The sequence below is a fragment of the Ascidiella aspersa genome, chromosome 5, assembly GCF_963924565.1.
Source record: "Ascidiella aspersa chromosome 5, kaAscAspe10.2, whole genome shotgun sequence".
Classification (NCBI taxonomy): domain Eukaryota; kingdom Metazoa; phylum Chordata; class Ascidiacea; order Phlebobranchia; family Ascidiidae; genus Ascidiella; species Ascidiella aspersa.
Window position 1 is genome coordinate 3,792,758 of NC_139451.1, and position 134,471 is coordinate 3,927,228.

At 35.3% G+C, this 134,471-nt stretch overlaps 3 protein-coding genes across 3 annotated transcripts; 2 read left to right on the top strand and 1 right to left on the bottom strand.

Annotated features, from left to right (window-relative positions):
- Window positions 1-36,109: 36,109 nt before the first annotated feature.
- Window positions 36,110-55,403, bottom strand: LOC146141521 (collagen alpha-5(VI) chain-like). The gene is made up of 13 exons (XM_083390162.1): window positions 55,340-55,403; window positions 50,778-50,887; window positions 49,844-49,939; window positions 48,427-48,532; window positions 46,853-47,050; window positions 44,396-44,501; window positions 43,391-43,521; window positions 41,671-41,837; window positions 40,304-40,478; window positions 38,724-38,829; window positions 38,106-38,236; window positions 37,254-37,420; window positions 36,110-36,289 (listed from the first exon to the last, which is right to left on the bottom strand). Exons 1-13 carry the CDS (start codon window positions 55,401-55,403, stop codon window positions 36,110-36,112), a joined length of 1,737 nt encoding a protein of 578 aa, XP_083246288.1.
- A 16,768-nt stretch (window positions 55,404-72,171) lies between these two features.
- Window positions 72,172-86,454, top strand: LOC146141522 (NACHT, LRR and PYD domains-containing protein 3-like). Its single transcript, XM_083390163.1, has 11 exons — window positions 72,172-73,810; window positions 76,625-76,725; window positions 77,432-77,587; window positions 77,726-77,881; window positions 78,034-78,225; window positions 81,819-81,980; window positions 82,803-82,964; window positions 83,601-83,762; window positions 84,813-84,974; window positions 86,150-86,314; window positions 86,422-86,454. The coding sequence occupies exons 1-11, from the start codon at window positions 72,172-72,174 to the stop codon at window positions 86,452-86,454; spliced, it is 3,090 nt and encodes a 1,029-aa protein (XP_083246289.1).
- A 10,980-nt stretch (window positions 86,455-97,434) lies between these two features.
- LOC146141523 (NACHT, LRR and PYD domains-containing protein 3-like) lies at window positions 97,435-112,773 on the top strand. Its single transcript, XM_083390164.1, has 12 exons — window positions 97,435-99,073; window positions 101,888-101,988; window positions 102,695-102,850; window positions 102,989-103,144; window positions 103,297-103,488; window positions 107,068-107,229; window positions 108,052-108,213; window positions 108,834-108,995; window positions 110,044-110,205; window positions 111,383-111,547; window positions 111,655-111,679; window positions 112,676-112,773. The coding sequence occupies exons 1-12, from the start codon at window positions 97,435-97,437 to the stop codon at window positions 112,771-112,773; spliced, it is 3,180 nt and encodes a 1,059-aa protein (XP_083246290.1).
- The last annotated feature ends 21,698 nt before the right edge of the window (window positions 112,774-134,471 follow it).

Consider the following 134,471-nt stretch of genomic DNA (forward strand, 5'->3'; position numbering starts at 1 on the left):
AGCTTGTGAAGTGACGAAGCGACTCACCGCCTGCTGCGCTTTATTGTCCCGCGCGTGAGACTTTCATTGTGCGAAGTTGCACGTCCAACTGGGCTCGTGCGACTTGCATTTTAAAACGAGGCTTCTCTTTAGTAAAATTACTTAATGCTGTTAAGAAACAACTTATTTTACCGCCGCAAATTTAAATGCGAAATCTGGTCCAACATATCAACACCAGGCCTACACAACTTAAAATATGTTGGATTGGAGTAACATACTATACAGGTGCAAATAGCAAATATTCTCCAAATACGATTTTTCCAATATTCTCCAAATCGTATTTCATCGTATTGTCGCGGTAATACACAAAGAGGTAAGGCCGTGAATAAAGTTTCACCCACCGTACAATTAACGCAGGGAAGCATTGCGAGTAGAGATGTTCAAAGCAGAATATCGGCGACTCATTTATAATGCTTGCTTTCAATGCGGCCAATTACTTCGCGATAATCTTCGCCTAATAATTAAGTGTCAATAGGGTGTATTTACCTCGGCATTTAAATGCGAAATCTTGAGGCAGTCTACGCCTCTCTGTTAGCACCTGTCGTGCATCTTGCTCCAACCAGCATACTACCAACATCAGGCCTAAACATCTAGCAAAACTTTCGATTTAATAGTTTGCGTATTAGGCACATAATAGTGTTTTTTATATTGTTTGAAACTACAGATTAAAGTCCTGTTTTAACAGTGATTGCTCGGCCCAAGCCATGGTAAAAAAATTACCGAGTAAAAGTTTGCAAAAGTATAGCAAACCATAGACGTTAAACCATTTTTAGTCTTTAGGAGAATGATAATATTTGCTTTTCAAACACGTAAGCTGGTCAAAATGTAATAAAATGGCCATACGCATTATCTACGTAAATTCTATTTATCAAATATATGTTTCGATCATTCCCCAAAATCTACGCCATATTTGAACCCCTTTCGCATCAAAGGCATAAGTTAAGTGGGGAAGTTTTCGGCCCATATCTGTTTTTGCTTGCAGAAACAAGTTAAGGAAAATAAAAAAACAAAATATATAATATAAAGTACACAATACAAAATATTAAAAAAAAAAAAAATAAAATAAATAAAGTAAAAATTGAAAATAAACACTAAGCCCTGAAAATATACCCCCTGACAAAATATACAACAACCGCACCCCCGTCTAGTTTCTTTTACTTTTTTCCCACAGTTATAAATAACATATAAACCATGTTTTCCCTGAATTGAGAAAATATCATTTTACATTTCCAAATTTTTGCACATTTTACAAACTTTTTAGCACATTTTATTTTTTTCTTTGTTTTCCGCAGTTAACATATAAACGGTCTTTATAATGTTAAAAAAGAAACGAAAAATATACTTGGTAGAACATTGAGTTCATAAAGCAAAAACCTATTTTATGATTACTCGCGAATTTGGATTGCCCCTCAAAATTGTTAATTGCGACCCCCCTGAAATATTGTGGGTATAATATTTTCAAACATATATTATTTTTGAGTGTGGTGCAACCAGCAGACTTACTTGCGCGATTTGAAGTGCGTATGGCGTCTAGATCGCTCGGGACTCGGGGAGCGAGATCGTTTTCTACTCTTCTTCTTTTTCCGGCGTTTTAAAGAGGATTCTCTAGAAAAATGCAAGTTGGTCGTTACGCCGAAACCTTGGTGCACAAATTTTCCGACTGTTAAGATTGAATGTTAGCATTTTTTGAAGAAGATATGCTGACGATGGCGCATATATAATATAGAAATATATTTTCGCTATGTGTTTCCGTGCTTTTTTAAAGTTGAAAAGCTAAAACATTTTGGAGTTTTGACATTACACGTAATCCTACGCTTTTCCAAGGTGATGCTTTGACAGAAAGAAATTGATCCATTGTTGTTATTATGCGACAAAACGTAATAACACCTAGTAAAATATCAAAGCCCATACAGAAGTAGGTTTCTTTTTAAACGTTTCGAATAAGTCTTTTTTGATTTTCTGAATTGTGATAAGGTACTATGCACAGTGCTACCTTTCGGCTTTGATATTCTTACTACGTCATATCCTACAACCTCTAACCATTATGCTCATTTAAAACTTAATTAAAAAAATTGAAGAATATTTTCAACTTTCTCACCTGCTGTGCGTCGAATCCGAGCTGGAGTGTCTTCCCAATTTTAGAATTCAAAAAATTTTACAAGATTTACGCGAATAACCTAAAATCCTGTGAAGAAAGTTTGTTATTATTGCAAGCAATTGTAACAATAAACATCAAAAACTTATACTTGGAAGTTAAAGCACGATTTGACCGAAATTAACAGTATTATGGCAGAGAATACATGTATATTAAAAAAATATTAAAGTTACAATCAATTTATCTAAAATTTAGAAAATTATAATCAATATATCTAAAATTTAGAAAATTATATTCAATTTATCTCAAATTTACAAAATTTCAATCATTTTATTTTAAATTTACAAAATGTCAATCAAAAATTTAAATGTATTGTAAGGGCTTTGTCCTATAGGTCATCAGTATATATTAAGCTAACCGGTTACTGTATTCTTAAGTAACTAACAAAACAATTCCGAGTGTTATACACATAAATATTGGCAGCAAACGAAGTTGAAACCCACACGTTTTGACACGGAAACGTTTCGCAAAGTTAAATCACATTAATAAAACTAACCAAAAAAACAGGTTCGTCCTAGAAAATGTGGTTACCTCGTTCAAGCAACTACAACATGCGTAACACATGTAAAACAACGACCTTTGAGCATCAAAAATGGCCGCGTATAGCGTTCGTAAACAGCGTGACATGATTACGTAGTGCGTGGCAAACCATAGAGTAAAGTGCTCGCGTTTAGTGGTTTCTTGGCGCGCTAACAAACCAATACGTCAGGGCCACTTAGAAGCAGAAAGCGAATAAATTACGTAATGGACTCTAGGCTTAAATTTCGTGTAATGTTTTTCGGAGATGTGACCTTATTTTACCAAGGGAAATATACACGCATATTCATGTTCAACAACTGATCTAGACCTTTCAAAGTCGCTTTTTACCAACGATTGCGGTGTACGAATCATTAGTACACCGGAAGCTTTTGACAGATCAACCGAATCTAAAACTAGCCTGCGGTAAGGTTCGAACTCACGACCTCCGGCCATGCAGGGGCCGCCGCTCGACTAACTGAGCTACACAGGCTCAAAGAGGAGCAAGTCGAGAAACAACTATGAACCAATGCTTGCTATGTTCTGTTAGAACAAGCAACTTCATATTGAAGGAGATTTACAGTAGCATATCATTGAATGAAAGATACACACACATATGTGTCCAACAACTGTGATCTAGCCCCTCGGAAGCTGCTTTTTGACCAACGATCACGGCTTACGTATCATTATTACACCAAAAGCCATCGCAGACTCACCGAATCTGTCGATCAATGATGCAAGCAGGGTAGGCTAGAAAAACAACTAGCCTGTAGTGAGGTTTGAACTCAACACCTCCGGTCCTGAGCTAAGCAGGCTAAGCGGGGAGCAAGTCGAGAAACAACCATAGCACCGTTGTGTGCTACAAGTCCGATAATATCGGATCGGAGCCGATACCATGTGAGAGTATCGATACTCGTCTTATACAAGGGTTGTATCGGTAACGATACTCAATTATTACAGGAATTGCAGCAATAATTTGCCACCAAACGCAGCAAATTCTACATTGAAAGGTAAGTTCTTTCAACATAGTAGGTTAACGATTCTTTTGAAAACCCGTAGAAAGCAAAAAAATGCTTACATTGAGAACAAAAATCTAACCTTTAAATTTAATGTAATTTGTTTATTTGGGAACAGTAAAATGTCGGATGGGATTTTTATACATTGTTTTTAAAGGTATAGAATTAAAATGTAGTGTCGGACATCCCTATTACAAATAAACAAAAAAGCAAGACAGCAGACACAACCATTAGACTATTAGTATTGGATAGGAAAGTGATACAATTATGTTTAAAGCATCGGGTATTGAATAAAAATGACAAGTATAACCAATTACAAAAATGCAAGGCAACCGATACCCCACCATTAGACAAAGGCGATTTGCAAAAATCGAACTTAGGAGGTGAGTTAAATTCGGACGCCAGTATAAACATTGACTGATGATGATACAAGTTCGTATATAAACGTCTTTATCAGGATGATGTCGATCTAGTCGACCTTTTGGACTTTGACATTCATTTTCACGCTACACTACAGATCCGTGCATAGTGTACCTAAATATTATCTAAACTCTAAAAAGAGTTGTCTATTTAATGCACAGCTAATATATAAATTTATTTGACTTTGCAATTCATTATTATATAGTCTAAATACCGATTTTATCTGATTATGTACAACAACACTTTTCCCTATCTCTGCCGGAAAGTTTTCAGCCATCCTGTTGAAATATTTAGCATGATAAGAGTCTTTGTCACATTTTTGACAGAAAAAATAGCAAATTAATCAAAATTGGCTTTAAATCGAGTCTTATAGCAGCTTATAGGAGCACACAGAAATGGCAGCAGCAAAATTTTGACCTAATGCATTACAGATCCGTGCATAGTGTGCCTATACATATTATCTAAAATCGCCCAATTTGGGATGTACATTTACCACAGAGATTGTATATTTAACGCAGAGCTAATAAATGTATCCATTTAGCTTTGCAATTCATTATATCAAGCTAACATTACAAATCCGTGCATAGTGTAGTACCCCAACCTGAAGCAGCTTACAGAAATGGCAGCAGCGAAATGTTGACATAATGCATTACAGATACATGCATAGTGTGCCTACATATTATCTAAAATCGCCCATTTGAGAGGTAAAAAGTTGTTTATTTAACGTAGAACTAATATATAAATTCATTTCGCTTTGCAATTCATTATATCAAGCTACATTACAAATCCGTGCATAGTGTAGTACCCCAACCTAAAGCAGCTCACAGAAATGGCAGCAGCAGCGAAATGTTGACGTAATGCATTACAAAGGCGAGCGAACGCGGGTCGCATTACAAATTACGGCCTTTCAAGGTGTATAAGGCTCAATGCGCAGGACACATTCGAACGGTCTCCGGGCGCGTTATTTAATTAATCGACCCCATTTTCCCGATTGTAGGCGAACGAATTAAAAGCGAGCTGGGAAGGCGGCGTCGGAACCGGACCAAACCAAATTAATCAAGACACTTAGGAGGCGGATCGTTGCAGCTTAATCGCTTTACAGTCCAGGTGCGTCGGTGCTGACAAAATCAGAAGCGCCACTCTAGGTTTGAATTTAATGCGAAAAGTGACGCGCCTGTTGTTTTTAACAGGTTGAAGCACCTTGCTTTGAAAAAGCTGCTTTGGAAAGTCTAGATTTCATTCAAAAACAGCACTCGGCATCTGTGTAAGGCGTCACATCCACCTGAAAACTATTTAAAAGATGGAGAAATAAGCTTTTCACTATAGAACCCACAATTACCTAAAGCACTTTGCAGCCTATTTCAGCTGCAAGTGACGCGCCTCTTTTTACATTTCGCATCATCTTTAAAGGGCTGATTTTCAAAAGGTTGCATTCTGTTTTTGGCATTTTTCAGGCATAATTTTTTATTCAAATTTAAATTTTTTTTTTTTATTCAAATAGAATTCGGCACCTTGAAAAGGGTACTTTAGAATGGTTATATACTTTACTTTTTTTATATATACTTTACCTTTTTTGGCGTATTTTTTTAAACAAAAAAGCATTCGGCATCCGTGTAATGCGGTTCAATTAACGTCGTTTATATTTAAAAACTAATTAAAAGACAGTCAAATAAGATTTTCTATTAAGAAAAATCTAGAACTCACAATCAAGTGACGCGTCATTTTACCGGTTGCAGAAAATGTGCTGTGGGCCACAAATGTTGTGAAAAACTATTTCCGCACAGAACAAAATCTCGGGCTGTGCTTTAGTGAAAGACGCATATCTCAATTCCGTGGATTTCTATGAATACTAAAACATAGCATAGTACTCACTTTAAAAGAATCTGAACAAAATTTGACGATGCGCACCGGAATGTCAATATTGGAGCATAATGGTTGGAGGTTGTAATTAGACGCAGTAAGAATACCCATATTCTTACAACCAACACTGATATTAATGTATGTGTTTTAATTTCAGTTTACTCACAGTGCGATTGAAACATTTATACAGGGACTTGCTAAAAATTAAAAAACAAACGTAAAATATTAATTACCGGTAAAATGTTGTTTTGCGTTACGTTCGTTGCGTAACTCTGAGCTAACGTAAAATGTACATTTTTACTATTTACATGTGATTTGCTCGTGTGTTGGAAGGAAATTGCTGATTACAAAATTTTTGTACAGATAGTAGATGAATTATTTTGTGAATATTTTAAGAAGACCAAGGCTGCTCAAATACTTTTTTGTGATAGAAGTAAATATAAATTTGTTAAATTGAGATTTTTCAACCTTTAACAAGTTGAGTACTTTACCTCATATTTTTTTTAAATTGTTCTTGTTTATAGGGTTTGAAGTTATTTTAATTTTTGAAAGGGCTATTTTTTGAAGGTTACATTGCCATTTTTTTGAGTTTTTTGAAACTGTTTTATTTAAAAAACAAATTCGGCCCCTCGAAAGGCTAATTTGGAAAGGTTACTTTACCCTTTTTTGGCGGTTTTTAGGCTTCATTTACTATTCAAAAAAAAGCATTCGGCATACGACCATGCGTGTAAGACGATTTAACTATAGGGTCAAGTTTTAAAACCATTTTAAATACATTGAAATAAGCTTTACATTTTTACAGGTCGCAGCATCTTGAAAATGACTACTTTTTGGAATGGTTACATTATCGTTTTTGGGCGTTTTTTGCCTAATTTTTTGTTCACAAGCAGCATACTGCATCCGTGTAAGGCAGTTTGACTAACGTAACTACAATTTGAAAACTGTTTAAATTACAGAGAAATAAGACGTAGTAAGAATATCAAATCCCATACAGAAGTATATAGGTAGCATTTTGAACGTTTCGAATATCTCTTTATTCATTTTTAACATTAATAAATTTCAACATCAAAATGAGTACAGAGATATTAGAAACGTTCAAAATAATACATATTTCTGTATGGGCGTTGGTATTTTTACTACAAATATCAAAAAAAATCAGAAAAAAAATTGACAAAATAAAAAGTAAAAGTTTTGAATATTTTAAATTTCACAATCGAGGTTGGGCGAAATATTTTTCTTTTATTTTGATTTTAATAAAACCAAAACAGCCTCAACAATGTAGGATATTTACGGTCGAGGTTGGCAGAAGTATTTTCTCTCAAGTGCAAACTAACACGATAAAAAGAGACCGAGTCCCAAAACGCGCCATTAGGCTAACCTGGTTACTACAGAGCCCATATATTTATAAAGCTTGATCAATAGCAATTAAGTCCCGGGCAAAGGCTAATTCAAAACGTCCATTGCACTGTCCATCTCAATACAGTCGGAGGAATTGAATTAAACTCCGTTTAGTCTCAATTCCTCGGAAAATGCCGGCGAAATTGAGACTAAATCAATTCGAGTAATGCAGGGTTTGTAAAATCTTTCTTTTTCGAGCCGTACAATTTTTGATTTGCACATCCAACATACTTCCTCGTTTTTTAGGCTCGTTAATTTGCTTTCAATGCAGCTTTTAACCAAGGAGCCGCGTATATCGCTTCCTGTAAGAGAAACTGAGCGAACCGAATTGACGCCGGCGCAAAATTTCCTTACACCCCCCCTGCTTATTAACCAAGCGCTGATTTATCGTTTTTGAAGCTTTTCTCGGCCTTAGAAGCAGGAAACGTCAAAGTGAAACGCTCAATCGAGTGAAAACGACTAGAGTTTGGGAAATCGCTGATACGAGATTTTCCATTAAGACAGCTTTCTATCATTTATAGAAAGGCTCGACAAACTGCTCGGTATTATTATAACGGAAAAGCGAAGTTATTGTGACCAGTTTTGGTTTTATAGCATGTCCTTAACATGCAGCCAATATTAGTGACCTGCTTTTAAAACTCCGGCGAAAAAATTCTAATCAAAAAGGTGTTGAAAAACAAATAAACTTCAAAATCATGTAGGGCGTAACAGGGGCCGATACAAACTGCATTTTTTTGCCGATTTGAACTACGTAAATGCAAAGATCGTTTTTGGAATCTTGGTTACGATTTTAATATGCTTTAACAATTTTTTTATCTCAATAATTAAGTCAAATCACATCGAGCTATCTAAAACTTTTGGAAACTTGGGCAAATATAAATGTTTGATTTGGCTGCATGGCGTGGATTCCACCAGGGGTGGATTCCGGGGATTCAGAAACGAAATATGAGAAAAGTGCATTTTTTGCCTACTTTTGCAACGTAAATGCAAAAAAAAAAAATCGCGCTGTTCGTGAATATATAATATATCTTTCCTATACGTTTGTCGTTTTTGGTATGTTTTAATATATTGGTTTAAGCCAAAGCCGTCGACAAACTGCAAGTTTGTATCGAAACGTCTTTATCAAGTTGATGTCGATTTACTCGACCTTTCTGGCTTTGCAATTTATTATCAAGCTACATTACAGATCCGTGTATAGTGTACCCAAATATGCAGTTTTTTGAAAAACATTTCAAAATGAATCACAATGATGTGGCAGTTTTGTATTTACTGCATTTTACCAACACCTACAAAAATCGCTTGAGAAGGGCAGCAAATTGTTTAGCGTTGTTTTAGCCTTAAATTCGAGTCTAATTCGCTTCGAAGTGAATTATAATGATTGGACTGTTTTGTTTTATCGCGTTGTACCAACAAGAGAAAAAGGCGCTAGAACAAACGAAACGCTAGGGCGACTTGAGTCCCTCGAGGAGGGCACAAATTGTTAGACAGCCTTAAATTCGAGTCTAATACGCTGTGACAGCGCTAAGGCCGCGGCAATCTTTGCAACATGGCGCCCAGACGACAAAGGCGATAAATTGATATCAAAGCAGACGCGACAGTAGCGGTTGGCGGCAAATAGAGCGGTAACGCGGCGACAAAACGCATTATACTGATGCGACTTGATAGAGCAAGGCGCGTTGTCCAAGTATAGTTAGTAACGTTGATCAATTACACTCGCCTAAAAAAGGCGGCAAAAAAATTTAGAGAGAGAGTCGTCATGCGGCGTAAATCCGGGTCCGCAGGAAATTTACTCTCTCGCGTTTGAAAATAGACACAGAAGGTGGCAAAATTGTTGTTTCGGCCGTTTGGTTATATTTAATTACTAACGAATGGCGTCGCCGTGTAATCTATTATGCTCAACGCCGCCGCTAAAAACACTGCTCGTTGGATGCGTGATGGAAGCTAATCGATGATGCAAGCGCTCTCTATATGTTGCTGTTGTAGTTTAGCGAGAGATCAAATTGTGTTTGCGATTTGATCTAATTGTTTGTTTCGCCGAGCCGTTTAGAGAGGACAGCGGAAAAAACGCGAGATCTTTCAGTTTCCGAGCTTGGTATTTGGTTTGAGACGTGGTTCGATATTTCAGAAAGGAACTTAAAGATTGGTCTAAGGGTAAACACTTTTGAGTTTGGAGTTATACGGAAACAACAAAAGGCCACAAGAGTTTAAAGACTCGTCAAAAGTGTGTTTTCGTTTCTGAAGGACTGAAAAATGTTTTTGGAAGACTGACGAAACAATACGTGTGCAATTATTCCGCTGAAATAACGAGTTTGCAAAGAGCAAGGAATCGGCAAGGACAACAAGAGTGGAGAGATTTGTCAAAAGCGTATTTTCTTTTTTACTGAAATACTAAAGATTTTTTTTTAAAGACTTAAGAGATAATACAAGTGCAAGAATTCTTTCCAAGCACAGAGGTTGCAAAACGTATTTAAGACTGATCAACGAACATTACTGCAAAGATTCACCGAAGACCGAAATACAAAAAAGCTAAGCAAAAAGAATAATATTTCTTAAATTGAAACATTTGTAGCAATCCCAAGTATTTAAGTAAAAGTCTGGAAGTTTAAAGGACTGAAGAGTCAATATCTGCTTAAGTATTCTGCCAAAGCAACGAGTCTTCAACTTTTCACGATTGATTAACGAAAAGTATTGCAAAGAGTTACTTAAGACATAAGAGTACAAAAAACTAAGTAAAAAGAAGATTTTTGTTTAAACTAAGCGACTTGAAAAGGTATCAATCCAAAGGATTTAAGCCAAGAACAAAAACCAAAGTCAAAAGCCGCGTTTTCGGGGCCTAACGAAAGAAAAAGCCCCAACGACCGATTTTGACGAATAGTGCAAAAAGATTTTGTCCAAAGTGAATTTTTGTTTCATTTGAGCCTATTGTAGCAATTCCAATGATTTATTTAAAACTCTTGAAGATTTAAGGACTGAAGAAACAATACGTTTGCAAATATTCTGCAAAAGTAACGAGCTTGTAAAGAGTTCCCAAACTTTTAACGACTGATCAACAAAATTATTGCAAAGATTCATCAAAGGCCGCAGAATATGAGAAAAAGCAAAAAGAAACTTTTTTTTTAATTCAAGCGACTTGAAACAGTAGCAATCCAAAGGATTAAGTCAAACTATAAACAGTACAAAAAACAAAGTCAAACACTGCGTTTTTCGAAAGACAACGAAAGAAAAAGCCTCAACGACCGATTTTGACTGAGAGCGCAAAAAAAATTTGTCCAAACCAATTTAAACTGAAATAGTAAAAAAAAATCGCTTTGAATAAAACATCGCTTCCAAAACTTTGAGTTCCACGAAATGGAGTTGAACCGCGTCCTAGAACACGGGGAATTCCCCCGCAGAGCGTCGCGAGCGGCGTCGCCGAGAAAAATCGTTTCGGAAAAGTCGCGAGTCCTTCCGTTTTCGATGCAAGCCATAGTGAGTGGCGGTGGACCGTTCTACAACGGAAACGCACCGCCCCAAAAAACGCACAAGTATTGTCCACGTGAAAAGGAAAGAAGAGATCTTGAGCGCTCAAACTCTCCTGAAGAACATCCCTTACATCTTCTACAACGGACTTTGCAGGACTCGATCCCCGGTCAGGAAAATCCGTTTGAAAATATTCCACCGATTAGACGCTTCAGTAGCGAGCGTACAACATCAAGGCCTAGGTGTTCTTATGTAGCGCAAGAAATTGGCGAAGAATATTCTGATGGAATGAGCGAATCTACGCGAGGGCTTCATAAGCTGGGTAAGTATGTTTTTTATCGGGGATATGAACAGTCGACCCAAGTGGTTTTTAAAAGGCTTTCTACATTTACCGTTTAAAAAACACTGGTGTCAACCGTTCATTTTTTTCAGCTTACCAGCCATAGTTTTCTAGTTGACAGAGTATTGACATTTTATTCAAATAGAAGTTAGTTGACATTTAGTCTAAACCAGGGGAGATTTAAAAGACTTTTTAAGAAAATTTGTAGTTTTTTAAGTACTGAAATTTAGATAAAAATAGACGAATCGGAAAATGGCGACCTTTAAGTAGTGTCTGCATCTTTAACTGAAGCTTAAATCAATTACAGAGCGTCCTTGCTCAAATAAAGGCGACCCTGATGATCTTTTGGAGAGTTTAGGCGAATCCAGCTCATTCGACGAAACTAAGGTAAGGAATGAAAACGTTTTAAAATAGAAAGGAATTTCAAGAGTATAATATTAACATTTTTTATCAAGTATAATTCAAATAGGTAAAGCATTTTGACCAAGTGAAGCTATTTAACCGAATAAGGCGTTTAAACAAGTAAAGTCATTTAATCGGAAAAAGTAATTTGACCAAGTGAAAATAAATCGGAAAAAAAAATTATCGATTGAAATAATTCGCTCAAAAAATCCCTTTAATTCCATAAGCCCAATACAACCATAGAACGCCTGGCAAAAAACTGACAAGTTTTGCCAATACAGGGAAACAGTAAACAACGTCGTAGCCGCACAAACTTCACCATGGAGCAACTTAACGAGTTGGAGCAGCTATTTGAGGAGACACACTACCCGGATGCTTTCATGAGAGAAGAACTAAGCAAAAGACTGGACCTTTCTGAGGGGAGAGTCCAGGTATTTTTCCCCTTATTCTGGGGGTGGGAGAGGTGAAAGGGCAACGTCATAAATTGTGCGCATTTCATGAAAAAATTTCAAAGTCATTCGAAGACAGTTTTTTGAAAACCTAAGTTTGGTCTGTTTGGTGATTAATGGTTGGAGTTTGTAGTAAGAATACTAAAGCCCATACAAAATTTTAAACGTTTCGACTATCTCCTTATTCATTTTCAACATATGTTGCTATGCTGAAAATTATATGGTGATTTTTCCCATATTCAGGGGGTGGGGGGGGGGGGGACAAGGGCAATGTCATAAACTGTGAGTGTTTTATGAAAAAAATTCAAAGTCCTTCTAAGACTTTTCGAAGACAGTCTATAGCGTTTTGAAAACCTGAATTTGATTTGTTTGGCCGCTTTAGCGCATAATGGTTTGAGGTTGTTGTTAGACGTAGGAAGAATTTCCAAGCCCATACAGAAGTAGGCAACATTTCGTGAACCTTTCGAATAAATCTTAAGATAATTAATGGCTGAAGGTTGTAGCAAGACGTAGAACGAACCCTTAGCCATATAAAAGTATAGGTGGCATTTTAAACGTTTCAAACATCTATAAAACACACGCGCGAATAACCGAATCGCGTTTGTCAAACAGCGAAAACAAATTTCAATCAATTCTAGTTCAAAATGACAACAGGGATACCAAAGCGACGATTACTCATAATAACGAAATGCGCGAAAAAGCGATAATCAGTTTCGAACGAAGCACACACGCGTCCGAGACCACAATTACACGCACTACATCATCTTGCCATTGTCTTAGGTCTGACAGATCTTCAGTACAGGCCAGGGGCCTTGTCATTTTCGCCAAGACGAAAAGGCTCCACTTTGAGTCAAAGCGTCGATTAGCAATGTATATACTCGTCAAGTCAATCGCATCAATAATTTAATTCGGGCAATTGGGACGTTTTTACCCTTCGAGTTTTTTATATACGCGTCAGCGGAACAAACCTAATGTCTAAACCACGCCTGCGCGGTTAATTCGGTTTGCGTATCTCGTATATTCAAGATACCATACAGTAAAATATTGTTAAAATGCTGAATTTTGAATTTTTGTGCATTTGTAAGCAAATTTTGACTTAAAATAATTTCGACAAATTTTGACCTAATATAGAGTAAACATACATATATTGGTATATATACGCAACTGTGCGAAACAGGATGTTTTTTAATCCTACAGAATTTCATTCGCACCAGAAACAAAAATGGAGCACTCGGTAATAAAAGGGTTAAAGCTCAATGTATGCGGGGGGAAAAGGGGTGGCGTCTTAATCGATAATTATGTTCTACACTGGTATCTCTGCAAATCTACAAGCCACTGATAAGAGTCAATTTGCACGCCATAGGCCGCAAGAATCAGCTATGCCGCTCATCACTGTAAAGCCTTTAAGCTTAAAGAACTTGCGGCAGGAAAAACGTCGCGGCAAATTTACGAGAGAGCGTGGAAATAATTTGCGGTGCGGCAACCGGCTTCGCTTAATCATCAAACGTCGCCGATAATTTCCACAGATGCGTGTGAAAAATCCGGCGCTGGTTTTATAATGTGGCAGAAAAAATAAATAAATTGTTTTTTGGACACGTGTTGTTTTTGTTTAAATTAGTTATTGATTTTTTTGTTTTTGTTTTTAAAAAAAAAAATTTAATTTCGTCTTTTATTAATTAAAAAGGTCTCCAAAAAATATTTAAAAAATCCGCTGGTTATATTATGTGGCCCCCCCAAAAAAATTTCGACACATGTCGTTTTTGTCCGAATTATTAATTTACTCTTTTTTTGTTTTTTTAAGGAAGCAACAAGTTAATTTCGACCAATTTTTTTAGTTTAAGTACCTGAAAAATTTTTTTTTTCAGTATAGAAATTTAGGTAATTTTATTGATAGACCCCTTAAAGTTAAAACTAAGTTTAAAAAAACGTTTGAAAAAGTATTTTTTATATTTTTTTGTAGGATAAACACAAATAGTGTCGTGTTCACTTTTAAGCAATTATTTCTGAAAAATCTTGTAACAAATTGTCAGGAATTACTTATTTTTTGGTTGAATTAGATAAAACGTCAACCGAAATATCGCCGAAAGTTTTCTGGAGAGCCTAAAAACAGTGATAAGGTCATAAGATTTTTTTTCGCGAAAGGAACATGCTCCATTACTAACTGTCGGAATAGATTTTTGCTATTGGCGGGCAAAGAATGGTGAGGGCTATATAGTTTTAAGCTGTACGGAAAAGAGAAACTGAAGTAATATACCTGAAAATGTCAACAAAATTACATTATATGCGTGTAAAAAATAAGCGACGGCTCTACGGTTGTAATTAGCTATACTGAAAATAGAAATTAAAATAATAGACCATACAATGTAGGTAAAAAATTAAAAATTGATTAGCGGTATATAATGGGTTGAAATCAGCGGTATGTTTAAATGTCGATAATTGTATTTTTAAGAAGCGTGCAAAAAATGTGTCCAATTTTACGGTGTATATCTTATAGTTGGCGGCCCGGTAAAACGCCAGACATGATTTCCTTAATAAAATATGGAAAATTAGCGGGTCAAGGCAGATAAAGGATTTTTAGTGCAATGAACTTGCCGCATTAACTAACTTTCCTGATGGATTTTACAGGGTGTTTTACGAAAAGAAATTTAGAGACTTTTGAAATAAAAGTTATTAATAGCCTTCATAAGGCTTAAAATTGGATCTCTCGATTTTTTTCAAATTTTTTCAGTCCAATTTTTGGCTACATTTCTACGAAAATTAAGAAATTTTTTCCAAGCAATACTAATGCATGATCGTATTTCTGAATTCCGTACATTTTTGAAATTTTTTAAGAGACAAACGTTTAATCGCTAATAAACGCGAAATTTTTGACTTAAAAATTAATTTGATATCAATTTTTCTTAACTTGACATATATTAGGCCAGATAAAAATCGCGATCTACCTGGTCGTGATGACGTCACTTGTATGTTGTCGTCCCTAGGCAAAACACTCGCTTGGTGGCGCCTACGCATCTATGTTCCTAGAAAATAAAAACAAATCATACAATAAGATGCGGTTAGACGTACAAAGAATATTAAAGCCCATACGGAAGTAAATAGTATTTTGAACGTTTCGAATAAATTTTGAGATAATGGTTGGAGGTTGTAGTTTGACGTAGAATTGATATAAAACCCATAAAAAATTATAGCCTTCCAAAGATGTAAAATACAATTTATAGCCTTCTATAGACCTACAATTGGAAAGTTCGACAACACAGAACAGCATGACATCATCTTGATAAAGACGTTTCGATATACACTTGTGTCATCTTCAGTTGATGCCTCATAGTGGGTTTGAAATTTCTTATAAAGTTACATTACAGATCCGTGCATAGCGTGCTCAACACTAACAAAAATAAAAAAAATGTTGGTAAACGATTAAAGGTAGTTTAAAATGTTAACAAATCAACTAAAAGGACACAATATAAAAATATAGTAAAACAGTTAAAATATGAAAGCCTATACTGAAGTAGGTATCATCTTAACAGTAAAAACGCCATGGTTAAAACAATAAAACTGAGGAAAAACATAAATTCAAACTCTGTTTAAAGGCTTTGGAAAAACCAAAGTTTTTTTCAAATACTTGTATTTTTACACTGATGATGGCACGAGGTATTGTTGAAACGTTTGTAAACAGCGAAATGTCGATTTTATCGAATATAATGGTCAAGGAGTAAGATCCCAACACTTTGTTGTGACTCTGTATTAGCGCGAAGAGCTTTCAAGCTGCGTTACAGAGAGGCCGTAGCGTCTATAAATGTCAGCGCTAATTTCCGAAGGAGCGTGTAAAACAGCGACGGTGGCATGACGAAAAATTGGCTTCGATTTAATGAACTTGCGGCTTTGTAAACTGTCGGTGACCGAGCAACAAATTTATGTCGGATTTTTGGTAAAGAGCTGCCTGAACACCATTTTTTAAGGGCTGACTAAACACTGTTTTTTTAAGGCCGGCCTGAACAATTTTCCCGTGAAGACAGAACGGCAAATTTTATTTATTTTAAATGATATACGCCAGTGATAGCCAAACTAAAGATGGCGGGCCAAATCCGGCCCGAAGTGTTAAAATCCTGTAAATATCGATGTAAATAGGCCGAGACTTTGCCTTCTTTAAGGATGTTCAAGAACACAGTAAAAACAGTGAAAAAATCAGAATACCATTTTATTGCCCTGGGAAATAAGAATCTCACATCATTTCGAGTGAAATGGGCAAGTCCATACGTACATCTGTCGCATGTTATTAGGTGATTTCAATCCTACATCTCTCGTGCGTCTGTATTTTTTTAACTTTTATTGTCGCGTAAAAAAAGAAAAAAAGTGGTAAATTTAACGGCTGCGAATGGCCTCGTTTCCAGTTTTGTAAAAAAGGTCGCGGTGCGCATTATTTGCGTTGACCATCCCTGATCTGAACTAGGCACCAAAATTTAAATCTGGTGTATTTTTTTAAACAGGTCTGGTTTCAAAACAGAAGAGCAAAATGCCGAAAGCAAGAAAGCCAACTTCAGAAAGGTGAAGATACTTTTAAAGAGTTCAATGTATCGAACATCTGTAGCTAACATAGGCTCTTTCATCGGACATACCTATTTATAATGATAGGGTGTATTCATTCGAATTAAGGAACTGATGATGCCACTTGGCGAAATATATTTTCCTTCTAAACAAAACGTCTGATCCTGTTTTTACTCATGTTTTTAACTATGAGTTTTACTTGTTATTTATAATGACGTCGTTTGGTATGGAATCGGATCGCGATATTTTTTGTCAAAAATATCGGTTATTGGACATCCCTTTAGTTAACACATAGTTCCATTTCACAGGATTTCTGCTATCAGGCAGCAACCTCAAGATACCCAGTTGTAGAGTGGCTCCCTACCTCAACATCGGATCCCTGAGAAACCAGCAAGCCACAAACCAACTGACAGTCAAAGCAACTTCTCAAGCAACTACAGAAAAGAACACGCGGATGGCAGTATCCGGGCCGGCACCGCATCAACCTTTTCCTATTTATCCTCAAGCCGACAACCACGAACGTTTGCTACTCAATCAGCTGCGCCTTGCTTCGCTTATGGGTCCCACGCAATGGGGCCACCTCACCCAGATTTTACCCCTGATGACAGCACAAAGCCCCTACCATCAGCCTCAGATGCACGTGACCCCAAATACGAACCCCTGGGTTATGAATTCGACCAATTTCAACGGACTTCATCGTTCTGAAGCGGGGTTATTGGCCGCCGAAAGTTGGGAACGAATCTTGCGCTTGTCGAAACTCGCCCCCTTCGCTAAGGGACTTTCCCAGAATGCGCCCCAGGTTAACCCCCGGGGTAAGAACTTGTCTCGAAACAAAGAAGCGTGTCTCGATTTCCGAAGCGAAATGTAAAACGTGAACTTTGTTAAATTGAAACACTATTTTTAATCGACGTCATTTTCCCAACTTTTGCAGGTAAACTAAATATGTTTTTTTTTTATTTACATATGTCTGCTTTTTTACTCAATGTCCTTTTTCTGATATGCATGAAATAAAAAAGACACGACAACCCAATATAGTAGCCTACACAGTTCTGTGAAACAATGATTGATTTATTTTAGTGTGAATGGTGAAACTGATTTTTTTCATTTATAATATCAGCGTGGCTTGTTGTGGTGAATAAAAGCTTTCACCAGTCTTAGCAGCTACTGTAGCTGGCTGCCTCATATGAATCCCTCATGATGCAATAATCCAGGTTACAGATTTGAAGCCACGTAAAAAGCTTATCATGCAATAACTCAGTTATGATTAAATAGAAAAAATAGAAAAATGAAATCAAAAGTTAGTTTGTGCAGGATTGAATCACTTTAGAGCGACCCATTTTTTGACCCTTTAGCGTTACTCTCCGTTGTGGATTTCCAATATTTAGCACTTTATTCTGACACCGATAACCAATATTCGGACAAAAGTGCGACCCATGTTGGGGTCTAGTTTGCCAAACTTAATCTAGTTTGCCAAACTTAAGCATCTAGTTTGCCAAACTTAACCATCTAGTTTGCCAAACTTAATAGCTTACATTTTGTTATTGTGCCAATAAGCCTTGCCTACTTGACTTTAATAATGACTAGATTTGGGAAATCGACGACATAGACTATGACTTGTGATTTTATGTAAAAGACTGGACTTAGTAAGTTATCTTTTAAATGACTTATTTACAACAATGTCAAATTCATAACATGCTTTAGATCTAATTCAACTTAAATTGATCGTTGTATTTGTCACAGCTAGCATAGGCCTGCTTACACGTTTTTGGCCTGTCCTTCTTTTGGGATGAAATCAACAACACGACGGGTGCATGTGGCATTTCGCCGAAGATTGTAGCCTAGAAGCCACTGCAAGTGTTGTATTGCGTTTATTGTTTACCGTGCAACCTTATTGGGACTCCAGCCATAAGGCGCAAACTAAAACAATGCCAAATTTGGAATAAAACACATTTCGGAATAAAATCAAAATAGGACCTAATACATAATTAATAGTCGGAATAACGTCTTAATCGGATTAAGTCCTAAATGGTCAGAATGAAACCTGTACAACCTCATGTTTAACCCCAAACCTAGTTACATCACTAACTCCACTAATAATTTTAACCCTAACCCATATCCTAACCCCACCCAGTACCCACAAACAACCCCAAACAATCCGGTGCCAAAACAGGGGCGCCCTAAAGGTGCCTTTCAAACTGATAGTCCAAACTACAAAACCTAAACGACCGAAGCCACCTAAAGGCCACTTGAGTTTCCGGCGTTATTTTGTCCACTCAGGCCTTATTCGGACAGGTTTAGAGTCTTATTCAGACGATTTCCTTCTTATTTTGTGCTGGATTTGACTTCGTATTTACCTTTATCGTGTCGTTGGTCTTAATATTGTGGTATTATGAACATTCTGTTCATAAATATTGATTCTTAGTTGGTGTTATTGTGTGTTTCTGCTTTGTTGTTCATTGGGAGACCAAATTTACTTGCCTCATATAGCCTATATACAGAGCGGGCCAAAAGTACCCTACAGTTCTAAACAGTAGGGTTTGGGTCTAAAAGTGAATTTATTGTTTTTTGGTTCTTCTCATACACCTTGTTCTTTACAACACCCTCCAAAAAAAATACATTGGTGTCAGGTCAGGTGAGCGTGGTGGCCATTCAATGTTACATCTTCTTTGAAGCCAACGCTGTGGAATAACTGTAAGCCTACTTTTGGCCCACCCTGTATTTAAAACTTTTTTTAAAACCTGTTACCTATAATCGTAAAAGTCATAGAGTTTGTAAATAACTTTAAAACAAACGTAATTCGCGTGCAATACAACAATAGTTTCTAACCTTTATAAGAAGTAAGAAGCAGAACCCGCAAGAAATTATCCATACGCTAAAAACTCTTGCAACTTTCGTGTAAAACAACTCTGATTTTTGTCCCTATTATGAGCTTCGGTTCGAACTGTTTTATTTATTTTTCCGCTTTCATAATCTTTTCTTTTTTGGTGTTTCAAAATCAATTATGAACATTGAAGTAATTTATACAATGTTAAAGTGAGTTTCTTTTTCACAATAACTTTAGAAAGTTTTCTGCCCTCCTTTTTTACTTTTCTGTGGTATATCTACCTACTATACGTACTTTTACTGATCGCACTGGAGGTAAGACCGGTTTAGAACCGGTTCAAAGGCAGGCTGTTGGTCAGTGTAGGAAGTTCAAACTCGAGGAGAGTAAGCCTTCTCACGGTATTAAAATATTTTACAACTTTTCCTTCGACATTATGTGTTTTGTAGAGTGTAATATGTGTAATAACACATACTATACTAAGCGGATGTCCGATACTTGATATTTTATTCCGATAGCGATAACCGATATTTTTAATATATAACAAGTATCACGATTCAACCGGTAAAAATGACGTCATTACTGTGCTCAAACAACGAAAATCGATAAAAATTCAACGATTTTAAGTAATTTTGATGTATTCGAATTCGGCTCGGATAGCATTGATGTTGAGCTTTGTCGGGCAAAAAGCTCTCGCCTGCAGAGATCAACCTTCTAAACAAAGGTCTGGACTACGCCTTCTTCCCAATCAAGCTCAACATTAATGCTATCCGAGCCGAATTCGAATACATCTACCACGAATTACGTCACCACTTGTTTCATATGATTATGGTAAAATTTGCTTTAATGTTACGAAATTTAAAAAGTCTATAGTTGTTAAACTATATTATTTATAGATACATTAACCTTTGAAGTTAGAATCGCTGCGCATATCATGCTTGGAATTTCGATATTAGTTTTGTATCTTATCTGACCGATACCGCTCAAGTATCGGACGAGCAGCGATACTACCACTTGGTATCGGGTATCGGCTCCGATTTGATATTTTTTAAACGTCCCTAATCCCGATCGTAAGTAAACACTATCTCCGCTTTCGGTTCGAAAAAGCACCGCAAAATTAAAAAAAAAGTTTTTGAGAAAAAAGTTAACTTCCAGAAGGCAAAATTTTAAAATCCCAACATCAAAAAATGAAAATAGGTTGATGTCAATCCTGTACATAATGCTACCTGCCGTTGTTTTGACTTAATAGCTACTTGCCTCTGACACACTGCGTGTATTTTTTTTTCTTTTTTTTGTTTTACATGTTTTTATCAGGACTGCGGAGTCGGTTAAAAATAACCCGAATCCGATTCCGGCCAAAGGTTTGATTTTGACGAGTCCAGAGATCGGCCCAGACTGTACACCTTGTATTTCACCAATTTACGTAACTAAATATAATGGATTTTCAGCAATACACTTATAAGGGTGTCACTTATTAATTACTTCACAATAAATGGTTGGAAAATCTTCAACATATGCCATTATTATTACGCAGGTCGGACTCGTGACTATAGGATAGATTTTCATGGTCTTACTCGAGTCCTGAGTCCGACTCCGCAGTCTTGTTTTTCATTAATAGATTTACTTCGTAATTTCGTGCCGATACGAACTTCCTCGACCTTTTCCATAAGCCTGAGATAAATATTTTTACGTGACCGATGTTGCAACATTTCTAGTAAGTAAATAAAAGACGTTTGCTTACGCGCGACGCAAAACGCGACAGGAACAACAGGTGTACTTCCGTGTGACGTCACAATAAACATCATTCGTCGATAATAATTTTCGAAGGAATCTCGGAGCATTGTTATTTTAAGATGTTGTTGACATCTTACAAAGGCAGAATAAATGCATAAGATATTCGCATTTGACTTCACCGTGTTTATTGTAAGGGTGATATTTACAGTGGCAGGTTGGTTAGATAAATAATCAAAAGTTTGTCTATTCACAAAGGTGCTGTGAAATTGGTAAAATTAGGCAGTTTGCATCATTTTTGTGGTTCTCTTTTCTATTGCAATATTGTGATTTAAAATAATTACAGGTAAATAAATATTTACAAAACAATTCAAACTTTTCAAAAAAGGATGCAGAGTTATTAATTTATAAATTTCAGCTTGTTAATCTAGTTATAATTTTGTGTTAAACGGATATTTAACCTGTGTTACCTTGAGATGGTAATTTCGGTGAAGTTTTCAATTCTTTTTTCGGAAGGAATTTTGATTAATTATAGTATGATAATTTGGTCCGTGGTCCTAACGACCCTTGCGGAGGCTTGTAAAAATATATGATGCCTTTTTAGGGTTTAGGGGTCTGTTCGCCGAGGGGTCTTTAGCTGGGATAGAAACAATACAAAAATGTGACGTCATCGTAACTTTGGTTTTAGTTCGATACTCCCATCTAGCGGTTACAAAATATCAAAACAGGACTTCGTCAAAAGGAAACCAGTTGTACAGGCACTCGCGAGTTAATATGTGTAAAAAGTGTACTGTCAAACAGAAAAACGTATTATGGCCGTATATCCTGCTTTAAATTGCCAGGATACAGTATACCTTGCCAGGATACAGTATACAGTATACCACATACAGACGAAAATTAAACGTCTCTATATATTGATAGCAACGAAACTGATTACGCTAAAGCAGTGTATTCTGTTTAAAACGCTAGTAAGCCAACACATACAGCCGAAACTAAAACGACGCTCTTCTTGCAAGAATCATAAGATTTGCGGAAAAAATATAGGCCTACATTTTACCTGTGAAAATGAATTGCATGAAATTCTGCCAAACTTTTAAATACAACTCGAAAATTTGAACCAATTCGAAAAAACAAACTGCATTTTCGGAATCAAGGGCCCTAAGATATTTAAAAATACTCTCATATGTTGCGCAGTGAAGAAGATAATTGTTGACCACAGTCATTATTATAAGGTGTCACATTTTGTATTTCTTATTGTTGCATTTGAACATGCATTTTCAGAAATCCCCTTATAAGGGTGTCACATATTCATTAACTTACAATACGTGGTTGGAAAATACCCACCATAAATATGCTATTCCGTCTTTACAATTTACAGTTTGCGGCCATATCAGTTTCAAAATATGGTACTGCACATGCGCACGTCGGACTCGGGTAGTTTTAAGTGTTCTTACTCTAGTCCCGAGTCCAACTCCGACTCCGACTCCGCAGTCCTGTTTATTAATAATACATTTTCTTTGTAATTTCGTGCCGAGACGAACCTCCTCGACCTTTTCCATAAGCCTGAGATGATTAATTTACGTCACTGATATTGCAACATTTCTACTAAGTAAATAAAAGATGTTTGCTTACGCGCAACGCTAAACGCTAAACGCGACAGGAACAACAGGTGTACTTCCGTGTTGAAGAATGAACATCATTCTTCGATAATTTTCGAAGGAATCTTGGAGTATTGTTATTTTAAGATGTTGTTGACATCTTACAAAGGCAGAATAAATGCATATAAGATATTCGCATTTGACTTTACCGTGTTTATTGTAAGGGTGATATTTTCAGAGGCAGGTTGGTGAGAAAAATAATAAAAAGTTTGTCGTTTATTAACAAAGTTTGTATGTACTTGGTAAATTTATGCAGTTTGCATCACTTTTGTGGTTCTCTTTTTATATGGCGATTTTTTTTAAATAATTACACTTACTCTTAAAAACAAATGTTTCAAAACAATTCTACTTCTCAAAAATGGATGCAGAGTTGTTCATTTGTAAATTGCAGCTTGTTGGTGAAGTTATAATTTTGTGTTGCACGGATATTACACCTGCGTTACCTTGAGATGGCAATTTCGGTGAAATTTTAAATTATTTTTTCAAAAGGAATTGTGGTTAGTTGAAGTATGATAATTTGGTCCGTGGTCCTAACGACCCTTGCGGAGGCTTGTAAGAATATATGATGCCTTTTTAGGGTTTAGGGGTCTGTTCACCGAGGGGTCTTTAGCTGGGGTAGAAGCAATACAAAAATGTGACGTCATCGTATGTTTGGTTTTAGCTCGATACTCCCATCTAGCGGTTACAAAATATCAAAACAGGACTTGGTTAAAAGGAAACCAGTTGTACAGGCACTCGCGCGTTAATATGTGCAAAAATTACACTGTCAAACAGAAAAACGTATTATGGCCGTATATTCATCTTTAATTGCCAGGATGCAGTATACGAACACATACAGACGAAATTTAAACGTCTCTATATATTGATAGCCACGAAACTGATTACGTTGAAGCAGTGTATTCTGCTTAAAACGCTAGTATGCCAACCCATACAGCCGAAACTTAAACGTCGCTCTTCTTGCAAGAAATCATGATTTGCGGAAGAAATATAGGCCTTCATTTTACCTGTGAAAATGAATTGCATAAAATTCTGCCAAACTTTTAAATACAACTCGAAAATGGGAGGCAATTCGAAAAAACAAACTGAATTTCGAAATCAAGGGCCCTAAGATATTTAAAAATACTCTCATATGTTGCGCAGTGAAGAAGATAATTGTTGACCACAGTCATTATTATAAGGTGTCACATTTTGTATTTCTTATTGTTGCATTTAAACATGCATTTTCAGCAATGCCCTTATAAGGGTGTCACATATTCATTAACTTACAATACATGGTTGCAAAATATCCACCATAAATATGCTATTCCGCCTTTACAATTTACAGTTTGCGGCCATATCAGTTTCAAAATATGGTACTGCACATGCGCACATCGGACTCGGGTAGTTTTAAGTGTTCTTACTCGAGTCCCGAGTCTAACTCCGACTCCGACTCCGCAGCCCTGTTTATTATTAATGGATTCCCTTTGTAATTTCGTGCCGAGACGAACTTCCTCGACCTTTTCCATAATCATGAGATGATTATTTTACGTCACTGATATTGCAACATTTCTAGTAAGTAAATAAAAGACGTTTGCTTGCGCGCGACGCAAAACGCGACAGGAACAACAGGTGTACTTCCGTGTGACGTCACAATAAACATCATTCGTCGATAATAATTTTCGAAGGAATCTCGGAGCATTGTTATTTTAAGATGTTGTTGACATCTTACAAAGGCAGAATAAATGCATAAGATATTCGCATTTGACTTTACCGCGTTTATTGTGAGGGTAATATTTGCAGAGGCAGGTTGGTTATACAAATAATCAAAAGTTTGTCGTCTATTCACAAAGGTGCTGTGAAATTGGTAAAATTAGGCAGTTTGCATCATTTTTGTGGTTCTCTTTTCTATTGCAATATTGTGATTTAAAATAATTACAGGTAAATAAATATTTACAAAACAATTCAAACTTTTCAAAAAAGGATGCAGAGTTATTAATTTATAAATTTCAGCTTGTTAATCTAGTTATAATTTTGTGTTAAACGGATATTTAACCTGTGTTACCTTGAGATGGTAATTTCGGTGAAGTTTTCAATTCTTTTTTCGGAAGGAATTTTGTTTAATTATAGTATGATAATTTGGTCCGTGGTCCTAACGACCCTTGCGGAGGCTTGTAAAAATATATGATGCCTTTTTAGGGTTTAGGGGTCTGTTCGCCGAGGGGTCTTTAGCTGGGATAGAAACAATACAAAAATTTGACGTCATCGTAACTTTGGTTTTAGTTCGATACTCCCATCTAGCGGTTACAAAATATCAAAACAGGACTTCGTCAAAAGGAAACCAGTTGTACAGGCACTCGCGAGTTAATATGTGTAAAAAGTGTACTGTCAAACAGAAAAACGTATTATGGCCGTATATCCTGCTTTAAATTGCCAGGATACAGTATACCTTGCCAGGATACAGTATACAGTATACCACATACAGACGAAAATTAAACGTCTCTATATATTGATAGCAACGAAACTGATTACGCTAAAGCAGTGTATTCTGTTTAAAACGCTAGTAAGCCAACACATACAGCCGAAACTTAAACGACACTCTTCTTGCAAGAATCATAAGATTTGCGGAAGAAATATAGGCCTACATTTTACCTGTGAAAATGAATTGCATGAAATTCTGCCAAACTTTTAAATACAACTCGAAAATTTGAGCCAATTCGAAAAAACAAATTGCAATTTCGAAATCAAGGGCCCTAAGATATTTAAAAAATACTCTCATATGTTGCGCAGTGATGAAGATGATTGTTGACCACAGTCATTATTATAAGGTATCACATTTTGTATTTTTTATTGTTGCATTTGAACATGTATTTTCAGCAATCCCCTTATAAGGGTGTCACATATTCATTAACTTACAATACGTGGTTGGAAAATATCCACCATAAATATGCTATTCCGTCTTTACAATTTACAGTTTGCGGCCATATCAGTTTCAAAATTAGGTACTGCGCATGCGCACGTCGGACGTGGTCTTAATCGAGTCCCGAGTCCTGAGTCCGACTCCTCAGTCCATTTTTTTAATATTATATTTACTTGGTAATTTCGTGCCGAGACGAACCTCCTCGACCTTTTCCATAAGTATGATATGAATATTTTACGTCACCGATGTTGCAATATTTCTAGTAAGTAAATTTAAGATGTTTGCCTGCGCTCGACGCAAAACACGACAGGAGCAACATGTGTTCTTCCGAGTAACGTCACAATGAACATCATTCGTCGATAATAATTTTCGAAGGAATCTCGGAGCATTGTTATTTTAAGATGTTGTGGACGTCTTACAAACGCAGAATAAATGCATATAAGATATTCGCATTTGATTTTACCGTGTTTATTGTGAGGGTGATATTTGTAGGCAGCTATGGTTATGAAAGTAATCAGAAGTTCATTGTTAATCAACTTAACAAAGTTTTTATGTAATTGATAAATTTATGCAGTTTTTATCATGTTTTTGGTTCACATTTCTATTGCGATTTTGGTTTTATAAAATAATTACAGCTGCACTTAAGGATATATGTTTACAAAACAAGTCGCAGTTGTTGTATATTTTGTTAGGGGTGTTTTTGAGGGCCTTATTTTTAAGGGTGGTTTGTCTAAGTAACTGAGTTATCATAAATAGAGTTATTTACCAGGTTAATTCTCGTAATATTATATATTATATTTTGGTTTGCTGGTTTTAGGGTAAATTTTAAGCTGTGTTTTTCCTTGACTTGATTCTGCAAGCAAAAACGGATATGGGCCAACAATTATCTTCCTTCACCTATGACTTTACAGATGCAAAGAGGGTAGTTAGTCAAGGGATACATTTACTGTATGGCTTTGTTGTAGTATGCAAAAATCATTTGTTCTAGCTTTACCAACCCCGACCACTGAAAAGCTACTTTAATAAACAAATACATACCACCAAAATTTCTCGAATTGATTTGGCTAGCAAAAAATTCCCAGCCGTTTGACCATGACTTTACTGATGCGAATAGGACAGTTTGATAACAGATAGGCTACAATTTAACTAACGACCACTAGGCAAAAATATGCATAAATACCTAATAGTAACGATATAAATACGTAGAAAAATTATTATTTTAAGCGCCTATTAAAAAACAAACCTTTACATTACTACGAAATGGCCAGAACAAGTCCTGTTTACGAGATATTGTTACCGCTTGATAGGGGCATCGCTTATACGATCACACCACACTTAATTTAATATTTTGTCACCTAATTTCAGGCCCCTAAGGGAACCCAAAAAATTGTCTCCCTAAAGTAAAAATATGCCGGCTTTAAAAATTTAAATTGTGTCATTTCAAAAATTTTTTGATAATATCCCCCACAAAAAAAATAAAAAATAAAACAATAAAATCGTAAAGGCAATGTGATCCAGGATAGCGATTTTAAAATAAATATAAATATCTGGCGCAGTCCAAAATACATTATATAGGCTTCACAAGAGTCATTTTGCTGGAAATGTCGAAATACACCCTCCTCCCCCCAAAAAAATCATGAAAATCATCAAAAAAAGTGTTACGGGGGGTCGGAGCCGGGAAACCGCCAAAGCGCTCTGGAGGGGCACGAACGCATTTGGCCGACAAAAGGAAGTCGATCAGGATTTTTAGGCAAAAGTGTAATGTTTAACGGCGACAACAGGAGCAGCGTACCAAGGTCGCTACCCGCGTCATACGTTAAATGAAACTGTATTATTTGGCCTTGTCTCTTTATTTATTACCGCGACATTTAAATTCAATTATGACGTGGTAATTGTGGAATATTCAAAAAAGTAATTTGATAAAAAGACTTTATGTAGATTATCTATTATATCGTTCTTCCATCCTTTTTTAATTTTAAAACATTTTTACCAACAATATCCAGGTCATTGGTATTCATTATCGTTTGTAACAGAACCGCTATAGTTATACATGTGAATCCAGTACTTGACATTTTATTCCAATACCGATACCCGATATTTTGGACACGAAGTATCGCGATCCATTCGATACCAAATGACGTCATTACTATGCTTAGAAAGTGAAAATAGATAAAAGTGAAACTTTAAAAGGCAATTTTTAAACTGATTAGAACAAAACTTGCTTCAGCGTTAAGAAGTTATTAGAATATTTAGTTTCTAGCTTACATTTTTTGATATGGTTACTTTTAACATTATGATCGTTGCGTTAAATCGCATGCCATGGCTGAATATTTCATATCTCTTTTTATCGGATCTACATCGATGCCACTCTAGTATCGATGCTATCACTTGGCATCGGGCAGTGGCTACGATCCGCTATTATCGGACATCCCTAATCAATGTAACTTTTAAAACAATAACTTTGCTTCAATCTTCCAAAAACTTTGCTTTCAAAATCTAAATCATTGGTTATTTTGATGTTTATAAAAAAACGTATATAGTTGAATATTTCATCGAACGTTTTTTTAGCATAGGATATTCTATAAGTTGGTAAAATGCTGCGGGGAATGTTTACTTGTGTGTGTTCGTTGCTTGCCTTGTGCATCGCAGCAAACGCGAGATGCGCCCAAGATCAGTTCCAATGTACCGGGAATCCCCCGGAATGGCCTGGAAAGTGCATCAGCCAAGCTCATGTTTGCGACTGGAAGTGGGACTGTCCGCTTTCTGAGGAAGAGATGAATTGTCAAGCTTGCAATGGAGGAACGAGGATGTGCGCTGGTGGTTCGCAGTGTCTTCCAGCAAGTTATTGGTGCGATGGTGGGAAGGATTGTTTCGATTGGAGCGATGAGACGAACTGCACATCTTGCCAACCAGGAGCAAAGATGTGCGACGATGGGAGCAAGTGTCTTCACGAAAATATGTGGTGCGATGGGCAGAAGCAATGTAACGATAACAGCGATGAGATAAACTGCAGCAGTTGTCCAACTGGCTATGTGTATTGCAACAATGGTATTGAGTGTGTCCCCACGGGTTTGGCCGTATGCATGGTTGGGTCTTCTTGCTTAGACGGCAGCGATGATTGGTATTGCAGATCTTGCCAGCAACAAGTGGCTGACGGTAGGATCCAGTGCGTCGGACGAAAAGAGCCTTGCGATGATCGGGTCGTGTATGTTCCCTATGATCCGGTTTACCTAGCTTATTGCTCTAATGAGACAAGTAAAACCCAATTCGAAGCGATCCACAACAATGCGACTTGCCGCCAACTTATGGGTCCGTGCGAAGGGCGGATAGACAGGGTTTGTGGGAATGGACAGTGGGTTTGTGAGGAGGGACCGTACACAAGTTTGTCACGATGCAGTAACGGTAATCTAATTTTCACTCATAAATATTGCGACAACATGATAAGGTGCAATGATGATGAAATCAAATCTGGACTGGGATTTAAATGTTTGGGAACAAGCAGAAAGGGAGTTTGCGTTCTACAGCAGATAAATATCTACGACGATGAACCTCAATGCTCAGATGAGTCGGATATTTGTTTTGTTGGTGGGCAGTTTGTTTGCTTCTTGTGTTTGGACAAACGACTGGTTGTTTCTCAACATCAAGTTTGTAATGGGGTGCCAGACTGTTACGATCTTTCCGATGAATGTTTGTGCGACGACCAAACAGTTTGCAAGGCAATCTTGGGCGACGCTAGAGACACTTGCCCTCCCAACCAAATGCATTGCCGCAATGAAACGGACTGCGTGTATATGGACAAAGTGCTTTGCAACCCAGAAGTCAAATGTGCAGGAGAATCTAACACGAAACATTGCGGACTGGCTCAAGATGATAGTGAAGGAGATCACATGTTTTGCCCACATAATGCATTATCCTATTTATCCCCCCCAGTACGCGCCACCAAATGCGATGGCAGGCCTGAATGTTGGAACATGAAAGACGAATGTGACGGTTGTGAGCCTCGACCAAAGTTCTGCGATGTAAGTTGTATGTATGTTAGAGCTTTAGTTGGACGCGCCTGTGAGGGATGGAAAATGTTTCAGTCTTTCCCTTGCAACGAACGTGGATTGTGTCCCAAGCGTCACGATTGCGCTAGTGGAACGCTTACCAGCATCGATGTCAACAACTTTTGTGACGGAATAATAGACTGCGACGACGGATCGGACGAAGATACGACGCGATGCAGCGAAACGAGGTTTTACTGTCGCAATGGAAAGCCTCTGTCAGTCGACATCGACTTGGTTGAAGATGGATTTCCTCAATGTTCGGATGGAAGTGACGAATGCCCGCCCATAAGTAAGCGAAGTTCCATTTTCTCAAATCAAAAAGAAATGATCGCCAACCCTGTTTACACAGCCTTCTTCTGGTTAATGGGGTCGGTGGCTATCATCGGGAATTTAGCGGTTGTTGTTATTACTGTAAGGGACATTGTAAATAACAAAAGCGCAGACAATTTCACAAAAAGTACCTACATATTTTTGCTTAGTTTAGCACCCGCTGACTTTCTCATGGGTATTTACTTGATTTCAATAAACATAAAGGGTTTAGAGTTTTCAGGGGATTATTGCTCGTTTGACGCACTTTGGCGTACTAGCAGGACATGTTCCATACTTGGAATGTTGTGTGTTGTAGCTACCATGGCCTCTTCGGGTACTATGGCTGTCATGACAGCGTTTAGACTAGCAACAGTGTTTAAACCATTTATCACTAGAATAATGGAGCTAAAGGGGATTTACATTTCATGCGCATGTGTTTGGCTGTTGGCAATTTTATTTTCACTTCTGCCTTCGTTTGATTACAGTTCAGGTTATTTTGTTTCTCACGTTTGGTTTTCAAGTAAATTTTTTAAAACTGATCAAGTCCTTAAAGAACAGATGATTGATTTAGCCAATAAAATAAAACCACAAAACATGACGTCACTTAATTGGCATGAAGTCACTCAGCTAATGAGCATAACCTTCCCCAATCAACCGATAAAAGGAATTTTTGGTTATTATGGTGAAACTAGTGTTTGCATGCCCAGACTGTTCGCTTCTGCAAATGACGCTTCTTGGCATTATTCTGTGTTTCTTATTACACTCAACTTCCTGCTGTTCATTTTGATGCTTGTTGCTTACATCCTTATTTACATACGGAGTAACAAAATGGCTAAATCTAGAAACAAGCAACCCAACAGCGAAATGCAAAAACGTATTTCTCGCTTGCTTATTACTGACTTTTGTTGCTGGATCCCAATGTGTGTGCTTGCTTACTTGGCTGTTTCTGGTGTTCCAATTTCCAGTGATATTTACCTTATTAGTGCTGGTATTCTGCTTCCCATTAACAGTGCATTGAACCCCTTGCTTTACTCTACATTATTAGACAGATGCATTGTTCGATTGGAGAAACTTAAAAAACGTAAGATTCCTGCCTTAAGCAGAAATAATGAAGGGATTGTCATAGCAGAAAGTCAACTTTAACAAGTCCACAAATGCAAAAGATATAGTCATTATGGATGATTTAATACCATACCATATAAGCACACCTTAATTGATTAAATTACCCCTTATGTATTTTTTAAATATAAAAATGTCAAATAAATTTGTGACGGGTATAATCGCCACCGCTTCGTTTTTATTATCAGTGCGCTTGGTTTGAATGCTGTTGTGTGAATTGTATAAAATTGACATGTATATTTTAAATGCATTGTGTATTACGTGCGTTTTACAATATAATCATACAACATTAAAATCTAGTGATTCTTTGCACACAAGCCAATATACATGGAAATTTCAGTAGAAAGTCCTAAGGTGAAAATATTATGCTCCACAAGTTAAACGATTTTCAGCTTATTTTACGGTTGGTAAGCCATTAACAGAAATCGAAAAAAGAATAGCTTAGTGCAATGTTTTCAATTTTGTGTAAAAAAAAAAAAAAAAAAAAAAATATATTTTTTTTTAACGCGGGCCGCAGGAGAAACATAGAATGTTGTGGCGGGCCGGGTGAAAATGAAATCTCGAAAATACGCGGTGTGACGTCATACTATGACGCTATAAAACAAGTAAGCTAAAGAGCATGTTATAAGAGCTGTTGTCGATTTGAAGAAGAAAAAAGCCTGAATTTAGATTTAGAGGGAGACTAGACGCATTGAGCACAGATAAAATATATGTACATTTATTGATATGTTGGCATTTTTCAAGTTGTGGAAGGCGATAGCCAAACAGCTTAAGGTAAAAAAACTTACAATGCCTTTATCTGCTTTTGAGGCTAAGTTGCCGATGTGTTTCTTGCGACGCAATAGGCATAATGCAAAGGCGATATAGAACGAAAGAATCACAAACATTGCTTTTACCAAGCAATGGCGTAGCCAGCCGAAAATTTTTGTTGGAGCCAAAAAGTTTTTAACTTTTTGTTTAGCTTTTGTCATTGTACTAACTGCCGTAACGAACACAAATACCAATGTTAGCAAACCGAGTGTTAAGCGTAATACCCAAAAAACATTCAATGAGCAAAAACTGTCTGAAAGTATGAAAAGTACATTAATGTATAGTAAATGTTACATTAACTACATCGTTTGTGACGTAACAATGCATGACAATTGAAGGAATGGCATCCCTGTGACCAAATGTTGTGGTACTGCTCATAAATGCTAAAAAACAATTTTTTAAGAGTAAAATATTTACAAATTTTAGGAGGGGGCCCTCAGGCCCCCCTGGCTACGTCTATGTAACCCAGTTGGGTAAAATTAAATCGTTATGTTTTAGATTTAGAGGTGAAAAACGGCCGTTATAAAAACGGCCGTACGTTTCTATTCTTAAGAAGGAATACTTTCGATCGGAGCGCAAAAATCCATTTACAAATATTTATGTCAGTTTGACAAACTTTTCAAAACGCGAAAAAATAATTTTTATTTTAGTCTTTAAAACAGGTTAAAAATAGAGTTTGGCAGGGTCATGGATTCGTATAACAGATAAGCCGCGGGTCGGATTAAAACGCAAGAGCCTGCGTGTAAATACACAATAGGCCTTAAAAGTAGCAATTAAAAACTAAGGCAGAAAAATCTATAAAACCATAGTATTAAGACCAACGACTTTGAGATAGACACACACGCATCATCTGCAACTCTTAAATTTCCAACTAAACTAGAACTCAAAACAGTGCAAAATTAGCATTCTTCCACTACTTCTTTCTCTTTTATATACCGCACTCACACTAGTAACGGACTACAGCAATTGGCGTTAGCTCATCCGTCTGTAGGATGCACTATGACAGTGGCCTCCAACGTTTTTAATACGCGACCCCATTTTAAATAAAACGAAATCAGAATTTACATTACGACCCCATTTTGTTTTCAGATAGGAAATAAATATATATAATAATGCTGGAACTAAGTATTAGGAGAGAATATGCGTAAATGATACACATTTCCAGAGAACTGTGGCTACACAAGTGCACCAAAATGATTTCTTTTAAGAAGTTTCATTTAAATTATAAATTTGAATTAATAACCGAACGAACACCAAAATTTCATTTGTTTCAACACTAAGTTGCATTTATTGTGATGTTCGCGCCCACATAGAGTGTCCACCAGTTTAAAAAAAAGCGGTTCCACTTTGCATATGTAATGCTCTACTTACGTGTAATCCACTGCTTCCAAGCGGTGTTTAATTTTTATTATGCTCATTTCGCTGGATTTTGTTAAGGTTAAAAATGGAAAGAGTATAGTTAAGTTAGAAAATTGGACAGAGTCCGGTAAGTTAATTGAAATCCTTAAGCAAATATTTGCTGAAAACTTTGTAACTTACCTAAAACGTTTTAGGTTAAGAGCTAAAAAACCTATGGCGCGACCCCACTTGGGGTCGCGACCCATAGGTTGGAGACCACTGCACTATGACATCATAGTACAGAAGCAACACATCCTAGACATATACAAGTAACTTGTTACGCATTCTTCACATATATGTCTAAATAGCGCATAATTTCAAACTGCATGTCGAAACCCCTGCTTTGGTGCTTCGTACACGTACCCTTGGTTAAGAACCGCTGCTCTGCCTAGTCCTCGGGCACCCATTTATTTAGGAAGAAGATATATAACCGGACACGAAAGTAGTTTAAATCTACATATATTCACTAACTGGTGCACGCGTAAAAGGGCCATCCGGTGAAATAGGCTATATAGGCATTTCGTGAGGCTATTTCCCCGGCTACCAAACATCTCCCGAGGCTATTTCCCCAGCTAACTAATTAAATCGATTTCAGGATAAATCATGGAAATTACCCAAATCTCGGAAAATTAATACTAATACTACCAGCACCCAAACCCAAACGCTAACTCCAATACAAATCAATAAATATTGACCTAATGGTACAAGCGAGAAACTGTGATCCAGTCTAGATATATAGGCACATCCGAAAGCCATTTACCCGACTACAAAGTAATTCAAATCGATTTCCAAAAAACATTTAAATTATGCAAAACTCGGAAAAACTAGTTCTACCACCAACCAAACCCAAACGCTAAACCCAACCCTAACCTAAATCAATAAACAGTCAGGTATTGGTGCAAGCGTAAAAGAGAGATCCGGTCAAATAGTCTATATGATACAGTGTCATGTTAATTGCTGAACACATTCGGAACTTGTTACAATCGGTAGCGAAACAATAGGTACACAAAGGCGTTAAAAAAGAGGTATATAGTTAGAATAACAGGCACGCAAAAGTGGTAAAAACTAGGTATTTGAAAGGGTTAAAGCAGTGGACCCCTCGGGGTACATGAACTGGTTTTAAGGGGTCCATGAAATCCTAATTGAAATATTAGTGTATACTTAAGAAGTAATCAATTGATAAAAAAAATTATTTAAAAACTAAACGGGTTTGCACTGAATGTATTTAGACTTCATTTCACTTTCCCATTTTTGGACCAACATCAGAAAATTAATGAAGTTTATTTGTACTGTGACGTCAATTTGTGACGTCATTTTTAAATTTTATTTGCCTACAGTGGTTTGAGCGAGCTAAACTAAAATTTTAGGGGTCCGCGGTAAAAAAAAGTTTAAGAAACCCTGGGTTAAAGTAATAGACACGCAAAAATGTCAGTATAAAATGGAAAAACTGATTTATTATCGGTTGAAAGTATTGATCAAAATTAGTAATAGGTTAGTATCTATGCCGTTGGTAAGATGTATTTGGAATCTAAGACAAGGCTGACAATTGATGAGTAGAACAATAATATTTGGCTGTTTAAGAATTACTGAGCTACAGTAGATATGTTGTTCTGGTTAGTACGGTGTTTCTCAGCCCATCGGTCGCAAAGGTTATCGCACTTTTTTGATCGCCGGCTTCAGCAGTTAATTAAATTCGAAATATATTTATGCTTATATTTTGTTCACTTATAAAAAGTTCAGCGGATAGACTTGGTTCGCCAAAGCTGTTATACCTACGTTTGGGATTCGGGTCGACGCGAAGTAAAAACACAGTGGGTTAGTATAATATTGCGTTGTTCATTGGTTGAAATGAGGTGTTTTTCATAAGTATTTGATAAAATTAGGTTAGTCGTACTAATTTTTGCACCTAAAACGGTATATTTTCTGTATGATGCGATTTTGAGTGATTGCACATATTAGGACTTGTTTACCAGTTTAGTAGTTTACCGTTTTATTTATATGATAAGGCCGTAATTTTTGCGTTGACTTTCTTTAATAACGACTGCACCGGGACTTTACTTGATGTTTAGTCTAGAAAGACTCGACGTGGACTCAAGTTATTTCACAAAAGACTTGACTGGGACTTAAGTCACTTCAATATGACTTGTTTGCAACACTAATGTGGTTAATAGAGTAATAATATTCGAGTTTGAATAGTTTACCGTTTTACTGGCGTTAAGTGGGTCGGGACTTGACTTTCGACAGGTTATTTATTCATTTTTACACTTGACTTGGACTTCCATTTTTGCGAAAAACTTGCCTGGTGCTGAATTTCTTTCAAAAACAACTTAACTGGCACTTGAGTCTTTTCAAAATGACTTGTTTACAACACTAATTCGGTTAGTAGAACATTAATAATCGGCTGTTTTGTTCCCTGGATTGCACGAATCAAAGAGTTTCGCAAACGAAACCGCAGGCTTTCTGCGTTGGCGTTGACTTTCTGGGACTTAACTTGGACAACCGGTGACTTGGATTGGGACTTGACTTTTTTTTTAAAAGATTTGACATGGACTTAAGTTATTTCACAAATGACTTGACTAGTTATTAGTTCAAATTTACTTGACTTGGACGTTATTTTATAAATGACTTAGCTGGCACTTGAGTCTTTTCAAAATGACTTGTTTACGCCACTTTGGTTTGGTTAGTAGAATATCAGTATTGCGATTTGATGTTCCCGGGTAAATCAAAGAGTTTCGCAAACGAAACCGCAGGCTTTCTGCCACATCAGTGCAATCACTGCGTTGGCGTTTTGTTGCAGAGTTTCTTCGTCAAACACGAACACGTGTCTCTCATCTCCAGTCATGTCCAGCAACTTCTGTCTGTTCACGTCGAGACCATCGAAATTGGTGAAAATCACGAAAATCTATAAATTGAACGTATTGTACAGGGAGTCGAACCGGAACCGAACCGGAACTTTAGGAACCGGTTTTAGGCAATCTTTTTGCGAACCGTAACCGAACCTGAATACTTTATTGTAAAATTTTAAGGAGCCGAACCGGAACTTAACGGAAACATGAACATGAACCTTAACCGAACCCGAACCTGTAAACAAAAGCGGTTCACTCCAGCATGGCGTCACGACTTATGTCTTGCAGAATCAAGTTATGCCATGTCAGAAATTTTATGAAAACAATTTGAATTTTGAATAAAAAAGACGTTGATTTTTTTATTTTTCAGATATTTCAATAATGAGTTGCTGCTTTTTTTAATACGTCACTTAACTTAGACTAAATGATTTACAATTCAAAGATTAGTCTCTACATTTACTAACCCACAATTTTAGATTTAACGTAACTTATATTGTTTCCGAACCGGAACTTTATGAACCGGTTTTGAAATAACAATGATCGAACCGGAGCTGAACCGGAACTTTTAAATTGCTTCGAGCTAAAACCGGAACTGAACCGAATTCTGGCGACGCCGTTCCGATGCTAAGTCCCGGTTAAAAGCCATGATTTGCTAATCAACGCAGACCTTGAAAGGTCAACTTCTCCAAAAAGTATTGATTTAACACAAAGATTGTCTGATGTTACATTTATCACACTTATGTTATTAATTGCTTTGCGATTTTTAGCCTACCAAGAGTAGAAAAGTATTTTGAATGTTTTTATTTATTCTTGCTTAATTAAATGGAGGTTCGATACTCTCGGATCGGAGCCGATAAAAAAAGTGGGAGTATCGGTACACGTCCGATACTAGGGTAGTATCGATAAATTTTAATATATCGAATCTATATCAAAACACAATGCTAATAACCTTTTGCCATGCGAAGCCAGTCATTCTACAAAATATCCAATTGTAAGTGTCAAAACATTTCAACTATTTACCAAAGTTCCTTTTTCGCGAAGTCGCCTTGCCACTTGAGTGACGTCATCATCTGTATTTGACTCGGTGATAATGAGAATCATATCGACGTGATTGTGTCGGTGACCTTCGAACAAAATCTTCTCCTCAACAAACTCGAGGGCGCCCCCAGTGTTCACTTTGCCATCGGCTGAAAATATTTTAAACGGAAAAATAAACTGTTTGGAAGTGTTACTTAAGTTTATACAATGAATTAAATCCATGTGAAGTATTTTTGAATAAATAACAAGTCCATGTCAAGTCACAATTAGAGCAAGTCAATCCCAAGTCAAGTCCTTGCAATACAAAATTAAATTTTAAACTACTAAAATAGGTAAAGTTTTGTGTTAAGAAACCGTAATGATAGAAAACTGCTGCTATAGTTCTTAATGGACCGTTATGGTTGGCCAGTAGGACAAAAGAAAGGTTTGATCACAGATTATACACGTTGCTTATATGTACGTTTCAGTTGCTGTAATGTACGTTGTGGCACAAACAACATTTGATCAGGATTGGATTAACCATTAAGCAAAATAAACACGTATTTAGGGACATAAAAAAATACCAAAAACGAAATATACAGCAAGTAAATTGTTTATTGTGCAAAAGTAAGGATAAAATAGGCTACTCAATTTTATAAAAAAAAGTTTAATGAAAACACTTTATTTTACCCAAGTCAGTTGTCCAAAAAACTTAAGTCAAGTCAAGAAAAATTTTCCAAAAGAAAACTCAAGTCAAGTTATTTCAAAACGGCGACTTAAGTGCAGTCAAGTCAAGTCATGGACTTCAATCATCACAACGCGGCGTTATAAATGAAAAAAAAACTGACTGATAACCTGTACGTCTAAAGTTTTCCGACGCTTTTGCTGTCCTGTTGTGTCCGAAGAAACGACTGATGTCCAGATGCATCGTTCCGCTGTAGAATAAGACCGAGAACCGGACGTTGTCAACGTCCCTTTGCACCATGCTAGGACAACATAGAATGTCAGGATAACCAGACACTTTTTTCCAATCATGTGAAAACTTTAGAGCATAATTTCTGAGGGTTGTATTTAGCCGTAGAAGAAATATCAAATCCCATACAAATGAAACCCATTAAAAACATTAAAAAAAAAGACAAATAACCCAATTTTATAAAACAATTGTCTAATACAAACATCTCATTTCTACACAAGTCATTTTTTTAAACTACTGTTAAGTGCACTTATTATTAAAATGCTATTTACGTTCTTCTTTTTGTTAAATAAGGGTATTTCCTGGGTAAATTTTATAACAAGATTTCAAATAAATTCAATTGAGTTAAAAAAATAATCATATATTTACAAAAGAAGTGTGGAAAAATTTAGGATAAAATAAACTTGTTTTAAAAAAAATAATATTTTTGAAAAAAATGTAGTTTGTAAATTGTGTGAATTTTGTCAAATATTCAAAGTGCAATTCAGCAGTTGACTCACTCGACCATCTTTCTGACCAGCAAGTTCCTTTGTTTCGGGATGTTTTCCTCCGATCTCCGGTGAACAAGGGCTATTATGTCGGCCGGCAGATAAGGCGGACATTCTCCTACGAACATGTACCAGTATTAAGTACAAGTAGATTTATTTTAGCCTTTTTTTTAGTCGAAAAAAATTAAAGTATAAACATATAATTACAATCAACATTTTTATGAGGATAATTTGCAATTTAAATGAAGTTGATTGTGAATAATCAAATGTTATTTAAGTTCAAATTCGTTTCTCAAGAATTCGGTAATTCTAATCTAATTTGAAAAATAAAATTTATTTGATGAAGAAAATACTTTTTTAATGAAGATTAGGATTTTTTTAGTAGTTCGACCAAAGTGGAACGAAGCGTCAAAATAAATTGCAAACCTAGGCACAAAATTATTTTCTGTTATAACTGTGATTTATTTTATGCAAATTACAGTACAGTTACATAAACGTCGTCAAAACAAGTATATTATTTTCCTTCCACTTTTTTCCTTCCCCTTCCACAACACTTTGCTATCCAAAATTCGAACTATGTATTGTAATCTGCAGAACGCTAAAGCCGTATGAATTGTTAGCGAACTAATCTCTCTAATAATCACATGTTAACAGGACTTGACTGGTTTCGTCAATTTTCTTCATTTATTCCAAACTGCGAAACAAATAAACGACTGTGATTTTTGTGTTCTTTGGTATACGTGTATTGAAAAGCAACAGCACGGAAGATACATTCGCATACATGTACAACAGCTGTGATCTAGCCATCGTTTCTTGATTAACGGTTGAAGCTTTCGTATAGCTTTAATACACACAGCATTAATGGAATGTTTCCGTCAGGTATTGTAGATCCCCTTTAGTATGTAGATATTAACAGGATGCAGCAGGCAACGGTGTTGTGGTTGTTTCTCGACTCGGTCCGGTTAAGTCTGTGTATAGCTCAGTTGCTGGTAGAGCGACTGTGCTGGTGAGTTCGAACCTTATCACAGGGTAGTTTTACGTACAGAATGTAGCAGGCAACGGTGCTATTGTTGTTTCTCTACTCGCTCCTCTCTGAGTCTGTGTAGCTCACTTGGCATAGCAACTGCCCCGGTTTGGCCGGAGGCGCGAGTTCGAATCTCACCGCAGGCTAGTTGATTTTCTAACCTGGCCTTGCTTGCGCTAATTTGCTTTGGTATATTAAAGTACCCAGTGTACAATTACAAATTGGCAAATCATAGAGAAAAAGATAAAAGGACGCGGACCGATCCAAAATTAAATTACAATACAAAAACTAACTTCATAAATGTGCAGCAGAACTTTTCGTAAAATGTACAACTTGAAGACAACTTAACACTGCGAGGTTTTCAAGAACATTAGTTCTGAACGTACAGGATTTCTGTTAGTTGTCAAGTTAATTCGATACACATGTTTATTAAACGGCTCGAAACATATTTTTAACTGTTTGCTATTTTTTGCGTTTTGTACATTATTAAATTGATATAAATTAAAGCGTTTCTGGCTTTTAGTTTCGTTTGTATCCGGTTCAGGGCGCTCTTAGTAAACAAGTTAGAGTTTCTCGCAAATGAAGTTGCAAGCTCTTTTCCACATCAGATGAACCAAGCCCTTTGCATTCTTCTTCAGAGATTCCTCGTCGAAAACGAAGATTTGATTTTCATCTCCAGTCATTTCTAGAAGCTTCTTTTTGTCCACGACCACATTGTCGAAGTTTAGGAAAATTGCAAATATCTAAAAAGAAACAGTATTGTTCAGGGTCTTGTTTTGCGTAGGAAGCATTTTAAACCCTTACAGAAGTATAGGTAGCATTATTTTAAAAGTTTCAAATAAAACTGAATAAACTTCTTTCAACTATTAATGCTCCGAAAAAATTATTTCTTCAAAGTTTTGCGATGTTAAAACTACAATCAATATTGTTCACATTTCTTGTTTTTAGTAGAGTGCATTTCCAAGCCCGTACAGAAGTATAGGTAGCATATTTTCAACGTTTCAAACGTGTTGATGTTCATTCTACGCCTAACTACAGCATCCGGTCATTACATTAAGGTTTATTCGAAAGTTCTAGAAAATGCTACCTGTATTGTATTTAATATTATTCTACGCCTAACTACAGCGAGTCAAGTCAAAGCATTCAAGTATACTGTTTATGCCAGTGTTGTGATAACTTAATCAAAACAATTAAGTTCACTTAAGTCAAGCCATTAACTCAGGGGCGGTCAACTTCTTCAGTCGGTGAGCCCGATATGGGAAAATGTAATACTTGACGGGGCCTGCATGTTTCGTCGCACAATGGCGGCTAGTGTTGTACTCTTTAAGTACGGCAACACTTTCATTGCACAGCAAACATACTGCTTTCTTGACTTGAATTGAGTGAAAAGGTATTTGGGCATCCTAGCCTTGTTAAATTTACGACACCTCTTTTTACCTTTACGTTTCTTGGCAAAATAGAAAACAAAATATTGATGTAAATTCTAAATCTAATTTGGGAAGACACAAGACCTAAAAAAGCAATACCTAACGCACAAAAATCAATAATACCATAGTATTAACACCAACGACATAATAAAGCCAAGTACGCAGTAATAACCACGACAGTGCAACTCAATCGTATGAAAAATAAATTTTTTGCAACTTAATCGTCTGAAAAAGACATAAATGTGTCGGAATAAGGCCTAAACAACGCCTAAAACTGTGGTAAGAGGGTATGGGACGATCGGAGTGATTTTGTGTCAAACTTCGCGCGCCTTAGTACGCCTGCTTGGCGCCGCTTTTTGGCACCTGATTTTTAGGCCCTGTTCGGGGTTATTGGTGGGTAATAGGTGGGGTTAAAGGGTCCGGCCCGCGAGCCGTATGTTGCCCGCCCCTGCATTAACTTGAGTCATTACAACACTGCTAGATCACTATAACTGATTCATATAATTACCAATGTTCCTTTTTCCCGAAGCCTCCTTGATATTTGCGCAACGTCGTCATCCGTATTTGACTCAGTGATGACCAGAACCATATCAATGTGATTCCTTCTGTCCCCATGGAACAATTTTTTTTTCTCTACAAACTCCATAGCGCCTCCAGTGTTCACCAAACTGTCATCTAAACGCGAAAAACAAAACGTGGTGATCAAAGTAAATCAGGAAAGCAATATATAGATATTGTAAACATGTAAAATTTAATCAGTGCTAGTTATATATACATATGTAATAATAATTAGGGTTCAATTAAGACGAGTACGTATCAAAGCCCATACAGAAGTATGGTATCATTTTTTTCTTTATTCTTCTTCATTGATGCTAGAAATTAATAAAGAGTTATTGGAAACTTTCAAAATGCTACCTACTTCTGTATTGGCTTTGTTATTTTTATAACGTTGTAGCGTGTCGTTTCATTATTGTGTTCGCGACACGCGACATGCGTCTCTTGTGCCTCGCTGTGTCTCGTTGTGTTGATGTAAGGTCACTCGAATAAACTACGTGCTGCTGAAAGGTTGTGCTTTATGTGCTCCTACAACGTCTTACTACAACCTCAAAGTTCAAATAAAAAGAAACTGATAAATACGCAAACTGTATAATGCAAACGTGGAAAAATTTTCAACCATGTATTGTCGGTAGATGAGTTGTATAAAAACCCTATAAGTTGAATGCTGAAAACCCTTGTTATTTTAGTTACGTAAATTAGTAAAATACATGCTTTAGAATCGTGGACCAAATCGGGGCTCGCCGAAATCGAACAAGGGACTTGGAAGTTAGACTCGATTAAAAAAAATTGCCCTTAGATGTCAGTGCTGCGCATTTTAACAACTTTCACTAAATTTGCGTCATTCCCTAATTTGAGGATTTTTATCAAACTAAATTTTTAACTAAACGCGGCATCCAAAACTCAGGCAAAAAAAGCTTGAAAAAAAGTCAATGTTACATTTCGTAGAAGGTTGTTACATTTCGTAGAAAGGCTTCCCTTACATAGAAGTCCATAAAACCTGGGTAATTTATATTTGGTGGTGGGGGTCCTTGGTTCGCCCCTGAGTATGACTAATTTCTATGTCAGGGGTCGGTTGACTATTTTAACTATTGACTCTATTTTTAACGGAAAACCTTTAAAAATATTGCACATATATTTTTTAACATTTTATTGTTATCGGCAATGTAATAAAAACTTGGAAGAAATTTAAAACAAAATGACGGTATACCAAAAAAACGCGCTCGCTTCGCTCGCCAGGTGTCCCGGACTTAAAAAGGTTAACAAACACTGAACAAGATTAATCATTGAAGCTATCGCGTTTCCTCAAAGTATTCTTATTAAACTTTTTAACGACGTGTGGACTCGAATTTTAAACCAAACAAACGCTTTGCGCCAACACTTTACTGCATCCTTAAATGTAATTAAACACGTTTTCAAGTGCAAAAAATCCGAGGCTCCTTGGACTTTGTCTTTTGTTCTAATAGTTTAACAACACAATTCTTAGTTAACATTGTGTGCGGCCCGCAGACACCTTTCTGAGGTTGGTTTTGGCTCGCGACTAGAAAACGGTTGCCGATCCCCCCTGCTCTATGTGCATTTTGTCCCTTAAGTTGGAAACGGTAAAATAACATCACTCCATTACATCTATACTTTTTAACAAAACTGTATTTAATAGCTTACTAAATGTTTACCTGTTCGCCGAAATGTAACTGTGTCGTCGTTAACTGCTTCGTGGCCATCAAAGAAACTGATGTCAAAATGGATTGTTCCACTGTAGAATAAGACTGAAAATCTCACGTTGTCAGAATCCCAAAGTATTGTGCTACAAAAAACAACTTTTAGTGGGACAATTTAATACGGCAGGACGTATCGGAACATTTAGCCAGTGGTTCTAATCCTTTTTTATCCCATGGACACCGTTAATCGTTTTTGAAGCCTAACTTCACAGTTAAGTTGTTTGCATCACAACTTTAAAGTCTTTTGGTTCCAGGACATGTCACCAATTGCACAAATCAAGTCTCAGCCAAGTCATTTTTAGAGGCTGTCAGCTTCAAGTCAAGTCTTCATTCATATAAAAAAAAACATCATATATTTTAAAAATCGTAAACTCGTCCGATCAGGAGCAATATCTTAACTGGAAAATAACAAGGATGCAACATATAGAAAACAAATTGTTTTACTGGAAAAATGAGATCAATAACCTAATTATTTTCCACAATATTTACTGAAAATACTAAAGGTTAGCCAAAGATATTTGACTCGATAAAGTCCAAGCCCAAATCATTTTTTGTATAAGACTTAGGTCAAGTAAAGTCATTTTGACAAAAAGACTTAAGTCAAGTCAAGGAATTTAAAAACAGTAACTTTGATGCGCTTAAGTGAAATCATTCGCTACAGCACTGGTATATACAGTACGCTCGGTTTAGTTGCTCGCGTCATATTAGCTTAAAGTTTGGTTAAATATAAACTAAAGTCATCCATAATTTTTCCGAAAATTTCAAAATATTAAAAAAGCGAAAACTTCAACTCGATTTTTTAGCTTATTTTAGGAGTTAGTTGGTCGGAACTCTACAATGTTGTTTCTACACCCAAGGCGCATCTTTGCTTAAAGTTTTACATTTTATTTGAACTTTGTTCCAATAGGCTCTAACGATATTCATGCTCATCGTGTTATGAAGGTCTCATTTTCTACTCACTCGATCATGTTTTGAACCATCAAATTTCTTCTCTTGGCCAAATTCTTTTCGTGTCTTTTGTGAGCAAGAACTATGACGTCGGCCGGCAAAAATGGCGGACACGGTCCTGTTAATATTTTCCGGTAAAAACAGGGGTGTCCGAAACAGCATCAATTTCGAAATAGATACCCAAGATGCCGGCAAAAAACTATAAGTAGTTAGATACGAAATCGACATTAGCAAATTAAAAAATGACTTTAGAATTCTACGGAAAAATCCTTAGTAAGATCAAGCAACAAGGTTGTGCTCATGCTATGTTTTTTTAAGAAACTTTAAATCGTTTAAACAATATTAAATTTTGGAGCATTATGGTTGGAGGTTGTAGTAAGTAAGACGTAATAAGAATATCAAAGCCCATACAGAAGTAGATATCAAGTATTTTACGTTGAAAATGATTAAAGAGTTATTCGAAACTTTCAAAATGATACCTACTTCTGCATGGGTTTTGATATTCTTATTACGCCATGTCTTAAATGAATAACGAATTGGCGTAAAAACGCCATCGTGTCGGACAAGTACCGATATACCACAGGGTATCGGGTATCGGCTTTAAACTAGAACACCATCAGCCATCCAAGAAACAATATCTTTCGAAGCAGAGCGTTTGCAAGCTGACTTTTCTATGCGCGAAAATTTTAGCGTGCAACACCAATATAAAAAACACCACTGTAGCTAGCGAGCATTGGTACTTATATTAGTAGCAATTACAATATGTTTGTTTTCGAGTTTGTACTCGAAAAGTCTTTTCAAAACGTTTTGCCATTTTCCTTTTACCGTATGCATCCTGCTTACCGAGGTCGTTAACTGACTATGTTAATCCATAAAGCATTCGTTTTTCCTGCGATGATAGTTTAGTCCAGGGGTGTCCAACCTTTTAGCAGGATGGGCCGCATGGCCACTTTAAAAATTTCGATGGGTTGCAAAACCTCTCAGATTAAAGGGGTGACGTCATAAGTTACGTCATATCGTGACGTCATAGAACAACCTAACTTATAAACACCCGCTCTTCGAGAGTGAACTTATGCGCAAATGTGCAAGTAATCTTGACCTTATTTATTTTTTCGAAAATTTGAGTTTTCACATGTTTGGGCTGAAATATTTCCAACGGTCGGGAAAACACACATTTAGAAAAACACACATCTTACTTAGCAATGATGGGTGCACAAGTGTTTGATGGATGTTGAAATGCGACATAGGACTCGATTATAGTCTCAGAAAAAACATAAGAATAGGCCCACTTCAAATACTGCGCGATCTTCACGTTTTGATGATAGTCGAAACAATTGTTTTGAATAAAGTCTACTGAAAGTGAGAATTAGTGGTGGGCCGCACGTAAATATCAGGCGGGCTGCAGGTCTGACATCCCTGGTTTAGTCGAATTCTACTGCAACTAGACACAACCATTTGAACACCATACTTGTGAGACGTGTTTACTGCTCTTTAAGTTGTTCTATTGAGGTTGATCTCCAATTTGATCTAATCGCGTTAAACTATACCACCTCAAGGTCACTGCAAGTTTAAAGTGCAAAGCATTGTTCACTGCCATTTACCGATAATAATAATAGTGGCACCTTAGAAAATTGGTTTAATTTGAAACCATTTAAGGTACTTGTAAGTATTGAAGCACTTCAAATCAGTTAAACTTTGTGTAAAGGTTTATTAAAATGTCTTCACGTTGCTGACGCCCGTTTTTAATCCCATTGCTACAAATATGCAATCAGTTTATTTACTTGCTTACAACCCATTATATGCATAGTTATGGATATAAAACCATTTGTATAGGTGCTATACAAATGGCTTACTGCACCAGCAAAGAATTGAAAAAGCAAGTAGCATATGCTGACCTATGATTAAGCTGCGCGTTTATATTTGCCAGTCTGGCATACTTGAGGTTAAACAAGCAAGCTGTGCAACATTTTTCGCTGCCTTGGGGCAAACTTTAAACTGTCACGTTGCGTGGTGTTAGGCGCAACACAATGGCTGCAAACTGCATTTTGGCAACAATTAATTACTGCTGCTTCTGATTGTGGTACTATACATGCACTTAATGCTAGTTGCCAGACTTGGACAACCAGATTTATTTTATCTTTTTCAAATTAGTTTTAAGTTAAAATTAGATCATTTTAGTTCAAAATTAAATTAAAATTAGAATTATCGAACTTTGAAAACCGGAATTTGAATTAGAATTTCAACTAAAATAGCCGCATTTTTCTCAAAAAAAAATCTCTCTCGTTTAATTTGAAAACTAGAGTTTATCTAGTTGGCACTACATGCACTCAATGTTATTCGCTGCTGCATTAGAACTATATTACTTTGAAGCAAGACTAAAAGCACAGTTATATAAATAACTATCGAAGCTTTTACCAATGTATTTCAGCAGTAATTCTTACCATCTGACTTTAGGTAAACCATACTCACTTGTACAGCACGGTTTTTTGCTGCTCCATTTTCCGTTTCTCAAACAGGTAGCTTCGCTTACGTTGGAAGGATTCAGTGAATATTCATCTTCTTTGCACGAAAACTCGCATTTTGATCCGAGTTTGTTGGAGTCGGAGCATTTCACCTGGTCGTGTGCAGAACTCTTAGTTGTCCAACTTGCACAGCCAAGACCACTGGCTAAAAAGATGTTTTTGGGGTGGGGGTGGTGAAAATGTGTTTTTTAAGTTGTCATCTGAATAGGACAACTGCCTAATAGTGTAGTAGTATATCAGTGTTGTGCACTAAAGTCACGTTTGTTATATGACTTTGCATGAATTAAGTATCTTACCGTAAGTAAAATGACTTAGCTTGACTTAAGTCTTTAGAACTAATTTCTTGATTTCTGTAAAAACGACTTGTTTTAAAGAAGAATTTTTTTCAAAAAATTGGTTATTTATAATATTTTTTGCACATAAAACAATTTTCCTGCTGTATCGCGCGTTTTTTTTAATTTTTTAGTCAATTTGTTATCCTCATCGAACAAGTGTACCGATTTTTTTTAATTCAACGTTTATTTTTTATGAAGGACTTGACTTGGACTTAACTTGCTCTAGTCATAATTTAACTGGGACTGGGCAACTGATGATTAGACTGGTAATTGACGTGTTATTTATCCTAAAAGACTTGACTTGGACTTCAGCCATTTTAAAATTACTTGACTTGGACTTTAGTCTTTCAAAATGACTTATTTACAACACTGTATAGCATAGTATGGACAGAATCTTGGTAAATAAAAAACCTCAGGAATATTAAACGAAACATTGCTATGATGAAAAATAAAAAATAATGTCTTGACTTAAGTGCACTTGAGTCATTGTTTTTAAATGATTTGACTTGAATTAAGTCTTTTGGGCAAAATGACTTGACTTGACTTTAGTCTTTTGGGCGAATGACTTGACTTGACTTAAGTCTTTTGGGTGAATGACTTGACTTGACTTAAGTCTTTTGGGCAAAATGACTTGACTTGACTTAAGTTTTTTGGGCAAATGACTTGACTTGACTTAAGTCATTTTGACAAATGACTTGGGTTAAAATAAATTGTTTTAATTAGGCGATTATTTATAAAATTGCGTTATTTATCCCAATCTTTGCACATAAAAGAATTTGCTTGTAATATATTGTTTTTATGTTATTTTTTACTTGAGCTGCTCATAATAATCGGAGGGGTTTTCATAATTTAAAGTTTTATTTTTTTGGCAAGGGCTGGACTTGAAGTTGACTTGTTCTAATTATGACTTGACTGGGACTTGAATTAGGCAACCGATGACTAGGACTTGACTTGTCATTTATTCAAATTAAACTTAAGTTATTTTACGAATGACTTGACTGGAACTTTTGAGTCATTTCAAAATGACTTGTTTACAATACTGCTACGAAGGCAGAATTTACTTCAAATCTAACAGAAGTCACACGAATACCAAAGCCCATATAGAAGTACATTTTAAACGTTACCTACTTCTATGTGGTCTTTCCATATTCCTACTATATAGGTTATGCTTCAAATTTAAACTCACTTGAACCACACGATTCTTCCTTGTTACAAAGATGACCTTCGCAGCAGCAATGACACACAGAGAAAATACCCTGGTCGTTGCACGTTAGGCCGTTTCCTTGCCTATTCTGGAACGAACATGAACAAGAAGTTACAATTAGTGGTGCAAAACAGTGGCGTAGCAAGCTGAAAAAAATTTTTTTTTGGGGGGGGGCAAAAAATTGGAATTTTTGTTTAGCTTTTGTCATTGTATTAACTGCTGTAACGAACACAAATAACAATGTTAGCAGACCGTTTCGAGCAGCAATTGACTGAGTGTTAACGCAATACTCAAAAAACAGTCAAAGAGCAAAAACTGTCTAAAAGTAGTAAAACTACATTATTGTATAGCAAACGTTATATTAACTACATCGTTTGTGACGTAACAATGCATGACAATTGAAGGTGTGGCATGCCTGTGATCGACTTTTGTGGTACTGCTCATAAATGCTACAAAACAAATGATTAAGAGTAAACTATTTATAATTTTTTTTTTTGGGGGGGTATGGCCCCTCAGCCCCCCCTGGCTACGCCATGGTGCAAAATACCAAATGCGAAAACGAAATGTGTACTCAAAAACGATAGCGAGCTTCTTGCTAAAAAACATTAATTGGAAGAGCTATTCACCCGGACACCAAAGTACTTCAAATCGACATAGAAACACGAGCGGGTGCAAACGTAAAACAGCGATCCGATTGAATAAAGTTCTGAGGTTATTTACCCGGCTAACAGAGTAATTTAAATTAATTCCTAAATAAATCATAAAAAATATGCAAAAGTCGAAAAATTAAATATAATTCTACCACCACCCGAACCGAAATGCTACACTCCAACCCTAACCCAATTAATGCATAATCACGTATGGGTGAAAGCGTAAAAAACGATCCGGTCAAATAAGGTATCTCTTGAGGTTATTTAACCGGCGAACAAAGTAAATTAAATCGATTTTCGAAAAAAAATCATTGAAATTATGCAAAGGTCGAAAAATTAAATCTAATACTATCACCTAAACCCAAACGCTAAGCGCAACCCTAACCCAAATTAACAAATAATTACGTATTTGGTGCAAGCGTAAACGGGCGTTGCGATTAAATAGCCACTGCCCACTTCCATGTTTTGTCAGACCAAAATTGGTTTTGTTTAGTGTTTTTTTTTCGAAATATTATCTAGAATTAATGTTTGCCAAGAAATCAATTATATTAAAAATATTTTTATTTAAAATAATGTCGATTTTCTCTACATTTTTGGCTTTAAAATGTATCATCAAGCTACATCACAGATACATTTCGAAAACAACATACATTACATTTCGAAACAAACCAGGTTTGCGCGGAACGAAATTGGGAACAATACTAGGAGCACAATGCAAATTCCTATATGAAGAATCTCCAACTAAATACCTGCTTTCGATCGTTATAGCAAGCTTGCTCTTGTTTGCAACTCTTCCAAATAGAAGTCTTGCCGAAAAACCTTCGTTTTACGGTGGAACAAACATCCTATAACAGAGAATCAAACATCTACCCTTTGAACATATTTTATACTGGAAATAAACTATATTAGATATTGTAGTATTGACCAGGAAGTCGAACCGAAACCGAACCCAAACTTTAAACCGGTTTTGGGCCGTTATTTTTTTACTTCAAATAAAACGTTGCTTTTTTATTATTTCTGAATTGGTCCGAACCGAGACCGGATTTCAACCGTATTCCGGAAAAATCCTTGAACCCAACCGAACCTGATCCGGTAAGTCAAACGGTTCGACTCCCTGATATTATTACCATCTAACAAATTAAAAACAAAATATCATGGTGTAAAAGAAATTATAATGTAATAATCTAATTCATTAAAACAGAATAAAAAACTATTATTTTGCACCTGAGTAATTAAACAATTTAACTCTCTCACAGCTAAATAATGCACTAAACATGCACCGAGTGTTAAAAAAATGTATTTTGTGTTTTTTTAACCAGGGTCGCTTGCACACTTAAGCGGTGCGCGAAATGTTCCTAGGGGGTGCGGGGATGCTGAATTAGGCAGAGAAAATGTATTACTGTAATTCATTTCTTTGCACAGCTGGATGTAAGACTAAATCACAATCATTTTTGTATTGTGTTACTGTGTTATCAGTTAATTGTATAAAAATTAAACTTCAGTGGTTTTGTGATTTAAGCAATTCTTCAACGTTGGTGCGAGAATTGGTTGGTGATTTGAAAGGTGTGCAGCAAAAAAAAAAAGTTAAAAAATCCTGTTCGAGATGCTAGCTATCCTTTCTTTTTTTAAAAATATGACTTTTAGCTATAGGCTATTTAGCGGCAAACCCTGATTGACATAAACCTGTTCGTTTCTGCATTTCATCCAGCTTCCGAGAGCAGCACATTTTTTCTCGTTGGATGCATTGTCACAAGTCCAACAAGTAAGACTCACCACCCCAGTCCACAACAAACCTGACAAAGTATATAGATTAGTGAGTATGTCGGGACAGTCGCCGTTCATAGTAATTGATAAAGTAAAATTTGACAAAGAAAAATCAATATGAACGAAAAATTTAGTATAGAAGGACGGCCAGTCCAGTGTTGCAATGACACTTAAGTAACTAGTTTGAAATAAATTGACTTGACTTAAGTTTTTCGGACAAATGACTTGACTTGACTTGGCATAACTTAAAGTCTTTTGGGCAAATGATTTGACTTGACTTGGCATAACTTAAAGTCTTTTTGGCAAATGAATTGACTTGAGTCTTTTGGACAAATGACTTGACTTGACTTAAGTATTTCGGACAAATGACTTGACTTGACTTGGCATAACTTAAAGTCTTTTGGACAAATGACTTGACTTGACTTAAATCTTTTGGACAAATGACTTTACTATAACCGACTTAGGTCATTCGGACAAATTACTTGACTTGACTTAAGTTTTTTGGAGTTTACTTAAGTCTTTTGGCCAAATAACTTGGGTTTGAAGTAACGCGTTTTTGTATTTTTTGTCCTAATTTTGGCACATAAAAATATTTGCTTGCTATATGTTGCGTTTTTTTGTACATTTTAATTCGTTTATTGCTCATAATAATCGTACGAGTTTAAAAATTCAAATAGTTTAACGTTTTATTTTTATGACAAGAAAAATTGACTTGCTCTAATTACGACTTGACTTGTTATTTATTCAAATATACTTGACACTTGGACGTTATTTTAGAAATGGCTTTACTGGGACTTAGGTATTTTAAATGATCCGAACACGAAGGTTGTAAAAAAATCAACTTTATTCAACAAAAGCAGAATACTGTATAGTTACGCAAAAACGCACCATCAGTTCTGCTAATTTCTGTAAACACAACGAAAACACCGAAGTTTTATATGAATATAAAAATACTAACAAGTCTAAAAAACCAATAACAGAATTGCAATGCTGTACAGTCCAGGTGTAAACCAATAGTGAAGTTAAAATTGCAAAAGAAAAACAGCTATAATAAAAGGGAACCGCAATGCCTGAAGCAAAACACCGCCAAGAAATCGCAAAGAAATCATGAGGTCGCGCAAAAACAGTGGGTCAAGAAAAAAGTCAATCTTTTAAATGACTTGTTTGCAACACTGCGCCAGTCTACTAATTGTGTTTATAGCATTTGCTGCGGTAAAACCAGTCTTGTTGTTACGTCACCATTAAGTTTGTGTTTAATCAATGAGCAATCTTACATTCAATCAAATTGCGTTGTTCGAAAACAAATGTAACATACGACGAATAAAGACTTATTTTTTGCGTAAATCCGAATATTTTAACAAAAATTTAAAATAATCTAAAATAATCTTTGACAGTTTTCCAATTTGAACGTGATTCTAGTTGAAAGGTTGGAAACCAGTTGCTTTGGTTATGTACAATTCGTTATTTTGTCGTAAATTTCGCATATCCTTACATTAAACTTCATTACAAGTATGTTTTTAAGTTTAATGGTGAAAATAACGGCCCAAATAGACGTTAAAAGCGATCACTGATGATGGCATTAGAAATTGCCGAAACATTTGAAAATAAAGCATGTCGCTTTTAACGTCTATTTGGGCCGTTATTTTCACCATTAAACTTATGAACAGATCCGTATATAGTGTTCCAAAGTATGTTTTAAACATTAAAAGTCTTACTATTGAGCCGATGTTTCATTTTCTTTAAATATCAAACCCACATCGAAGTAGTAGCTTACTTTTAAACCATAATAAAGAGATATTCGAAACGTTTGAAACGTTTCTACTTCTACATGGGATTGAAATTTCTGCTATACGTCTAACCAAAACATTCAACCAATATGCTTACAACATTTTTTTAAGTTTATGTACTTATCTTTAACACCTGGACTAACAGATTTATGTTTCTAAAATTGTTTAATCTTATTTCTTACTACTTTTTATTTGACTGTGTTTGCAATCGGATTAGACTATTTACATTTTAGTGTTCAGCAAAAATAAAACTTCATCTTATTACCACACTCAATATTTCTTTTTGACAGCAAAACGTTTTTAACTTTATCTGATTAGCGCAATTGTAAGTTTTTCGCTAGCAAAACTTTTTTCACTTTTTATGAGCGTAGTAACAATAATTAATGAGAAAGTTGTTAAATTTCACAGTTAACATACAGCCAAAAAATCCTTTTTATTATATTATTTAGGCTACTTAGTCCTACCTTGCAGCAATAGAATTCTGTACAGCATTCTTGTCTTTGCCAAAAGCTGCTTAGCTTTGCTTGCCTTGTTACGAATACATCAGCAAAGTATTATAAGTCAGAAGAGAACTGGTTTAGCCTCGGGACCTACAATATTTACCACAAGAGCGTGTCGTTTTGTTATTATTACTTTATGTGGCTTCATTATAACTTAGCTGCACTATTTGGTGCGTTGCTTTAAATACGATTTTTTTTTTACACAATCAGAATTGGAAACTTAAATCTTTTAAATCAAAAAAATAAATAAATTTAAAAAAAAAACTAAACTATAATTCGAATATAATTGGAGTTGTGACTTTAAATACGTTTTTTACATAAATATTATCAAACCATAGTCAGCGTTATCTTTTGAATAAAAATTAAATGAATATATATAAACTTTACTGCACTATATGTTGTATATATTTGGCGCCGTGGCTTTGAATCAGGGGAGTACAACGTGCGGATACCCTTAGCACTCAACCTAATAAAAATTGGGACAGAGGCCACCCAAAAAGTCCTAAATTTGGTGCGCCGGTGCGATGTAGGTGAACATACAAAGGGGTGAGCCATAACTTATAATAAAATAAATGATTGTATGCAACGCAGGTATTTCATAGCAACAAGCAAGGCTTTCTACAACGAGTTGCGACCTTTGCCTATTTTACCCCTTTCGCAATTGTTGTGTTTACGTTGGGCGTGCCTGTCGGGTATTTTGACCAACAACCCACGCCCAACAATAAAATAACAGCTATCGTGTCATTGTATGTTCACAATACCAAACGTGGAAATTACCAAAATTAACAATTACTTTTGGTGTGATAACATTACACTGTGCGGTTCAAAATGTGCGCACATTGTGAAAAAAATGCGCAAATTTTGAAGGCATTTTTCCCGTCTCCTCGATGTTGCACCCGTGGTTCAAACTAGGACGTATTGCTATTCGAAAATTGCAAATTTTTATCCTGCCTACCAAGTTTACAAAAGTTGTACTTCTCCAAACAAAACTAATTAAAGAGTCTCTTAAATTTTAAAAGACAATACTGTGACTTGGACTAGACTTTTGTTTATTGAAAATGACCCTTTTATTGAAAATAAATTGGATTCAGATTTTCTTGCAAACTTGCAAAAAAAAATTTAAAAGTTTAATTCTAAATGGTAAACAAATAATTATATCTACAATAACCGCGATAATGTACGAAGTCTAAAACAATCCATCAAGCTGTGGGCTCTTTATCACTATTCCAAGTTACGTTGTAACATGTTAAACTGCTAGCCTCATGTTATATCCCATAATTATAGAAGATAAGCTAAGCAATCCGAAAGTAATGTTACGGATAGCGTAAGATTACAGACGTTATTTTGCCCACAAACAGTTATCTTAAATAGGTATAGGCCTACTGATAGATACGGTGCCATAACAGCAAACGACCCGCGTTTATAAAGGATGTTGATAAAAGTATTTTTATTGCGTTTTGTTTTAATTTTGTTAATTGGAAGACAATTTTAATTTGCCATCATTAATCTGCGCAAAATAACGTCTAAACAATAGGCTATCTTGTTTCCAAAGTATTTAGAATAGAGATATTTTGTATATGTATCACAAAGCACAGAACAACATACGAAAAGCTCATTTTGCACTTTTGTTTTAAACTAAAACAAAATCATTTAACGTAGTTAGATTTTATTTTAGGCCGTTTTGACTTTTAAATTGAAATTGACTTGCTGCTATGGCTTCGACTTAGACTGGGAATAGATTTGGGCTAAATATTGATACTGGGACGCCAATTGTAATTTATTGGAAATGACTTATCATGGATTAAAGTTGTTTCGAAATTGACTTCCTGCCATGGCTTCGACTTGGACTGGGACTAGATTTGAACTAAAAACTGCTACTGGAGCAACAATTCTACTTAGGCTACTGGAAATGACTTAACTTGGATTTAAGTTGGTTTAAAATTGACTTGTTTACAACACTGATGCAAAATATCTTGCTCTCAACCTATTACAGATATTTTTAATCCGCATCACCAACTACATCACAACATACAAAAGTCTATTTTGTGCTTTAGTTGCAAACTCAAAGTTGATGTATTTATTCGAGGTCTTTGTGATTTCTGAGTTGAATAACCTTAGTCGTTTGTCTTTACATGAAGTTAAAGTGTCTCGCAAATGAAGCCGCAAGCTTTTTTCCACATCAGATGAACCAAACCCTTAGCGTTCTTCTTTAGAGAATCCTCGTCGAACACAAATATTTGAATTTCATCTCCAGTCATTTCTAGAAGCTTCTTTTTGTCCACGACCAAATTGTCGAAGTTTAGGAAAATTGCAAATATCTAAAAACAAAGCTGTATGTTATTTGATGGCAAGTTCGCATTTCTTGTATTTTATTATTTTATTATTTTGGGAGAAATGAGCAATATCGACATATTAGTTCAACAACTGTGATCTAGCCATTCTTAAGCTTCAAAATAAAGTTGTTTGTACTAACAGAATGTGTCAAGCATTGGCGTATGGTTGTTTCTCGACTCGTTCCTCTATAAGACCGTGTAGTTTAGTTGGTAGAGCGACGGCCAAGTTGTGGCCGGAGGTTATGAGTTCGAACCTCACTGCACGCCAGACATTTTCTGTCTGTATTGGCTTCGCGTAAACTTTGATACGTACACGGTAATTTTTGGTCAAAAGAGACTTCAAAAGGGTTAGCTCACAGTTGTTGTTGAACGCGTATGTGTGTGGATCTTTGGTTAAAAAAATATCGTTTTCTATAACTAGATACTTTTTAACCAAACATGTTATTTTTACAATCTATATTTTTTTGTTTCTATGTCGAAATTTTTACTGCAAATTCTGCACTTGTTTAGTAGAACTGTTTTACTTTGGAGACGTTCTGCAAAGTACAATCATTTGTAATGAATCCAAACTATTTAATACTATGGTGGTAATTAATTAACGTTTTGCATAGTACATTTGTCCTCAACTCAATGGAAATTTACAAACATAGTTGTAAACATAACTGCAAGCATTTATCACTGAAATAGAGTTGAGATAGAAAACAGAATCATCGTACGGCGCTATAAAAAAATAAAACGACGCACACTTGAGAGCAAAGTCCATCAACTTTGTACCAATGACTAAAGTCAGGTCATTCCAAAAAATGGTCTTACATCATAACTAGGGCGATTATTTGATGACTTGTCGAAAAAGTCAAATTTTTGTCAAAATTTACACGTTAGGTCAAAATTTGTTAAAATTATTGCAAATCAAAATCGATTCAAAATGCACATAAGACGTTTACAAAATTATAAAAAAATATAGTCAGCTTTTTGAAACTGTCGTTCACTTGAAATTTTATCAAAAACTAATAGTTTTGATAAAAAGCTTTTCAAGAATCCAATACAATTTGCCTTTATACAGTACCACCTGATTTCTCTAATAGTTTTGAGTTATATTCAACGACATTCTAACTGTACTGCGTGGACATAAAAATAAAATTAAGTAAATTGCCTTAATAAAAACAAATTAACTGTTTCCAACTTAAGACTTTTATGTTTAAGAAATTCTTGAAGTCTGTTTTCGCGCAAAATTGAGGTATAGATTTCGCATTTTTTTCCCGTTTATTGCGGCGGTTTTAACAGTAACCAAATATATTTACGTTGAACGCAATATGGTACAGAAATTACGTATTTAAGGTTTTACGCCTGTCAGTGGTTCCAAACTTTGTTGCATTATAAAACAAAACTGTGTAAAACAGTAATTTAATCTCACAAGACAAAGTATTAAACTTGTTTCTTTAAAAATTGCTTTTTGGTTAGCCTACATACTTTGTTGTATGAAAAATCTTCAAGCGCAATTACCTGCGTGGAAATAAAAACAAAAAAGTATATTGCCTTAATTAAAATAAATCTTAATGTTTCCAACTTACGAATTTTATGTTTAAGAACTTCTCGACGTATGTTACCGCGCAAAATTAGATAGAGTTTGCAAAATATCGCATTTAATGCGGCGGTTTTAATAGTTACCAATTTCAGTTTCAAACGAGATTTTACTTACGTTGGACGCAGTTTTAGTTTACGACGACGAACAATTAGATGTTTTACAGTCGCGCAGATAAATGCAATATTTATGAGACGCCATCCGATTAAATGCCGCTTCCACACAGGCTAAAGATGTGACTCTCAATTGCGGAAAGCATTTTTAGCCCATTACAGGCACAATCAGATATTAAAATGTTTTATTTAGGCAAAATTAGAATGTTGAAAAAATTAAAATGTTTACCACTTTATACACTATTTAGCCCTCTAGCCAGGATTTTACGCTGTCCGTAACATTACTTTTTAGTAACATGATAAATTGCCTTTTTAAATCAAGATGTACAACGTTCCAAGTGTAGACTTAAGTTTAAAACTTCTAGCAGTATGTTTAACTACGCAAAATATAGGCAGAATTTGAAAAATATCGTCTTTGTTGTCGCACTTTGAACACAAAGCAAATTTACTTTTCAAACGAGGTTATCCTACGTTGGACGCAGTATGGTACTTATACCGGGTTACGCATTTGCTTAAATATTGTGCAATTTGAACTATTGCTGCTACGACTTAAGGTTTTGCGTTTGTTAGTGATTTTCGATCTATATATCACGGGTTTCCGCTACGTAAAATATTGTAGACGTGTTTATAACTTAAAGTTGTGCGTTCAGTCGTTCCATTTAATTTAATTTGATGTTAAATATCCCAATATATATATATTTTTTAAATCCTCGTTTACAACATGTGGCTTCAGAAAGCTTACACATTGCTGTTACCGCGCAAATTAATGTTTAAATGGTCACAATATTGTTGCTGCTTTCACAAAATCCGCACCCTACTTTAATTTTGATAAAGTATTTACACGACCCATTTTATACACAATACGAAAGTTACTTTCGGTTACATGTTAAATTACACATTTATTTACACCTACACGGATATGGTACATCATGATATGCGATGGTAATCAACAATGGACAACTTAATGTCTTCATACATTTTTAGCCACATAAAATTAGGGCATTGCAGGAATGTATGTAATATATCGCGCTTATTGCAAAAGGCTGCATATTTAATTATTGTTAGAAGTAATTAGTAATTACCCTATTTAACCTGGGCAACGCCGAGTTAAATCCCTGCTATCGCATTTAAAATGTTTCAGCTTTCTACACTTGAACTTGCTGGAAACATTAACGGCAAGCCAGGAATAGACGCTTTGTCCAAGTGCAACATTGATCAGCTTGTCTTGACTTCATATGTGATCCATGAAGGCAAACTATCCAAGCATGGTAATGTCGTGATTGAAAATCATGAAACTGATCTGATGGAAAAACTGGTTGTGAACAAATCTAAGGTAAGAGTTAGCGCAATAAATTGCAAAATCTACCAGAATTTGCGTGATTAAACAAAATAAAAAACAATTCCACACGAACACACAATATGCTACACAGCACTTTTATCTAGCAGGGTAATATATATTACTATAGTATTAAATAGAGATCGACCGTATATTTACCGAACATATTGGCCGATAATTACTATACGAAAGTAGGAAATAGATTTCTTGAAAAAATAAACAAATTTGTTATTGTTTTTGTTTAGCATCATGCCACGTTATCAAGCAAAATAAAACTTCAATAAATATAAACAAACTGAAATGTTATTTCGACTTTTTTAATTATTTTAAATTTTAACTATATCCACATATATATATATATAAAGTGGTAGCGGTATTAGGTATCGGCTGACAATCGATCAGAAGGAGTTATATCGGTTGGTCTCTAGTATTAAGACCAACGACATAATAAAGTCATACGCAGTCGTTTAAATAAAACCTGAATCGTTGGAATACGACCCAAATTCATCCGAACAAGGCCTTAATGGACAAAATTTGTTGTAGCACATTAACAGTCGCTAGTCGCTCTGTCACTCTGTAGTTTCGTTGTGCTTTGCTACCATCCGCAGCCCCGTGTCCCGTCTCCACTCTCGGCGGCTTTGTGGGTAGCAGTCACAAGTGCATCTGCTCCCAGCCGTTTCATTCACGCACATTTTAATACGGAATTGCCGCAAAGGCGTAAAACATGTGGTATACTGTAAATAGTTGTAGTGTTGAGCCCGCAGCAAGCACAAGCCAAACTAGCGACGTTTAAAGTAGAATATCTAATCGAGACCTCGGACAAAATGCGATATGGGGTTAGAGGTCAAACTTAGCATACAGCGTACATATTACATACATATAATGTACAGCGCAATTAAAATGCAATACCTACGCTATACTGATAGAAGTAGAGTAGTAGTATTTACAACATGTTCGACCTTTACAACATGTTAAAAAAAAAAATTATACCTTTATTTGTTATTTTACATTAATAAACCTACTAACCTCTAATACACAGGTATTGTAGTGTTGACATCCTTACCCCAACCCTGACCTTTGTGGTGAAATTTTCATCTCACCCACAGATCAAATCATTCGATCGTAGCTACAACGAAGTTGATGTTGCGAGTGCTCGTGCAATATCTGCTTCCATCCACAATATTGAGAAGCTAAAGGGATTGTAAGCTTTCAAATGCTGCGATGAAAACGTTCACCAAGTCAATCAAGGAACTAAAACAACCGGTTTGTGAAATTTGCTTGTAGCCATAGATTTTAAATTTATTCTAAAACACTGGCGTCTATTCCTGGGTAACGAGGTACCACTCCCCCTACGTTTAAAAACAAGGGGCAACTATTTTGGCCACTGGCTATTATTATATCATTGCAATCCACATATAAATCCGCGATTGATTTTAGATGTGCACAACTTTTACATGGTTAGTATTTTTATATACATTAAATATATACTTCTAAATGTTTTTTTATTTATTTTTTGATATGCATTATATTGAAGATTTTGTTGTTTTGCAAATATTTGTTTAATAGCTTTTTTCTATTTTTGAGGATTTTGATTCATACTTTTTTAATTTTAGCACTTTTTTGTTTTTGTTTGTAAATTCTGTCAGGGTTTCGTTACCCATATTACTTGTTACTTTTCAGTTTGATGTTTGTGATTTCCCTTCCCGGGTCTGATCTATACTGTGGGCCACGATCACTCATTATCGTTTTAATGCAACGCCTTATTTTGTCTTATTGCCATCTCGCCTTTTCTTTAATAACGCCACTGCGCTGGTCGCTTCTTTCGTTTCTGGCACGTTATCGCGTGACGTCACTCCTCACTTGTTGTATTTTGCTGCGTCATGATATATATGCTGTGTTTTTATTAAACGGAGTTTGAATTTACTTGATTCACTTTATGAACTTTAAACTGCTCACAACGTATATTAAAAAGCTTAGTTGCAATGAAAACGTTTACTTATTCCAGAGGTCATAATTCATGAAAATGTAAAACCAGATTCTTAACCTTCAAGTTTTTAGCATTGATTTGTGACAGATTTGGCTGATGTCGGGTCTTCTCAATTGGAAACCCCCTTTCACCCTCTTACCATAAGACCCACAGGGAAAGTCCCCCAGTTAAAGAACCACTGGTAGATTACATTATGACCTCCAATATATTTGCATGATGCGCCTCAAGCCAGCGACCGACAGAGCTGAAAAGCCGCAAGACTCAATCTTCAGTGCTCCACAGCGCCACCGCGTGTTTGGTGTCACTTGTAGAACGACCTTCAGCCAACCACCTGGGTATCGTTCACCGACCAGCAATAGCCTACAGCCCTACATGGCTGGAGAATATTTAACCATATATTTCATTCCACCTCTACAATTTACGGCCTTATCAGAAATCGACTTTATTTTCTCGGAGTCAGGTTCTTTTAAATCAACTCTGCAGCCCTGCTTTCAACATCATGGTCAGTTAACAAATTTAAAAGGTGGAGGTGACTTTAGCTGTAAATCTTTTGCAACAAAATTTAATTAATACAAGTAAATTATTTCATGACTTAAATACTAATGTTCCAGACTAACATTATGATTATGAGCTCGCTAAGTTGTCTCTCGTAAAGCAAGCCGCCGTTGTTCGCCAGAGGCGACAGAGAGTTGAAGTATATTATTCCTCGTAATTGCTGCGCTGTGGCTTTTCAGACAGCATTAACGTCGGCCTTCGCCAAGTTGACAGCATTAACGTCGAAACTCGCCAAGTTGTCAGCCTCTCGTGAAGCAAGCAACAGTCAAAGTTGCAAAGCTACATATTTGGCCACAAGAGGCGCAGCTGAGCGAGATTGTGGTTCGCGAATTTAAAAACTTTCTGAAATATCAGCAGCTTTATGGTTTCGTTCACGCGGCATTGTCAACCATAACTTGCAACTCAAACCGCTAGTGATCAAAGGTCAAACCACTGACCTTGGAACAAAATTACTTCTTTTATTAAAAAGTAAAAACTGCCTTTTGATATCATATTTGACCTCGAAAATGCAAATTAACCAATATTATTCTCGTTTTGTTTAAATATAGAACCTTTTTCTCATTTGACTTTTCACAAAAATCCCACTCGCGTCCAGCAATGAGACCTGGCCTAATTGTTGGAAAGGGCAGACTTCTCTCCAAACTGGATGTTTGTCGATTTTTATTACGTGAATACACAGCTTTTCCGCGACAATCCTTTTTACGATTATGGATGTCTTGGCAACTTTGGGGAAAATCGTTTTAGCGCAAAGCAGGAGTGAAGGTAGGATAATTTTCTAGCCAGGACACATGAAAATTTTGAGAAGACGTCACAAAGTTACGTCATAACGGGACATCACAGAGTTACGTCATAACGGGTCATCACAGAGTTACGTCATAACGGGTCATCACAAAGTTACGTCATAACGGGACATCACAGAGTTACGTCATAACGGGTCATCACAAAGTTACGTCATAACGGGACATCACAGAGTTACGTCATAACGGGACATCACAGAGTTACGTCATAACGGGTCATCACAGAGTTACGTCATAACGGGACATCACAGAGTTACGTCATATTAGGACGTCTCAAACAAGCAACCCTAGGAAACCGAAAATTTTGTTCGATGCAGTGAACAAATGGGAAATATTATCTAAGGGATAATCTGGTAAAAAAAAACACTTTTTTTAACAGTGCAACGTTCCTGTGAAAATTATTACCAAACTCTGTCCTGGACCGTTCAGGCTTAATTTAAACCGAAAATCCCGCTTAGGCCTATTGTTTCATTCATTGGGTCCCCCACGTATAACTTAGCTAAACGTATTTTTTTAATTTTATCCCCTCTTTTAGGTCAAACAGAATATCATGTTAAAAACTCGATTGGTTTCGTTGAAGAAATTACAAATTTTCAAATAAAAGAAGATGAAAGCATGGTCTCGTTCGACGTTGTCTCCCTGTTCACCAATGTCCCCGCTAACCTGGCTATACAAGTAGCTAAAGAACGTCTTAACCAAGACAACACACTGGAAATCAGGACTAAGTTTAATATTAATGATATACTAGAAGTGTTAACTATATGCCTAGAATCTACATACCATAAATTCAAAGGAAAACATTATAAACAGATATTCGGAACAGCTACGGGATCACCGGTTTCAGTAACTGTGGCAAACTTGGTTATGAAGGACATCGAACAACGGGCCATGAATTTATTCCATACCCCCCACGAATTTGGCGAAGATACGTGGATGATACGTTTGTCATAATAAAAACAAACTTGACAGCAGTTCCTGGACCACTCAAACATCTTGGAACCTACCATTAAATTCACTATGGAAACAGAGAACAAATGCTCAATTTCATTCTTGGACGCATTAATCAATCGTAACCGGTCAGGTAATTATCTTCCAAGGTATTTAGAAAAGTAACACATTCAGATCGCTACTTGAATTTCAGATCGGACCACCCTTTACAACATAAACGCTCGGTTGTGAGTTCCCTACTACACCGAGCTTCAAAACTTTTTAGTAACTATCAGGACGAAGGCAACGAAATTAAACATGTTAAGAAGGCCATGAGATTAAACGGATACCCCGACTGGTTGTTCAAACCTCGTAACAAAACCAACCATTTAACATCTAAACCAGAATCTAAAGGTCTGGCCATTATTCCCTACATTCCAGGTCTGGGAGAAAAATTAAAACGCATTTTGAAGGGCCACGACATCTCTACAGCTTTTAAACCAGACAGAAAAATTGGAAACATTTTACCTTCAACTAAAGGTCCAGTCAAACGAGAAAAACGTCAAGGGGCTGTTTATGAGATTCCCTGTGGAGGTTGTTCAGCAACATACATAGGGGAAACTAAACGTTCCTTTCATACCAGGAAACTCGAACACATGCGTGATGCCCGCCACGAAAAGGCATCCCGGTCAGCTCTGGCAGAGCATGCGGTTGAACTTCAACACGGAATTGATTGGGATAACTGTAAAATTCTAGACTGGGAACCGCACTATTACAAAAGACGGTTTATTGAATCATTCTGGATTGACAAATCTCCTAACACCATGAATAAAAAGGATTCATGGTATCCGGCAATCTACTCGTCGTTGTAGCTATACGCAATAGCTGATAAACGCCCGTTGTCCGACGGCGCAGTTCTGCACCGGATGACTCCGGCGCGTCACAGCTTATCGCATACTTCAGCGGCGTCTAGAATTATTAATTTTAATCTACGGTTTTTCAATGTTTTACTTCTCAGTATATAAGATGGCTAACGCACTCTCGTTTTATTTATTAACCCTGATGAGGTCAGCTGGTATCTGCTGCCGAAACGTCGGTTTATACTTCGTTTACACCAGAAGAGCGATTTATATTTGTCTTACTGCTGGATGTTCAACGTAATGATGGGAATATCACTTGTTTGTTGTATAAGTTTTTTTAACTAGAAAACCATCAACCAACGCAGGTTGGATATTGATCAGCATCGAGAATGTCCCATAGTGCCAAACATACAGCTTCGTCTATTGCGTGACAATGATCTGATCTTGCGCGAGAAACAAACAGCATTATCTGGTAATAATTAGCTGAATACAAACACAAATTGTGTCGCAAGCGAACAAACTGCAGTCGATTGTTTGGATTCTAATCGTGACAAGAGCCTATTGTTTGCGCAACAAAACGACAACGCTTCCAGGAAGTAGAAACAATGTACTCGGCTATTTGAGTTGTTATGTCAATCCGTGCTTTAACAAACTCGAACGAGCTGACAAACATTTAGTCAATAAATAACACGAAGTTATAACCCTGTAAAGCCTTTTTTTAGCTGTTGAAAATTATTTCTCATAAAACTTTGTTGGCGCAAAGTTTATCAGCCCTGGCTCGCAACTATTAATCGTGCAGGGATGGTGCAACCTAGAGAGCAGCAGCACGTAGCTGGGTTAAGCAGACTCGAACGAGCTGACAAACATTTAACCACTAAATCACACGAAGTTATAACCCGGTAAAGCATTTTTTAGCTATTGAAATTTATTCTCATAAAACTTCGAGGAGAGTTAAACGATCAATAAACTCTGTTGGCGCAAAGTTTATCAGCCCTGGCTCGCAACTATTAATCGTGCAGGGATGGTGCAACCTAGAGAGCAGCAGCATGTAGCTGGATTAAGCAGACTCGAACGAGCTGACAAACATTTACCCACTGAATCACACAAAGCAAACATAAGCCAACGCTATCACCCGGTAAAGCAGTTTTACCTAAACTTTTTGATTGCGCACGTTTCAAACAGTTGAAAGTATTTCGCAACGCAATTTTACTGAAACAACAATTTGGAACTTGACAAACGATTGTAATACTAAATCTTATTAGATGTCGAACATGTGTGTGTCCTAGTCTCGCATGTTACATGCGTGCGTATCCGTAATACAAATTACTAATTAGTATTTTGTTAACGACATAGCGTTGTGATGCACACTTAAGAATATTTAAAGCACACAGTTTGAGAATACATTGTAAAAACTTTACGTTAGTTTTTAAAAACAAAAGTGATAAAAGCTACTTTTCTATGAAACGTAACATAAAAGAAACAGAAAGTAGTTTGGTAAAACATGGCGTTGTATATTTAACCAGCATTTTGTTTCATTGGAATAGTTCAACCTCGTTTACGCAACCATTTGATTTCAACAAACGTATGTCACGCCGGTTCAGATCAAAAAGTGTTAAATGTTATTCAATTCTGCAATATTTATATTGTATTCCAAGCATTATGTAAGGATTAGTAATTGATATCACGATTGGCAACTTTAAACTCAAGTTAATTTTCCACCAGAAGGTTGCTGTCTCGTCCGACCCTACCGACGCGGTTTGTTTGTTTTTCTACAGAAAACCTTCGTTTTTATTGCGCGCTACTTTCGTTTCAAAAGTAAACAAACTTTGGCCAACGAATAACTTAATGCACTTTGAACAGATTTTTTAAACTACTTTGCTTTCATATTTTGTTCTGTTGCTTAACGAACAACTATTTATTTATTGCAGTTATTCATACGAAGTTTATAAGGAGTATTTTTTTTATTTAATGTTTTTATTTTGAACAATGCTGTGATTTTTTTAAAAAGCCCCCCTCTTGACTTCTGTTTTTGTTTCTATCGATCGTTTGGTACAATTGTGCGCTGACCTACAATCCTACCACAACGAACATTATTCGCAATATTATTAAATAATAAATGTAAAAAATACTTGACGCAACCCAAAAGGTATTGTACATTCCTTTAATAATTGAGATAGGATTCTAGATAAGCGCCTTCTCGATGCTATTCTAAAATCCGACCTTAGCGTTTAATTTATTAAATCAAGGCACAATATTTGTGTTAGGGTGCGGTTTGGATTTGGGTGTGGGAGGCCCAAGTATTATTATATTTATTCACCCAGTTTTTAATTTTGACTACTGGTTAAGCAACTGTATTTCGTTACTTCACAAAGGTGGTAGGATTCAAGGCCAGCGTCTTTTTCTCGGCAGGCGTTTCTCGATTGTTTACATTTAACAAACATTGCTTCAGACATTTTCTAGAGCAGCTGCTGGCTTATTTAGTTGAATTAGAATGAAGTGTGGATTACCTTGGTTTTACGTAAAAATACTTTGGTCTATAATCAACTTTAAGATACAATAATGGGAAATTATAGTTTTTTAAGTTTTATGCTTTTTCTCCTTTTTACCAAGTATGGTAAGCCAAATAAAAAGTAAATTAATTTTAGGAGCTGATGAATTCATTTGTCCTATATAATTTCCTAATATTCATGTAGTGGGGCTTTGTTGACTGCTGAACCTTATTTTTATCCATATTAAACCGTTTGTATATCTACATTATGTTTCTCCAATGCGGATAATATGTAATTATTTTGAAGAGATTAACACAATTTATATGGCAATAATTGTTTTCAATTTGCTGCATTAGGTTTGTAAACATGTGAATATTTTACATTTTTTTGTTGAACTGTGAAATGTCTGACGAACATACAAGAAACGTACATTTTGAGGTGAGTCTGCTTTCTGCTATTTCTATTTTTTTAAATATTCGGTTCATTTACGGTTCGTCTCCTTAAAATCTTATAAAAAAACGGTTCAGGTTTTGTTAAGGTTCAAGAAAAAATGGCTTAAAACTGGTTCATAAAGTTGCGGTTTTGGTTTGATTTGAATCCCTGCTTAAAATGTCAAGATGTGCATAGTTCTTTATAATCTTGGTTTTAATTTATGTTGCAGCGTGAATCTGATGGACAATCAAGAGCAGGGACTTCTAAACAAGGTAATTTCTAGTTAGTGTTTAAATGTATTTTCTTAAGTTGATTTTATCAGTGATTTAAAATTTTGTACTGAAAGTAGCAAGGCTGCCAGGGCGTATATGTTAGGCCTACCATATGTCTTCTTTTAGGAGGATTTGTCCTCTTTTATCAAGAAAAGTGAATTGACCTCCGAGGACGCTCAAAAATGCCAAAATGTTATCTTTTTGCACATTTACTCGATCCGTCAGAAATTAGTGCAGTTCTAAGCAAAAAGGAATGTGAAAAAGAAGATTAAGGTTAATAATACTTACCCACCCGAACCCAAACGCTAAACAACACCCTAATTCAACTCTTGTGCGTTGATTTAATAATTAATTATAAAAAACATTTTCGGCCCTAATACAACAATGTGTGGCGTAATTGTCATATATTCCCTGGACGAGAAATTATGTTATTCCTACCCGAGTTCGGGCTTTTTCCACAGTTTTCAAGTGATTCGCACACTATTTAAGTTGAGGTTCGGGTAAGCGTTTGGGTTCAGATGGGTCAAGTATTACTGATTCTATCTCACATTTTTTTTGATCTAGTTTGAATTTTCTGCGAATATTTTCAATTTATATATGCCGAGTTTACCTAAAGGTCCAAATTAGTGCATTGCCACGACCTCAAGGTCTAAAAGTTGAATGTTTCTTCCCTTGGATGCCCTAATTGTCGTAGACCTTTTTGCTTAGAACTGCATTAATGTCTAACAGATGGGGTGGTTGGACATACTTTTAACAAGACTTTTAGGCCAGATGTTGTATTTATTTCCAAACATTACTGTAGCCATGAAACATGCTAAATTGCTTGTTAAAAAAGGTTTTCCAACAAATTTCCCTACCAGCCCTACCGTCTTGATTGTTATTGCAAACATTGCATCAGAAAAATTGCACCCAAACCTCAAATGTAAAGAGGTCCATTAATAAAGCAAAGGTGTGTGATCATTGACTTTTAAACGTAGGATTTTAAATCGTCACTTCGTAACGGCCAAAAGCAAAACCGCTCTCGCAACGAATAGATCAATATTTGCGCTCGAGTCGGCCAAAAACACCAAATTTCTTATCGAAAATTAACCTAAAAATACCAAAACAACCAAACATCCCGAAAATCAGCATAAAACACCAATAAACTAAAACGTAACAATTCTACTTTTGTTTTTCTTGCCGGCAAACAATGTCCTTGTGTTGGGTGCTGAAAATATGGTAGCCCTAATATATGCAAAAAACAGAGAGAAAGAGGGTAAGTTATGAATACGGCCATTTTATTTTAACCTAAAAAAAAAAATTTAACTTTATTTTAACCTAACGAAATTGCTTAATTGTAGAGGCTACAGTTCTTCCTTGAATTGATGCGAGTTACCCAAACATAATATCTTGTCGATTTCAGACCCAAACGTAATATTTTGTCGAAAAGTCAAGGTGTTTTATGGATTTAAAAAGTGTGTCGTGTTTTCTAGCGTTAGATTTAGCTTGCTTAGGCATTTTTGTATTACAGAATGTCAGTAGGCTATTCCTAAGATCCAAACTGTTGATCTTCGAAAAGACCACGTTTATGAAGAGAAGTTGTAAATGCGTAACTATAAATAAAAAATGGACAATTTGCGATAAAATTTACTGCTGATCGAAATGGGCATTGTGACATATTTCCTGCTTTTATGGGTTACAAAGGTTTAATTGTATCGCGGTTTCTGATTTTACGACGATTTTTACAAAAACTACACTCAAGAAACACAAAAACTTTGTCAAAAGCCATAATTTGACAAATTTTGACCATTAAACTTCTAAGAAACAATCCCCTAGGTGCTAAAAACAACTTTATTCTTTGATTCGTGGAAAGACGAGCTCCTTAAAAACATTTAACTTTATTGACTTTTGTGGGCCCTATGTATAAATTGCGGTGAAATGTACTTGAGTGCCTGAATTTGTGAAATCGCTGATTTATTTAAATAAAAGGCAGTTTTTAATGCCGGCCCAAATTTAATGAACACAATGAACGTTTTAGAGTTTTGCACTTATTGCATGTATTTTTGATTACATGGTTAAAATGGTTGCTACAGTTATTGCCAGTATGACAGAACCTGGCAAATTGGCGACTAAGTCGGCTGAAGAATCAAAAGACTTTTTTTGAAAGATCCATTTCACAAAAAAACTATTGTTGTGGCCACAAATATTCAATCACATAAATATTTGAAAAAACTAATATGACATTCTGAAAAAAGTTACGGATTGCGAAGCACGTTGTTTAGTTAAAAAAAAGCAGTACTGGGCATGTAGATTGTTCAAAGGAGGGGTACATCCATGGAAAAATGTCGCGAGGGGGTATTAAAAGTCAGGTAATTTAAAAACAGTGACTTAGGTTAAATCATTGACTTAAGTCATAACAATCCTGTACTGTAGATATGCAAATCAAGCTATCAGCAGAGCCCACTAACAAATCTAAAAACAGTGCAGGTCATTTTTTTCGTCCCAAGTTATAATTAGCAAGGGAAGTTGTACCACATAATTACGAGCAAATCAAAAGTTCAAAACCAATTCTGTTTTCCAGACAGATTTAAACAGCCTTGCTAGAGATGAGTCTTTTTAAGTAAAAAAGTTAGAACTGCTTGTATTAGGATTAAAATAAACAACTTGCTAAAAAAATGAAGTACACCACGTTATATTAGTTGTTGTTGCTTTGCAGATCCACAACATCACAATGTGGACTCCAGGCAAACCACAATGCAAGCAAAAGGTATTTGGTGTTCCTGGTCAGCTTACTTAAATGTATTGTGTGATATTGTCATTAATAACAAAAACCTTGTTGAGATTTGATGATGACCATAATCTCTTCAAATTAAAGGTTTTTTCCATTCTAATAACATCAAACAATGCAGTCGTGCAGTCATTGTAAAAATCTAATACATTAGTTGTTTGTCTATCTGTCTTTTTAATCAAATGCTTTTTTAGCCTGGAAAATGATAAGTATATCTTGTTTAGGAAATTGAGACTCACCATTACTATTTGATCAAACTTTCAATAGGATTTATCGTTTTTGAAACAAAATTGTTCTTTACAGACTATGCTCAAATGGCTGGGAGGGATATTTACAAAACTGACAACACTTACAGGAGCCCTATTAATACAATGGGTAAGTAGTTTGATAAAGTTTTTACTTATTAATATAATAAATGTTACATGAAAGACTTTAAATTGTTTTAATAAACCACAAAGTACAAAGGTGCAACCAAATATTATCTTGGTTTGGTCAGCTTGTTCTTTATTAAAATGTGTAAAAACACATGGATTTTATCGTTATTACTTTAACAAAAACTGTAAAGAACACAGTGTATGATTGTGGTGAGACATACGTTTTGTACAAACCCTAACTACGTTTTGTACAAACCCTATTCATTTTACCATTCTATATGTATTATTTCAACATGCTGCTTTTGTATTGTTTAAATGCAGTATTATAGCGGCAACAATGTGATTGTAACTTAAGTTTTTTTTACTGAAGTATGTAAATCCTTGTCAACTTCCATTATATTGCAATTAATGAGTATTATTCACATATGTTTGTACCATTTGGATGTTTTAGTGGAGGGCAGCAATATAAATGTCAATGTGGAACATCACCATCATTACCGAGCAAAGATATCCAGTGAACTTGTTGATTCAGCTCAACCAAAGCCCACCAACTGTAAGTGTTTTAAAGTCATAAAAAATAGGGTAGGGGTGCAGAACTATAACATGGAGGTGAACAGTCTGCTTTTCTTATTGTTTTCTTATAGCTTAGGTCAGGGGCGTGCAATCTGCGGCCTGCAGACCAAATGCAGCCCGCGGAAATCAATAATAAAATCGAACTGTTCCTAAGTCTAGGTCACCTTTTAGTATGTAAATATTTAATTTATTAGAATACTCACAGTATAGGGTTGGAAGCGATTTATCTCAAATAACCGCCAACGGTCATTTTGATCAGAAAGCAAATTTTAAATCCTTCACGATTATAATTGCCTAAAATGATTTTTTTTGTGCTATTGTTTCAATACAACCATGGAATTATCGCTGCAGTAGCTGCTGATAACAGCAAGTTACTGGCTAGTTCATGACTTTGAGTCAAAAATTTGATGGTTGACGGGAGCTGAAAGCGAAGGTAATGACCGGTTAACAAAATAAAACTACAAAAACGTGGTTTGGATGCTGTTGCGTGTACAAGTTGTAAGAAAGTTAACAGTGTGAATTGCACTGAGATGTAAGCGCTGCAAATTTATTAGTTCTTGAAAGCTTTTAAATAGCTATTTGTGGTCCACGTAGAAGCATAATGAAAAATAGTTGGTTGATCTTTTTAGTTATTTTGAAATTTAGTTGATTTTTAATCAATTTTAATGTCGATGTGAGTTGTAAAAAAATGAGAAACAAATTCTCTCTGCCCAGCTAAAAGGTAGAGTTTTTACCACAAACATCTTGATCTAAATAAGTTTTCACAGCTGACAAAATTTGTTACTTCCAAGATGGCATTGCTCGGTTCAAGGAACGTGTGTGAACAATTTTTTTCTGAACTTGGGTTCATGAAATCCCCTCATCGTTCATAACAGACTAATGTACGCCTGGAGAGTGGACTTCGGGTTGCCAGCACTTAAATCCATATGATCCATATGAATAGGGTGGTTTCGAAAGCAAGCCAACTTCAAAGCTCACATTAAAGTGATTTTAAAATATTTTCCTTTGATTCGCAATAATCTAAAAAAGAAACGGTTTTTATTTCGTGGTAGTCACTAACAGGTAGTCCACGAGATATATGTAAGTGGCCCGTGGTCTAATCCAAATACACATATTTGACCCGACGGTATGAAAGGTTGCACACTCCTGGTTTAGGTTGTTTTTTTAAGTTAACTTGTGCGCAAATATGCAGCTCAGATCCAGTTTAGTTGTGTGATGCGCAGGCGCAGCATTATTTGGTTGGGTTGACAATAATGATAAAGGATACACGCATTATGCACATTACAGAGATTTGCATATTTTTCTATCTAATATCTGTCAAAAATGGCTGTACTGTGAATCTATTCTACCCAAGAATAACATTTTATTTGGTTTTAGATGCAAAAAACGAGCAACCAGATGCAAATGTTAGTCAAAGTTTGGCCGACCAACCAAGACCTTCTTTATTAATTAAAGCTTTGCAATTTGTTCCCGACAAAAGTAAATAATGTTTGTTTGACATTAAATTTTTCAATCAAATGATGTTATGCTCTAATTTAATTGAAAAATTTGTATTTATTTGTAGTTTGGCGAGCAAAACAAAAAAAGAAATTGCGCAAACATGTGAAAGTAATATCAGGAATACGAAATATGCCGATCAGACTTGACAGTGACCAGCCAATTCAGCTGGTGCCTGTTGCATTAACTAAAAATGAACCAAAATCTATCGAACAACTTAACAAAGAAGGACATTACAGCAAACGAGAAGATTTTCAGCAACTTTTATCACTTGAATCAGAAAGCCTTGGTATCAGTGAAGCGATAGAGCAGGCTTTTAAACAAGCAGAGTTAGATGCAAGACAACATGCCTCTGAAGAAGCCAGACAAGACTACATCGACCGAAACGGCAACAACATTGTGTTTATCGGACAACCAGGTATTGGCAAGACCACCCTTACTCGCATAATTGTGGAAATGGTGCTAAAGCAAGAGCTTTTTCCAAAATGCGAGTACATTTTTTTTGTTTTCTGTCGGGATATCAACTTTAAAATCAAAACTACACTTCTACAAATGTGTTTAAATGGAACAGACATTAAATTTCGACATGAGCGAACTACAGAAAGGTTTTTAATGGAAGCAATTGGGGACGGTGAAAATGTTGTATTTGTATGTGATGGTTTAGATGAAGCAAATACTGATGCTTTCTTCACAGATGAACCATTACCATCAGATGAAATAGCAACAGCAGACGTCCATCTAAAGAGGCTGTTCAAAGCTAAAGTTTGGAAAAAATCCATAAAAGTTTTCACTTGTAGACCTGGTCAATTTCATTATATGACTAAAATGATCCAGACAACATCCGTCTTTAACCTTAGAGGTATTTCAGCTGCTTCACAAAAAAATATTTGTAAACAAATCTGTAAAACGGCAGAACAGGTTACATTAGTAATGGCTTATTTGGAAAGAAAGAGAGACATTGCTATTTTGTGTCACGTTCCTGCTCTCTGCATAATCATCATGTATGTCATAAACATACATTTTGCAGAAGATAAAGAGCTAGAAATAGCATCTCTCACTTATATATTTTTTAAAGTTCTGGAGTATTTCTGCCAAAGTGAGCACATTAGGGAAAAACATGCTCACTTAAGCAAAATTGCTCTTTTGGCTTGGAATGGATTTAAAAAAGGAGATCTTATATTTACAGCTACGGACTTCAGTGATGTAGGCATGGATCAAAGTGATGCAGATGCCTTTCTCATGCACTATGTTGATGCCAGGTATAAAGTTAGCTTAAAAATTCTGGAAGGTTTCAAACGAACAAGCTTCACACATTTGTTACTGCAAGAAAACTTCTCAGCTCTTCACTTGGTGTTTTATTCCACTCTGGGTGAATTTAGTAACATCCTTCACAAACTACCTGAAAGTCAATGGGAAGTTGTGTCAAGATTCATGTTCGGATATTTTAACATTGCACTGAACTCAACAGTTAACTCATTTCTCACCGCATGCAGTTGCAAGCCCAACCATCAGACATTTGAGGTCAAAAGATCCAAATTATTGGACTTTGCAGTTCAGTTTATGCAGCAAATTAGTTCAACTGACACAAAAAAGCTTATAACCATCAGTGGCTGGTTGAACGAGCTCAGAGATTCAGAACTCAATAAAAAGATTGCTGAGTACTTACCGAGTCAAATCAAGTTTCAAGGACGCGTCTTGCCATCTGATGTTCCCAGTCTTGTCTATCTGCTCTCGATCAAAGCTGTATCACTTGATATAAGAAGAAACAAAGGTAATTATTCAATTATTTGGTTGACCCTACTATATTTTATCACAGAAAAGCATTTTCCCAAAATGCCTTTCAAGGTTCAAAATTTTTCGTTTTTTTCGGTTAGCTTGAATTTGTAACAGTAAATTTTAGTTTTGTTGAATTGTTTTGCTTTTTTACAGGTGCTTGTGTCATTAATGTTAGATAAGCCACAATTATTGTAAGCTAATAACAAGCACCATTAGGTTTGTCACACATTTACAGAAAGCTACAATTAATGCATTTTTATTACTTTTGTATTAATCAGCAAAAAATGCTATAAAAATAATGACTAGGTATTCCAGAATAGTAGGTTTTTGAATATAATCAATCAAAACATCAAATCCTGGTATACTTTTATTTATTTATTTATTTAATTTTCATTTTGCTGAGGGCTTAATCATAATATAGCCTTTACAACAATGAATTGCAAAACAATTTCTTATCATTTACTTTAGATTATTAAAATGCAAAATATCCAATAGCGAATTTTGAAACAATGATGTCTGAAACCATATTGTGGGAATTGTGATGCATTACTACACAAAATATACTGAGTGGTAGGCAACAAAATGAACTCTAAACAAATGTTTCCATACTTTTAAATGTTTGCTGAAATATCGTTGTGTTGTAGTTGAACTTGGGTTGGTTGTTGTAACCAATTGGGTCACGCGTCTTAAACAACTGTAAATAAACAGGGAGTCGAACCGTTTGACTTTTCGGTTCAGGCTCGGTTCGGGTTGAATGATTTTTTTGGAATCCACTGTAGTTACAATTTTGGTTCTAGGCAATTTAAAACTCTATTTGTTGTTTATTGTTTTTGTTTTGTTTATTTGTTGTTTCAAAAGGTTTATAAAGCTTCATTTCGATTATATTTATTTTTAAAACCGTTCGGATTAGTTGCGTTTAACCTAAAAATGTGGGTCAAAAATTGTAGAGCATAATTATTGAACAGCAATTCGTATTTAATCTAGTTTCGTGCCGTATTTAACAAACAGCGGTTCATTATTTATCTGAAAAATAAAAAAATCAGTGTTTTATTTAAGAATATTCCTAAAATTTCCAAAATGGCATAACTAGACTGTGTACAATACAAGTTTTGACGTCATACGGGAGTTAACCGCTTTTTGACAGGTTTGGGTTGTATTAAGGTTCAGGAACTTTTATGGTTCGAGAAATATGCCTTAAACCAGTTTATAAAGTTCCGGTTCAGCTACCTGTTCTTAAGCTAATGCGTAACCAAAGTTAAATGCAAACACTGTTTTTCGTCTCTTATTTGCACAAGGGTCGACCGTAAATTCAACCAGGTTTGGTTGAATAATAACATGTACTCCTCAATTGACAACGCTAGGTCAAGGCTTCATTTTTTCTTGCAAAAATCGTCGAGTTGGGCGCAGCTAATGTTGTCTGCGCTAATATCCAATGTTAAGTAACAACTGCATTTTTTTCTCAAGTCGATTCTTTTAAAAGGTGGTCTAACTGTGATTGTCGGGCACGTTTTTAAAGGTCGCCTTTTTGTGTAATGATAGTTACCGCAAAATTATTAGCTTTAAATATATCCTAAGACACCAAGTGTTTAGTGTGTAATTGTCACAACCTATTTCCACTCAACAACATCTTGTATTTTAGCTGACTAGGCACACAGCTTGGCGCAGACACACATATTTTACAGTCTTGTGTTCGTTTTTCTTTTGAAGTTAACGATCGCATATGAAGCGGTTTCGTAGCTGGTGCCAGGCAGGTGTGTCGACGATGCCGTGTTTGCTTTGTGTCTAAAGGTTCGCTTTCACTGGATATTTATGGACTGTTTCTGATTTTTTCCTCGTCGTCTTGAAAATTACTATTTTATAAAGTCATACCCGTAACATTTTATGACGTCATTATTTATTACGTCAGACACAAATGGGGAAATCCCTAAGTAAAAGGTAGGGACCCCCTTTTTAAATTTCTAGATACACTCCTGGTCTAAGTAGTTTGTGACTACTTCGTGGGCGTTTCAGCTATTTCAAATTTGAGAATATGTCAGGAAGGGGCAAAGTGACCATTAGCATACTTCTATAAAGGCTAATGTGTATGAAGGGATGTTACTTTGGCAACTTACTGCATTTAAGTGAGTTGCAAATATTTGCGCCTGACATTACTTATTGGCCACTTTCCAAATTACTTTTGATTGACACTTTATAACAATCACAATCAGCAAGTAATTGGTCACTAGAAAAGCGAACTTCTGAAAAGACCACATTTACCGCAAGCATTATAAATGTTTTACAACAGAGATAGGCCCTTAGCTACTTCCAAAGTTTTGTTATTAGTTCCAACAATATTTAAACTAACTTGAACCATGCTTATGATTGTGATAATGACAGCCTAAATTGCCTCTACTAGGGTTTATGAAGTTAAATCTGGTTTATCAAGTTTCCTGCTGAATTTTGTAGAATATTTATTGCAAGTTTTCCTTAATATTTTCCCTAATTAGTTATTTTTATGTATTATCATATTATTTTTAGGATTCTTGTATCTATCCTTTTTTAAGTTGAAGTTAATAACACTTGTCTATGTTCTTAACGTAACTTCGTAGTCCCCCTACTAGTTATCATTTATATATCAACAACCATTTTTAGCATTCATATTTTTATACTTTTTTTTAAGATGATGTCGATAAAGCAGTTCTATTTTTGTTACATTGCAGTTTTTAAGTTTGAAATCGTATCAAAATGCATCGGAATTAAATTAAATGATTGTAAATATCACATATACTTAATAAATTTTACAATCAATCATAGTTTTTATTTTATTTAGGATGTGAATTGGAAAGTGATCCCATTAACTTGGGTATAAAACACTTTCAAGGAAAAGGATTTTCTTTTTTTATGGAATCACTTCGACTGAAAAGTACCAAGGTTAAATTTTATCCAGAGTCACTTTACATTTACAACTATTCATGTATATTGCAGTAAATTTTAACTATATGTTTCCTAATTTGCTTTTGCACTTATTATTTCTATTTATACTAAGACCTAAATTCCAGATTTCAACACTTGATTTTTCCAATAATGATATTAGTGATGAAGGTGCTCTAATAGTTGTTGATATTTTGCCCAACATTGTCAATCTTAAATTATCTGGCTGTGGAGTAACTACAAAGGGTGTCAAGTCCATTGCAACAAAGTTATCACATGCTAAGGTTCTATGCTTTTTATATATATATATATTGTTTTTAATAAACCCATGTTTAATATTTAAATATATATATTTTTTTTGTTTATTAAAATCATCCAACATTGTTGAAATATTGCAAACTTAACCTTCATTTACAGATTTCAACACTTGATCTTTCCAATAATGATGTTGGTGATGAAGGTGCTTTAATTTTGTCTAATGTTTTACCAAATATTGACAGTCTTAAATTATCTGGCTGTGGAATAACTACAAAGGGTGCCAAGTCCATTGCATCAATGTTATTATTTACTAAGGTTCAATTTTAATATATATATGTATTGTTTTTATTAAACCCTTATTTAATATTTTTAACATCTTTTTTCCATTTTTTTTCCCTAAAGTTATTCAACGTTGTTGAAATATTGCAAACTTTACCTTCATTTACAGATTTTATCACTTGATCTTTCCAATAATGAGATTGGTGATGAAGGTGCTTTAATTGTGGCTGATGTTTTGAAAAATGTTAACAATCTTAAATTATCTGGTTGTGGAATAACCGCAAAGGGTGCTAAGTCTATTGCGTCAAAGTTATTACATACTAAGGTTCTATGTTTAATATATATATATATATATATATGTACTGTTTTATCAAATACTTGTAAATTATCTTTAACCAAAACTTTTAACTTTTTGTTTGGATTTTATCTATTTTGTTTACATTTTATCTTATGTTGATTACAGATTTCAACACTTGATCTTTCCAATAATGATATTGGAGAGAAAGGTGCTTCATATGTTGCAGATGTTTTGAACAATATTGATAGTCTTAAATTATTAGACTGTGGAATAACTACAAAGTTTGCCATGTCCATTGCTAAGGGATTATCAAACACCAAGGTTTGACATTTATGTTTTATTTCTATTGCAATAAAAGCCGAATAATATTGACAGCATTTCAAATTTATTTTTCTCTACACTTAGGAATATTTTTTCCGAATAGTTTTATTTATTTTCAATGCATCCCTGCCATCCCATTTATAACATTTCAGCTTTCTACACTTGATCTTACTGGAAACATTATCGGCAAGTCAGGAATAGACGCTTTGTCCAAGTGCAACATTGATCAGCTTGTCTTGACTTCATATGTGATCCATGAAGGCAAAATATCCAAGCATGATGATGTCGTGATTGAAAATCATGAAACTGATCTGATGGGAAAACTGGTTGTAAACAAATCTAAGGTAACAATAAGCGCAATAAATTGCAAAATCTGCCTGAACTTTTATGGTTAAACAATATAAAACAATTTCACATGAACACACACTAAAAAGCAACTTTATCTATCAGGATAATCTATATTACCATACTAATACTTATTAATAGACCGATATATTTACCGAACATATTGGCTGATATTTACTACGAAAATAGGATATAGTTTTCCTAAAAATTGGACAAATTTTCTACTTGTTTGGCTTAACATTTGATATCGGTATCGGTCAGAAATAGTTATATTGGTTGAACTCTAGTATTGAGACCAACGACATAATAAAGTCTAATGCAGTCATAACCACAACAGAATAAGATCCAAAACAGTGCTTCCCAACCTTTTTGAGTTCGCGACCCACTTTTAATGCAAGTTTGATTGTGCGACACACAATGATTGGAAATAAGATTAACAGCTACATAAAACCTGCATCTTTACTACAAGCGTACGTACTGAAATAGAACAAATCTAATTGTTACGTATTTGTAACATTGTTACATAAATATTACGTAATATTAGTGCAACAATTTTCCAAACTGATAGAAAACGGTAACATTTAGAAATGCTTCACTGGGTGAGTGTAGGGTTAGGGTTGAAATTATTAGGGGAGTTTGTGATGTACTTAGGGGTGGGTTATGGGGTGTAAGGTAAAAGGTTGTGCAGACCTGATTTTACCAATTCGTTCTTATTCCGAGGGCTTTAGGTCTAATTCCGATTTGACGTTAACCAACTATTAGGTATTATTCGTAATTTGGTCTTATTCCGAACTTTGCTTTATTCCGACGTTGTTGTTGTTCTAATTTCATTCTCATGACTGGAATCTAATCCACCCTGCTGTGGGCTCTTCATCACTATTGTATGTGTTACGGCGTACCATGTCTGTGTAAATTTGCTAGCCTCGTGTGACGGCCGATGATTATAAAAAAAAACGAATTCGGCCAATAATATGTAACCTGAAATTATGCTACGGATAACGTAACATCGCCGATTGAGGGCTAAATAATACAAAAATTGTTTAAAATGCAAAATCGTTTATTTTTACTTACTTAATTAACGCTGCATTTGATGGCGCGCTACACATTGTTACGAAGATAGAATTGTCATAAAATGTGACGTGTTTTTCATTTCGCAGCTTGTAGCCTACATTTTAAAACAAAATTTACCTTCAGGTTACAAACTATATCAAATATATATAGAGAGAGATGCAAGTGTAAATTCTACCACATTGATAATGTTTTAGTCAAGGACTTTCAACTTTAATGATTTTTTGTTGGAATCAAATCTACCAACATCTGATTTTGTGGCAATCCTGTCTCTTTGCTTGCAACATTTTGATCAAATAAATCTGGGTTCATCAAACATATCAAGTGATCATTTACAAGAACTTGCTTACGCCATTGCTGTACTTCATAAACCAGTGAGTCAATAATGTTACTATAATTTATTGGCAGCTCTAATCTTTTATTCAAATTTTAAGATAACAAGTTAGCAGTTACAGATTGATTTGTTAGTTCTTCCTTAAATATGCCTAAAATTTCTTCTTCTTAGACTAGTTAATATTGTGTCCTATTTCATTTATTGAAGGGTCTTGTGTCACTTCCCCTGCCGTTCGTCAACCAACATGATACAAGTTCACTTGTAAAGCACACATTACACTGGTTCAGATTTCAATTTATTAGAATACTTCACTGGTCTTAAGAGAATAAAAATTTTTGCTACAATTATAAGCACACTCTTAAACTGTCTTCTGAACCCCAGCTTCAACCTAAAAATGTTGATCAATAAATGTAGAGAATAATTATTGAATTGCAACCTTTAATAAATCTAAGTTTTGTGACGTAATATAAAATAAACAGTTAATTGTTTTATTTAATAAATATTCGCTTTTTCCTTAAAATTTGGAACATGGCATAACTTGCCTCTGTTAAAAATCAAAATATTCGGTTCAATTCCTGTTGAGCTCCTTAAAATGTTACTAAAACGGTTCAGGTTCGGTTGCGTTTCGCAAAAAATTGGAACAAAACCGGTTTAAAAAGATTCAATTCGGTTTCGGTTTGACTTCCTGTTATTTTTACTCTTAATTATAAAACCACTTGTGGCTTCAAAAGTATTTAAACCTATGCAAACTTTAACAATAACACAAAAGCTGTCCTGGATATGTTTCCTGTTTGAATTTTCAAATGAAAATCTTTGTTACTATTGAAATTTTGCCGTTTATTTATCTTTGAACGAATATTAATTTCCCACTCCCGACTAACATGCGGTCGAGTCATGGCTCTTTTTGAAGATTAGGTTTTATTCTATGTGTTTCACTTTCAACACGCTCAATGTTTAGCCAAGATTATGACTAAATAATAAATTAAAAACATTTCCTTACTAAAGTTTAGGTGGCTAAAAAAGTTATTTTACTGAGTAGTGCACAAAAAAGTTCAGCTAGGTAGCCCTTATACTACCGGACAACGTTAAACTTTAAAGTCGCTTGCTTAGTTTTGCCCAGTATTTCCGCCTGAACTCAAGCGTGTTAGGTCACAACGCGTATATTGCGTCACTGTTGCTTTTTTCACACTAAGTTCGAAGCACCACATCACGTGCTACACTAAGTAATTCTTACGTTATAACAGTTAATTGGTAATTATTGCACTCTTATCATATGTACATTTGTATGAAGAGGAGTAACAATATGCGAAAATTACCAACTAAAAATACATAATCTCTGGACACCCTTGAGTATTAGAAACGGCAAGCCATGTTACGCCACAAACTTGCTAATTTCACGCCTGCTCTTTGTTGTAGCACATTTACAGTCGCTAGTCACTCTGTCACTCTGTGGTTTCGTTGTGCTTTGCTACAATCCACAGCCCCGGGTCCCGTCGCCACGCTCCCATCCTTTTCATTCACGCACGTTTTATTGTGGAATTGGTGCAAAGGCGTAAAACATGTGTCATATTGTAAATAGTTGTGGTGTTGAGCAAGCACAAGCCCAACTAGCGATGCCCAAAGTAGAATGTCTAATCGTGACCTCGGACGAAATACGTTATTGGGTTACTCAAGATTAAACTAGGCTGATGTCCATCGGTTGCATAAAACGTAATTGAAATGCATTAATTTCGCTTTTCTGATAGACGGAAGGTTGTATTCTTAACAGCATATTTGACTATTTAACAGATCACGTAACACTCAACAAAAATATTATTTGACACTAAACTGTTGTTTTATCATGTTTTTGTTTGTTTTGTTAGTAGTTACCCATTAAAAAAATTCATGACAATTGCAGCAAAAATGCTTCAAACTGGCAATATTTTTGCGATTTGAACCTTTACTTTTTTTATAAATGTGTTGGAAGCTGTTTTGCAAATAAATGGTTTCGATCACTAAATAGTACGTTATAAATAAGTTACCATTAAAACAAATTTAAATAAATTAACCAAAATATAGCTTGATTTGGTGTTTTAGATTGGAAACCTACTAACCTATAATACACAGGTATTGTACTGTTGACATCCTTACCCAACCCTGACCTTTGTGGTAAAAATGTTTGTTAAATCCATAGTTTCATCTCACCCACAGATCAAATCACTCGTTGTTAGCTGGAACGAAGTTAATGATGAGAGTGCTCGTGCAATATCTGCTGCCCTCCACAATATTGAGAAGCTGGAACTTATTAGATGTAAGCTGTCAAATGCTGCGGTGCAAACGTTGGCCAAGTCTATCAAGGAACTGAAACAACCGGTTTGTGACATTTTCTTGTCACCATATATTTTATATTTACTTTAAAACACTGGCGTCTATTCCTGGGGAACGGGGTGCCACGCCCCCTGCGTTTAAAAACAAGGGGCAACTATTTTGGCCACTTGCTATTATCACATCATAAGTGCTATACAGGTTCGCGCATAAAGAAATACGTATAAAATGCAAAATGGTAACTCGTCCGCGCCAATAACGTATATAATACAGGTTCTTATATGCGCAATTTATGGCTTAAATTTATAGTGTTGCAACTTGCGCATGCATTCTGCAATTTCCTACTATTCAATATTGTCACTTAATTTGTGTTTTTTGTTTGCGAGTTGCTTTTTTGGACTCGTATGTTTTATTCTATGTGACAACCTTTCAATACACTTAATATATAAGCGAGATTCTAATTAACTTAAAAAAAAAAAACAAATAAAATATATTTTCAATAACGTTAGTTTGCTTAATAGTTATTTAACTATAAGTAATGTCTAAAGAATTTCAGCTGGGTAGCCCGTATACTACCGGACAACGTTAAACGTTAAAGCAGCGTGCTTAGTTTTTCCTAAACTTACGCGTGTTACTTCACAATTGCACGTATACTACGTAACTGCTGTTTTTACACCACGTTACAATCACCGCATCACGTGCTACACTAAGTAGTTGTTACGTCATTACAGTTAATTGTTGATTATTGCACTCCAATCGTATACATACATTTCAATGACGAGGATTAACAATATGGTATTGTACTGTGAACATCCTTAGACATTTGTGGTAAAAATGTTTGTCAATTCCGAAGTTTCATCTCACCCACAGATCAAATCACTCGATCTTAGCTGCAACAAAGTTGATGATGAGAGTGCTCGTGCAATATCTGCTGCCATCCACAATATTGAGAAGCTGGGACTTTGGGGTTGTCAGCTTTTAAATGCTGCGATGCAAACGTTGGCCAAGTCAATCAAGGAACTAAAACAACCGGTTTGTGAAATTTCCTTGTAAACATATATGTTCTATTTACTTTAAAACACTGGAGTCTATTCTTGGGGAACAAGGGGTCACGCCGCTTGCGTTTGAAAACAAGTGGCAACTATATTTTGCCCTGCCGATTATTACGTCATAGTGTTATGCGCTTCCCCGTACAAAAAATACGTATAGAATGCAGTGTGGTAAGAACTCGCCAATAACATATAGAATACAGGTTGTTACGTGCGCAATATATAGCTTATATTTATAGCGATGTAAATCGTGCAAGTACTCGCAATTTCGTGCTTACCATTAGTTAAGAAGATTCTGACAGTGAAGTGCCATGGATCCTGGTAAGCCGCTGGCGTATTCAAGTTAAAATTTAATATAAACCTGAACAGAATGTTATAGTTTTATAAATAAGCCAGATTAAAAGCAAAAATACTTTATTGGTTAAAACAAAAAAAAATCTAAAATACTGTTACGATAGCCTCTTTATCGCCACCCTACGGCGTCATTGCTGGGTGTATTGGGGGAGTCCAATTTTGTAACAATCTCCTAATTTATTTGTTAAAGGCTATATCCGCCAACAGTGAGCGCTGTTGATTGTTTAAAATGTTTATTAAATCTATAGTTTCATCTCACCCACAGATCAAATCACTCAATCTTGCCTACAACAATGTTAATGATGAGAGTGCTCGTGCAATATCTGCTGCCATCCACAACATTGAGGAGCTAAGGCTTTATAATTGTGAGCTTTCAAATGCTGCGGTGCAAACGTTGGCCAAGTCAATCAAGGAACTGAAACAACCGGTGTGTCATATTTCTTTTGAACAATGTATTTTATATTTACCTAAAAAACACTGGCGTCTATTCCTGGGGAACGAAGGGTCACGCCCCCTGCGTTTGAAAACAAGGGACAACTATATTTTGCCCCTGGCTATCATTATGTCATAACTATTATACACGACCCGCACAAAGAAATGCGTATAAGATGCAAAGTGGTAGGAACTCGTTCGCGCCAAAACGTATAGAACACACGTTTGTATTTCCGCAATATGTGGCTTGCATTAATAGTGCTGCAAATCGCGCAAGCATTTTGCAATTTGTCGCTATTCATTAATTGTAATAAGATTGTCACTGAATTTGTTTCTTATAAAACCAAATTTGGCGTCAGCATTTTGTTTAGAATTTTGCCGACCAAATACCTCGATATTTTGCCACGAGATTGTAAATGTTATTATTGCGATGATTTTAACGTGAAATTGTAAAGCCAGTGGCGGCTTCCAAAATATTTAAATCCCCGCAAGTTTTAATAAGATTAAAAAGCTGTCCTAATGTTTTAGTTTTTCAACTAAAAATATTTGTTGATATTGACATTTAGCTTTTCATTAATCTTTGGGCGAATATTTAATTCCCACTCCGAATAACATGCGGTCGAGTCATGGCTCTTTTTGAAGTGTAGGTATTATTCCATGTGATTAATTTCAACACACTCAATGTTTAGGCAAGATTATGACTAAATAATAATGAATGTGTAAATTAAAATATTTTTTTACTAAAGTTTAGTTGGCCAAATAGGTTATTTTACTGCGGTTAGTGCACAAAAATGTTAGCTGGGTAGCCCTTATACTACCGGACAATGTTAAACTTCAAAGTCCCTTGCTTAGTTTTGCCCAGCATTTCCGCCTGAACTTACGCGTGTTACGTCACAATTGCAACTTAAACAAGCATACAAAATATATGCCTGGATTTGGTTTTTTAGATTAAAAATCTACTAACCTATAATACCCTGTTATTACCGCAACCCTAACCTATGTGGTATAAGTGTGTATTAAATGCAAAGTTTCATCTCACCCACAGATGAAATCACTTAATGTTAGCGGCAACGAAGTTTATGATGAGAGTGCTCGTGCAATATCTGCTGCCATCCACAATATTGAGAAGCTGGAACTTATGTATTGTGATCTTTCAAATGATGCGATGCAAACGTTGGCCAAGTCAATCAAGGAACTAAAACAACCGGTTTGTGGCATTTTGTTGTAACTATATATTTTATATTTACCTTGAAACACTGGCGACTATTCCTGTGAAAAGAAGGGTCACGCGCCCTGCGTTTAAAAACAATGGGCAACTATTTTGACCACTGGCTATTATTAAATCATAACTATTATACGCTTCATTAGCATTTCACTTGATAGGGAAAGTGTTAATTTAATTAGTTTTAACACTAAATTATAAGGTCCACTTACAGGTACAAAATATGTCACAACTGAGGTTAATACACTTGTTTTACCGCAGACCCGTAAAAAGTAATTTTGCTTAGCGTGGACCAGGCGAGGCAAGACATTTTAGAGATGACGTCATTAGTTTATGTCGCAATACAAATAGACTTCAAAAATTTGCTCTTTCCGGCCTAAAAAATGTAAAAGCACAATGGAGTCTCAATATACGTTCAGTGCAAAAACGCTTAAATTGTAATTCAACACTTTTCTTTGAAAAATTTTACTTTTCAAATATATACTAATATTTCCATCATCGCTTCATGTACCCCCTAAAATTAGTTCGCGTACCCCAAAGGGGTTCGTGGACCCCAGATTAAGAACTCCTGATTTGAAGCGCACCACAAATTTTAATTACAACAAAATATTTCATTTTAATTACTTTAATTATCGCCACTGAAGCGTTTTTGGCGATTATGTGCAATTGTACAATAAGGTGCTTATCGCTTATAGATTGAACAATAGTCATCATGTTATTCGCTGTTGATTTTATCACAACAAAGTGGCTTGCATCGACAGAACACTTGTTTAAAAGTAACGATTTAGTTGCGGTGTATTTCCATTTGTGCGTTGTTGGCCCCAGAACGAAATAAAAAGGGTATTTACAAATATTGAGGTCGGTTTAGAATCAATTATCCGAACATTTTACGTGGTTTAACAATATTTTGTTTACTTTGGTTTAACTAAGTTACAATATATAACAACGTAATTATTTTTTTTTTTCGTTAACAGAAATGGCTAATATTCAATAATTAGTTTCTATCGTCTTCCTCCAAACTCGTTTATGCTCCGTCTCATCCCAGACAGAGCAGCAATCGTTCGCCACGCCAGCCCACGCATTTCTTTTGCATCCAACATACAGAACACAGTGACACAAACTTTCGCTGGTTTACAAATTATAGTTTTGTTTGTATCTAGATTAAGCTGCTGAATCTGAAATGGAATAATGTTGATGAGACAAGCGCCACTTTATTCGCTCACTGCTTGCACAATATCGAGTTGTTGAGGATTGGTGGGTCGAGGCACATTACTGACAAAAGCAAAAACATCCTCGAGTCGAAACTACGGGAACTCAACTTACCTGTGAGAACAAGTTTGTTTTAACTTTTGATGATAACGTAATCTGCAAAGCACTTCACCGTCAGCCACGAAACAGTTTGAAATCCACTGACACGATTTTATTGTTACAGGAGGAAAGAGTCAACTTCGACTTCGGTACTTAGAGTCCCGAATGTTCCACATTTCACTCATTGCAACATTTAGTTTTAGTTATCTCAGTTTCGTCACTTCCTGCATTTATTTTATTTGGTTTCAGGTTTTAATATCCTTGTTAAATTTCTTGATACGTGAAATTTATTTACCTAACTTTTTCACGATTATTGATTTCTGTCCGAATTTAAACTTCTTGTTTATGCAATCTATGACGTTAGCTGTAGGGAAAGCCCGAACAAGTACTTCCCCGTAATATTAACCAACGTCACTTGTTCCACTGTAGTCGCCGTAATTTAGTTCTTCAAACGCCAACGTCGCGAATTTTATTGCAATCCACATATAAATCCGCCATTGATTTCAAATGTGCACAACTTTTACATGGTTAGTATTTTTTATACATTAAATATATACTTCTAAATGTTTTTAATTTTTATTTTTTGATATGCATTATATTGAAGATTTTGTTGTTTTGCAAATATTTGTTTAATAGCTTTTTTTTTCTATTTTTGAGGATTTTGATTCATACTTTTTTAATTTTAGCACTTTTTTGTTTTTGTTTGTAAATTCTGTCAGGGTTTCGTTACCCATATTACTTGTTACTTTTTACTTTGATGATTGTGATTTCCCTTCCCGGGTCTGATCTGTCCTGTGGGCCACGATCACTCATTATCGTTTTAATGCAACGCATTACTTTGTCTTATTGCCATCTCGCCTTTTTCTTTAATAACGCCAAAATTGCGCTGGTCGCTTCTTTCGTTTCTGGCACGTTATCGCGTGACGTCACTCCTCACTTGTTGTATTTTGCTGCGTCATGATATATATGCTGTGTTTTTATTAAACGGAGTTTGAATTTACTTGATTCACTTTATGAACTTTAAACTGCTCACAACGTATATTAAAAAGCTTAGTTGCAATGAAAACGTTTACTTATTCCAGAGGTCATAATTCATGAAAATGTAAAACCAGATTCTTCACCTTCAAGTTTTTAGCATTGATTTGTGACAGATTTGGCTGATGTCGGGTCTTCTCAATTGGAAACCCCCTTTCACCCTCTTACCATAAGACCCACAGGGAAAGTCCCCCAGTTAAAGAACCACTGGTAGATTACATTATGACCTCCAATATATTTGCATGATGCGCCTCAAGCCAGCGACCGACAGAGCTGAAAAGCCGCAAGACTCAATCTTCAGTGCTCCACAGCGCCACCGCGTGTTTGGTGTCACTTGTAGAACGACCTTCAGCCAACCACCTGGTAACATTCAACGTATAAACTTCATGGCCAATTTTTAACGAACCTTTCTCATGTCGGACCCTGAACTAGGGCTGCGGAGTCGTTTAAGTCCTGATCTGATTCCGGATTCGACTTAACAGCCTGTATTTCACCCATTTATCTAACTAAAAGGTGAATATACAAGAATCAACACATTGGGTGGGTATCGTTCACCGACCAGCAATAGCCTACAGCCCTACATGGCTGGAGAATATTTAACCATATATTTCATTCCACCTCTACAATTTACGGCCTTATCAGAAATCGACTTTATTTTCTCGGAGTCAGGTTCTTTTAAATCAACTCTGCAGCCCTGCTTTCAACATCATGGTCAGTTAATAAATTTAAAAGGTGGAGGTGACTTTAGCTGTAAATCTTTTGCAACAAAATTTAATTAATACAAGTAAATTATTTCATGACTTAAATACTAATGTTCCAGACTAACATTATGATTATGAGCTCGCTAAGTTGTCTCTCGTAAAGCAAGCCGCCGTTGTTCGCCAGAGGCGACAGAGAGATGAAGTTCATTCCAAATTCCTCGTAATTGTTGCGCTGTGGCTTTTCAGACAGCATTAACGTCGGTCTTATAAACTCGCCAAGTTGTCAGCCTCTCGTGAAGCAAGCAACAGTCAAAGTTGCAAAGCTTCATATTTGGCCACAAGAGCCGCGGCTGAGCGAGATTGTGGTTCGCGAATTTAAAAACTTCCTGAAATATCAGCAGCTTTATGGTTTCGTTCACGCGGCATTGTCAACCATAACTTACAACTCAAACCGCTAGGGATCAAAGGTCAAACCACTGACCTTGGAACAAAATTGCTTCTTTTATTAAAAAGTAAAAACTGCCTTTTGATATCATATTTGACCTCGAAAATGCAAATTAACCAATATTATTCTCGTTTTGTTTAAATATAGAACCTTTTTCTCATTTGACTTTTCACAAAAATCCCACTCGCGTCCAGCAATGAGACCTGGCCTAAATGTTGGAAAGGGCAGACTTCTCTCCTAACTGGATGTTTGTCGATTTTTATTACGTGAATACACAGCTTTTCCGCGACAATCCTTTTTACGATTATGGATGTCTTGGCAACTTTGGGGAAAATCGTTTTAGCGCAAAGCAGGAGTGAAGGTAGGATAATTTTCTTGCCAGGACACATGAAAATTTTGAGAAGACGTCACAAAGTTCCGTCATAACGGGTCATCACAAAGTTACGTCATAACTGGTCATCACAGAGTTACGTCATATTAGGACGTCTAAAACAAGCAACCCTAGGAAACCGAAAATTTTGTTCGATGCAGTGAACAAATGGGAAATATTATCTAAGGGATAATCTGGTAAAAAAAAACACTCTTTTCAACAGTGCAACGTTCCTGTAAAAATTATTTTACCAAACTCTGTCCTGGACCGTTCAGGCTTAATTTTACCACTGACCCAAAGGCATCGTGCGTCTCATTGCGCCAACGTAAGTTTTGACGTTAAACGATATAAAGGAGTTTTTTCGATTTGTGTGAATCTATAACATATGACCTTGAGCTTATATCAGTGTGACGTCAAGTTTTGACGTAGCTCTGTACGTCACGTTATGACGTAACTTTGTGACGTTATCTCTAAAATTACTGAATGCGCCGCCACTCCACACACACACACACATACAGAATGTAACCTTACTGCTGGATGTTCAACGTAATGATGGGAATATCACTTGTTTGTTGTATAAGTTTTTTTAACTAGAGCACCATCAACCAACGCAGGTTGTATATTGATCAGCATCGAGAATGTCCCATAATGCCAAACATACAGCTTCGTCTATTGCGTGACAATGAGCTGATCTTGCGCGAGAAACAAACAGCATTATCTGGTAATAATTAGCTGAATACAAACACAAATTGTGTCACAAGCGAACAAACTGCAGTCGATTGTTTGGATTCTAATCGTAACAAGAGCCTATTGTTTGCGCAACAAAACGACAACGCTTCCAGGAAGTAGAAACAATTAATGTACTCGGTTATTTGAGTTGTTATGTCAAACCGTGCTTTAACAAACTCGAACGAGCTGACAAACATTTAGTCAATAAATAACACGAAGTTATAACCCTGTAAAGCATTTTTTTAGCTATTGAAAATTATTTCTCATAAAACTTTGTTGGCGCAAAGTTTATCAGCCCTGGCTCGCAACTATTAATCGTGCAGGGATGGTGCAACCTAGAGAGCAGCAGCACGTAGCTGGGTTAAGCAGACTTGAACGAGCTGACAAACATTTACCCACTAAATCACACAAAGCAAACATAAGCCAACGCTATAACCCGGAAAAGCAGTTTTACCTAAACTTTTTGATTGCGCACGTTTCAAACAGTTGAAAGTATTTCGCAACGCAATTTTACTGAAACAACAATTTGGAACTTGACAAACGATTGTAATACTAAATCTAATTAGATTTCAAACAGTTAGTGCGTGTCCTAGTCTCGCATGTTACATGCGTGCGTATCCGTAATACAAATTACTAATTAGTATTTTTTTAACGACATAACGTTGTGATGCACACTTAAGAATCTTTAAAGCACACAGTTTGAGAATACATAAAGTCTTGTAAAAACTTTACGTTAGTTTTTAAAAACAAAAGTGATAAAAGCTACTTTTCTATGAAACGTAACATAAAAGAAACAGAAAGTAGTTTGGCAAAACATGGCGTTGTATATTTAACCAGCACTTTGTTTTATTGGAATAGTTCAACCTCGTTTACGCAACCATTTTATTTCAACAAACGTATGTCACGCCGGTTCAGATCAAAAAGTGTTAAATGTTATTCAATTCTGCAATATTTATATTGTATTCCAAGCATTATGTAAGGATTAGTAATTGATATCACGATTCGCAACTTTAAACTCAAGTTAATTTTCCCCCAGAAGGTTGCTGTCTCGTCCGACCCTACCGACGCGGTTTGTTTGTTTTTCTACAGAAAACCTTCGTTTTTATTGCGCGCTATTTTCGTTTCAAAAGTAAACAAACCTTGGCCAACGAATAACTTAATGCACTTTGAACAGATTTTTTAAACTACCTTGCTTTCATATTTTGTGCTGTTGCTTAACGAACAACTATTTATTTATTGCAGTTATTCATACGAAGTTTATAAGGAGTATTTTTATTATTTAATGTTTTTATTTTGAACAATGCTGTGATTTTTTTAAAAAGTCCCCCTCTTGACTTCTGTTTTTGTTTCTATCGATCGTTTGGTACAATTGTGCGCCCTACAATCCTACCACACCTACAATCCTACCACAACGAACATTATTTGCAATATTATTAAATAATAAATGTAAAAAATACTTGACGCAACCCAAAAGGTATTGTACATTCCTTTAATAATTGAGATAGGATTCTAGATAAGCGCCTTCTCGATGCTATTCTAAAATCCGACCTTAGCGTTTAATTTATTAAATCAAGGCACAATATTTGTGTTAGGGTGCGGTTTGGATTTGGGTGTGGGAGGCCCAAGTATTATTATATTTATTCACCCAGTTTTTAATTTTGACTACTGGTTAAGCAACTGTATTTCGTTACTTCACAAAGGTGGTAGGATTTAAGGCCAGCGTCTTTTTCTCGGCAGGCGTTACTCCATTGTTTACATTTAACAAACATTGCTTCAGACATTTTCTAGAGCAGCTGCTGGCTTATTTAGTTGAATTAGAATGAAGTGTGGATTACCTTGGTTTTACGTAAAAATACTTTGGTCTATAAACAACTTTAAGATACAATAATGGGAAATTATAGTTTTTTAAGTTTTATGCTTTTACTCCTTTTTACCAAGTATGGTAAGCCAAATAAAAAGTAAATTAATTTTAGGAGCTGATGAATTCATTTGTCCTATATAATTTCCTAATATTCATGTAGTGGGGCTTTGTTGACTGCTTAACCTTATTTTTATCCATATTAAACCGTTTGTATATCTACATTATGTTTCTCCAATGCGGATAATATGTTATTATTTTGAAGAGATTAACACAATTTATATGGCAATAATTGTTTTCAATTTGCTTCATTAGGTTTGTAAACATGTGAATATTTTACATTTTTTTGTTGAACTGTGAAATGTCTGACGAACATACAAGAAACGTACATTTTGAGGTGAGTCTGCTTTCTGCTATTTCTATTTTTTTAAATATTCGGTTCATTTACGGCTCGTCTCCTTAAAATCTTATAAAAAACGGTTCAGGTTTTGTTAAGGTTCAAGAAAAAATGGCTTAAAACTGGTTCATAAAGTTGCGGTTTTGGTTCGATTTGAATCCCTGCTTAAGATGTCAAGATGTGCATAGTTCTTTATAATCTTGGTTTTAATTTATGTTGCAGCGTGAATCTGATGGACAATCAAGAGCAGGGACTTCTAAACAAGGTAATTTCTAGTTAGTGTTTTAATGTATTTTCTTAAGTTATTTTATCAGTGATTTAAAATTTTGTACTGAAAGTAGCAAGGCTGCCAGGGCGTATATGTTAGGCCTACCATATGTCTTCTTTTAGGAGGATTTGTCCTCTTTTATCAAGAAAAGTGAATTGTCCTCCGAGGACGCTCAAAAATGCCAAAATGTTATCTTTTTGCGCATTCACTCGATCCGTCAGAAATTCGTGCAGTTCTAAGCTAAAAGGAATGTGCAAAAGAAGATTAAGATTAATAATACTTACCCACCCGAACCCAAACGCTAAACAACACCCTAATTCAACTCTTGTGCGTTGATTTAATAATTAATTATAAAAACATTTTCGGCCCTAATACAACAATGTGTGGCGTAATTGTCATATATTCCCTGGACGAGAAATTATGTTATGCCTACCCGAGCTCGGGCTTTTTCCACAGTTTTCAAGTGATTCACACACTATTTAAGTTGAGGTTCGGGTAAGCGTTTGGGTTCAGATGAGTCAAGTATTACTGATTCTATCTCACATTTTTTTTGATCTAGTTTGAATTTTCTGCGAATATTTTCAATTTATATATGCCGAGTTTACCTAAAGGTCCAAATTAGTGCATTGCCACGACCTCAAGGTTTAAAAGTTGAATGTTTCTTCCCTTGGATGCCTTAATTGTCGTAGACCTTTTTGCTTAGAACTGCATTAATGTCTAACAGATGGGGTGGTTGGACATACTTTTAACAAGACTTTTAGGCCAGATGTTGTATTTATTTCCAAACATTACTGTAGCCATGAAACATGCTAAATTGCTTGTTAAAAAAGGTTTTCCAACAAATTTCCCTACCAGCCCTACCGTCTTGATTGTTATTGCAAACATTGCATCAGAAAAATTGCACCCAAACCTCAAATGTAAAGAGGTCCATTAATAAAGCAAAGGTGTGTGATCATTGACTTTGAGACGTAGGATTTTAAATCGTCACTTCGTAACGGCCAAAAGCAAAACCGCTCTCACAACGAATAGATCAATATTTGCGCTCGAGTCGGCCAAAAACACCAAATTTCTTATCGAAAATTAACCTAAAAATACCAAAACAACCAAACATCCCGAAATCAGCATAAAACACCAATAAACTAAAACGTAACAATTCTACTTTTGTTTTTCTTGCCGGCAAACAATGTCCTTGTGTTGGGTGCTGAAAATATGGTAGCCCTAATATATGCAAAAAACAGAGAGAAAGAGGGTAAGTTATAAATACGGCCATTTTATTTTAACCTAAAAAAAATTAACTTTATTTTAACCTAACGAAATTGCTTAATTGTAGAGGCTACAGTTCTTCCTTGAATTGATGCGAGTTACCCAAACATAATATTTTGTCGATTTCAGACCCAAACGTAATATTTTGTCGAAAAGTCAAGGTGTTTTATGGATTTAAAAAGTGTGTCGTGTTTTCTAGCGTTAGATTTAGCTTGCTTAGGAATTTTTGCATTACAGAATGTCAGTAGGCTATTCCTAAGATCCAAACTGTTGATCTTCGAAAAGACCACGTTTATGAAGAGAAGTTGTAAATGCGTAACTATAAATAAAAAATGGACAATTTGCGATAAAATTTACTGCTGATCGAAATGGGCATTGTGACATATTTCCTGCTTTTATGGGTTACAAAGGTTTAATTGTGTCGCGGTTTCTGATTTTACGACGATTTTTACAAAAACTACACTCAAGAAACACAAAAACTTTGTCAAAAGCCATAATTTGACAAATTTTGACCATTAAACTTCTAAGAAACAGTCCCCTAGGTGCTAAAAACAACTTTATTCTTTGATTCGTGGACAGACGAGCTCCTTAATAACATTTAACTTTATTGACTTTTGCGGGCCCTATGTATAAATTGCGGTGAAATGTACTTGAGTACTTGAATTTGTGAAATCACTGATTTATTTAAATAAAAGGCATATGAAAGTTTTTAATCCGGCCCAAATTTAATGAACACAATAAACGTTTTAGATTTTTGCACTTATTGCATGTATTTTTGATTACATGGTTAAAATGGTTGCTACAGTTATTGCCAGTATGACAGAACCTGGCAAATTGGCGACTAAGTCGGCTGAAGAATCAAAAGACTTTTTTTGAAAGATCCATTTCACAAAAAAACTATTGTTGTGGCCACAAATATTCAATCACATAAATATTTGAAAAAACTAATATGACATTCTGGAAAAAGTTACGGATTGCGAAGCACGTTGTTTAGTTAAAAAAAAGCAGTACTGGGCATGTAGATTGTTCAAAGGAGGGGTACATCCATGGAAAAATGTCGCGAGGGGGTCCAATTAAAGTCAGGTAATTTAAAAACAGTGACTTAGGTTAAATCATTGACTTAAGTCATAACAATCCTGTACTGTAGATATGCAAATCAAGTTATCAGCAGAGCCCACTAACAAATCTAAAAACAAAAGTTCAAAACCAATTCTGTTTTCCAGACAGATTTAAACAGCCTTGCTAGAGATGAGTCTTTTTAAGTAAAAAAGTTAGAACTGCTTGTATTAGGATTAAAATAAACAACTTGCTTAAAAATGATAACATCACTTCAATAAATCTTAGTACACCACGTTATATTAGTTGTTGTTGCTTTGCAGATCCACAACATCACAATGTGGACTCCAGGCAAACCACAATGCAAGCAAAAGGTATTTGGTGTTCCTGGTCAGCTTACTTAAATGTATTGTGTGATATTTTCATTAATAACAAAAAACCTTGTTGAGATTTGATGATGACCATAATCTCTTCAAATTAAAGGTTTTTTCCATTCTAATAACATCAAACAATGCAGTCGTGCAGTCATTGTAAAAATCTAATACATTAGTTGTTTGTCTATCTGTCTTTTTAATCAAATGCTTTTTTAGCCTGGAAAATGATAAGTATATCTTGTTTAGGAAATTGAGACTCACCATTACTATTTGATCAAACTTTCAATAGGATTTATCGTTTTTGAAACAAAATTGCTCTTTACAGACTATGCTCAAATGGCTGGGAGGGATATTTACAAAACTGACAACACTTACAGGAGCCCTATTAATACAATGGGTAAGTAGTTTGATAAAGTTTTTACTTATTAATATAATAAATGTTACATGAAAAACCTTTAAATTGTTTTAATAAACCACAAAGTACAAAGGTGCAACCAAATATTATCTTGGTTTGGTCAGCTTGTTCTTTATTAAAATGTGTAAAAACACATGGATTTTAACGTTATTACTTCAACAAAAACTGTAAAGAACACAGTGTATGATTGTGGTGAGACATACGTTTTGTACAAACCCTATTCATTTTACCATTCTATATGTATTATTTCAACATGCTGCTTTTGTATTGTTTAAATGCAGTATTATAGCGGCAACAATGGGATTGTAACTTAAGTTTTTTTTACTGAAGTATGTAAATCCTTGTCAACTTCCATTATATTGCAATTAATGAGTATTATTCACATATGTTTGTACCATTTGGGTGTTTTAGTGGAGGGCAGCAATATAAATGTCAATGTGGAACATCACCATCATTACCGAGCAAAGATATCCAGTGAATTTGTTGATTCAGCTCAACCAAACTGTAAGTGTTTTAAAGTCGTAAAAAATAGGGTAGGGGTGCAGAACTATAACATGGAGGTGCACAGTCTGCTTTTCTTATTGTTTTCTTATAGCTTAGGTCAGGGGCGTGCAATCTGCGGCCTGCAGACCAAATGCAGCCCGCGGAATCAAAATATGTGGCCCGCGGTGTGCTTTGGGTTTTTTGCCGCAACACAAAACAATCGTTAGCTGTTTTAGGTAACTGTTAAAATAATAAAATCGCACTGTTCCTAAGTCTAGGTCACCTTTTAGTATGTAAATATTTAATTTATTAGAATACTCACAGTATAGGGTGGGAAGCGATTTATCTCAAATAACCGCCAACGGTCATTTTGATCAGAAAGCAAATTTTAAATCCTTCACAATTATAATTGCCTAAAATGATTTTTTTTGTGCTATTGTTTCAATACAACCATGGAATTATCGCTGCAGTAGCTGCTGATAACAGCAAGTTACTGGCTAGTTCATGACTTTGAGTCAAAAATTTGATGGTTGACGGGAGCTGAAAGCGAAGGTAATGACCGGTTAACAAAATAAAACTACAAAAACGTGGTTTGGATGCTGTTGCGTGTACAAGTTGTAAGAAAGTTAACAGTGTGAATTGCACTGAGATGTAAGCGCTGCAAATTTATTAGTTCTTGAAAGCTTTTAAATAGCTATTTGTGGTCCATGTAGAAGCATAATGAAAAATAGTTGGTTGATCTTTTTAGTTTTTTTGAAATTTAGTTGATTTTTAATCAATTTTAATGTCGATGTGAGTTGTAAAAAAATGAGAAACAAATTCTCTCTGCCCAGCTAAAAGGTAGAGTTTTTACCACAAAAATCTTGATCTAAATAAGTTTTCACAGCTGACAAAATTTGTTACTTCCAAGATGGCATTGCTCGGTTCAAGGAATGTGTGTGAACAATTTTTTTCTGAACTTGGGTTCATGAAATCCCCTCATCGTTCATAACAGACTAATGTACGCCTGGAGAGTGGACTTCGGGTTGCCAGCACTTAAATCCATATGAACCTGGATAGGGTGGTTGCGAAAGCAAGCCAACTTCAAAGCTCACATTAAAGTGATTTTAAAATATTTTCCTTTGATTCGCAAGAATCTAAAAAAGAAACGGTTTTTATTTCGTGGTAGTCACTAACAGGTAGTCCACGAGATATATGTAAGTGGCTCGTGGTCTAATCCAAATACACATATTTGACCCGACGGTATGAAAGGTTGCACACCCCTGGCTTAGGTTGTTTTTAAGTTAACTTGTGCGCAAATTTGCAGCTCAGATCCAGTTTAGTTGTGTGATGCGCAGGCGCAGCATTATTTGGTTGGGTTGACAATAATGATAAAGGATACACGCATTATGCACATTACAGAGATTTGCATATTTTTCTATCTAATATCTGTCAAAAATGGCTGTACTGTGAATCTATTCTACCCAAGAATAACATTTTATTTGGTTTTAGATGCAAAAAACGAGCAACCAGATGCAAATGTTAGTCAAAGTTTGGCCGACCAACCAAGACCTTCTTTATTAACTAAAGCTTTGCAATTTGTTCCCGACAAAAGTAAATAATGTTTGTTTGACATTAAATTTTTCAATCAAATGATGTTATGCTCTAATTTAATTGAAAAATTTGTATTTATTTGTAGTTTGGCGAGCAAAACAAAAAAAGAAATTGCGCAAACATGTGAAAGTAATATCAGGAATACGAAATATGCCGATCAGACTTGACAGTGACCAGCCAATTCAGCTGGTGCCTGTTGCATTAACTAAAAATGAACCAAAATCTATCGAACAACTTAACAAAGAAGGACATTACAGCAAACGAGAAGATTTTCAGCAACTTTTATCACTTGAATCAGAAAGCCTTGGTATCAGTGAAGCGATAGAGCAGGCTTTTAAACAAGCAGAGTTAGATGCAAGACAACATGCCTCTGAAGAAGCCAGACAAGACTACATCGACCGAAACGGCAACAACATTGTGTTTATCGGACAACCAGGTATTGGCAAGACCACCCTTACTCGCATAATTGTGGAAATGGTGCTAAAGCAAGAGCTTTTTCCAAAATGCGAGTACATTTTTTTTGTTTTCTGTCGGGATATCAACTTTAAAATCAAAACTACACTTCTACAAATGTGTTTAAATGGAACAGACATTAAATTTCGACATGAGCGAACTACAGAAAGGTTTTTAATGGAAGCAATTGGGGACGGTGAAAATGTTGTATTTGTATGTGATGGTTTAGATGAAGCAAATACTGATGCTTTCTTCACAGATGAACCATTACCATCAGATGAAATAGCAACAGCAGACGTCCATCTAAAGAGGCTGTTCAAAGCTAAAGTTTGGAAAAAATCCATAAAAGTTTTCACTTGTAGACCTGGTCAATTTCATTATATGACTAAAATGATCCAGACAACATCCGTCTTTAACCTTAGAGGTATTTCAGCTGCTTCACAAAAAAATATTTGTAAACAAATCTGTAAAACGGCAGAACAGGTTACATTAGTAATGGCTTATTTGGAAAGAAAGAGAGACATTGCTATTTTGTGTCACGTTCCTGCTCTCTGCATAATCATCATGTATGTCATAAACATACATTTTGCAGAAGATAAAGAGCTAGAAATAGCATCTCTCACTTATATATTTTTTAAAGTTCTGGAGTATTTCTGCCAAAGTGAGCACATCAGGGAAAAACATGCTCACTTAAGCAAAATTGCTCTTTTGGCTTGGAATGGATTTAAAAAAGGAGATCTTATATTTACAGCTACGGACTTCAGTGATGTAGGCATGGATCAAAGTGATGCAGATGCCTTTCTCATGCACTATGTTGATGCCAGGTATAAAGTTAGCTTAAAAATTCTGGAAGGTTTCAAACGAACAAGCTTCACACATTTGTTACTGCAAGAAAACTTCTCAGCTCTTCACTTGGTGTTTTATTCCACTCTGGGTGAATTTAGTAACATCCTTCACAAACTACCTGAAAGTCAATGGGAAGTTGTGTCAAGATTCATGTTCGGATATTTTAACATTGCACTGAACTCAACAGTTAACTCATTTCTCACCGCATGCAGTTGCAAGCCCAACCATCAGACATTTGAGGTCAAAAGATCCAAATTATTGGACTTTGCAGTTCAGTTTATGCAGCAAATTAGTTCAACTGACACAAAAAAGCTTATAACCATCAGTGGCTGGTTGAACGAGCTCAGAGATTCAGAACTCAATAAAAAGATTGCTGAGTACTTACCGAGTCAAATCAAGTTTCAAGGACGCGTCTTACCATCTGATGTTCCCAGTCTTGTCTATCTGCTCTCGATCAAAGCTGTATCACTTGATATAAGAAGAAACAAAGGTAATTATTCAATTATTTGGTTGACCCTACTATATTTTATCACAGAAAAGCATTTTCCCAAAATGCCTTTCAAGGTTCAAAATTTTTCGTTTTTTTCGGTTAGCTTGAATTTGTAACAGTAAATTTTAGTTTTGTTGAATTGTTTTGCTTTTTTACAGGTGCTTGTGTCATTAATGTTAGATAAGCCACAATTATTGTAAGCTAATAACAAGCACCATTAGGTTTGTCACACATTTACAGAAAGCTACAATTAATGCATTTTTATTACTTTTGTATTAATCAGCAAAAAATGCTATAAAAATAATGACTAGGTATTCCAGAATAGTAGGTTTTTGAATATAATCAATCAAAACATCAAATCCTGGTATACTTTTATTTATTTATTTATTTAATTTTCATTTTGCTGAGGGCTTAATCATAATATAGCCTTTACAACAATGAATTGCAAAACAATTTCTTATCATTTACTTTAGATTATTAAAATGCAAAATATCCAATAGCGAATTTTGAAACAATGATGTCTGAAACCATATTGTGGGAATTGTGATGCATTACTACACAAAATATACTGAGTGGTAGGCAACAAAATGAACTCTAAACAAATGTTTCCATACTTTTAAATGTTTGCTGAAATATCGTTGTGTTGTAGTTGAACTTGGGTTGGTTGTTGTAACCAATTGGGTCACGCGTCTTAAACAACTGTAAATAAACAGGGAGTCGAACCGTTTGACTTTTCGGTTCAGGCTCGGTTCGGGTTGAATGATTTTTTTGGAATCCACTGTAGTTACAATTTTGGTTCTAGGCAATTTAAAACTCTATTTGTTGTTTATTGTTTTTGTTTTGTTTATTTGTTGTTTCAAAAGGTTTATAAAGCTTCATTTCGATTATATTTATTTTTAAAACCGTTCGGATTAGTTGCGTTTAACCTAAAAATGTGGGTCAAAAATTGTAGAGCATAATTATTGAACAGCAATTCGTATTTAATCTAGTTTCGTGCCGTATTTAACAAACAGCGGTTCATTATTTATCTGAAAAATAAAAAAATCAGTGTTTTATTTAAGAATATTCCTAAAATTTCCAAAATGGCATAACTAGACTGTGTACAATACAAGTTTTGACGTCATACGGGAGTTAACCGCTTTTTGACAGGTTTGGGTTGTATTAAGGTTCAGGAACTTTTATGGTTCGAGAAATATGCCTTAAACCAGTTTATAAAGTTGCGGTTCAGCTACCTGTTCTTAAGCTAATGCGTAACCAAAGTTAAATGCAAAACACCGTTTTTCGTCTCTTATTTGCACAAGGGTTGACCGTAAATTCAACCAGGTTTGGTTGAATAATAACATGTACTCCTCAATTGACAACGCTAGGTCAAGGCTTCATTTTTTCTTGCAAAAACGTTGAGTTGGGCGCAGCTAATGTTGTCTGCGCTAATATCCAATGTTAAGTAACAACTGCATTTTTTTCTCAAGTAGATTCTTTTAAAAGGTGGTCTAACTGTGATTGCCGGGCGCGGTTTTAAAGGTCGCCATTTTAGGTAATGATAGTTACCGCAAAATTATTCGCTTTAAACGTATCCTAAGACACCAAGTGTTTAGTGTGTAATTGTCACAACCTATTTCCAGTCAACAACATCTTGTATTTTAGCTGACTAGGCACACAGCTTGGCGCAGACACACATATTTTACAGTCTTGTGTTCGTTTTTCTTTTGAAGTTAACGATCGCATATGAAGCGGTTTCGTAGCTGGTGCCAGGCAGGTGTGTCGACGATGCCGTGTTTGCTTTGTGTCTAAAGGTTCGCTTTCACTGGATATTTATGGACTGTTTCTGATTTTTTCCTCGTCGTCTTGAAAATTACTATTTTATAAAGTCATACCCGTAACATTTTATGACGTCATTATTTATTACGTCAGACACAAATGGGGAAATCCCTAAGTAAAAGGTAGGGACCCCCTTTTTAAATTTCTAGATACACTCCTGGTCTAAGTAGTTTGTGACTACTTCGTGGGCGTTTCAGCTATTTCAAATTTGAGAATATGTCAGGAAGGGGCAAAGTGACCATTAGCATACTTCTATAAAGGCTAATGTGTATGAAGGGATGTTACTTTGGCAACTTACTGCATTTAAGTGAGTTGCAAATATTTGCGCCTGACATTACTTATTGGCCACTTTCCAAATTACTTTTGATTGACACTTTATAACAATCACAATCAGCAAGTAATTGGTCACTAGAAAAGCGAACTTCTGAAAAGACCACATTTACCGCAAGCATTATAAATGTTTTACAACAGAGATAGGCCCTTAGCTACTTCCAAAGTTTTGTTATTAGTTCCAACAATATTTAAACTAACTTGAACCATGCTTATGATTGTGATAATGACAGCCTAAATTGCCTCTACTAGGGTTTATGAAGTTAAATCTGGTTTATCAAGTTTCCTGCTGAATTTTGTAGAATATTTATTGCAAGTTTTCCTTAATATTTTCCCTAATTAGTTATTTTTATGTATTATCATATTATTTTTAGGATTCTTGTATCTATCCTTTTTTAAGTTGAAGTTAATAACACTTGTCTATGTTCTTAACGTAACTTCGTAGTCCCCCTACTAGTTATCATTTATATATCAACAACCATTTTTAGCATTCATATTTTTATACTTTTTTTTAAGATGATGTCGATAAAGCAGTTCTATTTTTGTTACATTGCAGTTTTTAAGTTTGAAATCGTATCAAAATGCATCGGAATTAAATTAAATGATTGTAAATATCACATATACTTAATAAATTTTACAATCAATCATAGTTTTTATTTTATTTAGGATGTGAATTGGAAAGTGATCCCATTAACTTGGGTATAAAACACTTTCAAGGAAAAGGATTTTCTTTTTTTATGGAATCACTTCGACTGAAAAGTACCAAGGTTAAATTTTATCCAGAGTCACTTTACATTTACAACTATTCATGTATATTGCAGTAAATTTTAACTATATGTTTCCTAATTTGCTTTTGCACTTATTATTTCTATTTATACTAAGACCTAAATTCCAGATTTCAACACTTGATTTTTCCAATAATGATATTAGTGATGAAGGTGCTCTAATAGTTGTTGATATTTTGCCCAACATTGTCAATCTTAAATTATCTGGCTGTGGAGTAACTACAAAGGGTGTCAAGTCCATTGCAACAAAGTTATCACATGCTAAGGTTCTATGCTTTTTATATATATATATATTGTTTTTAATAAACCCATGTTTAATATTTAAATATATATATTTTTTTTGTTTATTAAAATCATCCAACATTGTTGAAATATTGCAAACTTAACCTTCATTTACAGATTTCAACACTTGATCTTTCCAATAATGATGTTGGTGATGAAGGTGCTTTAATTTTGTCTAATGTTTTACCAAATATTGACAGTCTTAAATTATCTGGCTGTGGAATAACTACAAAGGGTGCCAAGTCCATTGCATCAATGTTATTATTTACTAAGGTTCAATTTTAATATATATATGTATTGTTTTTATTAAACCCTTATTTAATATTTTTAACATCTTTTTTCCATTTTTTTTCCCTAAAGTTATTCAACGTTGTTGAAATATTGCAAACTTTACCTTCATTTACAGATTTTATCACTTGATCTTTCCAATAATGAGATTGGTGATGAAGGTGCTTTAATTGTGGCTGATGTTTTGAAAAATGTTGACAATCTTAAATTATCTGGTTGTGGAATAACCGCAAAGGGTGCCAAGTCTATTGCGTCAAAGTTATTACATACTAAGGTTCTATGTTTAATATATATATATATATATATATGTACTGTTTTATCAAATACTTGTAAATTATCTTTAACCAAAACTTTTAACTTTTTGTTTGGATTTTATCTATTTTGTTTACATTTTATCTTATGTTGATTACAGATTTCAACACTTGATCTTTCCAATAATGATATTGGAGAGAAAGGTGCTTCATATGTTGCAGATGTTTTGAACAATATTGATAGTCTTAAATTATTAGACTGTGGAATAACTACAAAGTTTGCCATGTCCATTGCTAAGGGATTATCAAACACCAAGGTTTGACATTTATGTTTTATTTCTATTGCAATAAAAGCCGAATAATATTGACAGCATTTCAAATTTATTTTTCTCTACACTTAGGAATATTTTTTCCGAATAGTTTTATTTATTTTCAATGCATCCCTGCCATCCCATTTATAACATTTCAGCTTTCTACACTTGATCTTACTGGAAACATTATCGGCAAGTCAGGAATAGACGCTTTGTCCAAGTGCAACATTGATCAGCTTGTCTTGACTTCATATGTGATCCATGAAGGCAAAATATCCAAGCATGATGATGTCGTGATTGAAAATCATGAAACTGATCTGATGGGAAAACTGGTTGTAAACAAATCTAAGGTAACAATAAGCGCAATAAATTGCAAAATCTGCCTGAACTTTTATGGTTAAACAATATAAAACAATTTCACATGAACACACACTAAAAAGCAACTTTATCTATCAGGATAATCTATATTACCATACTAATACTTATTGATAGACCGATATATTTACCGAAAATATTGGCTGATATTTACTACGAAAATAGGATATAGTTTTCCTAAAAATTGAACAAATTTTCTACTTTTTTGGCTTAACATCGGATATCGGTATCGGTCAGAAAGAGTTATATTGGTTGAACTCTAGTATTGAGACCAACGACATAATAAAGTCTAATGCAGTCATAACCACAACAGAATAAGATCCAAAACAGTGCTTCCCAACCTTTTTGAGTTCGCGACCCACTTTTAATGCAAGTTTGATTGTGCGACACACAATGATTGGAAATAAGATTAACAGCTACATAAAACCTGCATCTTTACTACAAGCGTACGTACTGAAATAGAACAAATCTAATTGTTACGTATTTGTAACATTGTTACATAAATATTACGTAATATTAGTGCAACAATTTTCCAAACTGATAGAAAACGGTAACATTTAGAAATGCTTCACTGGGTGAGTGTAGGGTTAGGGTTGAAATTATTAGGGGAGTTTGTGATGTACTTAGGGGTGGGTTATGGGGTGTAAGGTAAAAGGTTGTGCAGACCTGATTTTACCAATTCGTTCTTATTCCGAGGCCTTTAGGTCTAATTCTGATTTGACGTTATTTCAACTATCAGGTATTTTTCGTAATTTGGTCGTATTCCGAACTTTGCTTTATTCCAACGTTGTTGTTGTTCTAATTTCATTCTCATGACTGGAATCTAATCCACCCTGCTGTGGGCTCTTCATCACTATTGTATGTGTTACGGCGTACCATGTCTGTGTAAATTTGCTAGCCTCGTGTGACGGCCGATGATTATAAAAAAAACGAATTTGGCCAATAATATGTAACCTGAAATTATGCTACGGATAACGTAACATCGTCCATTGAGGGCTAAATAATACAAAAATTGTTTAAAATGCAAAATCGTTTATTTTTACTTACTTAATTAACGCTGCATTTGATGGCGCGCTACACATTGTTACGAAGATAGAATTGTCATAAAATGTGACGTGTTTTTCATTTCGCAGCTTGTAGCCTACATTTTAAAACAAAATTTACCTTCAGGTTACAAACTATATCAAATATATGCAAGTGTAAAAATGAGATGCAAAGTGTAAATTCTACCACATTGATAATGTTTTAGTCAAGGACTTTCAACTTTAATGATTTTTTGTTGGAATCAAATCTACCAACATCTGATTTTGTGGCAATCCTGTCTCTTTGCTTGCAACATTTTGATCAAATAAATCTGGGTTCATCAAACATATCAAGTGATCATTTACAAGAACTTGCTTACGCCATTGCTGTACTTCATAAACCAGTGAGTCAATAATGTTACTATAATTTATTGGCAGCTCTAATCTTTTATTCAAATTTTAAGATAACAAGTTAGCAGTTACAGATTGATTTGTTAGTTCTTTCTTAAACATGCCTCAAATTTCTTCTTCTTAGACTAGTTAATATTGTGTCCTATTTCATTTATTGAAGGGTCTTGTGTCACTTCCTCTGCCGTTCGTCAACCAACATGATACAAGTTCACTTGTAAAGCACACATTACACTGGTTCAGATTTCAATTTATTAGAATACTTCACTGGTCTTAAGAGAATAGAAATGTTTGCTACAATTATAAGCACACTCTTAAACTGTCTTCTGAACCCCAGCTTCAACCTAAAAATGTTGATCAATAAATGTAGAGAATAATTATTGAATTGCAACCTTTAATAAATCTAAGTTTTGTGACGTAATATAAAATAAACAGTTAATTGTTTTATTTAATAAATATTCGCTTTTTCCTTAAAATTTGGAACATGGCATAACTTGCCTCTGTAAAAAATCAAAATATTCGGTTCAATTCCTGTTGAGCTCCTTAAAATGTTACTAAAACGATTCAGGTTCGGTTGCGGTTCGCAAAAAATTGGCACAAAACCGGTTTAAAAAGATTCAATTCGGTTTCGGTTTGACTTCCTGTTATTTTTACTCTAAATTATAAAACCACTTGTGGCTTCAAAAATATTTAAACCTATGCAAACTTTAACAATAACACAAAAGCTGTCCTGGATATGTTTCCTGTTTGAATTTTCAAATGAAAGTCTTTGTTACTATTGAAATTTTGCCGTTTATTTATCTTTGAACGAATATTAATTTCCCACTCCCGACTAACATGCGGTCGACTCATGGCTCTTTTTGAAGATTAGGTTTTATTCTATGTGTTTCACTTTCAACACGCTTAATGTTTAGCCAAGATTATGACTAAATAATAATGAATGTGTAAATTAAAACATTTTCTTACTGAAGTTTAGGTGGCTAAAAAAGTTATTTTACTGTGAGTAGTGCACAAAAAATTTCAGCTAGGTAACCCTTATACTACCGGACAACGTTAAACTTTAAAGTCGCTTGCTTAGTTTTGCCCAGTATTTCCGCCTGAACTCAAGCGTGTTAGGTCACAACGCGTATATTGCGTCACTGTTGCTTTTTTCACACTAAGTTCGAAGCACCGCATCACGTGCTACACTAAGTAATTCTTACGTTATAACAGTTAATTGGTAATTATTGCACTCTTATCATATGTACATTTGTATGAAGAGGAGTAACAATATGCGAAAATTACCAACTAAAAATACATAATCTCTGGACACCCTTGAGTATTAGAAACGGCAAGCCATGTTACGCCACAAACTTGCTAATTTCACGCCTGCTCTTTGTTGTAGCACATTTACAGTCGCTAGTCACTCTGTCACTCTGTGGTTTCGTTGTGCTTTGCTACAATCCACAGCCCCGGGTCCCGTCGCCCCGCTCCCATCCTTTTCATTCACGCACGTTTTATTGTGGAATTGTTGCAAAGGCGTAAAACATGTGTCATATTGTAAATAGTTGTGGTGTTGAGCAAGCACAAGCCCAACTAGCGATGCCCAAAGTAGAATGTCTAATCGTGACCTCGGACGAAATACGTTATTGGGTTACTCAAGATTAAACTAGGCTGATGTCCATCGGTTGCATAAAACGTAATTGAAATGCATTAATTTCGCTTTTCTGATAGACGGAAGGTTGTATTCTTAACAGCATATTTGACTATTTAACAGATCACGTAACACTCAACAAAAATATTATTTGACACTAAACTGTTGTTTTATCATGTTTTTGTTTGTTTTGTTAGTAGTTACCCATTAAAAAAATTCATGACAATTGCAGCAAAAATGCTTCAAACTGGCATTTTTTTGCGATTTGAACCTTTGCTTTTTTATAAATGTGTTGGAAGCTGTTTTGCAAATAAATGGTTTCGATCACTAAATAGTACGTTATAAATAAGTTCCCATTAAAACAAATTTAAATAAATTAAACAAAATATAGCTTGATTTGGTATTTTAGATAGGAAACCTACTAACCTTACCCAACCCTGACCTTTGTGGTAAAAATGTTTGTTAAATCCATAGTTTCATCTCACCCACAGATCAAATCACTCGTTGTTAGCTGGAACGAAGTTAATGATGAGAATGCTCGTGCAATATCTGCTGCCATCCACAATATTGAGAAGCTGGAACTTATTAGATGTAAGCTGTCAAATGCTGCGGTGGAAACGTTGGCCAAGTCTATCAAGGAACTGAAACAACCGGTTTGTGACATTTCCTTGTCACCATATATTTTATATTTACTTTAAAACACTGGCGTCTATTCCTGGGGAACGGGGTGCCACGCCCCCTGCGTTCAAAAACAAGGGGCAACTATTTTGGCCACTTGCTATTATCACATCATAAGTGCTATACAGGTTCGCGCATAAAGAAATATGTATAAAATGCAAATTGGTAACTCGTCCGCGCCAATAACGTATATAATACAGGTTCTTATATGCGCAATTTATGGCTTAAATTTATAGTGTTGCAACTTGCGCATGCATTCTGCAATTTCCTACTATTCAATATTGTCACTTAATTTGTGTTTTTTGTTTGCGAGTTGCTTTTTTGGACTCGTATGTTTTATTCTATGTGACAACCTTTCAATACACTTAATATATAAGCGAGATTCTAATTAACTTAAAAAAAAAAGATAAATAAAATATATTTTCAATAACGTTAGTTTGCTTAATAGTTATTTAACTATAAGTAATGTATAAAGAATTTCAGCTGGGTAGCCCGTATACTACCGGACAACGTTAAACGTTAAAGCAGCGTGCTTAGTTTTTCCTAAACTTACGCGTGTTACTTCACAATTGCACGTATACTACGTAACTGCTGTTTTTACACCACGTTACAATCACCGCATCACGTTCTACACTAAGTAGTTGTTACGTCATTACAGTTAATTGTTGATTTTTGCACTCCAATCGTATACATACATTTCAATGACGAGGATTAACAATATAGTATTGTACTGTGAGCATCCTTAGACATTTGTGGTAAAAATGTTTGTCAATTCCGGAGTTTCATCTCACCCACAGATCAAATCACTCGATCTTAGCTGCAACAAAGTTGATGATGAGAGTGCTCGTGCAATATCTGCTGCCATCCACAATATTGAGGAGCTGGGACTTTGGGGTTGTCAGCTTTTAAATGCTGCGATGCAAACGTTGGCCAAGTCAATCAAGGAACTAAAACAACCGGTTTGTGAAATTTCCTTGTAAACATATACTGGACTCTATTCCTGCGGAACGACTGGTCACGCCCCTTGCGTTTGAAAACAAGGGGCAACTATATTTTGCCCTGCCGATTATTACGTCATAGTGTTATGCGCTTCCCCGTACAAAAAATACGTATAGAATGCAGTGTGGTAAGAACTCGCCAATAACATATAGAATACAGGTTGTTACGTGCGCAATATATAGCTTATATTTATAGCGATGTAAATCGTGCAAGTACTCGCAATTTCGTGCTTACCATTAGTTAAGAAGATTCTGACAGTGAAGTGCCATGGATCCTGGTAAGCCGCTGGCGTATTCAAGTTAAAATTTAATATAAACCCGAACAGAATGTTATAGTTTTATAAATAAGCCACATTAAAAGTTTACCAAAAATACTTTATTGGTTAAAACAAAGAAAAATCTAAAATACTGTTACGATAGCCTCTTTATCGCCACCCTACGGCGTCATTGCTGGGTGTATTGGGGGAGTCCAATTTTGTAACAATCTCCTAATTTATTTGTTAAAGGCTATATCCGCCAACAGTGAGCGCTGTTGATTGTTTAAAATGTTTATTAAATCCATAGTTTTATCTCACCCACAGATCAAATCACTCAATCTTGCCTACAACAATGTTAATGATGAGAGTGCTTGTGCAATATCTGCTGCCATCCACAATATTGAGGAGCTAAGGCTTTATAATTGTGAGCTTTCAAATGCTGCGATGCAAACGTTGGCCAAGTCAATCGAGGAACTGAAACAACCGGTGTGTCACATTTCTTTTGAACAATGTATTTTATATTTACCTAAAAACACTGGCGTCTATTCCTGGGTAACGAGGGGTCACGCCCCCTGCGTTTGAAAACAAGGGACAACTATATTTTGCCCCTGGCTATCATTATGTCATAACTATTATACACGACCCGCACAAAGAAATGCGTATAAGATGCAAAGTGGTAGGAACTCGTTCGCGCCAAAACGTATAGAACACAGGTTTTTATGTGCGCAATATGTGGCTTGTATTAATAGTGCTGCAAATCGCGCAAGCATTTTGCAATTTGTCGCTATTCATTAATTGTAATAAGATTGTCACTGAATTTATTTCTTATAAAACCAAATTTGGCGTCAGCATTTTGTTTAGAATTTTGCCGACCAAATACCTCGATATTTTGCCACGAGATTGTAAATGTTATTATTGCGATGATTTTAACGTGAAATTGTAAAGCCAGTGGCGGCTTCCAAAATCTTTAAATCCCCGCAAGTTTTAATAAGATTAAAAAGCTGTCCTAATGTTTTAGTTTTTCAACTAAAAATATTTGTTGATATTGACATTTAGCTTTTCATTAATCTTTGGGCGAATATTTAATTCCCACTCCGAATAACATGCGGTCGAGTCATGGCTCTTTTTGAAGTGTAGGTATTATTCCATGTGATTAATTTCAACACACTCAATGTTTAGGCAAGATTATGACTAAATAATAATGAATGTGTAAATTAAAATATTTTTTTACTAAAGTTTAGTTGGCCAAATAGGTTATTTTACTGTGGTTAGTGCACAAAAATGTTAGCTGGGTAGCCCTTATACTACCGGACAACGTTAAACTTAAAGTCCCTTGCTTAGTTTTGCCCAGCATTTCCGCCTGAACTTACGCGTGTTACGTCACAATTGCAACTTAAACAAGCATACAAAATATATGCCTGGATTTGGTTTTTTAGATTGAAAATCTACTAACCTATAATACCCTGTTATTACCGCAACCCTAACCTATGTGGTATAAGTGTGTATTAAATGCAAAGTTTCATCTCACCCACAGATGATATCACTTAATGTTAGCGGCAACGAAGTTTATGATGAGAGTGCTCGTGCAATATCTGCTGCCATCCACAATATTGAGAAGCTGGAACTTATGTATTGTGATCTTTCAAATGATGCGATGCAAACGTTGGCCAAGTCAATCAAGGAACTAAAACAACCGGTTTGTGGCATTTTGTTGTAACTATATATTTTATATTTACCTTGAAACACTGGCGACTATTCCTGTGAAAAGAAGGGTCACGCCCCCTGCGTTTAAAAACAATGGGCAACTATTTTGACCACTGGCTATTATTAAATCATAACTATTATACGCTTCATTAGCATTTCACTTGATAGGGAAAGTGTTAATTTAATTAGTTTTAACACTACATTATAAGGTCCACTTACAGGTACAAAATATGTCACAACTGAGGTTAATACACTTGTTTTACCGCAGACCCGTAAAAAGTAATTTTGCTTCGCGTGGATCAGGCGAGGCAAGACATTTTAGAGATGACGTCATTAGTTTATGTCACAATACAAATAGACTTCAAAAATTTGCTCTTTCCGGCCTAAAATATGTGAAAGCACAATGGAGTCTCAATATACGTTCAGTGCAAAAACGCTTAAATTGTAATTCAACACTTTTCTTTGAAAAATTTTACTTTTCAAATATACGCTAATATTTCCATCATCGCTTCATGTACCCCCTAAAATTAGTTCGCGTACCCCAAAGGGGTTCGTGGACCCCAGATTAAGAACTCCTGATTTGAAGCGCACCACAAATTTTAATTACAACAAAATATTTCATTTTAATTACTTTTATTATCGCCACTGAAGCGTTTTTGGCGATTATGTACAATTGTGCAATAAGGTGCTTATCGCTTATAGATTGAACAATAGTCATCATGTTATTCGCTGTTGATTTTATCACAACAAAGTGGCTTGCATCGACAGAACACTTGTTTAAAAGTAACGATTTAGTTGCGGTGTATTTCAATTTGTGCGTTGTTGGCCCCAGAACGAAATAAAAAGGGTATTTACAAATATTGAGGTCGCTTTAGAATCAAATTATCCGAACATTTTACGTGGTTTAACAATATTTTGTTTTTTACGTTGGTTTAACTAAGTTACAATATATAACAACGTAATTATTACTTTCCGTTAAACAGAGATGGCTAATATTCAATAATTAGTTTCTATCGTCTTCCTCCAAACTCGTTTATGCTCCATCTCATCCCAGTCAGAGCAGCAATCGTTCGCCACGCCAGCCTACGCGTTTCTTTTGCATCCAACATACAGAACACAGAGACACAAAATTTCGCTGGTTTACAAATTATAGTTTTGTTTGTATCTAGATGAAGCTGCTGAATCTGAAATGGAATAATGTCGATGAGACAAGCGCCACTTTATTCGCTCACTGCTTGCACAATATCGAGTTGTTGAGGATTGGTGGGTCGAGGCACATTACTGACAAAAGCAAAAACATCCTCGAGTCGAAACTACGGGAACTCAACTTACCTGTGAGAACAAGTTTGTTTTAACTTTTGATGATAACGTAATCTGCAAAGCACTTCACCGTCAGCCACGAAACAGTTTGAAATCCACTGACACGATTTTATTGTTACAGGAGGAAAGAGTCAACTTCGACTTCGGTACGTAGAGTCCCGAAGGTTCCACATTTCACTCATTGCAACATTTAGTTTTAGTTATCTCAGTTTCGTCACTTCCTGCATTTATTTTATTTGGTTTCAGGTTTTAATATCTTTGTTAAATTTCTTGATACGTGAAATTTATTTACCTAACTTTATCACGATTATTGATTTCTGTCCAAATTTAAACTTCTTGTTTATGCAATCTATGAAGTTAGCTGTAGGGAAAGCCCGAACAAGTACTTCCCCGTGATATTAACAAACGTCACTTGTTCCACTGTAGTCGCCGTAATTTAGTTCTTCAAACGCCAACGTCGCGAATTTTATTGCAATCCACATATAAATCCGCCATTGATTTCAAATGTGCACAACTTTTACATGGTTAGTATTTTTTATACATTAAATATATACTTCTAAATGTTTTTAATTTTTTTTTTTTGATATGCATTATATTGAAGATTTTGTTGTTTTGCAAATATTTGTTTAATAGCTTTTTTTCTATTTTTGAGGATTTTGATTCATACTTTTTTAATTTTAGCACTTTTTTGTTTTTGTTTGTAAATTCTGTCAGGGTTTCGTTACCCATATTACTTGTTACTTTTCAGTTTGATGTTTGTGATTTCCCTTCCCGGGTCTGATCTATCCTGTGGGCCACGATCACTCATTATCGTTTTAATGCAACGCATTACTTTGTCTTATTGCCATCTCGCCTTTTCTTTAATAACGCCACTGCGCTGGTCGCTTCTTTCGTTTCTGGCACGTTATCGCGTGACGTCACTCCTCACTTGTTGTATTTTGCTGCGTCATGATATATATGCTGTGTTTTTATTAAACGGATTTTGAATTTACTTGATTCACTTTATGAACTTTAAACTGCTCACAACGTATATTAAAAAGCTTAGTTGCAATGAACACGTTTACTTATTCCAGAGGTCATAATTCATGAAAATGTAAAACCAGATTCTTAACCTTCAAGTTTTTAGCATTGATTTGTGACAGATTTGGCTGATGTCGGGTCTTCTCAATTGGAAACCCCCTTTCACCCTCTTACCATAAGACCCACAGGGAAAGTCCCCCAGTTAAAGAACCACTGGTAGATTACATTATGACCTCCAATATATTTGCATGATGCGCCTCAAGCCAGCGACCGACTGAGCTAAAAAGCCGCAAGACTCGACCTTCGGTGCTCCAAAGCGCCACCGCGTGTTCTGGTTGATTTACCTTCAGCCAACCACGTGTTGATCTTCAGCCAACATATCAAACCTTAACCGTCAATTCTTGGTTGTAGATGTACCAAAGTTTCTTGGAATTTGCAACAAAGTCAAGTTTCTTTTGGGTTAACATTTTACATTTGCGTCATTAAAACGTCGATGTCTAACCTGTAAAATAAAAGTTTGTAATATGCTGTTATATTTGTTGTTTAACCTACGAACTGCTTAAGCAAAGCAAGGGCAACAACAATCATGAACTTTCAACTTTGCAATAATAACATCAACATTATTTGGTGCATCCTAGGACATAAGTCTTTAATAGATAGAAATCGCTCTTCTGGTGTAAACGAAGTTAACCAGGGGTCGGCAACCTACCGCCCGCGGGTCCTGCCCTCCGCCTCTTTGACAATCTAGACACGAGTCCATTTCAAGTCACTACGTAAGAGCAAAAAAAGGTACGCGCTTCGCCAGTCCCGCCTGATTAACAGTTGTTGTAACATTTCAATGACACGATTCTGAGTAATTTTGCGCGGCCAAAATCATTTCATCATTATTTTTGCACCTGGATTGGCAGTAACCATCAATCACATTGAAAAAGCGATTGAATCAAGTGGGATGACTGATAAACCCCTAAGTACTTATCAGAGAACATTAAGGTCAAATGTCAGCAAAGTATTGCTGAGTAACTTGCAGTTTGTTTCTCATTGTGCTAATGCTTTTTGCTATTTAAAAAAAATTTTTAGCTAAATTTTTGTAGGAAATATAATTGACATAGAACGCACAAAGTTTTATTTTTATACACAACAAAAAACCGTTAATTCTGTTACATCTTTCTTAATCCTTCACAGTTAAATTTGTAAATTAAAAATAGCAATATGGCTTCGATCAACTGCTGTTTAACAATTGTTCATCCCTAGCTTTAAAAAAACACACGGCAACCGTTTCTCCTGGCGATTCTGAGTGGAACTCCATCTTGTTTGACATAATCTTGCAATGGAAGCTTGTGACCAGGGCCGGATTAAGAGTACTGTAGGCCTAAGGCTGTTTACTAGAGAAGGGCCTTATTTTGCAAACTAAGCTACAAAAACTAATAAACATACATACTTGCATAAAAACATGTAATAAATGTAACTAGGGGAAAGCGGGCCAAAAAGGACCCCTCATTTTCTCGTTAACAAAAAGTGCCAGCGTCAGTATTTGTTTACTGGACTGTACAGACTGTCGTCTATAAAAATGTTTGTGGCCAAAATTTAGGCAGATTCGATTTTGCACAAACCAGGAAGGGGAGAAAATGTGTTTGGGGAATGTTGGTATAGGGATAGCACAGTATATAGCTTAAGGCTGTTTATGTACGGCCTATTTATAACCATGTAATGTAACTTATATATTGATCCAATGCTATACTTACGCATTATTTCCTTTTGGGTTTTCTTGTGTGTTTTGACCTCTTATGTAAAATATTTTCGAGTGAGAAGGCGCCATTTGATGGAATTATGACGTCAAGTTGTGACGCAACTTGTATGCGCAATTGCAATCAAGTTTAAATACGTTCCCAGCTAACAATTTGACGTCGCAGCGACGTAGATTTTTGGTTTAAGTTTGGTCGATAAGACGTTGCAACCAACGTTATTTCTACGTAAAAACGTCGACACTTTACGACCTAGATGCGACGTTGAGCAACTACGTTATTTATACGTTCATCATAAACGTTATTTTTACGTAGAAGTGTCTACTCCAGACGACGTAGATTAGACGTTGCAAATTACGATGTTCAGCGACGTTATTTATATGTTTATCATGAACGTTATTTTCACGTAAAAGTGTCGACACCAAACGATGTAGATGCGACGTTGTGCAACTACGTTATTTAGACGTTTATCATGAACGTTATTTTCACGTAAAAGCGTCGACACTTTACGACCTAGATGCGACGTTGTGCAACTACGTTATTTATACGTTTATCATGAACGTTGTTTTTACGTAGAAGTGTCTATTCCAGACGACGTAGATTAGACGTTGCAAATTACGATGTTCAGCGACGTTAATTATAAGTTTATCACAGACGTTATTTTTACGTGTAAAACTAGGTTATTGAAAGCGTTCACATTGTTATGTTTGCGTAATAGTTTGGACTCCATGTCCTACAAATTACGTTTGCAATGGAGTTACAAATTACGTTCGCAACTACGGTATAATGCGCAAAAAAGAAACATAATAACGATGTTTTTGCACTTTTAAAACACTTATACTTGTTGTAACATATCTGACTGTAATTATTTACACTTTCTTACTAAATCTTCTAAACAATTACCATCCAGGAAAATATAGAAATAATATAGTATTGAAGTAAAACAAACACGGCAGTATAAAAATGTGACAATAAAGAACTGTAAAAAAGACAAGAAAACTGAGAAAATTGGTCTGTGGACCTGCAAAACACACAAATTTTATAGTGTTACTTAAATTGCTCTATTACACTAACACAGTCTAAAAGACAAAATTGAAAAAGTTTTGCATTTCACAGACTATGTGTAAAACAATGCACATTAAAACAGGAAAGTAACGTTAACAACAACAACGTATTGAAAAAATAAGAACAATACAAATCCAGCGGTGTTAAACGAAAATCCAGCAGTTTAATCCGAATCTGAATGCATGTGTGATACATCGAGAGAGCTGTTGGCAAATAATAGAAAAATTAGGGAATAGGGAAGTGACTGCTAGGGCTATAGGGTCGAACAGGGGAATATATACCTTATAAAAATGGCTCATGTGTTTGTCAAGCTAAGGAAAACCCCATCATTTCATCTGTTTAAGCTGCATTAACTGGGAAATGTGATTAATGACTACAAACATAACTTTTAACTTTATTTACCTTATGAAACCAAATCGAAATGAGCAAAGCCAAAAAAACTAATTGCAATGATGCACGTGCTTCTACATGGTACAATAAATGCCCAATTGGTTGCCTTAAACAAAAAATTTAAAACAACCTGATAGTTATTTCATGTTTTTTTTTTTTTTTTTTTTTTTTTTCAAAATTTAGATGTGCCATTTACTAATTTAGCCAAGCACAGAAATTTTATATCACTGTTAATGTATTTTCTTGTGCAACCTGAATTTGTTTGGTAAAATTTAGGATCAAGAATTTTTATCTCATTTTTTTGCCAATAATAACATTTAATAATGAATATTAGTATTTTTTACATTTTTTAAACTTTGTTTTTATATTAAAAAAATATAGACCATTCTTAGTACTAGTCTATGGTATAATTTTTTCCCAATAATTTTGTCATATTATGTTTATTTTGCCTTTACTTATTGTGTGATAGCGTTTTGTGCTGTGTAGCTTCTGGTCCACAGAATGCAGACTGGTCAGAAATATATAAAATTAAAATTCTGGTGACATTGTATAACTATCACTGGTAGGTTTTGAAAAAAATTGCTGCCCAAATAAAGAAATTTAAACGCAGCCAGGATACGTTTTAAAGTCTTTGTTGTTAGCATCTAGGGCAATTGCAAGCATAAAACAAAACAGTAAGAGTCAAATAAATATAATAATTAACAAAAATCTTGAAAATATTAATCACTAATTTACCTGTAAATATTCATGAGCAGCCAAGTTCATGAGGAATATCTTTAACGTGTACCCTTCTTCAAATCCCACCTTGAACTTTTAATCAAGCCTTTAGTCGAGATCTTCAGTAATGAATTTTCAAGTGTTCATTTGGGGTTTTATGCACACCCAAGGTACTTACGCTGGCATGATACAAAGATCAAGATTTGCATTAAAATTGTCTAAAAAGTTTGGGTGTTCACTCGCCGTAGAATGCAATTGGGCGCTGGTCTAGAATCCTACCACATTGATTAAATCAACGCACAATATTTGGGTTAGGGTGCGAGTTAGCGTTTGGGTGGGTCAAGTATTATTATATCTATTATTTAATACTTGACCCACCCTAATCCAAAATGCTAACCCGCACCCTAACCCAAATATTGTGCACTGTGGTAGGATTCTAGACCAGTGCCTGCAATTGCCCACAGAGGTAATAGAGCTTGTTTTTCTATGTTAGATGAAAATTAGTGGAGGCTTTGAAGTCATTTATTCAGTAAATTATTTTGTTTCCTACTTAAAATAAAAGTTATAAATAAAACTACAAATACAGCTTAGACTATTTAACCTGAAAATATATTTGATAACAAAGCCTAATCTTTTCATGTAACCCTAATCTTCATGGTTTAAGGAAAACAACCTAAATATCTAACAAGCACTCTAGCGCTGAGCTGCCAAAACTTATTTTGAATTCCAATGTCCTGATAGCAAATGTTCAAACTGGACTGTGATGTCATCCGCATATTGGCCAATCACGAGTTTACGCGCCGTTCGAAATCCGCGAAAAAAAAGCAGCAGGGAGCGACATTCTTGTCTATCCAGGAAACTGCGTCTGTAGCGGTCGCTGCGCTAAGTACTTTTTTATGCGATTTGTTTCATGTAAAGACAATGTTACTAAAATGCTATCTTAAATTAAGTCACATCTCTATTTTATGTAAGCATAACTAAGTATACTTCTTTACATTTTCTAAAAAAGTTAATCAAAACACATTACAGAAAAAAACAAATATTTTGTACATAGGCTACATAATCCCGACGCATTCCTTAAAAGAGAGCATTTCTATTTAACGAAAATTAAAACTTGGAAAGTTAGTTTTGACGTCGGTAAACAACGTTTTTTATACGACACGTATGACATTTTGATTCGATTGTACTTCAGCTCAGTCGAAAAAACTGTGTATGACACGGAAATTCGTCTAAAATCAGTTACCTTCAACGTAAGTAGGCTAATTGATGTTGTTTCTACCTCACGTTTAACGTTTTAATAGGGTTCCTTTGACGTTTGTAACAACGCTAAACAATATTAATGAAATGTTTTAATGTATGTATAAAATAGTCTAAAACAAGTTGACCTCGATGTCAGGTATATACCTTGTTGTATACGTCACGTTTAACGTTTTAATCCGGTTGCATTGTGGTTTGCCGTAACCTTCGAAATGACTACGATCATTCAAGATGTTGCAAATTTGGTCGCGTTTTAGTTTTTTGTAATGTCAAGAAATAAAGTTATTGGAACTTTTGAAAATAGCATTTAAAATGGTTTCAAATAAGTTATCTTCAGCGACAGTTATCATTGCTTTTTGCATATAGGCAAAGTATGATGTTTTGAATTGGTTATATTGAAGATTGTAATAACGTTGAAAAATAACGTCATATTAACGTTAAAAATGACGTATAAAATAGTCTCATTCTAAACACAAGTAAGCTTCGATGTCAGTATTTACCGTAGTTTTTACGTCACGTGAAGTTCTAATTAGATTGCATTGTTCTTAGTTACAAACCAAAAAATAACGTTGTTAAAACGCTTAAAATAACGTCCAAAATGCTGTCAAAGAAGTTAGCTTTGACCTTGGAATTCAACGTCATTTATACTTCACGCGTGACGTTGTCAGTTAGTTGGATCTTAGTTTGTCGCAACGTCAAGAAATAACGTTATTAAAACGTTTAAAATTACATCCAAAACGGTCTTAAATAAGTTAGCTTTGACGTCAGAAATCACCGTTGATTGTACGTCACGTAGGATTTAATAAATTGGGTCCATTGTGGTTTCTCACGACAACGTATGAAATGAAATCAAGTTTACTTTGACGTGAGTAATTAACGTTGCATGGACGTCACCTATGACATTCTAAATTGGTTACATTAAGGTTTGCAATAAGGTTGAGAAATGACGTTATTAAAACGTTAGAAATGATGTATAAAATAGTCATAAAAAAATTATCCTTGTTACAAAAGGTAACGTTGTTGTTACGTCACGTTTTACGTTTTAATTATATAACATTGTAGTTAGTCAAAACGGTAAAATGACGTTATTATAACGCTTAAAATGGCGTCCTGGTCTCCAAGAAATTAGCTTTGATGTCAGAATTTAATGTTGTTTGTACGTCACGTATCACGTTGTAAATTAGTTACATCAATGGTGGTCACAAAGTTTAAAAATAATGTTAGCAAAATGTTTGCTCTGACGTACAAAATAGCCTAAAACAAGTTATTAGCCTCGAAGTAAGTAATTAACCTTGTTCGTACGTCACCTTTGACGTTATAATCAGGTTACATTGTGGTGCGCCACAATATTTTTAAAGAATACCATTGAATTGAAAAAAAAAAAAAAAAAGACGTTAGTTTTGACGTCAGTAAACAACGTTTTTAGTACGTGATTTATGACGTTTTAAAATAAGTTGTATTTGGTTTGTTTCAACGTTACGAAAGAACGTTGATCAAACGTTTGAAGTTACGTTAAAATTTGTCTATAACAAGTTAATTGTGACGTCAGAAATGAACGTGAATTCTACGTCACGTATGACGTTCTAAGCTGGTTGCGTTATAGTTTTACGGAACGTTAAATATACAGCGTTAATTAAACGTGTAAAAGACGTCTAAACCGGTCTAAAAATGTTAGATTTTACGTCAGTAATAAACGTTATTTGCATGTCACCTATGACGTTGTAAATTTGTTTCATTGTGGTTCGTCACAACGTTAAAAAATAACGTTCAACAAACGTTCGAAGTGACGTCCAAAATGATGTAAAACACGTTAAGATCGACGTCTGTAATCAACGTTGTTTATACGTTACAAATGACGTTGAAATTTGGTCGCATTGCGGTTTTTCTTAACGTTAATTTTGACGTTAGTGCAACGTTTTACATTACGTTTTGATAACACGGCCTCGACGTATTTTCTTAACGTTCGTTTGGACACATTCCCACAACGTTTACTTAGTTTAAAAAAAAGATCCGAACGTCGAAAAAACGTTGTGTGTTAGCTGGGTTCAAGGGTATGACAACAAAGCGGTCGCGCGAAAAAATATCCAATTCTTTGGGATAAATTGACAAAACGTCCAATTTAGCAACATGGGATATAATACCTTTAGGACACAATCAAGAATCGCAACTTTAGATCAAATCAAGAATCGCGATTTTGTCTCAATTTCATTTATCAAGTTGATTTTGACAATTTGCAAGAGCAATTGACACCACAGGTGTATTTGTATAGAAATCACGTAAAAATTGCTACTGTGTTAAAAATAACCGTATCCAAAAATGCTTTTCGATTTCATAATCCCGAATCATTGTCAAACACTCCACTCCTGTGTAGAGCACTCTTCTAAAATCATATTTTTTTCTTTACGCTTGGTTTTCTTGTGTAGACATTTAGTTCTACGTATATGACAAACAAAACATACGCCGCATGGGTGACAGTAATTTATCGTAAAACTTGTATTACTTTACAATCGTCAGTGTGGATATGATTTGTTTACTTACTCTCAGCTTCAAACATCAACGAAAAAATGGTCAATGCAAAATGCTCAAACTGTTGTAACAAAAAAGTAAAATATTTTGATTTTAATTTAAGAATTATGTAAGTGCGAAAAAGTCCCTGCGCAATTTTGTTGGTGTGCCTATTGCGCACCTTAGAGGGAACACTTCTCATATTAATGTATATTTAAAGTTATATTTTCCTAGCCTAACAGCTAGCGAAATCCCTACAAAAATTTAACCTGCATAAAATTTTTTGAAGATGATCTTACAAAGATACGTAGTAAAAACGACCTGTTGTTCCTGGAATATGCAATTGAATTTTAGATCCGATATATTTAACGAGACGGCCCTAAAAATGAAAAGTGAGAAAAAATTTTTGGTTTAAATTTTGAAAAACAAAATTAGAATAATTAGTCAATAAAATAAGGGACAGCTTTATGCCCAGTTCAAGGCAAGTCATTTGGAATAACTAACCAGTTAAATCAATATTAGAGCAAGTCAATTCCACGTCAAGTCCTTGCCCCAAAGTGTAACACGTTACACTATTAAAATTAGGTAAACTCGTTCATTTAAAAGTAATAAATAAACTACAAAACAACAAAAACGCAACATATAGCAAAGAAAATTATTTTTTGTTTTGCAAAAATTTGGATAAATAACCCAATTTTATTAAACAAATACCTACTTTATTTTCACCCAAAAGAAGTCAATTGTCCATAAGACTTTAGTCCGGTCAAGTAATTTAAAATTAGTGACTTAAGTCAAGTCATTGATCTACCGTAAGCCATAACAGTACTGTATCGCGTAGATGATTTACATTGGCGGGCCCTAGGTTGCCGGCCCCTGATTTATAGCTTTGTTGAAACTATTTGACTATACTTGCTATGTATGTTTTAAAGCATTACCTACGTCATACGTTCGTTTTTATGTGTAATTACCATGCTCTCCAACCATTTATAATACATTTTTTTATTGCGCAGCACAAATTATACAACAACATACAAAAGCCCCGAAGTTGATATTCTAAAATTGATTTGAGGTGCAACTTTTTATCCTGTCTACCAAGTTGTACTTCTCTTAACAAAACTAATTAAAGAGTCTCTTGAATTTTAAAAGACAATACTATGACTTGGACTTGACTTTTTATATTGAAAATGACTTATACCGGATTCAGATTTTTGTGCAAATAACTTGCACAAAAGACTTTGCTAAACAATAGGCTATCTTATTTAGAATAGAGATATTTTGTGTATGTATCACAAAGCACAGGACAACATACAAAAAGCTTATTGTAATTTATTGGAAATGACTTATCTTGGATTTAAGTTGTTTCGAAATTGACTTGCTGCTATGGCTTCGACTTGGACTGGGACTAGATTTGAACTAAATACTGCTACTGGAGCAACAATTCTATTTAGGCTACTGGAAATGACTCGTCTTGGATTTAAGTTGGTTTAAAATTGACTTGTTTACAACACTGATGCAAAATATCTTGCTCTCAATCTATTACAGATATTTTTAATCCGCATCACCAACTACATCACAACATACAAAAGTCTATTTCGTGCTTTAGTTGCAAACTCCAAGTTGATGTATTTCTTCGAGGTCTTTGTGATTTCTGAGTTGAATAACCTTAGTCGTTTGTCTTTACATGAAGTTAAAGTGTCTCGCAAATGAAGCCGCAAGCTTTTTTCCACATCAGATGAACCAAGCCCTTAGCGTTCTTCTTTAGAGAATCCTCGTCGAACACAAATATGTGATTTTCATCTCCAGTCATTTCTAGAAGCTTCTTTTTGTCCACGACCAAATTGTCGAAGTTTAGGAAAATTGCAAATATCTAAAAACAAAGCTGTGTTTTATTTAATGGTATGTTCTGATTTTTTAGATTTTACCATTTCGGGAGAAGTAAGTAATATCGACTCATGAGTTCATCAAATGTGATCTAGTACTAAAGATTCAATTTTAAGTTGTTTGTACTAATAAAATGTAGTAAACATTGACGTCATGGTTGTTTCTCGACTTTCTCCCTTTTGTGTCTGTGTAGCTCAGTTGCCAGAGCGACCGTCTCTGTATGACCGAGTTCGTAAGTTCAAATCTCACCGCAGGCCTGTCATCTTTCTTGCAAGTTGACAGATTTGGTAATGGCTTCCGGTGTACTAATTATACGCAGGCCGTAATCGTTGGTCAAAAATCAGTTTCAGAAGGGCTAGATCACCGTTGTTGTATACAAGTGTTTTGGCATCTTTTATTAGGCAGTATCGCGTATGAAATATCCTGTTCTATAACTTAATAATTAAACTAAAGTTCTTTTTTTTACAAACTATAGTTTTAACAAATTTTCATTTTTTTACTGATCACTATTTCAACATTCAAATATGCGCTCCAAATTCTTCCAATTTCAATTTTTAATACCAATTATTTAATTTCGAAACGTTCTGCAAATTACAATTCCGCATTTTTAAAGAATCAAAACTATATCTTATAGAATGGTGGAAATTAAGTAACGTTTTGCGTTGTACATTTACCCCCAACGCCATGAAGTATAGTTGTAATAATATCTGCAGGAATTTGTTTTGCAATAATATCTGCAAGCATTTATTACTGCAATAGAGTTCATATACAAAGCAGAATCATTGTAAAAGGCCATTAAAATTTTTAAATTAACTAAAAAATTATTAACAATACACAATTTGAGAACAAAGTTCATCCAATTAACTTTGTACCAAAGACTTCGATAAAATGGTCTTATATCATAACACTATTTTATTTTTATTCATTTATTGATAATGGGGTGTCTTAGTCAATCATTCCCTACATAATATGTTAGTTAAACTGTTTTGATACAGTTAAATAATTTTAGAGAGATTGTGTCAGTTTTCCGTTCATAATTTTTGAAAAAATCTAAACTGTTTCATACAGTGAAACATTCACACATATGTGTGTTAATAGCTGAGATCTAGCCCTTCGAAGCTGCTTTTTGACCAACGACTACGGCTTACGTATAATTAGTACACCGCAGACCGAATCTGTTGATCTATGATGCAAGCAGAGCAGACTAGAAAAATAACTAGCCTGCAGTGAGGTTCGAACTTGAGACCTTCAGTCAAGCCGGGACCGTCGCTCTACCAACTGAGCTAGGCAGGCTCAGAAGGGAACGAGTCGAGAAACAACCATGCGCCAATGCTTGCTCAATCTGTTAGTACAAGCAACCTCATTGAAGGGGATCTACTGTTTCATACAGTTGTTGCAATTTGTGAAACGTTTTGCTTGGCAATCTTTCCGAATTAATTTTAAAATTTCGACCTATGGTTTCTATTTACCAACGTGCCCCTCTCGCGAAGTCGTCTTGCCACTTGTGTGACGTCATCATCTGTATTTGACTCGGTGATGACGAGAATCATGTCGACGTGATTGTGTCGGTGACCCTCGAACAAAATCTTCTCCTCAACAAACTCCATAGCGCCGCCAGTGTTCACCATACCGTCCACTAAACGAATAGCGAGCAAAAAAAGTTTTCTCATTTTTGTTCAAAAATAAAGTGGCGCTTAATAAGTGGTGAGCGAATAATAATGCTATCAACGCCCAGAAAGAAGTAGGCAGGTTTTTTTTAAGGTTTGGTTTGGGTTACCGCTGAGTAGTTTTAAGAGATCAGAAGTGTTTCAATTAAATACAAAAAAGTTGCAAGTCCAAAATTTGGGAAACCGCTGGAGAAATTTTGTTTTTCCAAAACACCTTAAAAAAAACACTGGAAGTAGGTATCATTTTGAACGATTCGAATAAATCTTAAGATACTGGCTGGAGGTTGTAGTTAAACTAAGACGAAATTTCAAAGCCCAGACAGAAGTAGTTATCATTTTGAACTTTTCTAACAACTTTTTATTTATTTTCAACCGAATAATAGTTTGGCAAGCCTCTCTAATTGCATCTTGTTTACTATATTGGATGCCGTTATCGCTGGTCACTACAAACTCAGAAAGGCTTGATCACAGATTGTACACATTGAGTATATGTCCGTTTCAGTTACTTATATATGGGCTTTAATATCCTCTTTATTCAAATATTCATTTTATTTATAAAAGCATCATGTGCACTATAGGTTGGGTGCGATTATTGTTGGTCATTAGGACTCCAGAAGGGCTTGATCACCGATACATCATGTGTATATGCCCAGTCTCTTCTATATGGGCTTTAATATTCTCTTTATTCTATAAAGGCATCTTGTGTACTTATAATGTGTGCGGTTATCGTTGGCCAGTACGACTCCAGAAGGGCTTGATCACCGATACATCATGTGTATATGTAGATTTCAGTCTCTTCTATATGTGCTTTAATATTCTTTTTATTCAAATATTTTGTTTATTCTTTAAAAGGCATTTTGTTAAGTATATAATGGGTGCGGTTATCGTTGGCCAGTACCACTCCAGAAGGGATTTATCAGAGAATACACATTGTATATATGTATGTTTCAGTTATTCAAATTCAATAGACTTTGATACACATTGTGTACACAAATGTTTCAGTTATTCCAATTTAAGACAGTTTTAAATTGTACATATGTATGTTTCACTTATTTCAATTTAAGACAGTTTTTATACACATTGTGTATATGTATGTTTCAGTTAATTAAATTCAATAGATTTTTATACATATTGTTGATATGAATTTTTCAGTTTTTCCAAATTAAAACAGTTTTTACACACATATGTACGTTTCAGGTATTCCGATTTGGTACAGTTTTTGAATTACGTTTTCAACATAATAACCTGTTCCTACCTGTGCGGCGAAACGTCACACTGCTATTTTCAGTTGGTTCGTTGCCTGAAAACCAGCTTATGTCGAAATGTATATCACCGCTGTAGAATAGCACGGAAAATCGAACATTGTCTTGATCCATTATAATTGTGCTGCAAGCAAAAACAGTTTTTTTTTCGGGTAAATTAATAGCAATGTACCACCGTTCAAAGTGCAACACTTATGAAGCGTTTTGTCTACACAACTGTTAGGAAAATATTGATTTGACAACAAGAACTTTTTAGTTAACACTAGTGAAAAAAACAGACACTGTACTGCATGCTTATCGGCATCACACAAACGCAAAATAACAGTAGGAAGAAACCATGATATCCAGTGCTATAAACTAGTCATTTTGAAATGACTTAAGTTTCAGTCAAGGCATTCGTAGAAATAACAGAGGTAAGAGTGAAGACTTTTCAAAAAATAACAAGTCAAGTCGCAGTCAAGCCGTATTTAGAACAAGTCAACTTCAAGTCAGGTCCTAAAAAATTTATGAAAACTTTACATTGTTAAATCTGGTGAACTCGAAAATAAGTAAAAAATTACAAAAACGCAAAACACGACAGGCAAATTATTTCATATGCAAACTCAAATTTATTAAACAATGCATAAAAAAACGCTTTATTTAAACCCACGCCATTTTCCAAAAGTCTTAAGTAACGTCAGGTCAGTTTGACCAAGAAAATTAAGTCAATTCATTCGAAAACTCTTAAGTTATTGCATTAGGTCATTACAATCACGAATATTTTCAAAGTCTTTTCGTCCAGTTAGGCTACTCAGGTTCAATAGTAAAAACATAATGACGTCGTTGCTTCCTGCATTCCGTTGGTACAACGAGCTATTTAGAGGTTTTAATAAATCAGAAATCATTTCCCCTGGATCGGTTGATTTTCTTGGAGCCGGGCTCTGGACTCGAGTACGACCATGTAAAACTACCCGAGTCCCAAATTCCGACTTGCGCATGCGCAGTACTAAATTTCAAAACTGATTATGACGACAACTATAAATTGAAAAGGTGGAACAGCGTAAGATGGAATATTTTCCAACCATTTAGTGTGGATTGATCAGTTATAAGACACCACTCTTTACGTGGATTGTTAGCTTATTTTAGTTACGTAAAAAACTGTTCGCCAAACCATTTTTTAAATGCAGTACACTTAAGCAGCTGCATTAGCCAGAAACTGAGCTATTTACTACAAATCTGAAATTTTGTAAATATAGGCTAGGGTACTGCTATCACGCGGCCCACAACTACATATATTAAAATATTAAAAAATAGGCCGCGGCTCAATAAAAATTGCTCAATAGCCCAAAATTGGGCGACGGGCCACAATTTGCCGACCACTGCTTTAACTGGAGTACCACCTTATTTTAGTTACTGAATTCCAAGAAATTCAGGCTGTAGGACAAATTCGCAGATTTAACCGCAGTAGGAATCGAGCTCATTTTGATTGGCCGGGTAATTTTTACCCGACTCAGCAGCCCTGCCTATTTGTATGATAGTTGGTGTAGAGAACGTTGCATATTTCGATGCATTGGTGGCACTCCCCAACCACCAGGTCCTCATGGGGTGAGAACCTATTTCCCCAGCGGGGGGTTGCAAGTGGACCCTGTGTTAAATGGTAAAACACCCAAGACTCATACTGATTGCTGGGAAAAAGAAACAAGCTGCCGCCCTAACAATTGTTTTAAGGGCCCGAATTTCAATGGATATATGTGGCCTGTAAAACACATTAGTCAAAAACAGAAATGTTGACGTTACTTAATCATATCCTGGATCAGCAAGTTTCTTCTTTTGACCAGATTCTTTTCGTATCTTTTGTGAGCAAGAACTATCACATCGGCTGGCAAATATGGAGGGCACTGTCCTGGTAAAATACAGGTTTAAAAGGTTAATGTTATAAAATATATAATGATACAAATTCGGTTTTCCCAAACTAACTCCACGAACTCTTTTAATTAGTTGTGTAAGCCGAAAACGGTCCGGTACGGTTTTACAGATACCAGTGTTGCAATGACTTAACACGTCACTGTTTCTTTTGGTCAAATGACTTGACTTGAGTTAAGTCTTTTAGACAAATGACTTTGGTTGAAATCATGTGTTTTCATTAAGCATTTTTTCCTAAAATTGGGTTATTTATCCCAATTATTACACATAAAACAATTTGCTTGCCTTCTTTTGCCTTTTTGGTATATTTTAGTCAAGGTATTGCTCATAATCGGACGAGTTTACCGAATTGTAATAGCTTAACGTGTAATTTTTATTACAAGGACTGTGTGACTTCGATTATGACTTGAGAGGACTTGACGTATTATTAATTCAAAAAGACTTGACTTGGACTATTTTACATATGACTTGTCTTAGATTTATTTTTACAAATGACTTGACTAGGACTAAAGTCATTTCAAAATTACTTGTTTACAACACTCACAGATACGCCGTACAGGTATAAAAAAAGTTATTGTTCACCAGCAGGTCATCGTGGTATCTTCTAGCGTGTATTTTCAACTAAGACTTTAGTTGCATATTTGTTTACTGTATCGAAGGATAACGTTAGGTCTTCTAGGGGTTGCTTAGTTAGACGCTGCGTTATAACGTAAATTTGTGACGTCATCTCTAAAAAGTAAGTATCATTGAACTTGTATAATTTATTTAGTTTCTCGCGACCCCCGAGTTAAAAAGTAATATATTTTGAAATATTTTCCTGTTATTTTTTTAATAAACTGCTTTACCAAAAAATCGTGATACCCTGGAAATTGTTGTGACAAATGGGGGCTCGGATGACAAAAAGGTTGAGAACCGCTGCTACAGAGGCAGTCAAGGTAAAATGTCTGAATAGGACTACAGTTGAACTTGCATAGAACGGAGTCGAGGGACCAACAACTTCGTTATACTCGATATATCAGTTATATACTAAGTATTTCACATCGCTTTCCTAAAAGGTACTGGAGCTTCGGTCCTCTGTAAGCCGTTACCCGTTATACAGGTGGGTTATGCAAAACATCAAGGGAGAAATTAAATAATTTAGAAATAAAAACATGACCTAATAAGAATTTGAAAGCCCATACAGAAGTAGGTATCATTTTGGACGTTTCGAATAACTCTTTATTCATTGATGTTGAAAATGAATAAAGAGTTATTCGAAACGTCCAAAATGAATGGGCTTTGATATTTCTGTATGGGCTTTGATATTCTTATTACGTCTTACTACAATCTCCAACCATTATGCTCCAAAAACATGACTGATACCTAATACTCCAAATAATCGGAATTAGATCTAAATAAACAAAAGACGCACACTACTAACTTTATCACAAACCCCTAACAATGTCAAAATCTACCCTCGACCCCAAACAGGGGCAAACAGTCCTGTATAAAAAGGGGGCTTCCCCAAACGGCGCTGTTTAAACTAGGGCGTGTAAACTTCGACACCAAAACGGCCCACGCCAGACAGGTGTCCCCCAATCGTTACATACCACCTCCCTGGTGTTATTTAGGACATTTAGGTATTATTACGATGTGATTAGGACTTCTGTCGACAAGTTTAGGTCCTATTCTGCCTTTTTAGATCTTTTCTAAGGATTTTAGGTTTTATTTCGCAGTACATAGTACAGCGTATTTGGCTTATCATGTCGTTGGTCTTAATAATATGGTAAATAATTCTGCTTTAGATTTAGTTGCTTTAAAGGTCTTATTGTGTCTATATCAATTACTCTGGCTTCAGGACCAAAGATGTGATCAAAACCTGGCCTAAAGCAATTCGCGATTTTCGAAGCGGCTGCCACTTAAAACAAATTTCAGTTTGGGGAAAGATGTCGCACGTTCGTTATCAGATCGACTTTCGGGATGTTTGGACCAAAGTGACACTATTTTGATTGACGACGTTTATTTCTGAACTCGCCCGAAGGCAATATTCCGACCAGCAAGTGGTAAGCTAAACCCAGTTGGTTTGATTATTTTCATAATTTTAAAAGTGAGTTCCAGCGCAATTTTAAAGGCAGTTTTATCACTGTGAAATCAGTCGGCCATCTTTATTACAATTCTTTAAACTCTTGTTTGGTCTTTTTGTCTCGTTTTTTGCGTAGTTTTTACACAGCTGTGTACTCTTATCAAGTGCATTTGAAATATTATCCCCATTGAGTTGGGGTGTAAGTGTCATTAATTTTGTTTTCCCAGGCTCAGATTACTCGTTAAGTACTGAAATCCAACATGGTTCAGTATTGAAATCCAACATTAAAAGGATCCCAAAAAAATAAGCATGATGGGCAAAGATATCTTTAAAATTTATAGATTGTGAGACAATTATACACTATTTTAGCACAAACCTTGTGAAACAGGCAATTTTATTCACGTTTACATTTGTATTTCTTTACATAGTTTTATAAAGTGCCTTTGAAATATTATCCGAGTTGGGAGGTAAGTGTCTATAAAAACATTTTTTCCGGTCCCAGATTTCTCGTTGAGTATTGCAATCCAACATTAAAAGGATCCTAAAAAATGCATGAGCAAAGTTATCCATAAAAATTTACAGATTTTAAGTCAATTCTACACTATTCGAACACAAACTATGTAAAAGCGTCAATTTTACGTATATTTACGACCAAGCAACCGTAGAGTGTGAGAGAGGGTCATTTGCTGCCATTTAGGGCATCCAAACATAACGTGGTGCAAGTATAGTCACAGTAACACTATCAAAAGCAAGCTATTAAAACTGTATTGAAACGTTTATAACATACTGTTCTTAATTACTTATGTGTTGTTTATATTACTGTTTTTGCCAAACAATTCTTTATTGTCGGGACACTATGTGCACTGACACGAATACGATAGGTAGACGTCAGATTTTTTGAACAAGTCATTTAGAATTGACTTCACTTTCCTCAAGACATTTGGAAAATGAATAAAGTCTAATCAAGCTTTTGGTAAAACTGACAAGCCAAGTCATCGGTTGCCCAAGTCAAAGTGCTAACATCAACATAAAATGATAAATTATTGAAATTGTAAATCGGTCAAATATGAGCAATAAGCCAATTAAAATATACCCAAAAACATGTAATTCAAGTCAACTTCAAGTCATTTTATTCACATAAAAATAAACACTAAGCAAATAAACTGCCCGGTCTCTAGTGGTTATAATCTAACTTTGGCAATTTATGTTAACTGACGGTTTACTCACTTGTACAGCACGGTTTTTTGCTGCTCCATTATCCGTTTCCCAAACAGGTAGCTTCGTTTACGTTGGAAGGATTCAGTGAATATTCATCTTCTTTGCACGAAAACTCGCATTTTGATCCGAGTTTGTTGGAATCTGAGCATTTCACCTGATCGTGTTCAGAACTCTCAGTTGTCCAACTTGCACAGCCAAGACCACTGGCTAATATAAGTAAGGAATCATATTTATTTATATGTTAACAGGAAAGTACAAGACTTGTAACAGCAATAAGTCAGTAAAGAAAAGTTCATTTTTAAGAAAGGTTTCTATTGAAGCGCAAGGCGTAGTAAGAATATCAAAGCCCATACATATAGGTAGCATTTTAAAGGTTGTAAATAAATCTTTATTCATTTCAGCATAACAAAAACGAAAAATAAAAAAATATAACACAGTTTATACTTGGAGCATAATAGTTGGAGGTTTTAAATAGAAACAGTAGGACTATATTACAAAAACCCATATAGACTATAAAAGCCCAGAACCACTTTTTATACGTAAGCTAGTTCTAAATGGTCTTTATATATTACTACTAGGAACTAGGGTATGCGTGAATTTAAACTAACTTGAATCACATGATTCATCCTTGTTGCAAAGATGACCTTCACAGCAGCAATGACACACAGAGAAAATACCCTGGTCGTTGCACATTAAACCGTTTCCTTGCCAATTCTGTTAATAACAAACCATTCAGAAACTAAAATTTTATAAAAGGGTGACAGAAATTGGTGTTAAGGATTAAACACTAAAAGACGTTAAGGCATTCAATTATAAAGAAAGACTTCATATTCTTCAAAGTTTACAGTCGTTTTTCGAACTTGTGCATCAAGTGACCTTAAAGAATAAAAAATAGTTTAAGGTTTTAGTTAGACGCAAACGGAATGTTAAACCACATATGCAAATAGGTAACATTTTTACACGTTTTGAACAACTTTTTATTCTTTTTTTATTCAACCCTAGATTTGAAATTCTTGTTTAGCAAAATCTTTGCGAGAATTTATTGTTATAACGGAAGTTTTATAGTAACCTTTTGAAAATTATGAATTTTTAGATTATTAATATTGTTTCAAAGGCTAAATAGCCGTGTGTTAAAACCATTTATATACGTGACTAAAATAAGGTGAATAATCAGCACTCCACTGATAGAGGCGTCACATAATTTAACAACCCACATAACATGCAAAACAGTATAGACTTTCTTGTCTCAGTCAAAATCAGTCACTATAGGTTCTAGTTTATAAAAGAGAAATATATTTCGCCAATCACGGCATCATCAGTCTCTAAAAAACGAATACAAAATAATGTTAACACGTAAACCAGGTGGTAGAATTTCAAAATAATGGGAAAATAATCATAAAACCTAGAGCAACAAACTACGCGACCAGGTTAAAAATATAAAAATATAGAAGATAAAAGTTATAGGTATAGGGCTATAGAAAACCGGACCATCCTGTTACCCAAGTGATTATTTTCCCATTATTTTGAAATTCTAACACCTGGTTTACGTGTTAACATTATTTTGTATTCGTTTTTTAGAGACTGATGATGCCGTGATTGGCGAAATATATTTCTCTTTTATAAACTAGAACCTATAGTGACTGATTTTGACTGAGACAAGAAAGTCTATACTGTTTTGCTACCATTCGAAGTCATTGTCGTCACTAACGTGCATTAGGGCGAGGAGATATCTTCTTTTTAAAATATTCGGTTTGCACCCACATAACATGGTTATAAATTATCATTTGTTATCTTAGGAACTTACAGCTTGTGGCAATACAAGTTTCGAGATCCAGTACCGCTGCCCTGATAAGCATCTTACAATTAAATACCTGCTTTCGGTCGTTGTAGCAAGCTTGTTCTTGCTTGCAACTTTTCCAAATAGAAGTCTCGCCGAAAAACCTTCGTTTGGTCGTCGAGCAAACATCCTATAACAAAGAAAAACGGCAGCTATAGTCTGAAAGTATAAACATCACCAGAAATTTCGATAATTTATATACTGTTTAAAAATCACTAACAAATATTTTGTAATCTTTGTAAATGGCCGTATTTGTCTTATTCTAAATAGAGGAATCATGTGGCACTGTATAAAGACAAATTGTATTTGATTCTCGACAAGCTTTCGCACAACCGTGCTTCATCAGGCCAAAGCATAAATGAAGACAATTAAAAATCACGTAAAAGCACAAGCGCGAGTAAAAGGCGATAAGAAAGCTGACGTACAATAGATCCACAGGCACATGCTCGCAAAGACGTGTGCAACTGATAAAAACACAAACACTAATTACTGGATGTCTGCGCTTCAAAATGCTATTATTTAGAAAAAAAATAAAATAAAAACTATCATTTTCGTTTCTAACTTTCTCATAAGAACCCAAAGCCGCTGCACCCCGGTTAATAACCACTACATAAATATTCAGATTTAATGGAATTTTCTGTTGGTCCCCGTAAGTTGTAACATTAATCTTATAAAAATTGTTGTGAAAAAATGTAAGATAGAAAGTGAAAAGCATAGTGCAACCGAATGATTTAATGTTATGCAAACGAATTCAAATAATAAAATTTTAATAAAAATAAACCTGTTGGTTTCTGCATTTCATCCACCTTCCCACAGTAACACATTCTTGCTCGTTTGATGCATTGTCGCAAGTCCAACAAGTCAGACTCACGACCCCAGCACATAACAAACCTGACAAGAAATATAAATGTTTAGCAGTCTGTGGTTTGTTTTAGTTTCAGGCCATGCTTTTATTTTACTTAGTTACAAAGTATTTTAGGTCTTTTGCAGATTTTTCGAATAGGTTTCCAACTATACTTTCCATTGTAAAAATTCCAACATCGCTTATTGTCCAACACTACAACGTGCCCGCTATTTTGAAATATCATTCGACGCTTTTCTACCCATATACCCAGAAATGTTAATTATTACTTTATTTTTCAGATTACTTTCTCAGTCTCACATAAAACACACGTGTTACCTCGCAAATTTTAAGGTAAACTTGCTTAAACGTAGTAAACATAACGTTACTTTTAGATCAGTGGTTCTTAACCTTGGTAAACCTTTCGAACCCCCATGTTATTCTGCAAGCTTTCGTCGAACCTCAAATTTTCGCTCTGTATTCCTTTTTTCCTTCTATGTTTGCTATCAAATTAGACGGATCCAGGATATATATATTTTTTAATTAAATTATAAACTTGCATTCATATAGGTTGAATTGGCCAAACCTTTAATTAAAAGGTTACATGACGCCTGCCCTTGGCAAATAAAAGAGATTTTGAATTCACCACTGGTTTAGATCATTGTGTCGTAATACGAGCTGCTAGTCATAAACAACAATAGTTTTAACGCATATAGGAAAGAATATTAAATACAACCATTAGATACTAATTTGTGACACTTATCTAAGTTTGCACAAGATTTAACAAATGTAATTGTCTTTGTTACCTTTCCAAAACTGATTTTCAGGTGTTTAGTACAAAACATTAATTGCAGTGTTTTGAACACGTTTTTTTTAAATGACTTAGGTCCCAGTTAAGTCCAAGTCCAAGTCATTACTAGAGAAAGTCAACTTGCTCTTATGTTGAATATACGCTAAAGTACCTTGCACCAATAGAATCCCATACAGCATCCTTGCATCTGTATTTGGCGACATCGTCCATCAATTGCACGACAAGAAATTGTTGCAGCTAAGAAGTTAACGCTGGCAGACAACGCGTGGCCCCAGGACTTACATGACCGCACTGCTTCACAAATATTATGTCTCTTACTTGTTTCTGCTTGATTAGATCGCTCAGCTCAGAGATCGCGACCTAAAAATGGTTTGGAGCCATTTTGGTTCCAAACCTTTATATATATGGTGAACATCTTGAGAAATGCAAAGCAAAACTTACCGTTTTTGAATTTCAAGTACACAAAATACCAGATAACTTAAATTCTCGCTATAAGTTTTGAGCAGGGTTCTCAAACTGGGGACCATGGACCCCTTGGGGTACGTTGACTACTTTCAGGGGTCAACTAAGGCCGAATTCAGATATTTTTTGTTTAAAAAGTAATCATTTTTTTAAAGAAAAGTGTTGAATTAAAAACAAAACGTTTTTGCACTGAATTATATTTAGACACCATTTAATTTTCGCATTTTTTTGCACCGGAAACAGGCGATAGCTTATGTCTATTTGTATTTTGACGTCACATTATGACGTCTCTCTAAAGT

What these genes read in the sequence shown, in the direction of transcription:
- LOC146141521 (XM_083390162.1), bottom strand. Translation starts at nt 55,403, where the DNA reads ATGACTGGAGATGAAATTCAAATATTTGTGTTCGACGAGGATTCTCTA. An exon ending in TCTAAAGAAGAACGCTAAGG is followed by an intron (nt 50,888 to 55,339) that starts GTTTGGTTCATC and finishes ATACTTTGTCAG; the next exon opens with GTTTGTTGTGGACTGGGGTG. An exon ending in GCTATAACGATCGAAAGCAG is followed by an intron (nt 48,533 to 49,843) that starts GTATTTAGTTGG and finishes TGTTCGTTCCAG; the next exon opens with AATAGGCAAGGAAACGGCCT.
- LOC146141522 (XM_083390163.1), top strand. Translation starts at nt 72,172, where the DNA reads ATGCCGATCAGACTTGACAGTGACCAGCCAATTCAGCTGGTGCCTGTT. An exon ending in TGATATAAGAAGAAACAAAG is followed by an intron (nt 73,811 to 76,624) that starts GTAATTATTCAA and finishes TATTTTATTTAG; the next exon opens with GATGTGAATTGGAAAGTGAT. An exon ending in TCAAGGAACTAAAACAACCG is followed by an intron (nt 82,965 to 83,600) that starts GTTTGTGAAATT and finishes TCTCACCCACAG; the next exon opens with ATCAAATCACTCAATCTTGC.
- LOC146141523 (XM_083390164.1), top strand. Translation starts at nt 97,435, where the DNA reads ATGCCGATCAGACTTGACAGTGACCAGCCAATTCAGCTGGTGCCTGTT. An exon ending in CAAAGTTATTACATACTAAG is followed by an intron (nt 102,851 to 102,988) that starts GTTCTATGTTTA and finishes TGTTGATTACAG; the next exon opens with ATTTCAACACTTGATCTTTC. An exon ending in TCAAGGAACTAAAACAACCG is followed by an intron (nt 110,206 to 111,382) that starts GTTTGTGGCATT and finishes GTTTGTATCTAG; the next exon opens with ATGAAGCTGCTGAATCTGAA.